We start from the raw sequence: 144,179 nt of genomic DNA, 5'->3' as shown, positions 1-144,179 counted from the left end.
ACAATAGCTAAGGAGGAAACCTCTGTACCTTCTCAACTTTGCCGTGAACTCAAAACTTCTAAAAAACACCTGAAACTTAAAAAAAAAAACCCACAATAATCTACTCTTTTTTAAAAAGTAAATACCATTAAGACCCAGATCAAAGGGCTGTTTTGAGTCATATACATAGAGTGTTTAGGTCAGTGCCAGACAAGTAAGGGCTCAGTGTGTCTTAGGTATAACTATTATTATTTGCCTTAATTGCACACTCATTTTCAAATGCAAAGCATGAATAAATGTTTATCCTACAAAGCCTCAAAAACTCAGACAAAGAATTGTAAAACAATGAAAAGAAATATATTTAAGTAACATAAAATATTTCCAAAAATATATTATGATGGTACAAAAGTAATTGTGGTTTTTCATTGTTGAACTTTGCCATTTGATATTGGAACACATTTTAAAATAAATGTGATTATCTTATACATCATTTTAATGCCCATTTCTCATTTTATGTTTTTTTGCCAATGAATTGTTACTTGCTGTTTATTTTATATTTATTTTAGAGTATAGAATTGAAGTTAGACAAAAAGCAAATTTGAGTGAACTTTTTATTCAAGTCCAAAAAAAAAAAGTGACAGTATTAGTTGCTCAGTCCTGTCTGACTCTTTGTGACCCTATGGCCTATAGTCCACCAGGCTCCTCTGTCCATGGAATTCTCCAGGCAAGAATACTGGAGTGGATTGCCATGCCCTCCTCCAGGGAAACTTCCCAACCCACCTGTGTTACAGGTGGGTGCTTTACTGTCTGAGCCATCAGGGAAGCCCAAAGTCAAACGCACCCAAAAAAAAAGTCATAGACACTGTATGGTGATCTGCTGCTAGTCTGATCCACTACAACTTTCTGAATCCTGGCAGAGTCATTAAATCTGAGAAGTATGTTTAGCAAATCGATGAGATGGACTAAAACTGGCAATCGCCTGCAGCCAGCATTGGTAAACAGAATGGGCCCAATTCTTTTCTGCAGCAATGCCCTACTGCATGTCACACAACCAATGCTTCAAAAGCTGAACAAATTGAGATGCAAAGTTTTGCCTCATCTTCCATAATCACTTAACCTCTTGCCAGCCAACTACCACTTCTTCAGTATCTTGACAGTTTTTTGCAGGGAAAACACTTCCACAGCCAGCAGGATGCTGAAAATGCTTTCCAAGATGCTTGTTGAATCCCAAAGCATGGATTTTTATGTTACAGGAATAAAGCTTATTTCTCACTGGCAAAAATCTGTTGATTGTAATAATTCCTATTTTAATTAATAAAGATGTGTTTGACCCTAGTTATAATGATTTAAAATTCACGGTCCAAACCACAATTACTTTTTCATCAACCTGATGCATCTATCAAGCCATAAAATGAAATAATCATTTTTTAAAAATAATTTTCTCTTGTCCAAGTTAGCAATACAGAGGCACTTTAGTAATGGTAAAGAGGTTTCCCCAATCACCATTACAGAATTTGGAACAAGCTGAGTTGCAATAAGGATAAACTTATGATCCTTAAGTGTACACTTTCAAATTGTTTTAAGATTCACTTAATTAAATGAGGGTCTACACTACAATGCAAATGTTATACTATAGCTTTATCTCCAAATACTCTATCTAGATCAAAGTGTTTCTCATATATTGTCATGAGTTGTTATAATAAGAGTAAATCTGTAATCCAGGCCTATGAGTGGAACATTTGTGCACAAATGTAAAATAATATAAAAGCAAAAAAAGAAAGCAGCATTCCTAGTTTGAGAGAGGACAGCAAGAGGTGAGCACTGGAACCATAAATCTCCTTTTGGTTGAATTAATTGTTTCATTTATCCAGAGGTAAGTCAATAAACTAGCTTTTTCAAAGTGCAGGAAAAAAAAATTAGGTATAAGATTTCTGTCAAGTGCATCTTCAACCAATTTTTTTTAATGTTTCCATAAGATATATTGCAATCTCCTTTTTTGTTTTAATTTTTTCTCAGAATCCCAGATCAGATTTTACCAAGATTCTCTTTTGTGCTATTTATAGAAAAGACGTGTGAATCAAACTTTACGAACATTCCCAACCCAGGGATTGAACCCAGGCCTCCCACACTGCAAGTGAATTCTTTACCAGCTGAAACCTGAAGGAAAGCCTAAAATATTGGAGTGGGTAGCTTGTCCTTCTCCAGCAGATCTTCCTCACCCAGGAATGGAACTGGGTCTCCTGCCTTGCAGGTGGATTCTTTATCAACTGAGCTCTCAGGGAAGCCCTATTCAGTGAATAGCTAGCCTAAATTATCCTAAAGATTGAAGAATACGAGATTCTTTGTGTGCATGTGAAGAATTGCATGGTCCCAATCAGGGATGATGTCATCAGACTAACATTCAAATTGGCTAGAAGGAAGAGAGCTAGTATTGGTAGCAGGCCAAGTCTGTGCATTTTTTGGTCCACTTATTTTTGACTGAAGTAGAAGATGTCTTTAAGCTAGCCCTTGCATCAAATCAAGAGCAAAGTTCCCAATTTATTAGGGGGAAAACAAAAAGAAAGATTACCACTTAAAATTCAGAGTATTCCAGAAATGTACCCAGGACTTGTTTTGAGCAGATAGAGTAAGACACACAGACACAGAAATGATTGCAACGAAGGATAATTTTTTTTTTCTATACTTACAGTCCCCTAGAAAGAGGAGACATGGCCCATGAGGCACAGAAACACCTGACTGAAATGAGCAGGCAGACAGATATGAGAACTGAGGGTGGGGGGTTCTACTTTGGTTTTCAGTATTCTAGGGAAGGAATGGGCGAAACACGATAAGCAAGCAGAACAAATTATGATTGGATAGTTGGAATAATGTCAGTGGGCTCTGGCTATAGGAGAGGCCTCCAGTTGCCCATTACCTGGCCTTGTAGAAGATAGAGTCCCAGACTGTATAAGTTTGATAAAGGGAGACTTTTTTTTTTTTTTTTGATGGGGAGTCACAAAGGTCCGTCTAGTCAAAGCTATGGTTTTTCCAGTAGTCATGTATGGATGTGAGAGTTGGACTATAAAGGAAGCTGAGCACTGAAGAACTGATGCTTTTTAACTATGGTGTTGGAAAAGACTCTTGTTGAGAGTCCCTTGGACAGAAAGGAAATCCAACTAGTCCATCCTAAAGGAAATCAGTCCTGAGTGTTCATTGGAAGGACTGATGCTGAAGCTGAAGCTCCAATACTGTGGCCACCTGATGAGAAGAACCGACTCATTGGAAAAGACCCTGATGCTGGGAAAGATTGAAGGCTGGAGGAGAAGGGGATAACAAAGGATGAGATGGTTGGATGGCATCACCGACTTGATGGACATGAGTTTGAGTAAACTCCGGGAGTGGGTGATGGACAGGGAGGCCAGGCATACTGCAGTCCATGGGCCCGCAAAAAGTCGGACACAACTGAGCAACTGAACTGTTATCCACTGACTGGGAGTTGATCGGTGTGCACACCAAAGAGATGGTGGCAGGCGGTTTGTTAGCTCTTGGAATTGGTTAACTCTGGTGGGGGGGTTCCCCACTCCAAGGCCCAAAATGTCAGAGTACAAGTATAGATAAAATGAGAAGTTACAATTATTTCATAGCACAAAGCAAGAAAAAGAAGGTTCTGTAAGCTCCATACTCTATAAAATGTATTTTGGCATAAAATTCAAGAATTGGGATAAGGAATAAGAGCACATCAAAATGCTAATGCTTGAAAAAGCATGTTCTTTGGTTCCTTACTTTCCTGGATTTTGTCCCTCAACTTCCAGTCATACCACTGTCTCCAAACTCTAATTTCAGTCTCCTTATTCTAGTAGCATATTATCAGAAGTTTAAACATTTTCCCCCTAGTGCTCCCAGAACTAGAAAATGCTTGCAGGAGAAAATCCATGATAACTGTGAGATTCACCTCATATGCTCCAACCCTTTCTAGGATTACAACAGCCCTATAAACTCTTTCCTGTTTTATTTTCTTTTAGAGCCAGCAAATATTACCCTTAGGTATTACTTTTTGTCAAGTTTTTATAATTGCTATTATTATCAAGCTTCTACATTATGCTCTCCAAGCTTCCATTTTGAAGGATGCTTTTCATTGGATGAGTCACTTTCTTTCAGAACTCTAAATATATTTTCCCAAAGCCTTGTGTTTCCATTGTTCCCCTTGAGAACCAATTGTTGGGAAATTTGTTTCTTTGAGAATAATCTTATTAACTTCTCTGGTTTCTCTTAATATCTACTATTTCTCTTATTTCCTAGTTTTACTATGAAGTGCGCCAAGATACAGATTTGTTTTTATTCATATTGCTCTGATCCTATAAATAAGTCTTCTTAAATTTGTAACTTAGAATCTTTGTTCATTTTTGGAAAATTTTCAGCCAGTATGTTCTCAAATATTGATGCTCTCCTATTCTCTCTCTGTCTCCTCTTTCTAGGACTCTAATTACATAAATATTCCATCTCCTCTTTGAAAATCTTACTCTCTTTCTCTTCTTGATTTTCCACTCTTTTTTCTCTCTATGCTTCAGTTCTTTATTCTAGCACTTTTTAACCTACCATTAACCATATCAATTATTTCCCTTAGCTATTTGATTTTTTAGATTTCAGAATAGATACTCATTCTGTATCTTTTAGTTCTGTAATAAAATTCTCAATTTTAGTTTTCTACTCTTTTGACTAAGCTAGTTATTTTAAGGCCTGTAACTTATGCTGTGTCATCTGGATCCTCTGTGGGAGTCTTTACAGTTTCCTTTGTTTTTCTTGATTTTCTACTATGATGGCTTATTTCCTCATGGGCCTCATCTCTCAAGTGAGTTCACTGGGTTCACAGACCCATCCAGTGATGGTTTTCCTAGTTCCCAAATATATATTAGGAATGAACATACACAGATGTGGACAGAGTTCTCACAAGGCAAAACCTTCACTTTCAAGGTAAGCGCCAAGTAAAGCCCCTGAAATACCTTCCCTCTGCTAAGATAGCAAGTTAATAATGCATCCTGGGGAAATGGCAGGGATTAATGCTACCCTGAAAGACTTAAATGATGCTACCATAGTAGCTTCACTTAATTCATCAGGCTGGTCCATGTAAAAATTGAATAAATCACAGTGGATAATGATAGCCTGCTGCAAACTTAATCAAGTAATAGCCCCAACTATAACTGCTTCTCTTGATGTAGCATCTCACCTACAGCAAAGTAAAATATTTCTATTTACATGGTATATAAACATTGATCTGGTGAGAATTTTCTTTTTGATCATTATTAAAAGGAAAAAATCAAAAATGTTTTGCACTCACCCGAAGTACACAAAAGTCTATACTTCTGGCTTTATCTGAAGGCTGTTAATTACCTTGCTTTCTATTAGAATATTCTGTGAAGGCATAAGAACTACTTGAGCATATGAATTAATGTGATCCATCTGGTGGATAATACATTAATCCACTATATTGATGATAATAATAATTGATCCTGATAAAGAATAAATGGTAAGGGTTCTGAATTCCTTAATAAGAAGCATGCACTCACTCTAAAGAGTGAGAAGTAAGTATGAAAAAGTCCTGGTACATTGTGCGTACTCAGTTGCTCACTCACGTCTGACTCTTTGTGACCCCATGACTGAGCTCCTCTGTCCATGGAATTCTCTAGGCAAGAATACAGGAGTGCATTGCCATTTCCTCCTCCATGGGGTCTTCCAAACCCAGGGATCAAATTTGCGCCTCCTGCACTGGCAGGCAGATTCCTCACCACTGCACCACCTGAGAAGCCCTACATGAAGTAAATGTTATCAAGCCCACTGCTGCAGACTACATGCCTGTGTCCCCTTAAATTTCATATGTTGGAAATGGAGTCCCCAGTGTGAGAGTACTGACATTTTGAGATAGGCCTCTGGAAAATGATTAGGTCGTAAGAGTATGAAGAATATTTTAGAGAGCTCGCTTGCCCCTTCCGCCATACCAGGACACAGTGGGAAGATAGTTTTCTATGAATTAGGAAGTGGTCCCCTCTCCAATGATCCCCTCCCCTCTGCTGGCACCTTGATTGTGGACTTTTAGGCTTTAGAACTGTGAGAAATAAATCTTTGTTGTTTACAAAACGCTATAATATTCTGCTATAGCAGCCTGAATGGACTAAGATACTCACCAAGTCACAAGATTAGGGACTGAAGAAGCTGTGCAACAATCTATCGTGTTACATGTAGTACATTTGGAATTATGAGTCAGCATGTCCAGAGACCACAAGTAAGTTGCAAAAATATTTCTAATTGAAAGCCAGAACTGTCTTTATTCCTTATCACTCTTTCACTGATGCCACTCCATCACCTTACATGCATGACCCTAAGGGTGTTCCCTGTGATGAAATGACAGAGCAGGACAGATATCAAATTGTGTTCAAAGATGGATCAGCTTGCTATATGGGTGTAAGTCAAAACTAGACTACTACTGGACTACTCCATTCAGGAGGGCCCCAAAGGATCACAGTAAAGGTCCTTAAGGGCTAACTTTTAGATAACAAATCATGTCATCTCTTTTTGTTTAGAAAAAGAAGTGGCCAGAAGTATACTTCGGAGAAGGCAATGGCAACCCACTCCAGTACTCTTGCCTGGCGAATCCATGGACAGAGGAGCCTGGTAGGCTGCAATCCATGGGGTTGCTAGGAGTCGGACACGACTGAGTGACTTCATTTTCACTTTACACTTTCATGTATTGGAGAAGGAAATGGCAACCCACTCCAGTGTTCTTGCCTGGAGAAGCCCAGGGATGGGGGAGCCTGGTGGGCTGCCATCTATGGGGTCGCACAGAGTCAGACACGACTGAAGCAACTTAGCAGCAGTAGCAGTTGAGCAGTGGCAAAAGTTTTAAATCATTGATCGGGAGCTTGAAAAGAACAGTATTGAAAGATAACTGAAGGAGCATACATATGGAACTTTGAGAATAGGTACAAAGTATGAGCAATTTTCCATGAGACACTATCCCATGGAGAAGAGCCAATAAAGAAGCAAATTTCAGGATAAGTCTTCTTTTCCTGAGATGCGAGGACCAGCCCGGCTGATCCAGGGTATTCGAAGGAGAGACGGCATAGGCGAGGATCAGGATACGATAGTTTCAATTAGATATTAATTAGAGATATAAAGAGTAATAGAATAAGGATAGCTCAGTAGGAAAATTCAGTGGAGAAAAGAGGCTGAGTAGCTTGGTTTACGCGGGAGACCAATAAAACTTCAAGACAAGAAGTTTGCACCACTTACGTAGGCCGCAGGCGTCCTTCCGTTCTCCCGAAGGAGAGGAGACACTGAGGCCTCCCCGTCGGATCTTAGAAGCCCAGGCATAATTAGTAAGCATGGTGGGTTCCAACGCTCCAGATGGAGACTCAGCCAGAGTGAGAGAGAGAGAGCGACATGGGGAGACCAGTATTTCGAGAAACTGATCCCAATTCTTTATTTTCCAGAGTCTGTTTTATACACTAAGATGTTATACAAAGTCACGTGGGGACAGCAGTCCTGACTTTTATTAAAGTCAGGTGCTTCACACAAATGTATACAGAGGTCTTAGGGTGTTACATCATCTTCTGGCCAGGGGGCCTGCTGACAATTTACTGACCCTCTCCTTGTGACAGCGGTCAGTCAATCAGGACACTTATTTCTCCAGGGCTGATTAGTCTCAAAACAGATGCCACCCAAATAAAGTTACATTCCTACAGGGTGAGGTGTAGTGGGTTTTAGTTAAGGAAAGAATTTACTTAGCCTAAGGTCTAACGTGATTAATATCAAAGGTTAATTCTATATATTCATTAATGTGTGTAAGGGCAGGGGATATGGAGACTTAGCAACAAACATTGGCTCAACAAATGAAAAACCCTTCACCAACACAATTTCTAATTAGCCCACTATACTTATAGTTTTCTAACTTCTCTAAAGAACCTGTTTTTAGAGGGTTTAAAGCATCTCGTGCCTCTCACGGTTGGGAGGCTGTGAGCAATCACATGTGGCGGACGAGCCTCAGGCAGGCTAGAGAACCTTCAGAGGAGTTTGTAGGTTAAAACACTCTTGTCACACCCAAGAGTTTTTATTGACTGGAGCTCTAGGTTAACTCCTTCTCCGAAAAGAGGTGGTGGGGACAGCCCCTGTAAAGTCAGAGGTGTAGGTAAGAGCACAAAGTAGTAAAGTAGGCAGGCTCTGGTTATGGGGTAGACGCTCGAGGATTTCAGGGGACTCCTGAGGCTCGATCCCGCCTTTGCGTATGTCGAGCCTCCTTCCTCATGACCTTTGTCACGGGCAGAGTACCTCACTCTGGCCCCCAACATCTCCCCCTTTTTTATTTCTTAAAACAACCAGATGCAGCTCAGTCGCGAGCTTCCGAATGCTCTGCCGGAGAATCCTGACAATACAAGGAAGAATGATTATGAGAAGTAGGATTACAGACTAGGGATATTAGACAGAATATTTTTTCCAGAAATAAAGTTAGAGAAGGTGTTAAAAAAATCATTAGCTGCTCCAGTGGCGGTAAAATCCAGCCAAGAGTGTTCCAAGGTCTGTATTTGATTATGAAGTTTCCCTAAGTCCAGGCCAATATCAGAGCTATTCCAAACACCTGAGATATTATTTTTAATTTTTTCCCATTCATAATCTGTCTCGTTTACCTTCAAAGATGTCACGCATATCCACCTGTAATCAGCGTGGCACGTCAAAGCCATCTTCACCTTTAAAGCCTGTAACTCAATCCCAATATGCATAATTGCTTCTTCTAAGGCGTCTACTCTCATCTCTAATTTCCTATCTATAGCTTCCTGTGTTGCTAGACTTAAAGAGACATTTTTAGACATAGCATCAACATATTGGGCAGTATGCACTTGTTGAGTCAATGATATTGCTGCCACAGTAACAGAAGTAATTGTTGCTATCAAAGCTGATATTCCTAGGATAAGCAAGACCACAAACCGTCGCGATCGCATTAAATCCCGCAGTTGTTGTAACACAGTAAGACCATAGCTATCATATAGGCACCATAAGATAGGATGGGCATTGTAACACCACAAAGGAGCAAACATTACATTGAGGGTTTAAACAAGATGAAAGCATACATTGTTCACAAGTCACTACGTTAGGTCCACCTGAATAATTCATGCCTACATTAAGTTTGTTGGAGTCATTAGTAAAAAGGAAAACATAAGGCGAGGGTGGACAAGCTAAAACAGAATAAGTAGAATTATTTTCTGGTTGGAGTTCATGCTGCAGCAGCCCTGTCAGTCTCGCCGGGATCTCGATGTTTATCTTGTCTCCCCTGCCGGCGGGCTCCTCTTTCGTGATCGAAGCAATGGGGGAACTGGATGTCTGGGGGTCTGCAACATGGCGAATCAACCTGTCCCGGATCTAAATTGGAGAATCTGCATCCTGTGGAAAAATACAAGCACATCCTCGACCGCTAATTAATAATGGGTCAGGACCCTTCCATTGAGGAGGTCCTTCCATTTGACTAATGGTTTTGCATTTAATTGCTCTGGGCACCAATGGCGAAGCATTGCAGTAGTTCCAGCTGAATCGTCATTTAACATATTTATTACAAAAAGAGCAAGTTGCAAGATTTGATGGGGAGAGCTATACTTAAACTCCCCTTCTTTTAATTTTTGAATTTGAAGCTTTAATGTTTGATGTGCTCTTTCCACAATGGCTTGTCCCCGGGGATTATAAGGGATGCCTGTATTGTGTTTAATTTGAAACTGTAAACAAAATTCCTGAAAAGACTTAGAAATGTAAGCAGGAGCATTGTCAGTTTTCAGAGCTTTTGGTAGGCCCAAATATGAAAAACAAGTAAAGAGATGTTGTATAACATCTTTAACTGCCTCTCGATGCAGACGTTGCAATAAGGACATGAGAAAAGGTATCTATAGTTACATGAACAAAGAAAAGTTTTCCAAATGAAGAGATATGAGTTACATCCATTTACCAGAGTATGTTAGGTTTGAGACCGCGAGGGTTAACTCCCATAGGTAGACTATATTATAAACAGTGGGGCAATATAAGCAAGAACGCACAATCTCTAGCAGTTTCTCTGGGAATTTGGAATTGATATCTTAAGGCAGTAGCATATTGATGATAAAGTAAGTGAGTGAGAGGCTCTGGCCTCCTCAATCACAGTAGCCACTGTATTTCTGGTTAACAAGTTAGCCAAATCATTAAAGGCATTTAAAGGGCCAGGCAATCCGGAATGAGCCCGAATGTGTCCAGTGAAAAATATTTTATTTCTTTTCCAAATTTGTTGCTGTAAATTACTTAACAAATGAAATATGGTAGTTTTATTTTCAGGCAAAACTGCAGTTTCAATGTGTGGAAACAACCTGACAATATACTGAGAATCAGAATGAAGGTTAAATTCTTCATCTGCAAACATAGCAAAAGCCTTTATGACTGTTGTTATTTCAGCGCTTTAAGCTGAAGTTTTCTGTGTTTCTAAACTTTTTGGTGATTTTTAGTAACTATGGAGGCTTTACCGTTTGCTGACCCATCAGTAAAAACTATTTGAGTATTTGGAACAGGAGATTGTTTACATCTGACAGGGAAAATAACTGGATGTCTGGATATAAAATTTAGCAAAACATGTGAAGGTAAATGATGCAGAATTTGACCACAATAATTTCCTATGGCAATCTGCCAGTCCTCATCAAACATTAGAAGAGCATCAAGTTGTTCCTTATTATATGGAATTACAACTTCTGATGGCTCTTTACCAAATAATTTAATGCTCCGCTTTTTTCCTTTAATATCAGCGTAGCTATCAATCCTGGATAAGAAGCCACTACTTTTTTAGCTTGGGCGGGGAGATGGACCCATTCTAGGGGGCCGTTTTGCCATAAAACCAATTTTTTGTCTGGCTACCCCAATTACACCTATGGGGGTTTTATGATAAAAGAATTGTCAAGCAGTTGTCAATTTAATTTTTTAAATTTTAAAAATTTACATTTTAACAGCATAAATTTTGGGATATGTTAATTTAGGTGTAATGTTTAGTTTAGGTCTTTGTATAAATTTAAATAATAAATGCATAACCTCCTTATCTCATTTTGGTATACAGATATATCTAAATGCAAAATGTATTTATATATGTATTTATACATGGCAACAAGTATAAACTTATTGACATAATCAATATACTTGAATTAATATCTTTATAATTAATATGTTAATTAATATATATTACAGCAATACAACACGTACACAGCTAATACCAGCCAACACAAACCAATGTACTGCAATAATACATGTCACACATGTATAATTATACAGTATATAGAGCATATATCATCACAGCACATCAAACCATACCAATTAATATCAGCCACACACATTATACTACTGCAATATATATTTGATTATACGGTATATATATAATATGCATATACAGTATACATACTAATTTATATACAGATTAATTAAGTATAGATCCATAAATAGAATTAGGTATACCTCTATTATATTTTATTTATACCCATACCTAATTAGGCTTAACTGCAATTAGGCAAATATATTTATATTATGTATTTATAATAATATATATAGTATTATTAATTGTACTGCCTGTTGATCACTAAGAAATTGAGAAAACCCTTCTCTGAGTATCTCCTATTTGAGATAGCACGTCCCTCCCCCATAGGGTAAAGGGGAGCGTAGGAACTACATAGGGTTGGAAAGTTCCACAGGTATCCTCAAACTGCCAATCTAACATTTTTTGAACTTTTAACTACTGTGGGGCTTGAGGGCAAATGAAACAAAATTTGACCCTGAAATCTATCAGGGCAACTTGCCAATCATCACTACTTTGTAAAAGACTTGCAGTTGATCCTTATTGAATGGAATTACTATATTTGCTACTTTTTTTTTCTAAAAAGTTCCATGCTTCTTTTTTCCTCCTTTTATAATTAATTGTGCCACCAAGCTGGGATAAGATAAAACTATTTTTCTTGGGGTCACTGGTAGATGGAACCAATGGGCCTTTTTGTCACAAGCATCCTGTAGGTGTATGTTTTATGGCAAGAATAATTTAATCTCATCTTTTGGTAATATTAATCCTAATTAACTGACCATTTAAAGTCTCATACACTTCAACAAGAGCTAACTCTGTCTCATTAGTCAACTTTCTCTTAGAACTGGAATTAGGATCAATTTTTAAGCAATCAAATAAAGGCTTTAAATCTGCAGTAGTCAGTTTTAAATGAGGGCGTATCCAATTAATGTCCCCTAATAATTTTTGGAAATCATTTAAAGTTAGTAAACAATCTCTCCACAGCTTCAAAGGGGCATTATCAGTTTTTAAAACTTTTGGCACACCTAAATATGAGAAGCAAGTAAAGAGGTGTTGCACAACATGTTTATAAGCTTCTCCAGTTGTTTTGTAACCTAAATTTGGTCTATAGCTTTTTAGATGACAAGCAACCATCTAATCTTTGCTTGAATACTTCCAACAACAGGAAACTCACTACTCTTCAAGGTTTTAAACTCTCCCTCACCTTTTTTTTTTTTTTTTTTTACAGCATTCTCACCCCGCATATCACTTTCTCTAATCCCACCAACTCATTTTCAGTATTATACGTGGGCCAGGAACTAGGCCAGTCTTTTCCAGCAATGTTAAGAGACGTCTGTTCTTGTGTCTAATAGCCCTGACATTTTATTTTCTTGAATTAAAAGATCTTTTAAAGGCCTTGGAGCTGTAATTCCCTGCACCCAGAAAGCTAGATCACTAAATCTAAATGCTCTGTGGCTCTTAGCTTGAGAAGTCAAGGTTTTTTCCTGTCTGATAGCTGTGTTACTCTTTGACCTTTATTAATTTGCACAGTTTTAGTAGGCGGTGAGAACAAAACTTTAATTTCTCAATATAATCAGAATCTACTACACCATGCACCACCGAAATTTTCTTTTTCTTTTTATTTATTTATTTATTCTTTTTCTTTCTTTCTTTTCTTTTCTTTTTTTTTTTTTTTTTTTTTAAAGCGAGCTCGCCTAGCACAAGTCCTACAATGCCCTCAGGTAGGGGGCCAGCCACTCCCGTTGGAATTGGAGTAACCGGCTTGTCAGGGGTTAATATTGTTGCTAAATCCCCTTACCGGTCCGCTTTTTTCTTAGCCTGGGTGAGACCCCCCTGAGGGGGTTTTCTCCAAGGAGCACGCTCTGCATATTGTGCATGCAGTCTGTTTTAAAAGCTCCACTGTTTAAAAAACTTTTTATCTTTTTCAGGCTTAGGCAACACTTTGAGAGGCTTTGGGGGCAAAGTGGGGAACTCTTGGGCCCTGGAAGGCGCAAACGGAGGCGGCGGCTATCGCCCCAAATCAGAAAGTGGTGGATAAGTTTTTTTTAAAAGTTTGCGCAGAGGGGGAGGTAGCTCGCCAGGGCGTCTGGCCACAGTGTCCTGTAAGTCCTCTCCTCTCTCCTCTGCTGATTTTTTCTTCCTTCTTCTCTTTAAATCTTTCTCAAGTTTTCTTTCCCTCACTCTATCTTTTTTCCTTCCTCTTCTCTTTTCTTTTACTTTCTATCATTTCCTTCTTGTTTCCCTCTTTCATTCTCCCTTCTTCCTTCTTACTACCTTCTCTTTCTTTCGTTTCTTTTCCTTTACCTTCTTTCTCTCTAACTTTTTCTTTCCTCCTCCCTCTCTTTCTCTCTGTATCTCTTTTTTTTCTTCCTTTTTTTCTTTTTCTATCTTGCTGCATTCCCTGATTCCTTCCTCCTCCGTTCCTCTCTCCTTTTCACTCTTTAGTTCTTTTTCTATCTTTAGATCTTTCTCTATTTTCTTTCCTTTTTTCTTTTTCACTTTTTTTCTTTTTTCTTTTTATTTTTCTCTCTTTTTTTGCTTGGGTGAGGCCCCCCCAGAGGGGGTTTTTCTGCAAGGAGCAGGCTCTGTATATTGTGTATTCTTTAAAAGCTCCTTTGTTTAAGAGAAATCTTTTTTATCTTTTTCAGCTTTAGGCAATGCTCTGGGAGACTTTGGATGTACACTGGGGAATTCCTAGGCCCTGGGAGGTGCAAGCGGAGGTGGAGTAGTCGCCTTAAATCAGAAATTGTTGGATAAATTTTTAAAGGTTTGTGTAGAGGGAGAGGGGGCTCGCCAGGCGCCCGGCCATGGCGCCCTGTAAGCCCTCTCACTCCTCGGGAGGTAGAGCACAGTGTCCCTCCTCTTCCTTGTCAATGGCAGAAAATATGATCTGCGCAGAAGGTGGAGACCCACTACCATCCACCGCTATAGCCTCTCCCATAGGTCACCCCACAGCCTCATGACGAGGGTCCAGAACATTTTTAATCATATTTATAGGATAAGTGTTCAGTTGTTTTTTTCACCTTCACCCAAGTATCTAAATTAACAGTAGCTTCTTTAACAGTTTCAAGATTACTGTATAAAGAGTTGCCATTCTTAGTTTCAGTGTTATCCATGTCAGAAAGTTAAATATAATAGAAGATAAAGCTTTTAGCTTTCAAAAGATCAGGCTTTTCTTTGGCCTTTTAACTTCAGAAACCATTTTTTCTCTCTAACTCTAACTCTTTAACACTTTCAACACTTCCCGCTCCTCTCGCCCTGTCTATCCTACAGGGGGGTCCGCGGCACCCTCGAGTGGGGTCCTAGCCGTCCCGAGCATTGGAAGAACAATAGGGCTGGTGACCCAGATTGTTCCGGGGGAGGAACAGTAGGCTGATGGCCCAAACTGTTCCGAGGGAGGAGCAGTAGGGCTGGTGACCCAAACTGCTCCGTGGGGGAACAAGAGGGCTGGTAACCCAGTTGTTCCGAGAACGGGGAGCAATAGGGCTGATGGCTCTGATTGCTTTGGGGAGCTTACCTTCGAAAATCCCTGTCTCGGGCGCCACCTGCCGGGGACCAGCCCCGGCTGATCCAGGGTATTCGAAGGAGAGACGGCATAGGCGAGGATCAGGATACGATAGTTTCAATTAGATATTAATTAGAGATATAAAGAGTAATAGAATAAGGATAGCTCAGTAGGAAAATTCAGTGGAGAAAAGAGGCTGAGTAGCTTGGTTTACGCGGGAGACCAATAAAACTTCAAGACAAGAAGTTTGCACCACTTACGTAGGCCGCAGGCGTCCTTCCGTTCTCCCGAAGGAGAGGAGACACTGAGGCCTCCCCGGTCGGATCTTAGAAGCCCAGGCATAATTAGTAAGCATGGTGGGTTCCGCGCTCCAGATGGAGACTCAGCCAGAGTGAGAGAGAGAGCGACATGGGGAGACCAGTATTTTGAGAAACTGATCCCAATTCTTTATTTTCCAGAGTCTGTTTTTATACACTAAGATGTTATACAAAAGTCACGTGGGGACAGCAGTCCTGACTTTTATTAAAGTCAGGTGCTTCACACAAATGTATACAGAGGTCTTAGGGGTGTTACATCATCTTCTGGCCAGGGGGGCCTGCTGACAATTTACGACCCTCTCCTTGTGACAGCGGTCAGTCAATCAGGACACTTATTTCTCCAGGGCTGATTAGTCTCAAAACAGACGCCACCCAAATAAAGTTACATTCCTACAGGGTGAGGGTGTAGTGGGTTTTAGTTAAGGAAAGAATTTACTTAGCCTAAGGTCTAACGTGATTAATATCAAAGGTTAATTCTATATATTCATTAATGTGTGTAAGGGCAGGGGATATGGAGACTTAGCAACAAACATTGGCTCAACAAATGAAAAACCCTTCACCAACACAATTTCTAATTAGCCCACTATACTTATAGTTTTCTAACTTCTCTAAAGAACCTGTTTTTAGAGGGTTTAAAGCATCTCGTGCCTCTCACGGTTGGGAGGCTGTGAGCAATCACATGTGGCGGACGAGCCTGTCAGGCAGGCTACAGAACCTTCAGAGGAGTTTGTAGGTTAAAACACTCTTGTCACACCCAAGAGTTTTTATTGACTGGAGCTCTAGGTTAACTCCTTCTCCGAAAGAGGTGGTGGGGGACAGCCCCCCGTAAAGTCAGAGGTGTAGGTAAGAGCACAAAGTAGTAAAGTAGGCAGGCTCTGGTTATGGGGTAGACGCTCGAGGATTTCCAGGGGACTCCTGAGGCTCGATCCCGCCTTTGCGTATGTCGAGCCTCCTTCCTCATGACCTTTGTCACGGGCGGAGTACCTCACTCTGGCCCCCAACACTGAGAGATGGTCACAAATAAATTTTGTTAATAAGCTTCCCCACTTCAAATTCTACATCTAGGGAACCTGACCTGTGTCAACTGGAAATGAAACTATCCTGCTATCAAATAAAGACAAGAAACTAATCCTCTCAGACTGACATTTGAATGATGAAAAAAAATCTCTAAGAATGTTGAGCCACAATTCCAGGAAAATAAAAGACCCAATCAAAAAATGGGCCAAAGAACTAAACAGACATTTCTCCAAAGAATATGTACAGATGTCTAACAAACACATAAAAAGATGCTCAACATCACTCATTATCAGAGAAATGCAAATCAAAATCACAATGAGGTACCATCTCACACAGGTCAGAATGGCTGCTATCAAAAAATATACAAACAATAAATCTTGGAGAGGATACAGAGAAAAGGGAACCCTCTTACACTGTTGGTGGGAACACAAACTAGTATAGCCACCCTGGATAACAGTGTGGAGATTCCTTAAAAAAATGGAAATAGAATTGCCATACCACCCAGCAATCCCACTGCTGGGCATACAAACTGAGGAAACCAGAATTGAGGGAGACACATGTACCCCAATGTTCATCATCACAGCACTGTTTATAATAGCCAGGACATGGAAGCAACCTAGATGTCCATCAGCAGATGAATGGATAAGAAAGCTGTGGTATATATACACAGTGGGATATTACTCAGCTATAGAACACATTTGAATCAGTTCTACTGAGGTGGATGAAACTGGAGCCTATTATACAGAGTTAGGTAACTCAGAAAGAAAAATAGCAATACAGTATATTAACACATATATATGGAATTTAGAAGAAGAGAAGGCAATGGCACCCCACTCCAGTACTCTTGCCTGGAAAAGCCCATGGTTGGAGGAGCCTGGTGGGCTACAGTCCATGGGGTCACTAAGAGTCAGACACGACTGAGCGACTTCACTTTCACTTTTCACTTTCATGCATTGGAGAAGGAAATGGCAACCCACTCCAGTGTTCTTGCCTGGAGAATCCCAGGGACGGGGGAGCCTGGTGGGCTTCCGTCTATGGGGTCACACAGAGTCGGACATGACTGAAGCGACGCAGCAGCAGCAGCAATCCAGTTGCTCTGTAAATAAGTAAAGAAGATTTAAAAAGAAACACACACTCACACACCATGCAAATATTAGGACTTCCATCTCTGTCTACGTGTAAAATCATTAGAATTCAAATCTAAATAGATGTTTATATCAAGAAACTTATTCTGAAGTTTATACAGAAAGGCAAGGGCCCAGAATAGTGAACACAACATTGAAGAAGAACAAAGTCAGAGGACAGACACTACCTAAATGACTTCCTACAAAGCTGCAGTAATCATAATATCATGATACTGGTGAAAGCAGACAAATAGATCAATGTAACAATGTACAGAGACCAAATAAAGACCACATAAATGTTGTCAACGGATCTTTGACAAAGAAGCTTGGACAATCCTATGGAGAAAGGATAGTTTTCTCCAACAAACAGTGCTGGAACAATAACATCCACATGAAGACAAACAATAAAATGACATCTAGAAAAACTGATTAGTATATACACTGACTTTACCACCTTCATACTCACGTCCATTGACTCAGTGATGCCATCCAGCCATCTCATCCTCTGTCGTCCCCTTCTCCTCCTGCCCCAGTCCCTCCCAGCATCAGAGTCTTTTCCAATGGGTCAACTCTTTCCATGAGGTGGTCAAAGTACTGGAGTTTCAGCTTTAGCATCATTCTTTCCAAAGAAATCCCAGGGCTGATCTCCTTCAGAATGGACTGGTTGGATCTCCCTGCAGTCCAAGGGACTCTCAAGAGTCTTCTCCAACACCACAGTTCAAAAGCATCAATTCTTCGGCGCTCAGCCTTCTTCACAGTCCAACTCTCACATCCATACATGACCACTGGAAAAACCATAGCCTTGACTAGACAGACCTTTGTTGGCAAAGTGATGTCTCTGCTTTTGAATATGCTATCTAGATTGGTCATAACTTTCCTTCCAAGGAGTAAGCGTCTTTTAATTTCATGGCTGCAATCACCATCTGCAGTGATTTTGGAGCCCAAAAAAATAAAGTCTGATACTGTTTCCACTGTTTCCCCATCTATTTCTCATGAAGTGATGGGACCAGATGCCATGATCTTCGTTTTCTGAATGTTGAGCTTTAAACCAACTTTTTCACTCTTCACTTTCACTTTCATCAAGAGGCTTTTGAGTTCCTCTTCACTTTCTGCCATAAGGGTGGTGTCATCTGCATATCTGAGCTTATTGATATTTCTCCCGGCAATCTTGATTCCAGCCTGTGTTCCTTCCAGCCCAGCGTTTCTCATGATGTACTCTGCATATAAGTTAAATAAGCAGGGTGACAATATACAGCCATGACATACTCCTTTTCCTATTTGGAACAAGTCTGTTGTTCCATGTCCAGTTCTAACTGTTGCTTTCTGACCTGCATATAGGTTTCTCAAGAGGCAGGTCAGGTGGTCTGGTATTCCCAACTCTTTCAGCATTTTCCACAGTTTGTTGTGATCCACCCAGTCAAAGGCTTTGGCATAGTCAATAAAGCAGAAATAGATGTTTTTCTGGAACCATCTTGCTTTTTCGATGATCCAGCGGATGTTGGCAATTTGATCTCTGGTTTCTCTGCCTTTTCTAAAACCAGCTTGAACATCAGGAAGTTCATGGTTCACATATTGCTGAAGCCTGGCTTGGACAATCCTAATTTTGAGCATTACTTTACTAGCATGTGAGATGAGTGCAATTGTGTGGTAGTTTGAGCATTCTTTGGCATTGCCTTTCTTTTGGATTGGAATGAAAACTGACTTTTTCCAGTCCTATGGCCACTGCTGAGTTTTCCAAATTTGCTGGCATATCGAGTGCAGCACTTTCCCAGCATCATCTTTCAGGATTTGAAATAGCTCAGCTGGAATTCCATCACCTCCACTAGCTTTGTTCGTAGTGATGCTTTCTAAGGCCCACTTGACTTCACATTCCAGGATGTCTGGCTCTAGGTGAGTGATCACACCATCGTGATTTTCTTGGTCATGAAGATCTTTTTTGTACAGTTTTTCTGTGTATTCCTGCCACCTCTTCTTAATATCTTCTGCTTCTGTTAGGTCCATACCATTTTTGTCCTTTATTGAGCCCATCTTTGCATGAAATGTTTCCTTGGTATCTCTGATTTTCTTGAAGAGATCTCTAGTCTTTCCCATTCTGTTGTTTTCCTCTATTTCTTTGCATTGGTCACTGAGAAAGACTTTCTTATCTCTTCTTGCTATTCTTTGGAACTCTGCATTCAGATGCTTATATCTTTCCTTTTCTCCTTTGCTTTTCACTTCTCTTCTTTTCACAGCTATTTGTAAGGCCTCCTCAGACAGCCATTTTGCTTTTTGCATTTCTTTTTCCATGGGGATGGTCTTGATCCCTGTCTCCTGTACAATGTCACGAACCTCCAACCATAATTCATCAGGCACTCTATCAGATCCAGTCACTTAAATCTATTTCTCACTTCCACTGTATACATAAGGGATTTGATTTAGGTCATATCTGAATGGTCTAGTGGTTTTCCCTACTTTCTTCAATTTAAGTCTGAAGTTAGCAATAAGGAGTTCATGATCTGAGCCACAATCAGCTCCTGGTCTTGTTTTTGTTGACTATAGTATAGAGCTTCTCCATTTGGCTGCAAAGAATATAATCCATCTGATTTTGATGTTGATCTTCTGGTGATGTCCATGTATAGAGTCTTCTCTTGTGTTGTTGGAAGAGTGTGTTTGCTATGACCAGTGTATTTTCTTGACAAAACTCTATTAGTCTTTGCCCTGCTTCATTCTGTATTCCAAGGCCAAATTTGCCTGTTACTCCAGGTGTTTCTTGACTTCCCACTTTTGCATTCCAGTCCCCTATAATGAAAAGGACATCTTTTTTGGGTGTTAGTTCTAAAAGGTCTTGTAGGTCTTCATAGAACCGTTCAACTTCAGCTTCTTCAGCATTACTGGTTGGGGCATAGACTTGGATTACTGTGATATTGAATGGTTTGCCTTGAAAACGAACAGAGATCATTCTGTCGTTTTTGAGTTTGCATCCAAGTACTACATTTCAGACTCTTTTGTTGACCATGATGGCTACTCCATTTCTTCTAAGGGATTCCTGCCCACAGTAGTAGATATAATGGTCATCTGAGTTAAATTCACCCATTCCAGTCCATTTGAGTTCTCTGATTCCTAGAATGTCGACATTCACTCTTGCCATCTCCTGTTTGACCACTTCCAATTTGCCTTGATTCATGGATCTGACATTCCAGGTTCCTATGCAATATTGCTCTTTTCAGCATTGGACCTTGTTTCTATCACCAGTCACATCCACAACTGGGTATTGTTTTTGCTTTGGCTCCATCCCTTCATTCTTTCTGGAGTTATTTCTCCACTGATCTCCAGTAGCATACTGGGCACCTACTGAACTGGGGAGTTCCTCTTTCAGTATCCTATCATTTTGCCTTTTCATACTGTTCATGGGGTTCTCGAGGCAAGAATACTGAAGTGGTTTGCCATTCCCTTCTCCAGTGGACCACATTCTGTCATATAAACAAATATTTATACATAATGCCAAAACATGGAAGCAATCAACACATTCTTTAATTGGCCAATAGATAAGCAAACTGTGATGCATCTCCACAATGGAATGTTAATCATTTAATAATAAAAATAAATGAGCTATCAAGATTTGAAAAGACAAAAAGGAAAGTTACATGTGCATTCTTAGGTAAACATAGCCAGTCTAAAAAGATTGCATCCTGTGTGATTCCAACTATATGGTGTTCTAAAAACAAATCTCTAGAGACATTATAAAGATCAGTGTTTGCCAAGAGTTTGATAGGGTTTAGTGTGGGGATAGGAGAGAAGAATAAAGAGGAACAAATAGGTAGAGAAAAGAGCATTTTGGGGGCATTGAAACTGATCTGTATGTACTGTAACAGTCGGTAATGGTATTATGCATTTGTCAAAATCCATATGACCATACAATATAAAGAGTAAACTCTAATGTGAACTTTGGACCATAGTTAATAATAATGTATTGTATAAATATTGGTTCATCAACTCTAAGAAATATACTACACACAAGCAAGATTTTATTAATAGGGGAAACTTGGAAGAGGAAGAGAGAATATATGAGGACTCTTTTTACTTTATATTCAATTTTTTAAATAAACTTTAAACTTCTCTAAAAATATAGTTATTAAAAATTAGTTGATTAGTTTCAGTGAACATGAAATATAATTAGATATTGCTGAAAAGAAAGTTAGTGGATTACAAAATAAATCTTTAAGATTGCAAAGAATGCAGCACACAGAAATAAAATTACAAAAATGATAAAAGAGAGGATTGAAGATATAAAAAAGAAACAACAAAAAAACTTAGCATACGCTTCCAATTTAGGTATATGAAAAAAGTATAGAGATAGCAGATTAGTTGCAGTATTTTAAAGTATATTGGCTAAGAAATTCCTAGATTAATTAACTATATAAATCTTAAAATTCAGGTAGCACAAAAACTTGAAACAAGTTTTTTTTTTTTTTAATCCACAAGTAAACACCTAGTCATAAAATTGTGGAAAACCACAATTAGAGGATGGAGCTTTAAATGGTCATTCAGAGAGAAAAGAAATGACAATTAGATTGACAGCAGATTTATAAACATCAACAATGCAAACCAAGAGACAGTGAAATGTTTCCCAAAAGTGAGGAAGTGTAGCTCTCAATATTAAAAAATAGAGAGACTGATCAAGACTTTACTGCACAAAAGAATTTTATGTAATATTGTATTTTAAAATATCACTGATGTAAATAATAGTCCAAGAAAAATGTATAGCTAGCTAGCAAAATATGAAAAAGCTTTATGATGACTGAAATTATGTTCTTTCTAGTATCGAGGGATAAGAAAGTTATGCAGTTCAGCCAGGCGGATATCAATTGAAAGGAAAAATAGCTTAATAAAAGGGGTATTATTTAGTGAGCCTATTATTAAGAAAAAATTACACATGTCAAGATCCAGTCTAAAAATCAGTTGAAAGGTAATATAATCTTTATATGAAAATACACATTCAAATATTATTTAGATTTAAACAACATAGAAAATGAAATGGATTATTACAATAGTCTTGTAGCACAATAAAATTTGAGAAGGATTTATGTGGAAAATTTAACTATCAAATAAAACCAAACTTGGAAAAGGACTAATGAAACTGATAAAACTTTTTGTTAAATGTATCTATATCTGAAACACACACCAAAAAATTGGCTTTTTAGTTTATCCTGTCTCATAAACTCTAATGAAAAACTGAATATATACATGTGACCAAAGGGAGCATAAATGTAGCACAGGGAGAGGGATGTGTTTTATGAAAAGAGATGCTAAAGTAGGTTATAAGATATGAAAAATCTATAGGAAATTTGATATGTGGATAAAAGGGTTTTCTTTAGGGCTTTGATACTAGCATATCCCTTGAGAAAAGCATCATTAAAGGAAACACATGAAAACAATATAAAATAAAGAATAAATCCATATTTTTTTCAAATGTATTATGTTAGAGTTATACATTTATTCATATTTTTTACATTAGTTTTTAAGGTAAAATATAATGAATGAAGGGAAATGCAGAGAAAATGCAGCTTGCTCTGTGATTCAGATATGTGAGTTCTAGGAGGCAAGAAACACAAATTCAATAACTTCAGGTAACTTAATAATTCATAGTTTGTGGAGATGTAATTAAAGAAGCAATAACTATTGGAAAAGAAAAAGTGACTGAACATTGTTAACATTCATGGTCTTCAGAAAACATTGTAGCAAAGTTAACAAATGTAAACAAAAAGAAAGCAAACCACATTTCAAACAGATGTTTCACTCCCAGACCCTCTAGGAATGAAATGAATTGCTGACCAAACACCAGAGGCTCTTTACTTTATCAAGTCATTTACACAACCAGAGGGGAGAAACGTTTACGTTTTAAAAAGAATTAGAGTTTCTTTTTTTAATTAATTTATTTTAAATTGAAGGATAATTGTTTTACAAAAAGAAGGTAAGAATTTCTTAATAAATGTATTATTTTATCAAGTACATTGACTGATTTAATACAAATACACAGACTTAAAATATTTATATGTAATGTATGTACAAGCATGCATATATATCTAGGCTTAACTAGAAAGGAGGATCTAGGAAAATTTTCAAAATTAAACAGTTGTTCTGTTTGAGTAAAGGCTGTCCATAAGTGATTATAAGTTTGCAATGATATTTGTAAAATAGCTATTGTTTTAAATGTTTTAAAAGAGATATTTTTCAGTTTAGTTCAGCCACTCAGTCGTGTCCAACTCTTTGCGACCCCATGAATAGCAGCATGCCAGGCCTCCCTGTCCATCACCAACTCCCAGAGTTCACTGAGACTCACGTCTATCGAGTCGGTGATGCCATCAAGCCATCTCATCTTCTCTTGTCCCCTTTTCCTCCTGCCCCCAATCCCTCCCAGCATCAGAGTTTTTTCCAATGAGTCAACTCTTTGCATGAGGTGGCCAAAGTACCGGAGTTTCAGCTTTAGCATCATTCCTTCCAAAGAACACCCAGGACTGATCTCCTTTAGAATGGACTGGTTGGATCTCTTTGCAGTCCAAGGGACTCTCAAGAGTCTTCTCCAACACCACAGCTCAAAAGCATCAATTCTTCAGGGCTCACCTTTCTTCACAGTCCAACTCTCACATCCATACATGACCACTGAAAAAACCATAGCCTTGACTAGACGGACCTTTGTTGGCAAAGTAATGTCTCTGCTTTTCAATATGCTATCTAGGTTGGTAATAACTTTTCTTCCAAGGAGTAAGCATCTTTTAATTTCATGGCTGCAGTCACCATCTGCAGTGATTTTGGAGCCCCCCAAAATAAAATCTGACACTGTTTCCACTGTTTCCCCATATATTTGCCATGAAGTGATGGGACCAGATGCCACGATCTTCGTTTTCTGAATGTTGAGCTTTAAGCCAACTTTTTCACTCTCCTCTCTCACTTGCATCAAGAGGCTTTTTAGTCCCATCACTTCATCGCAAATAGATGGGGAAACAATGGAAATGGTAACAGACTGTTTTGGGGGCTCCAAAATCACTGCCAATGGTGACTGCAGTCATGAAATTAAAAGACACTTGCTCTTTGGAAGAAAAGTTATGACCAACCTAGACAGCGTATTGTGGGCTTCCCTAGTGGCTCAGACAGTAAAGCATCTGTCTGCAATGTAGGAGACCAGGGTTTGATCCCTGGGTTGGGAAGATCCCCTGGAGAAGGAATGGCAGCCCACTCTAGTATTCTTGCCTGGAAAATCCCATGGACTGCAGAGCCTGGTAGGCTACTGTCCATGGGGTCACAAAGAGTTGGACACGATTGAGCAACTTCACTTTCACTTTTCAGACAGCATATTAAAAAGCAGAGACGTTACTTTGCTAACAAAGGTCCATCTAGTGAAAGCTTTAGTTTTTCCATTGGTCATGTATGGATGCGAGAGTTGGACTGTGAAGAAAGCTGAGCACCAAAGAATTGATGCTTTTGAACTGTGGTGTTGGAGAAGACTCTTGAGAGTCCCTTGGACTGCAAGGAGATCCAACCAGTCCATCCTAAAGGAGATCAGTCCTGAATATTCATTGGAAGGAATGATGCTGAAGCTGAAACTCCCATACTTTGGCCACCTGATGTGAAGAACTGACTCATTTGAAAAGGCCTAATGCTGGGAAAGTTTGAAGGCAGGAGGAGAAGGGGATGTCAGAGGATGAGACAGTTGGATGGCATCATCAACTCAATGGACATGAGTATGAGTAAACTCCAGGAGTTGGTGATGGACAGGGAGGCCTGGCGTGCTGCAGTCCATGGGGTCACAAAGAGTCAGACACGACTGAGTGACTGAACTGAACTGAACTGATCCTAATTATGTCATACCATTGGGTATTTCTGCTTAAAAATACAAAGCCAACTGAATATTTTTCCTCTTTACAGGGTTATAGATTTTTTGCTTAAATAATCCTTTATTTTTACTTGAATTACAATAATGTTTATAGAATATATCAGTATTTTTGAAGATTTTTTCCTTATTCAACATTTTTTGGAATTTAATTTTGCTTTTGATATGTGGAAGATTTAGTCTCATCATTTCAAAGAGTTTTTCATATTATTGCCTTGAATAAAAATATCTGAATATTCATATATATATTTATATATGTATAAAAATTTTTGAACCCCTACAAATTTCTGATGAGATAGGAAACTGCTTATATTAAATTTGTACATAAATATTAAGATTATAAAATTGATATGAGAGAAAAGACACTTATTTTATTATTCAGGAAAAAAATTAGAAAATAAAAGGATTGTGTAGAAATACTCACTGAAATGCTTCAGTGTTTATACTGGATTGCATGAAAGATTTGTCTTTACATCTCCCTCCTCCATGACACAGGTATTTTGTTTGTTCTCTTTTGTTTTCATGGATAAAGAGCTTTTGATATTTCAAATAAACAGAAAATAGAACAAAACATATAGTCAGACTGATTGGAGGTCAAAATACAGTTCAAGTTTTTATTAAATTATCTTGGGAAAGTTTCCTAGTTTCTCTGAGACTTAGCTTGCTCATCTGGTATGATTTAAGTGGGATAATATAACACACTCAATATCAGCAAATAATAACCAATAAATGTCTCGTAGGTATTGTCTTTCAACATCTCCATTGCGACCACCTTAGTCCAAGCCATCTTTACCTATTTCTTATACTACTCGTATGACTTCTTTAAGTCATTCTCCATACAGTGATAGTGAAGAAAAGTTCATACAAGGGTTACATACTAGACTGTCAGCAATTTTTGTAACGTTGTAGAATAGGGAATGTGAGTGAAGTTGTTTAGTCTTGATGTTTTCACTGTCAACTGAAATCATCAAGGCTGGTTCATCCACAATGAACCATTAAGAGAAGAAAGGCTGATAAACAGTGAAGATGAAAAGAGGTGCGGGAGGATGTGGAGAGAGACTGCCAAATGATGCAGATCTGTGTATCCTCTGCAGATTGACTTAGTGAGTAACGAATGGTCAACCACAAGATACAAAATCATCAGTGTTCCATTTGGAGCCATAAGAGTAGATTGGGCTAGAACTGTACAATCTGTTAAGCAAGCATTGTGCATGTCTGGAAAGGTTGTGTTCCATATGGAAGGACACAGTTAAGTCATGCTCACAGCAAGCACTCTGTCAGTGTGATAGGGTATAATGAGTCTGACTCCATGCTTTGTTGTATTTGCTTCTGACAGCTTTTAAGACGCTCAAGAGCATTAGGCTAAACAAAAGAAGCCAGATACAAAAGACTTCACATTGTATGATTCCAGTTACATGAAATGTCTAGGGAAGACAAAACTATAAACTAGAGCAGTGTTTGCCTGAAGCTGGCAAGGGGAATTCGGAGTGATTGCAAATGCAAGGGAACTTTGTTGGGTTATAAAGTATTCTAGAACTGAATTGTAATACTGCTTGCAAAACTGTATATATTTACTTAAAAATCATTGAGCAGGACATTTATGGTAAGTAAACTGTATTCTCTGTAAATTATACCTTAATTTAAAAAATGCACTGGGACGACTCAGACGGATGGTATGGGGAGGGAGGAGGGAGGAGGGTTCAGGATGGGGAACACGTGTATACCTGTGGCAGATTCATGTTGATATATGGCAAAACCAATACAATATTGTAAAGTTAAAAAATAAAATAAAAAATTAAAAAAAATAAAAATGAGTTACTAGAAAAAAGACCCACAAAGTATAATCACCTTTGATATAGTTAGATTCAAAAGACATGAAATTATATTTTAATAAATGCAGTCTAAAATATAAAAAGTAAAATAGGAAAATGACATAACTGTATATGTTGTTTATTGGTTATATGGATATAATTGATACAGAGTTGTTATTGCACTAATTTTTAGAGTGATTCTCCATATTGAATGACTACTTAAATGGACACTTCAAATAAACACTGTATTTTTCAATATTTAAAGTTTTTAACATGAAAAATTCATGTGCTTCTTTTTGTTGCTGTTTTTGTTAACTCATCTAGATTGTGTTGACAATAATGCTACTAAAAATGGATTGTATAACCTAAACTGTTTTTATGTTTTACTTTATTAGCACTTATAGTGGTGAAAGCCAGTTTTAGTAGCAGAAGCCTGACTTGAAAGTTATATTGACTAAAGGAAAGAAATTTTAAAGCCACAGTAAGAAATTCAGAATACAGTATCTGGAAATCTCTGGAAATAGGTTACATGGTTATTGCAATTCTGTAAGACTGAGCGGCTTTTCCTCATGCGAAGAGTTGACTCATTGGAAAAGACTCTGATGCTGGGAGGGGTTGGGGGAAGGAGGAGAAGGGGACGACAGAGGACGAGATGGCTGGATGGCATCACTGACTCAAAGGACATGAGTCTGAGTGAACTCCGGGAGTTGGTGATGGACAGGGAGGCCTGGCGTGCTGCAGTTCATGGGGTCACAAAGAGTCGGACACGACTGAGCAACTGAACTAAACTGAACTGCGTGGCTAGAGGACAGGCAGCTAATTTTCAGCTTTAAAGTTTTATTGAGTTTTGAGTTTTGTGACAATGCCTCTATTACTTGCTCAAATAAAATTAAACAAAGCAAAACAAAAAAGAATGAAGTATTTTTCTAAGTAGAATTGGAACTATCTCCAAGATGTATGAATAAGTAATACCAAGTACAAAATATTTCTAATGCAAGTGTGCATCTCTCTACTTTTAAATGTATGTATATGTACATTTATTTGCTTGCATTTGTGTAAAACATTTCTAGAATGATACAATCAAATGAAGTATTTCAAGGATTGCCTCTAGTAGAGAGTCTGGAAGACTTAGGTCAACTATGGGAAGATGACTTGCTTTTAATTTTTTTAATTTTGTTACTGTTTTAAGTATTTACCATGGATGTTTTACTTTTCAAAAGAAATAAAAATAAATATTCCCAGAAAATGCCTCAAATTTATCTCTTTCTTACATCCTTTTTTCCCTAACAAAGTTTTACCTATACTCCAATACAGAGATCTTTCTATATCATTATCCCCCCCTTTTATTTTCATTCTAACGTGCTAATTATTCTTTTTGATGGAGATTTTGATGCTAAAGGAGAACTATGATTCCTTTGTAACTCTATACCAAAGGCAAGGTTTACTTTTTCATGACACACAATTTTGTATGACTATTGATTGTCTAATTGGCAACATTCATTTTGATGTAGTCAATATATTAAAATATGCATATCTTCATTTAGATTAAGACAAGTTTAATTAAAAAGAAAATGTCTCCAAAACAAACTACAAAAAGAATAAACTCTGTAGTTAACATTTGTTCAAAAGTACCTTTTGATAATCATTATGAAAAGAACATCAAAATAAATCCAAAATAATTTTAAACTTTAATATGTATTACTTCATGTACTAAATTCACAATCAAAAACAAATTAATATAGATGAAAGATCACGGACCTTAACTATTTTGAAATGAGCCTATTTGTCACTTGCTTCTCAAGGTCAAACAAAATAATAAATTATATTATCAAAATAATTCAAATTTTAATGGGAAATACCTTTGTTCCAGGTGGAATCATATTTCTCATAAAATAAGGATAAACTCTGCGCCTTGGTGGTGCATGTATAGATACAAATAAGTTGACTCAAACTGGCAGGAGAACATTTCTATGGCCTGTTTTAATCAGATAAGATCAGATCAGTCGCTCAGTCGTGTCCGACTCTTTGCGACCCCATGAATCGCAGCACGCCCGCCCTCCCTGTCCATCACCAACTCCCGGAGTTCACTCAGACTCACATCCATCGAGTCAGTGATGCCATCCAGCCATCTCATTCTCTGTCGTCCCCTTCTCCTCCTTCCCCTAGTCCCTCCCAGCATCAGAGTCTTTTCCAGTGAGTCAACTCTTCACATGAGGTGGCCAAAGTACTGGAGTTTAAGCTTTAGCATCATTCCTTCCAAAGAAATCCCAGGGCTGATCTCCTTCAGAATGGACTGGTTGGACCTCCTTACAGTCCAAGGGACTCTTAAGAGTCTTCTCCAACACCACAGTACAAAAGCATCAATTCTTCGGCATTCAGCTTTCTTCACTGTCCAACTCTCACATCCATACAAGACCACAGAAAAATCCATAGCCTTGACTAGACGAACCTTTGTTGGCAAAGTAATCTCTCTGCTTTTCAATATGCTATCTAGGTTGGTCATAACTTTCCTTCCAAGGAGTAAGCGTCTTTTAATTTCATGGCTGCAGTCACCATCTGCAGTGATTTTGGAGCCCATAAAAACAAAGTCTGACACTGTTTCCCCTGTTTCCCCATCTATTTCCCATGAAGTGGTGGGACCAGATGCCATGGTCTTAGTTTTCTGAATGTTGAGCTTTAAGCCAACCTTTTCACTCTCCACTTTCACCTTCATCAAGAGGCTTTTGAGTTCCTCTTCACTTTCTGCCATAAGGGTGGTATCATCTGCATATCTGAGGTTATTGATATTTCTCCCGGCAATCTTGATTCCAGCTTGTGTTTCTTCCAGTCCAGCGTTTCTCATGATGTACTCTGCATATAAGTTAAATAAACAGGGTGACAATATACAGCCTAGACGTACTCCTTTTCCTATTTGGAACCAGTCTGTTGTTCCATGTCCAGTTCTAACTGTTGCTTCCTGACCTGCATACAAATTTCTCAAGAGGCAGATCAGGTGGTCTGGTATTCCCATCTCTTCAAGAATTTTCCACAGTTTATTGTGATCCACACAGTCAAAGGCTTTGGCATAGTCAATAAAGCAGAAATAGATGTTTTTCTGGAACTCTCTTGCTTTTTCTATGATCCAGCGGATGTTGGCAATTTGATCTCTGGTTCCTCTGCCTTTTCTAAAACCCTGTTTTAATAAATTTGGCAAATTTATGTCCTCTATGTTTTGATTTACTATCATAAATGGGGTTAATCTGATAACAAACTTCAGTTTATTCCACACTATAAATTAAAGACCAGCGCTATGAGGCTGTGCCATCAACCCAAGTAAAAGCAAAATGGTTGCACTGACCTTCTGACTTCATCTATTATAATGAAGTAATTGTCATTACTTTACAAGAGTCCTAAATTATTTAGTAAAAGTTTAAAATGCCAATCGTATCATTATTACATAGTTATATTTCTTTGCCAATGTACTTTTCTCACTTTTAACTTCTTAAAATGATATTCTATAGAGCTTCAGTGCTTAGAGAAAATGCCCCTGACATCTCAAATGAGTTTTTATGCTTATCTTTTTTTTTTTTTTTAGGAGGAATAACTATTTACTGGCTGTAGCATTCACAAATCAGTTGTAACTGCTAGTTGAAATATTTACTTTACTTTACTTTCTGATCCAGAACCAGTTTATTAGTGGAAAATCTTGCTACGGTTGACAAAATAAACTTTTTAAAAAAGTGTCATTTATTCAGAAAAGTCAAAATGTAGTGGTTTATTAAATCATTTTAAAATTTCTGCAGTTAAACAGAGTCCCTGGTAGCTCAGCTGGTAAAGAATCCGCCTGCAATGCAGGAGATTCTGGTCCAATTCCTGGGTTGGGAAGATCCCATAGATAAGGGATAGGCTACCCACTCCACAATTCTTGGGCTTCCCTGGTAGCTCAGATGGTAAAGCATCTGCCCACAATGCTGGAGACCTGGGTTGGATCCCTAGGTTGGGAAGATCCCCTGGAGGAGGGCATGGCAACCGACTCCAGTATTCTTCCCTGGAAAATCCCTGTGGGCAGAGGAGCCTCTGGACTATACAGTCCATGGTGTCACCAAGAGTTAGACGCGACTGAGTGACTAAGCACAAACAACTATAAGTTCTAATACCTTTGAGCAAGCTAGAAGTTTGGAAATATGCTATTCATGTAAAAGATAGAACAATTATAAAATATGCAACCATCAGATCAGATCAGTCGCTCAGTCATGTCTGACTCTTTGTGACCCCATGAATCGCAGCACTCCAGGCCTCCCTGTCCATCACTAACTCCCGGAGTTCACTGAGACTCACGATATGCAACCATAGAAAGCAATATATAATAAAAGAACAAAGAAATGCAGAGAGTGTTTGCAGCTAATATATGTCATTGTGGAGGAGTCACATTCACAAAAGAAAAATTCAGTGAATGCTGTACTTCTTACATATCAACTTTCAAAATTGAAGGGCCAATAAGTCCCTAAACAGGATGAACAATTACTTTACTGTTATCATAAGAGATATAATTTAAAATATATTCAAAGGGATCTGAAAATCACTGCTGTGTGTTTTTACAAACAGGTGAAAACTTTCAATAGTCAAATTGGCTCACAGACAATTTATATACTATTGCATTCTCTTTCATCAGTTTCAGCATTCCCATATTTAGCAGAGTTGTCCCAAAAGTTCCTTTATGTGAAAGCTCTTCTCAGATGTCCTCACAGCTAATATTCACTTCAAGTATGTGCTCAAATGTCATCTCATTTGGGAAACCTTCCCTAATCCACCTATTAACTGCACCCTCCTTGACTTTTTTCTCCCTCTGCTTTAGTTTTATTCTTAATATTTAACATAACCACCTAGATAGATAGAGATATTAGACAGATAGATAGAGTTTTGTCTCCATTCCCATCCCACCAAGAATACAGTTCCATGAGACAATGTGTACTTTTTCTTTTTCCCCACTCTGGTATTTCCAGTATCTAAATAGTACCTGACAAATAAAAGATGATCCAAACATCATCTCAATTTAATAAACAGAATACTGAGTAGAATTTGTCCAACAAATTACTGGAAATAGTTGAAGACGAGGGGTTTAAACAACCACAAACAACTAAATTTATTTTTTTAATTGAAGTATGTTGACTTACAGTATATTATGCACCAAAGTTATTAAAATATTACTGACTATATTCCTTGTGCTATATATTATATTCCTATAACTTACTTTATAACTGGTAGTTGTACCTCTAAATCTCCTTCATCTATTTCAACAACCCCTATCTGCCTCCCCTCTGGCAATCACTTGTTTCTTCCCTTTATATGTGAGTTTGTTTCTCTTTTGTTCAATTTGTTTGTCTATTTCATTTTTTAGATTCCACTTATAAGTGAAAATACAGTTTTTGTCTTTCTCGGTTTGAAAGCTAACTCTCCGGGTCAATCCATGTTGTTGCAAATTGCGAAATTTCATTTTATTTTAACTCTGAGTAATATCTCATCCTGCATACATACCACATCTTCTTTACCCACTCATCTGTCAATGGGCATTTAGCTTGCTTCTCAGTTCAGCTGCTCAGTTGTGTCCAAGTCTTTGCAACCCCATAGACTGCAGCACACCAGGCTTACCTGTCCATCACCAACTCCCAGAGCTTGCTCAAACTCATGTCCATTGAGTCGGTGATGTCATCTAATCAGCTTATCCCCAGTTGTCCCCTTAACCTCCTGCCTTATATCTTGTCCAGCATCAGGATCTTTTCTAGTGAGTCAGTTCTTTAGATTAGGCAGCCAAAGTACTGGAGCTTCAGCTTCAGCATCAGTCACTCCAATGAGTATTCAGGACTGATTTCTTTTAGGTTTGATCTCCTTGTAGTCCAAGGAAACCCAAGAATCTTCTCCAACATCAAAGTTCAAAAGCATCAGTTCTTCGGTGTGCAGTTTTCTTTATGGTCCAACTCTCACATCCATACATGACTACTGGAAAAATCATAGCTTTGACTAGATGGACCTTTGAAGGCAAAATAATGTCTGTGCTTTTTAATATGATTCCTAGATTGATCATAGCTTTTCTTCCAAGCAGCGTATTTTAATTTCATGATTGCAGTCACCATCTACAGTGATTTTGGAGCCCAAAAAATAGTCTATCACTGTTTCCATTGTTTCCCCATCTATTTGCCATGAAGTGATGGGACCGGATGCCATGATCTTTGTTTTCTGAATGTTGAGTTTTAAGCCAACTTATTCACTATCTTCTTTCACTTTCATCAAGAGGCTCTTTAGTTCTTCACTTTCTGCCATAATGGTGGTATCATCTGCGAATCTCAGGTTATTGATATTTCCCCTGGCAATCTTGATTCCAACTTGGGGTGCACATATTTTTTGAAGCTAGTGTTATAGTTTTCTTTGGATAAATATTCAGGAGTGAAATTGCTAGGTCATATAGTAGTTCTATTTTTATTTTTGGGGGAAACTCTATACCGCTTTCCATAATGGCTTCATTAATTTCCATTCCCATCAACAGTGCACAAAAGTTCCCATTGCTCCACATCCTTGCCAGCACTTGCTATTTGTTGGCTTTTTGATGACAACCATTCAGACAGATGTGGAGTAATATTTCACTGTGACTTTGCATGCATTTCCCTGATTATGAGTGATGGTGAGCATCTCTTCCCATGTCTGTTGGCCATCTGTATTTCTTTGGAAAAATGTCTAGAAAGATCTTATGGTTATTTTTCAATTAAATTTCTTATATTTTTGGTATTGAACATATTATCATTTGCAAATATATTCCCCATTCAGTAGGTTGCCTCTTTGTTTTCTTAATGGTTTCCCACATTGTGCAATGTAGTCCCATTTGTTTAACTTTGCTTTTGTTTCCCTTGTCTTAGCAGATAGATCCAAAAATACTGCTAATACTGATGGGAAAGAACATATGGCCTCTGTTTTATTCTAGGCTTTTCAGAGTTTAAGTTCTTACCTTTAAGTCTTTAATACATTTGAGTTTATTTTTGTATATGTTGTGAGAAAAGAGCCTAGTCTTTTACATGTAGCTGTCTGGTTTTCCTAATGCTACTTATTGAAGAGACTGTCTTTCTTGCCTTATATATTCTTGCCTCCTTTGTTACAGATCAACTAACCATTATTGTGCATGGGTATTTGCTGAACTCTATTCTTTTCCATTAATTTATGAGTTCTTTTTTTGCACCAGTACCATACTATTTTGTTAATTATTTTTTCATTGAGAGTTGGAGGTCTTATCCTAGAAATATAACTCATAGTGGGAACTCTGACAGACAGCAAGTGGTAGGTTTATGTTTTTTGATGGAGACAACATGCCAATTAAATAAGTAGATCATTCTCTATTCCTTTAGATGACTGATGACCTGTTTGGCATAAGTCATTATAAGAAAATTTTCATAGAAATAATGCAAGGATTAAATTATTTTCTGTATTCTGTATTAGAACAATATCAACAATAGAGAGTAAAAAAATATAAGACTTTCAGATCCTGGGAACCTGCCAACCATATGGAAGGCAATATAATCCAGTGTGGTATAGTAATTAAGAGAAGAACCTGGAATATCTGCTACTTTCAAAATTTAGGTCTGGCATTGGTAGCAATAGAATCTTAGGACCAATTTACTTAACCTCTATAAATTACTTTCCTCATCTATAACAGCAGTATTTACTTTATAGAGATATAGCAAGAATTCAATTTTTTTAAATCAACAGAAGGCACTTACCACTGCTTAGCAATTAGCAAGGCCTATATAAATGTGAGTTATGGCTGTTTCTGTCACTGTTTCCATTGTTTTCTCCATCTATTTGCCATGAAGTGATAAGACCAGATACCATGATCTTAGTTTTTTGAATGTTGAGTTATAAGCCAGCTTTTTCACTCTCCTCTTTCACCTTTATCAAGAGCCTCTTTAGTTCCTCTTCATTTTCTGCCATAAGGGTGGTGTCATCTGCATATCTATTGATAATCTCCTGGCAATCTTGATTCCAGCTTGAGGTTCATCCAGCCCAGCATTTTGCATGATGTACTCTACATATATATTAAATAAACAGGGTGAGAATATACAGTCTTGATGTACTCCCTTCCCAATATGGAACCAGTCTGCTGATCCATATCTGATTTTAACTGTTGCTTCTTAACCTCCATATAGATTTCTCAGGAGGCAGGTGAGGAGGTCTGGCTTTCCCTTCTCTTTAAGAGTTTTCCACGGTGTGTTGTGATCCACATAAAAGACTTTGGCATAGTCAATAAAGCAAAAGTAGATGCTTTTCTGGAACTCTCTTGCTTTTTCTATGATCCAACATTTGTTGGCAATTTGATCTCTGGTTCCTCTGCCTTTTATAAATCCAGCTTGAACATCTGGAAATTCTCAGTTCACATACTGTTGAAGCCTCACTTGCAGGACTTTGAGCATTAATTTTCAGGCCTGTGAGATAAGTGCAATTGTGCAGTAGTTTGAACATTCTTTAGCATTGCCTTTCTTGGGTATTGGAATGAAAACTGACCTTTTCCAGTCCTGTGGCCTCTGCTGAGTTTTCCAAATTGGCTGACTTATTGAGTGCAGCACTTTCACAGCATCCTCTTTTAGGATTTGAAATAGCTCAACTGGAATTCCATCACATCCAGTAGTTCTCTTCATAGAGATGTTTCCTAAGACCCACTTGGCTTTGCATTCCAGGATGTCTGGCTCTAGGTGAGTGATTACACCATCATGGTTATCTGGGTTGTGAAGATCTTTTTTGTACAGTTCTTCTATGTCCTCTTGCCACCTCTTCTTAATATCTTCTGCTTTGTTAGGTCCATACTGTTCCTGTTCTTTATTGTGCCCATCTTTGTATGAATTGTTCCCTTGGTATCTCTAATTTTCTTGAAGAAATCTCTGGTCTTTCCCATCCTATTGTTGTCCTCTATTTCTTTGCATTGATCACTGAGGAAGGCTTTCTTATCTCTCCTTGCTATTCTTTGGAACTCTGCATTCAGATGGGTATATCTTTCCTTTTCTCCTGTTGGAAACAGTGACAGACTTTATTTCCTTTTGATCCAAAATCACTGCAGATGATGACTGCAGCCATGAAATTAAAAGATGCCTGATCCTTGGGGAAAAAGCTATGAACAAGCTGAACATTAAAAAGCAGAGACATTACTTTGCTAACAAAGGTCTGTCTAGTCAAAGCCATGGTTTTCCCAGCAGTCATGTATGATTGTGAGAGTCAGACCATAAAGGAAGCTGAGCACTGAAGAACTGATGCTTTTGAACTGTGGTGTTGGAGAAAACTCTTGAAAAGTCCCTTGGATTGCAAGGAGATCAAACTAGTCAATTCTAATCAGTCCTGATTATTCATTGGAAGGACTGATATTGAAGCTGAAGCTCCAACACTTTGATCACCTGATGTGAAGAACTGACTCATTGGAAAAGACCCTGATGCTGGTAGGCAAGATGAAGGCAGGAAGAGAAGGGGATGACAGAGGATGAGATGGTTGGATGACATCACCAACTCAGTGGACATGAGTTTGAGTGGGTTCAGGGAGTTGGTGATGGACAGGGAAGCCTGGTGTGCTGCTTTCCATGGTATCGCAAGGAGTTGGACACGACTGAGTGACTGAACTGAACTGAATATCTTTTTTATGGTCAGGGAATTTATCTTTTTTTTTTTTAAGCAAATAATTAATGAATGACATTAAGGTCTTACTCACTGAGTATTTCACAAGTACCTGCTTATTACAGAACTTTAGTAGACACTACTCACTTAAAAAAATACAAATGCACATTTTTTTAAAATTCCTAGACTGAGTTCCCACAGATGGGAGATGGGGGTGGGGGGGGTCTATATTTGTATTGCTTTATTTTTAGCATCTGACATGGAACATGTAGATAATAAATACTGCTAAATCAATGAATGAATGGTGAACCCTTAAACCTAATTACTGATATTTTCATAATTAAATCTTCCATTTAACTATATTCTTATTTCTTAACTCATCTTTTCTCTTAGATAAGTCCCAATTCATGTATAATTGTGCTTCAGCCTAGAAAAGTATACATTTCTCCTTCAAGAAAACAGTAGTTTGGTCCCTCTGTCCTGCTGCTGCTGCTGCTGCTAAGTCACTTCAGTCGTGTCCGACTCTGCACGACCCCATAGACAGCAGCCCACCAGGCTCTTCCATCCCTGGGATTCTCCAAGCAAGAGTACTGAAGTGGGTTGCCATTTCCTTCTCCAACGCATGCATGCATGCTAAGTCGCTTCAGTCGTGTCTGACTCTATGCAACCTTATGGACAGCGGCCCACCAGGCTCCTCTGTCCATGGGATTCTCTAGGCAAGAATACTGGAGTGGGTTACCATTTCCCTCTCTGTCCCACTAATTTGGATTATTATTGCCCTTTACAACACCCTTCTCAAGCCCTAAGTTTCTCTCTGATAACTATACCCTTTCCCAACATCTTAATTGTCCATGACAATAAGACAAAATAAGAGTTGCCCCTTTTTCTTGAGGGGGATTTTTTTTTTAACCCTCTGATTTCGTGTTTCCCATAAGAAACACCCAGAATATGGCACAAGTCAATATAATTGGGTATGCATCATTATGATCACATAGGAATTGTAATTCTCATAAAGTATACCCTTTTATGCAGTGACTAGGACAAAACGCATCTCACGTTTAAAGAATAGGGCTTCTATCTAGGGCTTCTGTCCTTGTATCCCTAGGAAATGATTTAGTCCCTAACATATATCTGGAGTGATTGTTCAGTAAGTGATTGTTGGCTGTTGAATCGTTACTTCAAAATGCCAGACTAATATAAAATAAGAATAAAATTTTCCATGACTTTTATGATTAGAATAAATGTGGAAAGGATATACTTATGAAAGACAGTGTTAGAAAAAATAGTAAAAATGCAATGTCTGTAAAAGAGTATCTCTGATTTCTCAATGAACTGACAAATCTTGAAAAGTTCTTTTTTTTTTAAATTTCTAGGAAATAGGAGTCATTAGTAGTTTTGTACTCGAAGTCATAAGAAGAATCAATTTTTAAGTTTAGCACAAAGTTGATAACTCAAGATGAAACTTTGTTGTCTAAAACAATTTAAAAGTATTGTACATGTTTCAATGCCATTCTCCTAAATCATCCCACCCTCTCCCTCTCCCACAGAGTCCAAAAGACTGTTCTATACATCTGTGTCTCTTTCGCTGTCTTGCATAAAGAAATGAATCACCAGTCCAGGTTCGATGCAGGATGCAGGATGCTTGGGGCTGGTGCACTGGGATGACCCAAAAGGATGGTACAGGGAGGGAGGTGGGAGGGGGGTTCAGGATGAGGAACACGTGTACACCCGTGGCGGATTCATGTTGATGTATGGCAAAACCAATAAAATATTGTAAAGTAATTAGCCTCCAATTAAAATAAATAAATTTAAATTAAAAAAATAATAATAAATAAATAAAAGTATTGTAGTTCAGTCCCCTGAGTAAAGGACTGAAAAAGATGTATTGAAATGTTAATATTCTTATATTTCTCCTTTTGTTCTTTGCAGCCATCACTCACCTTCCTCCCTCAAGAAAATGTACCTTTATCAGTCCATTCTCTGAAAGTTCATACAGGGACTTAAAGAATGAGTGGAAAGAATCTTCCTCACTTCCAAGATGACCAAGGAAAGAAGGAACAATGGCCATGCCAAAAGGGGCATGGCCACATGCAGCCTATTCACTGTACCAACTATGCCTGATGCATGTCCAAGGACAAGGCCATTGAGAAGCCGTCACTTGGAACACAGGAGAGGCTGCAGCCATCAGGACATTTCTGAAGGAGTGTTTTTGATACCTATATGCTTCCCAAGCCATACATTAAACTACAGTACTGCAGGAGTTGTGCCAATCACATTATAGTCAGGAATCATTCTTGCTAAGTCAGGAAGGGCTGGACACCTCCATCCACCCTAATTTAGATCTGTGGGTGCTGTCCCAAGAGCTCCACCAAAACCTGTGTAAGGATATAAGTCCATAAAGACTTACTTAAAGAAATAAGTATTTCTTTAAGTAAGAAATACTGTTTGGTGAAAAGATAACAAAATGGAAATTATACTTTAAAAAATAAAGAATGAATAGAAATAAACAAGACTAAAGAGGCAGGAAAAAATTCAAGATATAGGAATCTTCATGACTTAAAATTCAGGCAACTTTTTGGAGAGGAAGGATGAAAGATTCAAAAAATAAGAGGTTTATACGAATCTGAAGGTCGTGAACAAAAACGGAGAGGAAAAAAGGATGACTTTTGGAAGTACTTTTATGAGATAAATTTGATTAAACCTTAGAGTTATTTGAGAGATACAAGTTTAACTAGTATCACATAGCAATTATCTTTTTTACATACTGGTATTTTTGTTCTCTTTTAATGATGCTAAAACTGGGCCATGTGGGTCTCTAAGGTGATATTAGGAAAATGCTTACTGGATTGGAAACAGGAGTTGCTAGACAAAAAGGATTCTAACGTTAGTTAATAATAAATTATTACATGTATTATTCTATTTATAAATAGGTTTTTTTTTAATTTAATGCTCACAGCCATACTGTGATTACAAGTAAGTGAACCAAGATTCAGAAAGACTAATTAACCCACATTGACAAGTAATGGATGTAAGATTCATACCCAGATATCCTATTCTGAATTTTATGAGCTACATCCTGCAACTTCTGTATAAGCCACAAAAATTGATATGTCAATGAAGCAAACTAATCATCAATCCTAATATAAATAGCAAACAAATTATTTAGATTAGATCTGTTATAAATATTCGGATTGAAAATGCCACTTTTTCAATATAATACTGAAAATATTGTTGTTCAGTAGAAGTTAACATATCAGTATTAAGCAAAGCATTTTGGAAAATGCTTGTTTTAAGAAAACTCCTTTCACACATTAAATGTCTGTTTGATACCACTCCCACTGTGCATAATGCAATTCATAGTTCATAATGCAATTCATCATGTTGTAATGATACAGAAATAGTCCAATTTTATTTCTTTCCATGTATCTGTAATTGATCCAGAAAGAAGTTGCTGTATTTGAAATTACAGCTGGCAAGTAGAAAATGAATGGGCAAGCAGCTCTTTTAGTCATCTGCTTGCCTCTTGGCTAGCCTAATTAAATTTTATCCAGTCAGAAAATCTCCAGTAGTAAATTCTTCTGTTACTCTGAAACACTATAAACATTTTCCCTGAAATGTTATTCAATTCATCATAATGGAATCTTTGGGAGGTATCCCCCAACATATAAATAAATTTTAAAATGTATTCTCAACTCTCAGATCACTGTATACATTATGGGATCATATAATTTGCTTGTCTCTGCTATTTTCCAACATAATCATATCAATTTATGCCATACAAACCATTAAAACACAATAAAAAAGGTCATGAGGTGAATTTTATCTTGTAAAGCTTTTACATGTAATAAGTCAATTTTGTTATCAAATGTGCAAATGATGAAGGAAAAATGACTCTATGATGAAGGAAATAAGAATATATGATGAAGAAAATTCAATGTAAGTGTAAAATGCTGATTTTGCATGCACTCTATCAGATCTTGGAAAGGTAAACATTTATAACTATAAATTAATATTAAAATAACCTTAGTATAATATAGCTGTTTATCTTGATTTGGGAACACATAAGGAGGAAATTGGTTAAAACTTAAGGGAGATTTCTTGACAGTAGAGGTAGTTAAACTGGTGCACTACTGGAAAGATTTTTAAATAAAAGTAATTTTCCTTTCTGAAATTTTTTCAACATGATCTAACCCCACAAATACATGCATGTTCTGCTCCCACTGTATAATACGATATGATATAATATATACATATATATGCATAAGAAAAGACAAAAGTTATAGACCCTGCCTACACAGAACTTCAATCTAATTGTAGACTGCATAAAACAATTAATAAAACCAAGGTGTAAAAACGAGGGGCTTCCCTGGTGGCTCTAAGAATCTGCCTGCAATGTGGGAGACCTGGGCTCAATCTCTGGATTGGGAAGATCCTTGGAGAAGGAAATGACAACACAAGACAAATAAGTAAATACACATAAGAACAGAAAGGCTAGGATGATTGCTGCTGGGAGAGGAGAGGACAGTATGACAGAATTTAAAATGGAACTTATATGATGAATGTAATAAAGGGGGAAAGATGGAATTAATTTAAACAGAATTAAATTAGGAAAACACAGGGCATAAGACAGTAATATGTCAGACATTCCTTAGGAGTAGAACATTTAAAAATATTTAGAGATAAATTTTAACAAGTAGTTTAGGACCAAGCCCTAAAGATCTTTGAATACCAGGTTAAGAATCATTATTTTTTCTTTTGATAAATGGGAAATGTTGTGGCCAAAGTCACGTTGGGCAAAGATTAATACGATAAGACTTGACATTGTATTGGGAAGTCTAGAAAGTTAAAAGGACAAAGAATCAGAAAAAAAAATACTACTTAGGAAATTGTGATAGATATTCTAGTTTTGCTGTCTTGGCACCCATTCCAATTTACTTCTTATTCAGTTCAGTTCAGTTCAGTCGCTCAGTCGTGTCCGACTCCTTGTGACCCCATGAATTGCAGCACACCAGGCCTCCCTGTCCATCACCAACTCCTGGAGTTCACTCAGACTCACGTCCATCGAGTCAGTGATGCCATCCAGCCATCTCATCTTCTGTCGTCCCCTTCTCCTCCTGCCCCCAATCCCTCCCAGCATCAGAGTCTTTTCCAGTGAGTCAACTCTTTGCATAAGGTGGCCAAAGTAGTGGGGTTTCAGCCTCAGCATCAGTCCTTCCAATGAACACTCAGGACTGGTCTCCTTTAGGATGGACTGGTTTGATCTCCTTGCAGTCCAAGGGACTCTCAAGAGTCTTCTCCAACACCACAGTTCAAAAGCATCAATTCTTCAGCGCTCAGCCTTCTTCACAGTCCAACTCTCACATCCATATACGCACTCCTTAATTATAAAGAACGGTGAGCTAAAAAATACACCTTCTTAGAATCCTTTTCAAATAGGACAAATCATGTGATAATACCGGCCAATGAGACAAAAGTTTTCAGGCTATGTAGAAAATCCTTTGTTCTCCTGATATAGTTGACACTCAGTTTTCTGTCTTACACCTCTTTCACTTTCATGCGAGGAAATGAGACATGATGGCAATTATGTTGTGACCTTATATGAAAAAGTTCAACAAAATAACAGAAACTTTACCATGGAAGTACTCTAAGACTTGATATGACTGAGGTATGAATACATCAGTTCAGTTCAGTTCAGTCTCTCAGTCGTGTCCGACTTTTGTTACCCCATGAATCACAGCACGCCAGGCCTCCCTGTCCATCACCAACTCCTGGAGTTCACTCAGACTCACGTCCATTGAGTCAGTGACGCCATCCAGCCATCTCATCCTTTGTCATCCCCTTCTCCTCCTGCTCTCAATCCCTCCAAGCATCAGAGTCTTTTCCAATGATTCAACTCTTTGCATGAGGTGCCCAAAGTACTGGAGTTTCAGCTTTAGCATCATTCCTTCCAAAGAAATCCCAGGGCTGATCTCCTTCAGGATGGACTGGTTGGACCTCCTTACAGTCCAAGGGACTCTTAAGAGTCTTCTCCAACACCACAGTTCAAAAGCATCCATTCTTCAGAGCTCAGCTTTCTTCACAGTCCAACTCTCACATCCATACACGACCACAGGAAAAACCATAGCCTTGACTAGACGGACCTTTTTTGGCAAAGTAATATCTGCTTTTGAATATGCTGTCTAGGTTGGTCATAACTTTCCTTCCAAGGACTAAGCACCTTTTAATTTCATGGCTGCAATCACATCTGCAGTGATTTTGGAGCCCAAAAAATAAAGTCTGACACTGTTTCCACTGTTTCCCCATCTATTTGCCATGAAGTGATGGGATCAGATGCTATGATCTTCGTTTTCTGAATGTTGAGCTTTAAGCCAACTTTTCCACTCTCCTCTTTGTCAAACTCAAAATTAAAATGTAAAAGCAATTTAAAAATTCAACAGGGCTTATATAACACTTTGCTTTAACAAATGGAGTAGTTAAGAGAGGGAATTAATGTGGCATTTTGCAATTCTTTGTAAGCAATGAACATATCAACTCCAAAGCAAAAAGAAAATAGTCTTGGTAAAATAACTCTCTAATCATTACCTGTTCCATCATCACTCTTTAGCAATGACAGCTATACTTTAAATATTGTTATAATAGTCATGTCTCTACTGGACCAAGAGAGAAATTAGCAGACATAGTGTGAGAGAAAGGGAGTCAAAAAGGGACCTAGAAGCCCTCAGTGCTTGTCCAAGCATCTACTACAGGTACTTTAAGCCCCAGAACACAGGGATATGCTTCGAGAACAAGGTTAGCAGAGGATGGATCCATAGGCTTGTCTTTTCTCTGCATATCTTCTTTGAAAATATATGATGACAATAAGGAGAGAGCTCAGGATTTGAGGCACGTGAGCAAGCCCCCACACCTCCCTCACACACACACACACACACACACACACACATGAAAGTAGGATGCACTTTGATAATATCTAGCTGGAGCTAAATATTTAAATTCTTGGAATCAGGAATAGGCCCTATTCCCTGTATATTCCTGGCAAATAGTACCTGCACCATGGTGGGCCTGTAAACATACTTTCTTATTTTTTTAATTTATTTTTGCTGTTAAGAAATGAAGACAGTTAGAAGTCAAGTCACGAGGGTCTTACACTGCCATATGAAGTTGACTGAACTTTACACTGTAAAAGCAGTGAAACAAAGACAACTCACTATGTTCTCTGAGCATCATTTCACGGTCCTGCTAACTCTATCCTCCTGTTAAGTCTTACCCAACTCCAGATACTGAGCAATTTCTGTAGTTAGTCACCAAAGAAAGTAAGTAGGTCAAGAAAACTACAGATAACTGCAACTGCTCACACGCCAGAGAAGACAAGGGGGATGACCCGTTTGCATCTTGCTGCAATGTGCGTTTCTTGGCCCAAAGCCTCTGGGTTCCTCAGTTTCTCAGCTGAGAGGTAAAACCACTAAATGGGTAGCATTTATCCAGGCTCATTTTGAAAGTAAGAAGAATTAAATGCAGGTATGCTGATACTTACTATATTTGATGGGCCATAGGGAATAAATTCCTTCAGTTCAGTTCAGTCACTCAATCATGTCCAACTCTTTGCAATCCCATAGACTGCAGCAGGCCAGGCTTCCCTGTTCATCACCAACTCCTGAAGCTCGCTCAGACTCATGTCCATTGAGTTGGTGATGACAGCCAACCATCTCATCCTCTGTCATCCCCTTTTCCTCCTGCCTTCAATCTTGCCCAGCATCAGGGTTTTTTCCAATGATTCAGTTCTTCACATCACTCGGTCAAAGTATTGGTGCTACAGCTTCAACATCAGTCCTTCCAATGAATATTCAGGAGTGATTTCCTTTAGGATTGACTGGTTTGACCTCCCTGAAGTTCAAGGGACTCTCAGGAGTCTTCTCCAACATCACAGTTCAAAAGCCTCAATTTTTTTGGTGTTCAGCTTTCCTTATGGTCCAACTCTCACATCCGTACATGACTACTGGAAAAACCATAGCTTTGACTAGATGGACCTTTGTTGACAAAGTAATGTCTCTGCTTTATAATATGCTGTCTAAGTTTGCCATAGCTTTTCTTCCAAGGAGCAAGTGTCTTTCTAATTTCATGGCTGCAGTCACCTTCTGCAGTGATTTTTTAGCCTAAGAAAATAAAGTCTGTCACTGTTTCCATTGTTTCCCCATCTATTTGCCATGAAGTGATGGGACCAGATGCCATGATCTTCATTTTTTTGACTATGGAATCTTGTACAAGTATCAAAATAATTGTGGTAGATTAACCAATTAGCTTGAAAGTTGGGGTAAAATCTCACACTCTTCACAGTGCTTGATACTTGATTATGGTAATCAGAGCAGACTGAGCAGGCCATCGCTCCCTAAATTTAGAACTATGGCCTTTTGGACTGGACTGTTCTTTGTTGTGAAGATCTGAACCGTGCACTTTGCAGCATGTTGATCAGCACCGTTCTCTACCAACTAGATGCCAGTAGCATCCCATCATCGTGACAATCAAAAATGTTTCCAAACAAAGCCCAATGTCCCCAAGGAGACACTATTGAGAACTACTGGAGTAGGGAAAGATGAGTTCGAGGGATCATCCAGGATTTCAATACAAAGGTGTGAACCAGGAGAGACATAGCACGGAAGACAAATTCAAGACCTATTTTGTGGTCTGATTAACACGTACGTGTGTGCATGCTAAGTCACTCAGTCATGTCTGACTCTTTGCGACCCCATGGACTATATAGCCTGCTAGGCTCCTCTGTCCATGGAATTTTCACAGCAAGCATATTGGGGCAGGGGATCCCACCTCCAGGGGATCTTCCTGACCCAGGGATCGAACCCACATCTCCTTCATCTCCTGAATCACCAGGCAAATACTATACCACTGCGCCACCTGGGAAGTCTTCTGATTAACACAATGTGGTCAAAATAGTGGACAAATATTTCTGTGGGAATCCCAGATTATTATCATCCTTTGGGCTGTACTATGACAGAGCAGGGCAAATAACATAGTCTCGGGGCAATATTAAAAATGCATGCAGCTGTCTACCCAGATGAATCCAAACTGCTTTTGATCTTTTTTCCTGATAGGAATTGCGGGGAGGTTGAGGGGGGGGCAGTATTTGCCAGTTCTGTAGGCACTTTCCATGTTCCAGAGGCCATATTGATCTACTTTAGTAGAGATGTCATAGCAACCACAACAACTGCAATTGGGGTTAACGTTACAGTATTCCACTATCATCCTCTGTGATACATTTGGTTTGTAATGGAACTGAGCTGGTGAATCAAATGGAAATATGGTAAGTGCCACAACCCCTGTATTCTTTATGTCTTTGAGGGTATCTCTGCTGCTGCTGCTGCTAAGTCACTTCAGTCATGTCCGACTCTGTGTGACCCCATAGACGGAAGCCCACCAGGCTCCGGCATCCCTGGGATTCTCCAGGCAAGAACACTGTAGTGGGTTGCCATTTCCTTCTCCAATGCGTGAAAGTGAAAAGTGAAAGGGAAGTCGCTCAGTCGTATCAGACTCTTAGCGACCCCATGGACTGCAGCCTACCAGGCTCCTCTTGTCCATGGGATTTTCCAGGCAAGAGTACTGGAGTGGGGTGCCATTGCCTTCTCCGGGAGGATATCACTAAATAGAGCCAAATCTTTTCCAACTGAAATTGAACATTGTTTTTGATTTACCATCTTGGTCACAGTCAAAGTAGGGTTAATTTCAGTGGCTTCCACTTTTACTTTCCTACCATGATAATTGCTTTTCACTGTTCATGGACCCAGTACAAATGTTATGCTGGCCGCTAACTATAATCAGTCCACTTATGCCCTCAAAGATGAAGGGAATGACCCAAGGTTTGGTCCATAAACCTTTTAGATCTTTGTGAAATGAGCTTTCACCAAGACTTCATTCCTGGGCCTCCATATGCCCTCATTTAAAAAAGAGAGGGGGAGGTGGCATTTTTGGCCCCCTGAATCAAACATTAGCTTAGATCCTGTCCCCCAACCATCATCAAATAATTTGAGTACTGCCTTTTTCCAAGGCCAAGTCATTATTCTAGAAAATGGCCATAGATCCCCTTGCAGAGGATTGGGATAATTGCTAAGACATGCTATGGGATATAGGGTCTTTTCCCAAAGGGACTAGTCTCCTTTTCATTCTATGGCCTCTGGGTTTGAGAACTAGGTCAAGTGTGGAATCTGGGAAAAGAATTGTAAATTTCCGTTGCAATGAAAGACTTTAACTTTCTTTCCCTTTTTCTTGACTTTTCCTGGTTCTATGAGGCAATCAGTATCCTTGATTGCCATTCAACTATCTCAAACTTAGCACAATCATAATCTCAAACCTAGCATATAGTAGCCAAATACATAAATCCCAGTCAATCAAGGCTTTCTAATTTCCATGCTGTCCATGCTCCTCCACACTGTATTTCATCTTGGTTTTGACTAGTAAGTGGTATCACCTTACCTCTGGTATTTGGTATTCCTATCAGCCCCACAATACCAGGGGCCCAGATCTACAGTACATATAGATACTACATGAACTATACATACTAAGTTGCTTCAGTCATGTCCAGCTCTTTGTGACTCTATGGATTGTAGTCCGCCAGGCTCCTCCATGGGATTCTCCAGGCAAGAAAACTGGAGTGGATTTCCATGCCTTCCTCCAGGAATCTTCACAACTGAGGGATTGAAACTGCATCTCTTACATCTCCTGCATTGGCAAGTGGGTTCTTTACCACTAGCACCACCTGGGAAGGCCCAGATCCATAGTAATCTACTGGTAAATTCCTAACTATGCATATGTTCCCTTCATTGATGTGTTCATGTTGCTTATGGGAAGAAATAATCATGCTGTATCTACAAAAGCACATAGGCAGCTATGTGTTTTCTGGACATTATTAATCAATTATAATACCCCTGTTCTCTGAGACTTTCGACCACTTGATCAACAATTCTCTAAAGCAGTTCCACAGCACTACCTCACTTACTAGAAGTCATCATTGTCTCCATACTTCAAAGAGCAGTGCCAGATACAGAATGAAATAGGCTCCAATTATCCTTCATTTGAATCCTCAGTCATGAGGGGATGCCCTCATCTCAATAGACTTTAAAATTATCTATTTATAAATCATCTATATATATTTATTTATATTCAATCTACTTAAACTGAAAAAAAACAACTGTTTACCCATTTCTCCATCACTGCCCCCCCCCCAATCTCTTGCAACCACGAATCTGTTCTCTGTATATATGAGCTTGGTTTTCTGCTTGTTTTTTTAAGATTCCATATATAAGAAAGATCACAAGGTATTTATCTCTGTCTGACTTATTTCACTTATTTATATATCCAAAATATATTCTGTATTACTGTTAAAATCTATTTTCAGGTATGTTCCCCTGGTTCTTATCAGCATATATTAACCAGATCTGCAGCTTTTAATAAGCAATCTTGTTTTGTATCAGGGACAGTACTTCTTTCAAGTAACTGCTTCTCTGGTGAATCAATACTTCCCTGATAAAATTTGATCCCAGTTATTGGTGGTTTAGAAGCAATGGAAGGATTCAAGGACATAATAAATGGAAAGAAGGCATCATCTTGTCAAAATTTAACCTCAGGTGAAGTCTTTGCATGATATTCCAGCATTAGAAGCTGTTCTTCTCTATTAAGGGGTATGGGGCTCATTGGCTTATAGGATTCAGAATAGTCTAGGGATTTAATATTATCAAGTGCCCCAAGACTCAGGGTTTTGCTATTATCTATCAGGATTTTGATTTTACGTTTAGAACTTAGGAAATTCTGATTTTAGCAAAAAGTTAGGAAATTTTCCATTAATTCCATTAAATTTTCCATTAATACAAATTCAACCTTCTTTATCACTCTGCTTGTCTCACTATTAGTACCTGTGTCTGATTTTTATAATATATTCTCTGGCTATGTGAAAAAAGTATTTTTTTAATGCTGCCATGGAACTTATGATTATTCCTTGAGTCGATAGGTGAACTGAGACTTCCAATTTGTTCTTTCAACATTTCAATGGCAACTAACAGCCAACAATATTTCAAATACCATCATGTCTATATCATTCAACTACTAGAGACAATGCATCAATGAGGGCATCTTCTATGTGTATTCAGTCTCAGTTCCCTGTAAATGAGCTTTAGTAATTTTGATATGACACCATGTCAGGAATGATCATCACTCCAGCGATTACTTGAAATAGCCATTAGTGATTCAATTCCACAGCCCTACCCTTAGGGTCTGTATACTAAGACCACTTTTGGTACCACTTATTATAGATTGGGTTTCCCAAGAATCATCCTTGGAAACATAATTTAATGAAAGTAGTCATTTGCAAGGTGACCGCAGGAAGCACTGACAGAAGGGTGGGGAAATGAGGAAGGATAAAAAAGCAAAAATGATGCCATATGGATCAGGTAACAGCAAAAGCCACTTGGAGCTGAATCCCAGTTACACTGATTAACAGGGTAACACATACCTTGAGGTTATCCCGTTTGATGTCAGTGAGCTAGGCTAGTTTTCCATCATTTACCATCAGTCAGTCATTGAATGAGGGCTGTTCATGGAGGGATAAATATTAACTATCTGGCAATACTAGTCTGCCCAGCTCATATGTAAAGAAAGTTAGTGACATAAAAAGGCTTTAGGTAAGAGGTGCAGGTGTTTCTGTTTGAAAGCTATCAGTTTACTATGCAGGATAATAATACAAACCAAGGAAATACAAGCAGATCATTTTCTGTGACTGCTACCTTTGGTCATTTCAAGTCAGAAACAGCCTTACTTCTGTATTTAAAATGGCTATACCATATAACACTCAACTCTTTCAATGTGAATCAAAATCAAGGCTACTCCACCTCCCTCTGGGAAGATGATAACCATTGTCTTTCTATCTAAACTCCTTTCCCCATGTTATTTTGCTGTCTCTAGCTTCTGAGCCTTCTAGAGCTGGAAATTAGAAAGGAGGGGAGTTGAGGGTGACTGGCAAGTTCCAACTTGGCTGGAAATGTCACAAGCTGGAAATGTGTCAAGTGCTCTCTGGACTCAGACAATGCATAAAATCTTTTCTTTAATGAACACTCTTGTGGACTCTCGCACTAGGGCCCTTGACATGCAATCTTTCCTGACTCATAGCTTTCTCCTCCTGCAGGCAAAAGAAATCCTTGGCTGTAGTTTCTCTGTCCTGAGGCTTGTCTACCTCTCTAGGAGGCCCTATGAGGCAGCATTTATGATACCTCCCATGCTGGTACTCTGTGGTACGTGTGGACCCCATCCATTCACAGAAAACATTCCTGATCCCTCTAACCCTGACAAACTCTACAAATGCAGGTGACCATGCAGCCACCTCTCCTTTCCCTTACCACTGAGGGGCAAACCAGCCCATTTTTGCTTTTAGATATTCCCACGTGGGACTTGGACATTAGTTCTTTGCATCCCTCAGATCACAGGAAGCATCTGTATATGCAACTCTCTTAATGGTTCTATTGAAGTTTCTTGCTAGGTTTAAAGTAGCAGGCAGAAATCCTCAACCTCTTTCCCAGGATTGGGGGGATGGGATTTTTCCAAAATATTCTCTCCACAAACTCTTTCCTAAACTCTTTTGTCCACTCTCTATACCCACAGTGTATGTAAGGGACTTCTAAGAACTATATAACCAATGCTTGGCCACCTACTTTTTGCAAAACCTTCATGGTAGTCTACCTTATAATTCACTGTGGCTTCTGATACCTACTGTAATAAGACCATAGACAAAATTGAGACATAAAGATCCAATTTTAGAATCTTAATATAGGTATAAAAAAATCAAACAATTCCTAGAAATTCAAACTGTAGTTGTAGAAATACATATTAAAAAAAATATAAAAAAAAAAGTACAGAGAAAAAGAAAAACAAGCTCCATCATTTCAGCAACCACAGATAATCAACAATATATCATTTTGATTTTATTTCTATCCAGTTGTCTTTTATTCTGTGTATATGGTTTATATGGTTCTTTACATATTATGATAATTCTATGTACAATTCCCCATAAGGATTTCCTATTACTCAAGTCTGTCATTTTCTATAGGATTCTAAGCACTTCACAAATGGAATTAATAGGGATAAAGTAGCCCACAGAAGTGATGTGGCACAATTTATTTCACTCTTCCTATATTCCCATTGTTAAGAATTATGACTGCCTCCACATTTTAGTAATTTTAAGTATAAATACCATAAATATTTTTTTCTGCCCTAACATTTTTTTCCCCTAGATTCTTGGTTTAGAATCTAATCACAGAGGCATAATTACTAGCTTAAAAGGAAACCTTCAAGATTTAAAGCCTTCTCACTGGTCTAAAACCAGGACCTTTCACTGTTGTTTTATTGACAAGGTGACCATTGAAAAAGCTGAATGAGGGTCAGAATAGATAGAGCCCAGGCCTCACTCTAGTGGCCACTGCTGAGACCTTTGTAAGGACAGATAGGAAAGGAGTCCGTGGTACAAGGACCCTCACACCTGACAGGTACTTTCCTGGGATAATTTTGGCTAAAATAATCACACTCAGTTTGTAGAATTAAGAACTGAAATACTATTTGAGACTCAGTTATGTAAGACAGCGGCAAAACCACAAAACCTTTCAAGTCATGAAGAAGCGAAGTGGGCTCAGTGGATCTGCTACAAACTGCCCTATCTAAGATGAGATAGGCATCCTATCTCATCCTCAGATAGGCTTGTCACATTTAGCAAACAAAAATACAGATGTCCAGTTCAATTAGAATTTCAGACATTACTTATTTAATGTAACTATACACCAATTACTGCATGGGATAGACTTATGTCCACACATTGTTTGTTGTTTACCTAAATTTTAATTTAACCAGGCATCCTGTATTTTATCTGACAGCTCTATCCTCACCCAGCTGCTACCATCCGAGAGGGTGGGCCTAGGATTGCTAGATATTCAAATCTCTCAAGAGCTACCAATAATCTGAAAGTTCTTACAATGTCTCCTTATTTAATGTTAGCCACATGTCTCTTAAATGTTAGCAACTAGGTCAAAATGTTTCACAAACATCTGGAAGCCAATTATGGCAGTAAACCATCAGTTAGGGACCTCTAACATTAGATGATGATCCAGAATACAGACTAAAACCTATCGACCATTGGAAGGAACAGTTCTAATGCTTATTAATCATGTTTTCTTTATGTCAGTGATTTTCTGAGAGCAGCTGGAGACAAGGGAAAGATGGGAAAAGCCATGTGGACACAATACCTCAGAGGAAGTTGGATAAGAGAGGGGAAGATTGGAATAATGTTGGAGAAAAGAGACTGTGGACACCATACATAAATTCTTCGTAGAACCAGTCTTGTGCCTTCCTTAGAAAAGGCAATGTGTGCCCTTGACATTTGAACACATTTAACTAACCGTAGTCATGTCAACCATTTTCAGGTAATAGCAAGGAAAATACAAATTCTCCCTTTATTTAAACCTCACAATGAAGAGCTTCCACAGAAGACAATGAAAAGTTAACTGAGCTAATGTTTACTAGAATGAAACAAAATGTAGTTTCATTTTCAACCTATATTTGTTAATTAAACGTTTCTTCTGTACTAAAATTGGAACCATTTTAACTGAAAAATCTCCTTATACTAGGTAAGAAAGATTTTCTCCAATGGTGTGCAAGCCACAACTTCCTAATTAAAATAAAATAATGACTTTCCAGTTAACTGTAGGAAAGACATTTAGAGAATTACCATGAAGCACTTCAGAGCAACAGCATTAAAAATGATGAATATAGGTAGCTGAACATTTGCTGTTGCTAAATTGAATTCAGCGGATAGGTGAACAAGTTTTTATTTACTTGATGCCAAGCCTTGACGCATTCATATAAATTGTCTGGTATGTGCAGTGTTATGAGTCAAATAGCTTTGCTTCTGTAAAATAATTCTCGATGCAGAGTTCTCTGGCTGTAATTTCTAGAGTTCTATATTAAGCACATAGAATTAAATTCTTACTTTTGCTGAAATAGTAGTAACAGTGTTTGCATGTGTGTAGGCTAAGTTGCCTCAGTCCTGTCTGACTCTTTGGGATGCTATGGACTGTAGTCCACCATGCTCCTCTGTCCATGGGATTCTCCAGGCAAAAATACTGGGGTGGGTTGCCATGCCCTCCTGCAGGGGATCTTCCCCACCCAGGGATTGGGCAGGGGTCTCTTATGTCTCCTTCATTGACAGGCGGGTTCTTTACCACTGCTGCTGCTGCTGCTAAGTCGCTTCAGTGGTGTCCGACTCTGTGCGACCCCATAGATGGCAGCCCACTAGGCTCCTCTGTCCCTGGGATTCCCCAGGCAAGAATACTGGAGTGGGTTGCCATTTCCTTCTCCAATGCATGAAAGTGAAAAGTGAAAGTGAAGTCGCTCAGTCGTGCCCTACTCTTAGCGACCCCATGGACTGCAGCCTTCCAGGCTCCTCTGTCCATGGGATTTTCCAGGCAAGAGTCCTGGAGTGGGGTGCCATTGCCTTCTCCAATGCATGAAAGTGAAAAGTGAAAGTGAAGTCGCTCAGTCGTGCCCTACTCTTAGCGACTCCATGGACTGCAGCACGCCAGGCCTCCCTGTCCCTCACCATCTCCCAAACCCTCCGCAAAAAGGAGTGAGGTTGTCACAGGTAACGTCCCTTAACAATTCCCAGGAAATTAGAATTTGAGTGGTAAAAGTCTAACCTTCCCCGCCCCGCCCCCACCCGCCGTTTCCTTCGCGTTCTGTCTAGTTTCACTTGTTCGTATGCTGTAGCACAAAGCCCTGCACCCACACACAGACCAGAGCTCCTAGTGCGAAGTGGCTGTGACCGGCGCCGCACCTTGGCTCTGGGACTCTTGCAACTGAACACGGCGGCGGCAGCGGCGTCACGTTGCGCAGCAACGATTCGCGAGGTACCACGATTCTGGAGCGTAAGCAGCAGCAGCAGCAGCGCCAGACTCGAGAGAACTCCAACCCCTCCACACTGACAAGAACCCTTTAAAAGCAGTCCCACCAAAGGCCCTCTGGGAGAGTGGAGACAGCACGGACTCCAGAGTGAAAGCCTGCTCCTCTCCAGTCTTTAACTTTTTTTTTTACATTTTTTTTAAATGGGAGGAAAATTGCTTTACAATGTTGTGTTGGTTTCTGCCATACAACAACATGAATCAGCCATAACTATATATATCTCCCCTCCCCCTTGAGCCTCCCTCTCCTCCCTTCATCCTATCCCTCTAGGTCATCCCGGAGCACCGGGCTGGGCTCCCCGTGTTATATAACAACTCGCCAGCCGCCTGTCTTACACATGATAGTAAATATATGCTGATGCTTCTTTCTTCATCGTCTCACTCTCTCCTTCCCCAATGTGAGTGCAAGTCCGTCCTTTACATCTGCATCTCCATTCCTTCCCTTTGAATCCCAACTGCTCTTGTGATTTGCTCTGACCAACAGTGGAAACGTGCCAATTCTAAGCCTTGGCCCCAAGGGGCGTACATGCTTCAAGTTCTTTCTTTGAAACTTGCTGCCGCCATACAAACAAGCCTGGGCTGGCCTGCTGGATAAAGACAGCACAGAGTTGAGTCACCCTGTTGCTGTAGTCAAACTGCCAGCTGACTGCAGATACATGGAGAAGTCCAGTTAAGACTGATCTTGGCCGGTTCAGCAGACCAGCTGACACAGACTTGTGAGAAAAAAGAAAAAAAAAATAGTTGTTTCATGCCACAAATATTTAGGGTGGTTTGTTAGTCAGCAATAGATAATGAATTCAATTAGCCTAGCTAATTGGAGAAAAGAGAGCAGAAACTAGGGCTTTTACTGGCAGACGAAACTAAGATACACTAATGTCTCCGATTTTACAGGACTGTCGCAAATGCAGCAGAAATGCAAGCCAGCCCTCATTTCTATAGTGCTGAGGTTGACAAAGGGGTAGCTGTTTGAATACAAAGAAATTGAGGGGATAAAGACTGTTTTGTGCCATAGTTCAGCAAGAAATGGAAAAATAAAATTGCTATGTAGTCTCTATATTATTTTTCTCATTGATGCTACAGATAAAATTATTTCCAGAAATATTTTCACTACAGGACCCAATGTACCATGTGAAAATCTTCTGAAATAGAAGTAAACCTAATAAAACAAAATTTCTTCAAAGATTCGTCTTAAAAAATATGTACCCACAATGCCTTGTTAAATGCAAATTTACTAAGGGTAATATGGGAAGGAAGCTGATCTTTCTCTTCATTTAAATGGAAATATTTGGGTCCATATCATACTTTTGACTTACATATCATTGATCTTCAACAAATGATAACAATAATGCTGGCACTGAACATTTCCAGGTGTATATATTTTTTGTAGTTGCCTAGACAGTACAGAATTAGAGCTGAAAAGTTGTCACTGAGGAGTAAATACTGCATAAGGTTAAGGATAACAAGAAGTTTGAACTTCAGAAAAGATCATAGTGACCGTTACTTCAGAAGAATTACGAATGAGATGGACATTACTGATTTTTAATGCCCTGAAATCCTGACAAGATGGCCAACCAGCATGAGCTGTTGGCTCACTCTAAAATCAGCCCACGAGAGAAACCACGCAGGACAGAAACATGGATCTGATTAAGAACTAACGTTAAAGAGAATGCAAAGTCCCAAGGAAACCAATACTAAAAAAAAAAAAAAAAAAAGAAAAGAAAAAAAAGACCATCCTGAAATACTGTGTGTGTGTGTGTGTGTGTGTGTGTGTGTGTGTAGGGTCATAGGAGCAGTAAGAATAGTGGAAAAGCCCGTAGCAAAATGTTCCTACACTGCTGTAGAAGGAGGGGCTGAGATGGAGCATCTAAATTCTGTACTCACTTATTCCCCAGAATCAGTTAAGACAGTGGTAACTTGTATCACTCACAGATACTAACAGAAATAGTGAGGTCAGTGGAGAAGCATTCACTCAGCCTGAACTTCCAAGAGGTGGGAGCTAATGAAAACAGGTGCAGGCTGCGCACCTGCCCTCAGGCAGTCATTCCACCACTGCTCCTCCCAGTGGACAGCCAGCAGATCAAAAGCCAAGGAGTTTATTTCTTCCTGACAATCCCCAACCAACTGAATCGCCTGAAGCCGTGGCAGCAAATACTAGTAGTTCTGTGGTGTGCTGGGGCATTTGAACTCGTAACCAATTACCAAAGAGCTGTACACAGCTTAGCGACTGAACGACAACCACCACCATTTACCTACTAGGCATTTTCCTTTGAGTGCTTCATTAGACATTTTAGTCTTCGTGTGTCCAAAATAGAGTTTGCCTTCTCCTTAAAATCTCCTTTTTGAAAAAATCAGTAAATGGAACTACCATCCATATAACCATCCAACCCAGAAACCTGAGAATCATCTCAGAATTTAACAATACAATTTGTTACTAAATCATGTCACATTTTCTTACCCATTTTCTCCATTCTCATTGTTAGTGCCTTAGATATACAATCTTAATTTATATAGTGCTGTATATAATTTTATTACTAGGATATTGTTGTTCCTGACTCTGTTATTATCAGTGAGCTTCCTAAAACAAACTCTGATCACATAGCAGGGTAAAACCTTAAAATTCCTCCTCTCCATCTAATTTGCAGATTTTATATTGTCATAAACCACTCCATACAAGTAAAATATATAATATTTTTAAAGGCATTCAGGGAGGAAAAAACTTGTTTATGCCAGGACTTAATCATTCATGTTCTAAAGATTATTTTTTGTATTGAAATTATGTTATTTGTAATATTTCAGTTTATAAGTTAATGACAGCAATTTTTAGTTAATGTTTCTGAATTATCTTGTATGATTTAGTTATGCTATTTCAAAGACCTGCCACATGCTAATAAAAACACTAAGAAAATGACAGGAAAAAGATCACTCTTCAGCTTCATCAGTTCTTTCCTTCTCATTGTCAGTAATGACTGCTCAGCCACCCGAATAATCCCAAAGGCTCTAAACAAGAGATGTTAATTTCCCTGGTAACTCAGATGGTAAAGCGTCTGCCTGTAATGTGGGAGACCTGGGTTCGATCCCTGGATTGGGAAGATCCCCTGGAGAAGGAAATGGCAACCCTTGTGTGTTGCCACCTATCTCTTCCTTTCCTAAGAAAATTAACATATTGGCACACGTGTTTATGTGTGTTAAGTATATAGGATGGCTACAATAAGTAAATTGAAAGGTAAATGTAAAGCTCTTATTAATTTTGACTCTTCCCAAAGTCCCAAAGTGAAAGATTTTAAGGAATTAATTAGAAGTGTCCTTATAGGTATTTTCTGGATGTTAATCTCTCTCCTTTACCCTGAGATCTGAGGATTTTTTTTTATCCATGAGTCTTTTTTCTGGGAGTTCCTTTACTCAGATCTTCTTGTATTAAAAAAAAAAAAAAAAAAAACTCCACCTCAGACCATGAGTAGGATCCTGCTCCCTATGTTCATTCTACTCTTATTCTGTATGTAAGCCCAAGTTTGTGACATTCTGTCTGGAGATGCAACCTGGGAGTCTGAAGTCCATCCAGTGATGCAAGTCTCTTATTAGAGTAGCAGGTAGGAGCCTCAGGCATGCCAAGTTCTGCAGTCCAGTCGGAAATTGGCTCCTCCCGTTTGGATTTTACTTTTGATGTCTCTAAAATAAGACGAAAGCTCATCTAGTTCTTTAGTTATTGAACTTAAACAAAAGAGCTTTCCCTAGGGCAGGTATTAATTTGGGGGCCTGCACTATTGCTATTAAGGCACATCTCCCTTCTGTTGGCATCAGTGAGCCTCTACTGCACACTAGCACTTTGACTTTCCTTCTAGTCCTCCTTGAGTTCAAACGACACACCAAAAAAGAAAATACGTTTCTTATAATGGCTCTTCTTGGAATTTTTCAAGATTGATTATTCTAGGAAGAATTCAATTAAATACTTCTATTGTTCTCAATCTTTATCTTATGGAATTTGGGGATGGGAAAAAAGGAGAAAATTATAGCCATTTCTTCTTAATACATTTATCTATGCCCCTCTTTCTCCATGTCTAGGCGGTTATGCTTGCTGCATAAATTCTGATTTTCCTTTAATCAGTAAGTCCAATATGTCACTGTCTAACTTTGTGTTTGAAATATAGCTCCCTAAACATATGATGACTGCATGAATAAATTACTAAATAAAGAAATACAGCATACAGTGAACGTGCATAACTGTTGCAGAAAAAGACTATCTCTTTTATCATGGTGCATTTTACCTGCTACACTTTTTGCTTTCTACCTAGAGAAACGGGTTGCTTGCTATTTTATGAAATGCATGAGAACAGGAACTGACATTTTGAATATTACCAAAAAACAAAATCTCGGAACTAGTGCCCCCAAACAGTGCCATAGCTACCAAAACTCAAAAGGACTTGTATTAAAACAATAGTTAAAAGACAGTTATATCTGTGGGTTTATCCAGAGGCTCCTTTAGCGCTAAATGTAAGGGCCAGAGTATTGCGGCTACACCCTGCAGGAGAAGCCAGCCAACTTTTCATCCCTCATCACTGGCTTTCTTATTGCAAGTCTCAGATCCTAAAGCTACAATGACTGAAATCGCCAGAGTTTGTCAATTAAATCTTAACAAAATTCTGATATATCTCTGTTTTGCAAATAACACTCTTTTACTTGCATCTTCACTCTCCCATAGGCACTCATAAGCACCTATGCTTTTCTAGCATTGTCCTGGCCATTTTAAGACATCCAAATAGATTATGAGCTAGGTGGCAAGTAGGAGGAACACACACATATGGTTTTGGGAAAACACATGAAAAATCATTAATCACTTAAAAATAAAGAAGTATGTACTCTTTAGTTTAAAGAAACAGGAAGAGAACCAAACAGGGATAGGAGAACTAACATCTTCAAACATAGGTTAAAAAAAAAAAAGCAAAAAGACCAGGCAGGTTAGTCAATGGAAATTCAGTCACTGATGTCCTGACTTCCATCTCCCAAACCACAAATTGTACCTTCAATTTTATTCTTGATAATACATATAAAATATATTGACACAAAGAACATGAAAATATCTTTGAGTAAATCAAGAAATATACCCAAAAGGACAAATTAAAATCATACCGGGATATTGTTTCTTCAAGATTATTGAGAGTTTTTCTTTCGTTTTGGCACAATGAAAAGCAGAACAAACTTGGGGTGAACAAAAGACAGGCACTTCACCATTATGCATGGTGATCATGCATTGGCCTTAGGTTGAATCTAATATTGTTCGTGCATCTGTCGTAATGGTATCTGGAAGTTGGTATTCATCATCAAATAAACTTACCAAGAAAACCAAGAAGCTCTGGGTGTCACCATCCAATATTGCTGAGGTCAGAGGAATGATGAGAACCAGGAAATTTTAAAGTTTATAAAACAAAAGGGAAAACAGCTGTAAAAGATGAGATCCAAACAGACAAATTTGTCTAAGGAGGAAAACAGATGTTGCTTAAATTTATTTCCTGTTTCATTCCTGTCAATGATGTAGCTTTCTGAACTCAGACATTAAGCCCAGATGGTTAAGGCAAAAGGAGACCTGTGGCCAAAAACCTCGTATCAACCAGTTTGTAAAAATCTATTAATTTTTATGATTTTATTGCAATCTTTATTTGCATGACTTTCAATTTCTGAATTAAAAAAATAATTTTAAACTTTTACTAAGAAAAAAAATTCCTTTCTGGCCAGATTCATGCAAGGAATTATTTTAATAGATTATCAAAATGAAATTCAAGGAGGTAGAACTGTCTTTGGCAACATTCACAGGGAAAGAAAGTGTATGATTAAGATTCTAGATGCAAGCACATGACACAATCTACGTTATAGGGGAATAAAACTAGAGTGAAATACACTAATCAGACAAAAAAATGGTTGAAACAAAATAATGATTGACATTCAACTCAAAAAATTTGAAATAAAAAAACAAACAAACAAAATAAGGACGTATTTAGATCAAAGTAGACAAAAATGGATTGGAGGAGGAAATGGCAACCCACTCCAGTGTTCTTGCCTGGAGAATCCCAGGGACGGGGGAGCCTGGTGGGCTGCCATCTATGCGGTTGCACAGAGTCGGACATGACTGAAGCAACTTAGCAGCAGCAGCAGCAGACAAAAATTATAGAAAATTAGCGAAAAAAAAATCTTTGAAAATAGTAAGTCAGATGTATGATAAAACCAAACAAGTGAAAAAAAAAAAAAGAAAAGAAAGATCAGACACAGGAATGGATAAACAACTACAGATATAACAGAGATGTACGTGAACATGAAAGTTGCTCAGTCGTGTCCGACTCTTCTTGACCCCATGGACTCTACAGTCCATTGAATTTTCCAAGCCAGAATACTGGAGTGGGTAGCCTTTCCCTTCTCCAGGGGATCTTCCCCACCCAGGGATCAAACCCAGGTCTCCTGCATTGCAGGTGGATTCTTTACCAGCTGAGCCACAAGGGAAGTAAGATGTAGTCAAATAAAATTGTGAATAGCTATTTACTTATAAATTAGAAAATTTAATTTCTTCGATTCATTTCAGCAAAATACAACAATGCAAAACTAGCTCAGTGAGAGACAAAATTTTAAATATACCAATAATTTCAAACATATTGATATATTAATCCAAGACTCATAAAAACTTGTTCTTGGCCATTTACTAGTAAGTTCTATACCGACACTACTACTTACTATCTAGTAGTTAATGTGATCTAATGAAGATATTTTTAACCTCTTTTGTGGTAAACTGGATGAATTCTGCCCCAGAATAATGTCTTTATATGCAAAAAATAAATACAAGTAGTCCTTGGTTTGCACAGTACATGCAATATGGTAACACAGAGTCTATGTTAGTTGCCACAAAACTATGCAAAACAAGGACTGTCTGTATACAAAATTACAAAAAAAAATACTGAATATAATTATTAAATATTAGTAATAAATGCATATCTTGCTTCTTGATTAATGCAGTAAAGCAATAAATAAGTATTAAAAGTGATTATTTTATCCACCATAGTTTGAAAAAGGTGATGAACATTAACATTATTTTGAGATATCTGCAACAATTGAAAAGTGATATAAAACTATATCTAAATACTGTCATTGGTGAAGGAACAGATACTCTTAATATTGTGTTATTGAATAATTTTGCCTATATTCATATTTGGAGAAAGTATTAAAATTCAGCTTTAGGTTAGTGAAAAGAAACACGTACATTTTTCCCCATCCAAATTTTTGGATGCCTTAAGTTCCATCCATGTTACCCTTGATTCATAAACCTCAGATTAGGAATCTTTAAACCTCAGGCTAAAAGGCAAATTGCTCAACTCTTTGCACTACATTTCCTTATCTATAAAAAGGGAATAATAGTACTATTGTGATATATTGTTGAAAAACAGGTTAATAAATTTAAATCAATTAGAAGAATAGGTTCAAATATATGAATATTTTCTGCTATTATTATTCATGTTATGAATCTTTTATTGAACAGTTAATTTCCATCTAATAAAAGCTGTTCCAGAATATGGAAAAAAAATAAACAATGTTCATATGATTTAATGAAAGTAGTGATATTATCCAAAATTAGATAAGGACAAAATACAAAAGCAATCAGAAATTCATTTCACTTATGAACATAGGAGGAAGAACCCTAAAATAAATATATTCATAAATAATAAATCCTGCTTAGTTTATTAACATCAGGAAATTTACCAATGACACCACATTAACCAACTAAGGATAAAAATTATGCAATTACCTCAATAGACACAAAAAAACAATTGTCAAAATTCAGCACTTAGGAAAATATTCTTTTTAAGCTAGGAATGCAAGGGAATTTCCTTAATTCAGAAAGGCCATAATTTAGAAAAGTACAACAAAAAATCAAATTTAATGGTAAAAAAAAATGTATATAAAAGCCCTTTAAGATCAGGAATTAAAAAGGTGTCTACTATCACCAGTATTCTAACAGAGAATGGCCAATATAATAATCACAATGTAATTAATAAAAGGTATGAGGAGCATTAAGGGAGAGTTCATCTATACAGAAAAGTCCGTAAAATGAGTAGAAAGATCATTAATATCAAAATGAAATTTTAGCATAATTGTTAAAATCAAGATAAACATTAAAATGGATTAAATTTCTCTATATGACATAATCAAAGATAAAATACAATAAGAAATACAAATAGTGGTGTTTCATTAGTAGTAACAAAAAGAATTATAATATTAACAAAAATTAAAAGTATCTAGCAATCATCTTATCAAAAATACTAGGGCTGTTCAAAAGGATATGAAGGAAGAACACTGGAGAGATTCTATGGTGTTGAACTGGAGTACTTACTACCATGAAAACAGAATTATCTCCTAATTACTAATTTTACTCCAATCATAATTCTAATTGGCTTTTTAAAGGAGTTCAACATATATTCTGAAATTTCTGTGAAAAAAAAAAATCCATGAGCATTTAAGTATATATTCTGAAACAAAAATGTATAAAATGGACCGGACACTAAACAAACTCTGAAGCAAATATATAAAAGCAACATGGTCAAAGAACAGATCACAGAATCAATGGAACCAAATGTAGAATTCTGACCAGGCCTATATGTGTACAGACACTTAATACTGATTAAAGGTAAGACTTTGGCTAAGTCTGTAACACTCCATCTTGAGCAGATAAAAAAAAAAGACTTGTGGTAAAGATGACAAAATGAAAATTTTGTCTGGAAAAATGGTAGCAGCAGTGACAGAAGGCTTTTCATCCTTCCTAAATCCCTACATAAAAGCAGACAGAGCAACTGGATTAAAAAAAAAAAAACAAAAACCAATAGAAACCATTTCCAACAAATTAGGTGATTGAATATCTCCATGACACCCTCTCCTGCAACAAACGCAAGAGAGTAGGGATAAACCACCAACATCCAAATTATCTCCATGATATTATAATCGTGGGACAGACCGTATGATAGTCTCCAGTGGCATATTTGAATGATAAAACTATAAAAGGAAAATCGCAAAGATGTGATCACTTTAAACGTCAGGATAGTGATCAGCAGTGGCAGAAGAGAGGGTAACATGACTGGATTGCGGACTCTTAGGGGGTTTATTTCTGAGGTGACTAAGTTCTATTGCTTGGCCTTGGTGGTGCCTGACTTACAACAATTGCAAAACTGCTGCTGTGTATAGCCAGCTGGGACATGCGTTCATATCATACTATGGTTAGTACTTTTTTATTGCATTAAATTTTCTCCAAAAATACAATAAAATGTGGTAGTAAATCAAGAAGATGGCATATATGTTTTCCTCAAAGCCCAAAGCTATACGCTAGAAAGCCCACAGGCCACCTATTTCCCTAAGCCAAGCTTCAAGAACAGGGCTTAAACTTCTCTAATAGTCACATGTGATCACAAATAATAAAATGATATATAGAGAGAGCAGTATATTTACAAATATGTCTCACTCAAAATTCTAGAACTTCTCAATAAATTTTAAACTAAAGTATTAGGAATGTGCTCTCATTCACAGATAATTGATAGGTAGATGATACCATACAGAGATTTTATGATTAACTGCTTTTTTAATAAAAGTGACAGACTTTATGATAATCTATCCAACTTGTCCATCCATGTCCCAATAATGATAATAAATGTGGCCATTATATTTTATATTTAAAAATTAATTTCACACATATTATTACATTAGATCTTTCCAATATCTCTAAAAATTAATTCAGATGCATTTAACACTATTTCTTTTTCACTCTTGAACCCAAGAGGGTTAATTAACTTGCCCAAGAATACACAGTAAGTTAGTGGAAGAAATAAAATTCAAACTTAAGTGTTATCTTTCTCTTACTAGTGATTTTTCTACTCATCTTAAGGCACTGATTGTTTTCTGTATTTGGAGCTTAGCACAGAATATTTGGCAATTAAACCCATGGGCTTAGCCTCATTAACTTAATATTCTGTGTTAATTAAACTAAGAGACAGGTATGGTCAAAATTGAGTTCTATCTGCAAAATATAAGTGATCTTCAGAAATCTTTTCTTCTGATTAAATTCATCAGAGATTACTAGACAACCAAAGTAAAGTAATAAAAGGGATAGAAAACATGTTTTTGTTATCTACTAACAACCTTCACAACATCTGAAGTTATTTCAGAGAAGCAGATTTCCTTAGAAATTTTAGGGTTGCGTATTAGTTGCAGTTAGGATATTAACAAGAACATGGATATACATAATGAAAATTCTATCTGTCTACAAAGAGAATGTTTAAGAGTTTCAGATCCCAGTTCTTTGTCATGCAACCTATGGGTGTTTAACACTGACACACTAACTCCAAGCATATGTAAGGGAGCTTGCTACTATATTAATCACAGCTATCCATGTTAACTTTTTATTCCATGTCAGCAATAAAAATTGTCACAAATGAGAACATTGGCATTAATGAAGACACTTTACTTACTCCTAATTGTAACTGCCTTGTTTAAAAGGAAAAAAAAATTATCACCTATACACTATTTCTTCAGTAGCTCTGAAGACTATTATTGCATTATTTTTATAAAGATTTACAAAACAAACATGTCTGATATCTATTGATTCCTCACAAGGAATTCTGGGGGGAAAATCAATTCAACAAATCAATCCAACAAATATTTATTTATCTACTAATTAGATTTAAATATATTAATAAGAGAATCATCATAAGAACTGCCATTTTTCTTACAGTCTGAGCACAAAGTTAAAATGCACTGGTCACTTGAGTGCTGTTAAACATTCTTAATTTAACAGAGCTTGTAAGTACCAATATTAGAAGAGAAAATTTAGAAATAGAAGAAACAACCAAAAAAACAACTTGAAATTTGTTTTCCTTTTTAAAGTATTCTATGGGAAGTAGTCTATGTTAAGCAAGGATTAGTATCACGAACCAGAATTTGCCAAACTTTATGATAGGGATATATGCTGAGTTTGACAGAAGAAAGTACTTCTTTGTAAGAGTAAGTAATATTAAAACACAGTAAACATTGAGAAAATTTAATTTTAATATTTTATCAGCTGTTATAATATTGCTATGTGATTACATAGCCCAATGTAGCTATGAAATTAACAACAACAACAAAAAAGACGATGGATCACTGTTATTCTAATGGAGTCCAGTGAATCACTGGGGCTTGATTTCATGTGAAATCACTGCTTCTCATGAAATATTGCTGTCACCAGATGAGGAAGCCCATTCTAGACTTCTGGAGTATCAAATACCACATGGAGAGGTAAGCAACCATTACAAATGTCCCAACCAAGCTGAGTTCCCTACAGACTCTAGAAGAATGAATCAGCATGAGTGAGACCAAGAAAGAACTACAGAGGACCATTGAGCAAGCCATGAATATTTAAGAAATAATATTTTTCATTGCTTTAAGTCAGCAATACACAGTTGATTTGAAAATTTGTACCAGAATTGAATGACTGCTATAACACAGATCTAAAAATTGTGGAACTGATTTTGAGACTAGACCAATATTAATTTTTTCTGTAGTCCTTATCATTACTAATACTGAGAAATGGTAGACGTTTAATTAGCACTGGATAATTGATTAACCTTTCCATATCAATCATTTTCTTCCAGGGATGCTTAGCTTTTAATAATTTATACATCTATAAATACATAGCATATTTAAAGGTATTTAAAAGATAGGAGTTTTGTTGATTATCCTTGACTCTTTGCTACCACTGAAATAGACATTTAACTTTGGCTATTTCACTTTCCATTTCAAAAAACATGCTGTGATGTAGAAATAAAGGAAATTTGTTGACTTTTACCATTTAAATCAAATCTAAGATCACTGATCCATGTATATTTATATTGAAGTTTAACTTAGAAGTCTGGATTTGACCTAAATAATGCTTTGCTTGAGCTGGAAGGACAAAAATGGATGAAAGAAGCCGTATGTTAAAATGCCATAGAATCCTACTACTATAACCAAGTTTCTGTAGTTTTTCTTGAATAAATTCTTTTAAATTTATTATATTCCTTATTCAGTTCGAGTCCTGAAATTATTTTTGACAATTTTCTCCAATTTTATCATTGCTTTTTGTGAAGAGGATTGGCTCAGTTTCTTATTCAGTCATTCTGAAAATCTTTCTCCCTCATTTCTTCTATTTTGAGTCCTTATTTACTATTTCTTTTTACTAGTTTTTAGCTGGTCTATCATTATTAGTTTATAAAATCTATCTATATTACAATGTATATTATTATTCACCACCACTTCCTTTACTTTTCATCTTCCTCTAATTTTAGGACACTGTTCTACTTCATTTGCTTTGCTTATATAATTTTTCCCAAATATTTTCCTCAAATAGTATGCATGAATGATACGTTCTATATCCAGAGTCTTAGCAACAAAAGGTATGCTATGTCCTGTCACATTATTCACCAGGGAACTTTTAACTTCTGCGAGGGATCTGGGATAGATGTTGAGTTCCATGCAAGTGAGCTCACTTACAGGATCTTGACTAAGGAAAATGTTGCACCAAAAGTAAGACAGACAAGGAACAATCTGCTTATGACTCAGGGATATCTTAGGAACTAGATTCAAAGATATGTAAGAAAAATTCCCTTCAATAATCAAAATCTCATCTTTTGGGAGCAAGTCTAAATTCATGCTATGTGCATTATGAAAAAGCTGGATTAAGAAGCTGACATAAAAATTGGGCTACAATAGGCAACAATGCTGAGGCTCAATTAGAATTACATCCAGTACTAACTCAATTGGTAAGTGCTATTATCCACAGCACTCAGAGGTTCTTAAAGGAAGAAAACTTCCAGGGAAGATGGGTCCAATGATAATTATGAAATGCATGATAAAGCCCAATGCCAAACATAAAATGAAAAACCTGCATCAAAAGCACTAGAGCAAATCCAGCAATCTAAGAGGATGTTGAAATATGTGCATTTAATGTTTGAAAAGATATACAAAGTCATTAAGTCAGTAAAACAATGATGGAAAATTATGAAACAAGAGGAGCCAGATTTGAAGAGCATCCAAAAAATCCATAAAGTTGAGTAATAAAAATTTTTAAATGTTACATGGTTTATAGATGGGATTTTACTGAAAGGATATTAATTAACTGAAATAGATATTTTAGGATATCATCCATACATAGACATATAAAATTAAAGAAATGTGGTAAAGCACCATGAAAAATATACATCACCATCCCATACTTCTCTCCCAAACTCCAAACCAGTAAATTAAATTGCCTATTCAACTTTGGGTATCTAATGACCTTTCCAAACCCCAAGAGTCTAGAGCTGAGCTCCTGATTCTTCTACCAACAACTGTTCTATTCACTATGCCTTTCCCATTTACATGATGTCAATTCCATCTTTCCAGTTACTTAGGCTAATTACCTTGCTGTAAGCTTGATTTCTAATTATTTTCATATCTTAAATCTAATGTATCATAAACTTACTGACTCTAGTTTCCAAAATCTTAGATATCTGATCACTTCTCAACATCTTACTAATACTAATACTTATACTTACTAATACTAATACTTAATAATCCCTGGTGTGAGCTACCATCATCTCATCAATAATGGCTTATTGACAATATCTCCAGTCTGGTCTTCCTGCAGTACTGTTGCTTCACTATGACAAAAAGCATGATTAACTAATCCTGGGTACAGAAACTTGAGCCAAACTAATTTAGTTTTTAAATGCATAAGGGGCAGAGTAGAGAGGGGATTGTAGAGGACTATAAGCCTGATAACCCAAAGGAGCTACAAACTCAGATGTTGGTAGAAGTCAGGCTGGTGATCTACTGGGCAGGGTTTAACACACAGGAATTGGTGAGGCCCATGGCAAGCAAAAAAGTGTATGACCAGTGAAAAGCGAAAGTCACTCACTCGTACCCGACTCTTCGCGACCCCATGGACTATATGGAATTCTCCAGGCCAGAATACTCGAGTGGGTAGCCTTTCCCTTCTCCAGGGTATCTTCCCAAGCCAGGAATTGAACCCAGGTCTTCCACATTGCGGACAGATCCTTTACCAGCTGAGCCACAAGGGACACCTAAAAATACAGGAGTGGGTGGCCTATCCCTTCTCCAGGGGATCTTCTCACCCCAGGAATTGTACCAGGATCATGGAAAAAGCAAGAGAGTTCCAGAAAAACATCTATTTCTGCTTTATTGACTATGCCAAAGCCTTGGACTGTGTGGATCACAATAAACTGTGGAAAACTCTGAAAGAGATGGGAATACCAGACCACCTGATCTGCCTCTTGAGAAATTTGTATGCAGATTAGGAAGCAACAGTTAGAACTGGACATGGAACAACAGACTGGTTCCAAATAGAAAAAGGAGTACGTCAAGGCTGTATGTTGTCACCCTGCTTATTTCACTTATATGCAGAGTACATCATGAGAAACGCTGGACTGGAAGAAACACAAGCTGGAATCAAAATTGCCGGGAGAAATATCAATAAGCTCAGATATGCAGATGACACCACCCTTATGGCAGAAAGTGAAGAGGAACTCAAAAGCCTCTTGATGAAAGTGAAAGTGGAGACTGAAAAAGTTGGCTTAAAGCTCAATGTTCAGAAAATGAAGATCATGGCATCCGGTCCCATCACTTCATGGGAAATAGATGGGGAAACAGTGGAAACAGTGCCAGACTTTATTTATTTTGGGGGGCTTCAAAATCACTGCAGATGGTGACTACAGCCATGAAATTAAAAGACGCTTACTCCTTGGAAGGAAAGTTATGACCAACCTAGAGAGCATATTCAAAAGCAGAGACGTTACTTTGCCATCAAAGTTTCGTCTAGTCAAGGCTATGGTTTTTCCAGTGGTCATGTATGGATGTGAGAGTTGGACTGTGAAGAAGGTTGAGCACCAAAGAATTGATGCTTTTGAACTGTGGTGTTGGAGAAGACTCTTGAGAGTCCCTTGGACTGCAAGGAGATCCAACCAGTCCATTCTGAAGGATATCAGCCCTGGGATTTCTTTGGAAGGAATGATGCTAAAGCTGAAACTCCAGTACTTTGGCCACCTCATGCGAAGAGTTGACTCATTGGAAAAGACTCTGATGCTGGGAGGGATTGGGGGCAGGAGGAGAAGGGGACGACAGAGAATGAGATGGCTGGATGGCATCACTGACTCGATGGATATGAGTCTGGGTGAACTCCGGGAGTTGGTGATGGACAGGGAGGCCTGGCGGGCTGCGATTCATGGGGTGGCAAAGAGTCGGACACGACTGAGCGACTGAACTGAACTGAACTCCTGCATTGCAGGTGGATTCTTTACCAGCTGAGCCACTAGGGAAGCCATGACCACTAGAGAAAATCAAATATATTACCCCTAAGCTATATTTCTCCATGGGACATGATTTTTCACTTAGTTCCATTAAAAAAATTTTAACCAACCTACTATTTTTATATTTGTTGCAGTTTTATTATTTCCTAAGATGACATGGGGTTTTTTGGGGGGAGGCATTTAGACATAATTTAATAGTAGTTCCTCAGAGTTAACATTTCAGCTTCTGTGCTTAATGTCTAATTAAAAGAGTCACTTAGGTATTCTTAGAGTCCACTCCTTTATTCTAAAATAAATTCCATGCTTGGTCTTGATCAAACATTTGAGAAACCAATTCCTTGTAGGTTTCAACTGTGATTTTGCTTGTTTGCCACCCTGATTCTTGCAGCAAGAGATTTTTGGAAGTGACACATAGATCTCTTGCCATATGGTTTGCACATGCATTTTCTGCATGCATGTCTAATTCAAGGGCATGAGAAAACATATGCAAACACTATTGGGCACAGAAATTTAGACATTTCTTTGAAATGTTGACCTTTAAATGTTTAACACCTGTAGTATCCAGGATATAATAACACCTCAGAAAACTAAAAAATCTTCATTGTAAATATAGGTAGGATGGTCATCCTGTGGAAAAAGGAAAGAAATCTCATTCTTTATACACAAGAGGTAATCTCAGCTAGCTGAATTTGGAATAGAAGTATTTGTCCGTTCCAATATTACTTTTCAAAGTAGACAAAATAGTTGAGTAAAATCATCAGAAATAAAATGTCCATCATCCTGCAACTTTCACAAAATGAACTATAAAAAGCAACATATAATATTTCAAGATAGCAACAAAAATAAAATAAATTCTATCAGTTCTATGTTTGGCACTGATTGTGATAATCTAAACATATACATAAAAGTATGCTTAAGTGAAGAAAATATTGTATGATATCACTTTTATGTAAAAGCTGAAAATTACAACAAACTGGTGAATATAACCAAAAATAAGCAGACTCACAGATACAGGGAACAAACTAGTGGTTATTAGTGGAGGGGAAAGAAAGGGCAATATAGGAGTTGGGAAGGAGAAGGTACAAACTATTGGGTATAATATAGGCTCAAGGACATATTTTACAACACAAGGAACATAGGCAATGTCTTGCAGTAATTATAACTAGAAAGCAACTTTTAAAATTTGCATAATAATTTAAAATGTTTTTAAATAAAGTAAAAATATACATTATCTGAATACCACCTAAGAAAAATATTTAGCTGTGGAAATTTAAAAAAATAAATCTGTGACACTACAGCTACAATTGTAGCAATTATAAGTTTAATTTAAAAACTAGCTGAGCCACCTAAAACAGATTATTCTAATTTTCTGAGCCTCTGTTTATTCATCTTTTAAATCAGCTCAACAAAACCTACCCCACAGACTGGCACATGAGATAATGTAAATCAGTAGGCTTTGTAAATTGTGAAATATGATCTATCAGCTAGCTTAAAGTGTATCTAGGTCAATCTGGGACTGAATCTTGATTTTTTTTTTCCACTTGCTGTATGACCTTGAATAAATTATTCAGTAATTTTAGTTGCAGTGGTGGCTGGGAGTTTCGACAGCATATTGATCTCCCCTCAGTGTTTTATACCCTGTGCATCAGATGATTGCTTAGAGGTAGCTTGGGACCATAGCACCTAGTTTAACTGAAATGACAAATTTTTATGGATAATCAGACGATCCATATGCCAATAATAACTAAAATGGCTGATGTTTCCTGGGGATTTATTCTGTATAAAGAATTTTCAATTATACAAGTCATGATTCTCACAAGATGTTTACTATAAAGTACATAATAATGTCCACTCTGTTTAATATATAAATAAGACTGATGCTTAGGCAGTTTAAATAGCAAGCACAAGTCACAGAGCAAGTTAATACAACTAGGAATATAAAGATCTTTTCCCCTTCTGTGAGTTCATAATATTTAATTATTAATATATACTGGCAATAGTCATGGCAAAAAAGGGTCATTGTATTTTTCACTATGGCCATAATAAATGCTCAGTCTGGCAATATATGAAGTGTGTGTGTGTGTGTGTGTGTACAGTACTTATTCTTAGAATCCATTCTTTTGGATAGCGAAACTACTGAAAAAAATTTATGTAATATAAAGATTCTCAGTATCAATAATATGGGATATGTGTCTTGGATTTCATAATATGAGTACAGAGCAGAGAAACAGGGAATAAACTCAATACTCATGAAGGAAGAAATGTCAAGTCAGAAGGCCATAGTGAGGGATGACAAGGACTTGTCATGTGACTACTACTCTCCTCTCTAGAGTCCCTGGCAGACATCATGAGTGTATCATCTTAACATGAACTCAGACCTGACCTTGGAATCATTCTTAACGTAGCTCTGTAGACAGCTGTTAACAACTGCTTGGTGAAAACTTATTTGTCATCCATATCCTAGACCATTGATCCTCAACTATAGGTATGCATTAGAGTCACTTGGAGAATTTCTAAAGAATATCAACATCCTGTTTCTTTGAGGGATTCTGAGTAATTTTGTCTTATTAACATAATTTAGGACCCAGGTATCTATACAATTTTTTTGTTTCTATGTGTTCTAATATGCAACCAAATTAAGAAATTCTGGCTAAGATTGTGGATAAATACAGTTATTAGCATGTTAAAAGGACAAAAAAGATAGATGAAGAATAAATTGACATGGATCTTTTGAAAACAATAGTATTAAAAAATAATTCACTATGAAATTCAGATTTCATAGTTATTTTAATAGATGTAAAACATGACAAAATTTTGAACTAATTTCTTGGTTAGCATTTTCCCCTTGAAGAATATCAATAGCAATAGACAAGAGGAGTAGTATATATTTACCAACTGTGAGACCAGACTAGCAACATTTAGCATTCCATTCTTTCTCCTAATCTACTAAAAAAAAAAAAAAAAACCATTAGACTTGACATCTGTGCCAGTGACAAATGACAAGAGTGTCTTCAGGACACTCAGTGGTCTTTTGCTGACTCTGTGGTCAAGTTGCCAGTTTCCACTGACATTCTCCAGCAATTTGGCAGTTAAAGCCTTTGAGTTACAAATCAGCAGGTTTCATCTCAAACATCTGTGGCCATTTAAGTTCACCGGAAAATTGGCAAAATTATCCTAAGGGATAAAAGACACTTGAGAGTGATATCAGTCATCCATCATCTCTCACAATCGTTCCAGCAGAGCCGCAGATTTAGAAAATTGGTCTTGGGCTCACTTTCCTGTCTCCTTATTCTTGCCAAAGCCCTCCCCTTTCATTCTCAAGTGCTGTGCAAGGTGTTTCCATGGTGGAAATTGCTCACATGGGCGTTCATCATGGCTGATGGATGATCAATGCAAAGCATGAAAAATGCCTCCAAGTGACCCCTCATCAGACATGTCACACAGCTGCCCAAACCAAACTGAGAATGTGACAGTGAGACAAGTTATTTTGTGCAAATAGGAAGAAAGCAAATGAGAAGGCATATGAGAGCAAATTACACCAAGTGAAGATAAATTGTCCAACCATGAGTTATTTAATTTTACTTGCTTTGCCTATCTTTACATTGACAATGAGCCCAACATTTGACCATTTACTGTGCAGGGTTTATTCCAGCCCCTTCTCTATCAATAAAGTAAATTTAAAAATCATCCTGTGAAATCGATCACTGTTTTAATAAATGGACACTGAATAAGTACTAGTACACAACTTAGACTGCAGACTTTTCTTTTCCTACTTGAAACAGTATATTTAAGACCAATAGTTCTCAAAGTGTGGTATGAAGCCCTTGTGAGCTCCTGAGACCTTTCAGGGAGTATACAAGGTCAAAAGGATACTCATAATGATACTAAGGTACTATTTATCTATCTCATCATTAAGAGATGGTAGGTTTTTTTCAGAACCTATGTGAGATATCCAAAATTATCTTAAAAGGTTATTAACATATTGCCATTCTATTTCCAATTACATATCTATGTGAGACTGAATTTTCTTCATACTTTTCTTCAGACTTTAACCAAAACAACAAATTGCAACAGGCTGAATGCTGAATAAAGAAGCACATCTGATAATCAAGTATTTTTCCTATTAAGCTGGACACTAGAAAGACATATAAAATGTAAAGCTACTATATGTTCTTGATTTTTTGTTTTTAAAACATAATTTTCATAAAAATACTAGTTAAATATTGGGCTTTCAGTTTCATTTAAAAGGACTGTTAAAAGGATATTTTTAAATGTTGCCATTTGTCTTTTTAATTCAGTACATATAAATAGATATAATCTACATAAATACCAGGGCTTCCCTGGTGGCTCAGATAGTAAAGAATATGCCTGCAATGTGGGAGATGTGGGTTCAATCCCTGGATTTGGAAGATCGTCTTAGAGATGGGAATGGCAACCTATTCCAATATTCTTGCCTAGAGAATAAGAGCTTTTTGAGGTCCTCAATAATTTTAATGCATCCTGCGATAAAAGGTTTGAGATTGGCTGTTTAAGGCTATTTGTAAATGTCATCAATTAATCTCGTTACCATTTTGTATCATGTATTAGTATTCTGTCTTAAAAAAATACTTGTGCACTGAGCACCCATACCTTAGTTGTTAATACTACCTTCCAATGAAAGGAGTCAGGATTTGTTGAAGAGATGGTAAATTCTATAATTTGAGTAGGAGATAAATTAGATAATCCAGAACCATCTTTCAGTACTGAAAAGTAAAGAAGTGCTAAATCAAATAAACTAAGACAAACAAACAAAAGAATGAGCATACATAAAAACAGTACTGCAGCATACCGAAAGGATTTTTGATGGCAAAAGCTGGAAAACTTTGAGCAACAAAATAAAGCAGTACTAGATTTATACGTTTGAACTGTAGTGCTAGAGAAGATTCCAAAGAGTCCTTTGGACAGCGAGAAAACCAAACCAGTCAATCCTGAAGGAAATCAACCCTGAATATTCATTGGAAGGACTTGTGCTAAAACTGAAACTCCAATACTTTGGCCAGCTGATGCAGAGAGCTGACTCATTTGAAAAGACCCTGATGCTGGGAAAGATTGAGGGCAGGAGGAGAAGGGGACAACAGAGGATGAGATGGTTGGATGGCATCACTGACTCAATGGACATGGGTTTGAGCAAACTCTGGGAGATAATAAAGGACAGGGAAGCCCTACATGCTGCAGTCTATGGGGTCACAAAGAATCAGGCATGACTGAGTGATTGAACAACAACAAAGTTAAAGTGAAGTCACTCAGTCGTGTCTGACTCTTGGGACCCCATGGACTGCAGCCCACCAGGCTCCTCCATCCATGGGATTTTCCAGGCAAGAGTACTGGAGTGGGGTGCCATTGCCTTCTCCGACTGAATTATAATCCAAAGTGTAAAATAAATACTCTGTGAATCCACACTGATGAATAAATACTAGACTAAATAGACAAATGAAGGAAAAAGGATAAATATTCTGCAGAAGAATTCAAATAATTTAGGTGATACTCGTCTCTCTTAAGGAGTTGGAACATAACCCCTCACACCTTAAATGTAAACTTGCTTTCAAAGAATATGAAAAGAGGGGGAAAAGAGTAACTTTACAACTAAGAAAACTGACCAATACTGCATCAACAAGGAAACTAAGGAAACAAAGAAAGTCTGAAAAAAGTGTCACAGCCAAGAGGAGCCTGGGGAGACGGGACAACTAAACACAGCGTGGCATCCTGAGTGCAATCCCGGAGCAGAAATGCGGTCGTAGGAAAAGGATTTTAAAAATAGAAAAAAATACGACTTCATTTAATAACAATATATTCTCATTGGCCCGTTAGTTATAACAAAGGTACCATGTTAATGTAAAAGGTTAACAGTAAGGGAAGCCAAGTACTAGGTTTATAGGAAATATTTGCTCAATTTTTCTGGAAATCTAAAATTGCTCTAAAATACAAAGCTTTAAAAAATAAGTTAGTTAACCATAAATATATTACACTTTTGGTTGAGCTCTTAAATGACAAGCAGAAGAAGCAATAACTATTCTCTATGTAAATTAGACTCTACATGAATATAATGTTGTCCTAGGAATACCTACAGGAGAATCTATCCAAGGAGCCCAATAAACCAAGTTCCCAGGGCACTCTTTGCCTGGTCCTACTGAAATAGGAACTCTAGAGAGCAGAGCCCAGAAATCATCATTTGAACAGTCTGAACTCCATTGGCTAATGAAACACGCTATATTAGCCACAAAAATTTATTTTGCACCTTTTATTTACTTCAATTAAAGTAACAAAAATAATCTGATCAAATAATTAAGAAGCAGGTCAAACAAGTCTCCTCTAAGAATTTGAATAAATAAATATATTTTAATTATTTGCAATCATATTAACCATCATTATTTTCAATAACATCACTTAGATGTTGCCAAAATATATTTCTTTCTGTACTAATAGGTAACCGATACAGTTTATAATTTAGAGTGGCAGAAAGTTATTCATTACTCACTTGTCAAATTAGATTATCACTCTAAAATTAGTTATACTTCATTTTATTAAGCCTAAGAATATCCAGGGAAACAGAATTCATTTCACCTAATTTTGATTCAATTTGAAATTTATAATGTGAGTAAAGGGCAGCTTTATCAAACTTCTAAGAATCAACTTAATTTGCCTTCAACACAGTAGTTGTTTCTTTCTGAAAAAAAATTATTAATAAAATTGTAAGAGGAAACTAGGTTTCATGATGATGGAATGATCAAGGGAAAGAGGGCACTACCAAAGTGCATGAGGGAGATAATTAACAGGGAGTAGGCTTTCTCCCTTCTATATCCTTCACCATCATTCTTAGAATTTCTAAGATCATCAGTCCACCATAGAGTGGTCCCTAAAGAAAGGTGACATGTTTTTGCAAGACTGATAAGATGAGAGGATATTAATATTGTTTTTCTGGTGTAATTTTGCAATTCATATAAATGGGATATAATAAACTGTGCTTTGTTTCCCACATTCTAGAGGCTTTTGAAATCATATCAAGAGAAAGAATAAATAAGATATCCATTGTACTTTTCTGGCTTCATGGAAATACTTGTTTATTTGTCTCTTAATAGGAATAAAAATAAATTTAAACACTTGACAAACTTTGATTAGAGTGCAAGATAATTGTGAGTATTAAAATGGTTGAAAATATCACTCAGAGTTTCAGTTACAATCCTACAACACTTGAAGTTTTGACATCTGCGATTTTTTGAAATTTTTATTGGAATATAGTTGCTTTGGAATAATGTGTTAGTTTCAGCTGTACAGTTAAGTGAATCCACTGTACATATACATATATCCGTTCTTTTTTTAGGTTCTTTTCCCATATAGGTCACTACAGAGTATTGAGAAAAGTTCATTGTGCTGTACCTTATTAATTATGTATAGTAGTTTGTGATATCTGCAGTTCTGCTAGGTATTAAATACAGGGAAATGTTCAAATTACAATGGCTGCCAGAAATTTGGAGAGACATCTTTCATTAAATGACTATCATCACCACTTTTCATAATGAAAAGGGGCAATATGAGTTGTCTGCATATTTGATAATATAAAGCTTAGAACTATTTAGGTATTTTAAATATTTAGAACTATTTATTACAAGGGCTAATAACATCAATGACATATTCAAAAGTTATATTAAAAATACACATGGTGACTATCTATGTCCTTCTACCAAATAACTTATTCAAGAAATATAACTCCCTTTGCTATGTGAAAGAAAGCGTAAGTGTTAGTTGCTCAGTGGTGTCCTACTATTTGCCATCCCCTGGACTGTAGCCAACCAGACCCCTCTGTCCATGGAATTCCCCAGGAAAGAATACTGGAGTGAGATGCCATTTCCTTCTCTGGGGGATCTTCCTGATCCAGGGATCAAACCCAGGTATCCTGCACTGCAGAAAGAGTCCTTTGCTATAACTAAATTTAATCTGTACTCCAAGCATCTAAATCATTGAGTGGTGCTTAGTCATTTCAGTGTTTCTTCTATTTTTTCTCTGAATTAGCTGCTGAATTCCTTAGGAATTGTATAGTGACAGGTTATGTGGGTAGAAATCTGGGCATTTCCTATCATCATCTACACATATAATAACTTGCAATCAGCTAGACATTTGTGTTACAAGCAGTCAGTTGTCTTTAGCTTATGCATATCACTGTCACAGTCTCCTTGTCTTGAAAACAAGGTATTTGCAGTTTCACTGGCACTCTGCATCATGGTCTTACTGCTTATTGCTTTCAGAAAAATATATCTGTTGCTCCATGAACTCTACAGGAGCACAAAGATATTCTAGTGGGCTGCTTCAAGCCCACTTGCCTAGATGCCTACACAGATATTTTTGTACCATGCTGGGGGTACAAAGAAACTGTGGAACCTTTTATTTCCTAGGATCTACCTGAAAAAAAAAAAACAGGGTCAATCCACTCTCAAAGTTCGCCAAGACCACTTAGGGGTAGGAGATGTTTCCCCTCCCTGGATTTGGCAACTAAGGGTAGAAAATGGAAAAGAAATATATCTGGCTCCTTTTCAAGAATCTACCAAAAGCTAAAAGCTCTTTTCCCTCTCTTTTTTCTCCCTACCATTCCCCAGGATAGATATTCTTTATATAGCTAGTAGAACACAGAAAAAATCTGGCTCTTAATTATCTTGTATCTTTCCAAATTTTATCTATTATATCAGAGCAGATCAGATCAGTCGCTCAGTTGTGTCCAACTCTTTGCGACCCCATGAATCGCAGCATGCCAGGCCTCCCTGAGTCCATCACCAACTCCCGGAGTTCACCCAGACTCACATCCATCGAGTCAGTGATGCCATCCAGCCATCCCATCCTCTGTCATCCCCTTTTCCTCTTGCCCCCAATCCCTCCCAGCATCAGAGTCTTTTCCAATGAGTCAACTCTTCGCATGAGGTGGCCAAAGTACTGAAGTTTCAGCTTTAGCATCATTCCTTCCAAAGAAATCCCAGGGCTGATCTCCTTCAGAATGGACTGGTTGGATCTCCTTGCAGTCCAGGGGACTCTCAAGAGTCTTTTCCAACACCACAGTTCAAAAGCATCAATTCTTCGGCGCTCAGCCTTCTTCACAGTCCAACTCTCACATCCATACATGACCACAGGAAAAACCATAGCCTTGACTAGACAGACCTTTGTTGGCAAAGTAATGTCTCTGCTTTTGAATATGCTATCTAGGTTGGTCATAACTTTCCTTCCAAGGAGTAAGCATCTTTTAATTTCATGGCTGCAGTCACCATCTGCAGTGATTTTGGAGCCCAAAAAAATAAACTCTGACACTGTTTCCACTGTTTCCCCATCTATTTCCCATGAAGTGGTGGGACCGGATGCCATGATCTTCGTTTTCTGAATGTTGAGCTTTAAGCCCACTTTTTCACTCTCCACTTTCACTTTCATCAAGAGGCTTTTGAGTTCCTCTTCACTTTCTGCCATAAGGGTGGTGTCATCTGCATATCTGAGGTTATTGATATTTTTCCCGGCAATCTTGATTCCAGCTTGTGTTTCTTCCAGTCCAGTGTTTCTCATGATGTACTCTGCGTATAAGTTAAATAAACAGGGTGACAATATACAGCCTTGATGTACTCCTTTTCCTATTTGGAACCAGTCTGTTGTTCCATGTTCAGTTCTAACTGTTGCTTCCTGACCTGCATACAGGTTTCTCAAGAGGCAGGTCTGGTGGTCTGGTATTTCCATCTCTTTCAGAATTTTCCACAGTTTGTTGTGATCCACCCAGTCAAAGGCTTTGGCATAGTCAATAAAGCAGAAATAGATGTTTTTCTGGAACTCTCTTGCTTTTTCCATGATCCAGCAGATGTTGGCAATTTGATCTCTGGCTCCTCTGCCTTTTCTAAAACCAGCTTGAACATCAGGAAGTTCACGGTTCACATATTGCTGAAGCCTGGCTTGGAGAATTTTGAGCATTACTTTACTAGTGTGTGAGATGAGTGCAATTGTGCGGTAGTTTGAGCATTCTTTGGCATTGCCTTTCTTTGGTATTGGAATGAAAACTGACCTTTTCCAATCCTATGGCCACTGCTGAGTTTTCCAAATTTGCTGGCATATTGAGTGCAGCACTTTCACAGCATCATCTTTCAGGATTTGGAATAGCTCAGCTGGAATTCCATCACCTCCACTAGCTTTGTTCCTAGTGATGCTTTCTAAGGCCCACTTGACTTCACATTCCAGGATGTCTGGCTCTAGGTCAGTGATCACACCATCATGATTATCTGGGTCGTGAAGATCTTTTTTGTACAGTTGTTCTGTGTAGTCTTGCCATCTCTTCTTAGTATCTTCTGCTTCTGTTAATATATGATGTTTTAATTCAAAAATTAAAAACTTGACTCAAACTCTCTGCTTTCTGCTGTAACAAGAGTATCTTGACACATTGGATTCCTCATTGACTGCTGAAAAAAAGGGGAGGTCAAGGACAATTTAAAAAACATCAGTAGAGGGGGAGGAATACATAAATTAATATTGCAAATATCATTCTACCAAATACCTGTGTGTATACCATGGGAAATGTCTTCTGTGCTTTTATACTTTTGGTTCTTACTGAAAACATAACTGATATTCCTGGAAAGGTTATAAAACTGAGAGGAAATATCAGGGTAGGAAATTTTCACAGATTGCATCTATTTCTGGTACAGATTATTTTTCCATTCTGGCCAGCTTATTTAACACAGATAATGCTGGGTAAAACAGAACTGACCACCTTCTCAACACTAAAAGATATAAACTGAAATTAAGATGTTAGCTTATGTGTAATCAATCTATTTGTCTGACAATATTATCTTGATAAATATGAAAGAACAATTTCTAGATGTTCTGTGTATTATAAAAATTCTTAAATGGACGAAGAATCAAGTATTGGGAAATATTTATGAGTACATTTCTATTAATAAATACTTTAAATTTAAGCATTACTCTTAGAAAGCAACCTTTCTTCACTAAAAGTCACAGGAGTTACCTATCTCCAATTTTATTTCTAGTTCTTGACTGACATACACATTCCTTCCAAGAAGAAATAGCTCAAAGTATGTAACTGATAAGAGAAATACCTAGTAATCACTTAACAAATGAGTGATTTTAAATTATTCATGGTCAGACACTATAATTTATATTTTTACCTATTCCTTCAAAAGGTATCCACTGTGAGTGCTCAACCCATATATATATATATATATATATATATATATATATATATATATATATATATAATGGGACAATAAAAAGTTCAGAAAAGAAAACGAAGAATGAGGATCAGTGTGTTGCTTGAAGTTAATTAGCAACTTCCAAGAGAAGTAATTAAAAACACTTTTTAGATGGATATAAGATCCTATACTACTCTAGTTCTAAGATGAGTTTTTTTTTGTTGTTCAGTTGCGCACCTGTGTCCGGCTCTTTGTAACCCCAAGGACTGCAGCACACCAGGCCTCCCTGTCCCTCACCATCTCCTGAAGTTTGCCCAAGTTCATATCCATTGCATTGGTGATGCCACCCAGCCATCTCATCCTCTGATGCCCTCTTCTCCTTCTGCCCTCAGTCTTTCCCAGCATCAGGGACTTTTCCAGTGGGTCATCTGTTCGCATCAGATGACCAAAATACTGGAGCTTCAGCATCAGCATCAATCCTTTCAATGAGTACTCGGGGTTGATTTCCCTTAAGATTGACTGGTTTAATCTCCTTGCAGTGGACTGCAAGGAGTCTTCTCCAGCACCACAGTTCAAAGGCATCAATTCTTTGGTGTTCTGCCTTCTTAATGGTCCAACTCTCACAACCATACTTGACCACTGGGAAGACCATATAGACCTGTGTTGCCAGAGTAACATCTCTGCTTTTCAACACAGTGTCTAAGTTTGTAATAGCATTTCTGCCAAGAAGCAATCATCTTCTGATCAGGGAACCCCTGGTTTCCTTCTTATGAAGTTAATATTCAAAAAATACAAGGCAATAATTTTTTCATCAAAGTGTTTATATTCTTACACATGAGCTTTGCATCATGGAAATCTATTGTTTTATAACATCAAAGCTTTCAATGGCTGTTACTGGCATGAGCATGTCTATCTGTGTGTGTTATACAAGCACATATCAAGTTGTTATAGCTCGAGGAATTCTCCAAACCTCTCTCCTACTCAACTCTGGTCCACCAGGTCATTTAGTGGTTTGTTTGTGTGTTCTCTTGTCTGTCTCTCACTTTTATTCAATGCAAAAATGTTAATCATCTAAGAAATGCAACATTATGATTCATATATATTACTTTAGAAACCATGGACAAAAATAGTTTAAGTATTCCAAGTCTCATTTTTCTTTAAGAAAAATTCAGTCCTCATTTTGCACATAAAACAAATATTAATCACAATCTTTTTTCTCTTCCCCATCAAAGATGATGATATGTTAGGCTCAGTATGCACATTTGAAACATTTTTACTCCATCTCTGTAATACTACATTATCCTTTCTAACCATTAAATCAATTTCCCTTGATTATTCAGTTCAGTTCAGTTCAATCGCTCAGTCGTGTCCGACTCTTTGCGACCTCATGAATCACAGCACGTCAGGCCTCCCTGTCCATCACCAACTCCCGGAGTTCACCCAGACTCACGTCCCTTGATTATTACTCGTGAATTAATGATAATACTATGTGCTATAGGTGTTAAATTGCATTTTAGGTAGTCCATACCTGAGAGATTCAACTTGTTCACTTTTGACATCCAACCCCTTCATCTAACCGGTACACTGAGAAAACAGTTCTCTTAGGCCTTATCTTTTTTTTGCCACTCCCTGCATAAGGCTCAAGGTTGTAAATCCATGTGACAGCAGCTCCTAAAAGTACATAACGTGGCCCTAAAGAATGAAGCCTTTTATTGGTTGTCTCCCTTTGTGCAGAGCTGACATAAACTGCCTTCTGACAAAACCAGGATCAATTAAGCTGATAACATTAAAATTGTGTGAGAACAGTGAGACCTACCTCAGCCATAATACCAGAGCTTTCATTATACAGATTCTGTGACTCCACAAATGAATAAAGACACATATTCCCCGTGAAAGTCAGTAGATGCTAGTAGTTGGCTATGTTAGCAAAAGGGCGCTTGGGGAAAACACCATATATTCCCTTTCAAAGAGAAAGTGCTGACACCTCACTAAGCTGAGGACAATGGAAGCAACAGGAGCCAAGACAGAAGACAGAATAAAAAGATTTGGAGAGACAGGCAGAACACACGTCCCACACACAAGCAGCTCTGGGACCTGAATGAAAAGATCAATCTACTTTAATTTCACAAAAAAAGTACGTAAGAATTCTAATTCTAATATATTAACATACAAAATCTTGAACTTGATCAAAGATCCATTTACCTATCAATGGTGAAAAAAAGCAAAAGTAAGATTCTAGCCTTTAGCTATAATTAAGCAAAATGAGAAATCAACTTTTCTTTGGAAGCCTGCAAATGAAACTTGATTTGCCACTATATCTACATCTTGATTATTGAGAATGCTTTCATTTTATATTTCTTTTTTCATATTATGCAGTTTCAGACAAGACTGTGTATAGTTCTGAATGACAGGTCTGCCTCATAGAGAACTATGCTATCTGGGAAAAAAATGTCCAAAGTATTATACAATTTTCCATGCAGAAAGGAGATTTGACTTTCCCACTTAACTTTCTCTGCAGAACTTCTCCAGCCTACCATAAATGCCCATTTCCTGGGGTCCTTTGTTCATTTACTTACCAAGCCATTCTGAGTTCTCCTCTTTACTGTAGATTGTAGGAGCTATTCCTCATGCAAATGTGCAGGGTTGTAAATTCAATTGTCATGGTTTTGCCTTCAGGTTATGTGATTAATAAAAAAAAAAAAAGCTTGCTAATGAACATCCATATTTTATTGATTTTATTATTTTGAGAAAAAATTATCATAACTCACTTGAAATGCTTTATTAAATTCTGGAACTGAAGGTTTTTCTAAAGAAAATAGATCAAATTGCAAAGCTAGTCAACAGTGGAATCCAGAAAAGAAATCCAAGTATTCTTCATGTATTTCATGCATAGAACCAATCCATTTTAACAAAAATCATAAATTAACCAACTAATCTTAGTGTTAGATCACTAATTTAAAAAGGCTAAATAACATTTTAACACAAGATAATTCTCTTGGCTGATTCAAGAGGTCTGATCTGGGTGTTAAGCCAAGACGGTCACCTCTAGAAGTGCTTTCAAGTCTTCAGTTTTCTGTCTAAGAAGTTTCTGTTAAGAATGGCATTGCTTTAAGGTGATAGGACTAATGTCGATTTCAATGTCCATGTTCTATATTAATCTCCGAATTACTACCTCAAAGAGGTATAGCAAATTTCAAAAGAAGAGTACTATTAACAAAAACATTGCTTGCCGTATCAGTAAACAAAAGATGTTGTGGCCATCAGGCCATCAGCTATCACAGCCACCTCTGAATGCATCAGTTCAGTTCAGTTCAGTTGCTCAGTTGTGTCCGACTCTGCGACCCCATGGACTGCAGCACCCCAGGCTTCCCTATACATCACCAACTCCCGAAGCCTACTCAAAATCATGTCCATTGCACTGGTGATGCCATCCAACCATCTCATCCTCTGTCGTCCCCTCTCCTCCTGCCTTCAACCTTTCCCAGCATCAGGGTCTTTTCCAATGAATCAGTTCTTCGTATCAGGTAGCCAAAGTATTGGAGTTTCAGCTTTAGCATCAGTCTTTACAATGAACATTCAGGGTTGATTTCCTTCAGGATTGACTGGTTGGATCTCCTTGCACTCGAAGGGACTCTCAAGAGTCTTCTCCAACACCACAGCTCAAAAGCATAAACTCTTCTGCACTCACCTTTCTTTATGGTCCAATTCTCAACATCCATACATGACTCCTGGAAAGACCATAGCTTTAACTAGACGGACCTTTGTTGGTAAAGTAATGTCTTGCTTTTTAATATGCTGTCTAGGTGGGTCATAGCTTTTCTTCCAAGGAGCAAGCATCTTTTAATTTCATGGCTGCAGTCACCATCTTCATTGATTTTGGAGCCCCCAAAAATAAAGTCTTTCACTGTTTCTATTGTTTCCCCATCCATTTGCCATGAAGTGATGGGACCAGATGCCATTATATTAGTTTTCTGAATGTTGAGTTTAAAGCCAACTTTTTCACTCTCCTCTTTCACTTTCATCAGTAGGCTCTTTAGTTCTTCTTCACTTTCTGCCATAAGGGTGTTGTCATATGCATATCTGAGATACATATATTTCTCCCGGAAATCTTGATTCCAGCTTGTGCTTCAGCTAGCCTGGCATTTCGTATGATGTACTCTGCATATAAGTTAAATAAGCAGGGTAACAGTATACAGTAAGTTCCTCAGAGATATCTTAAAGGTTGCCTCCCAGGCTTAAATTCTCAGAAAGTCCACCAAATAAAACATAATTCTCACCCTTTAAGTTGCACTTTTTTTACAGTCAACAGTACAGTGGTTTAAACTCCTCACAAAGTAGACACTAAGATTGGTAGTATATTTGGAGGACTGATCTCAGCAAGCAATATTAGAGAGTGAGAAAGTAAACAAGGAAGAAGGACACAATAAAAATGCCTCAATGAGTTTGATCCTGTTCTAGCTGCATCTCAAGCATCCTTTGTGAGACCAAGGAAATTGCTCTTCAGATTTCTGCATAAAGATATGTCTCCTGTAGTCTACTAACACAGAAGCCTGGCATGCTGCAGTTCATGGGGTCACAAAGAGTCGGACACAACGGAGCAACTGAGCTGAACTGATTGAGTTATGCTGTCTAAACAGAAACTCAAAGAGTTGATCACATTTTCACAGTAGACATTGACTGCTCTCTGCTCATGCCCTAGCTTGGTGACTTAGCTAGTACCCATCTCTCCATCTTTTACTCCTATTCTTCCTGTCACATTGCCTGTTTAAAGTTCCTGAGTTAGAGAGTCTGATTTGACTAGCTGACCTGTAGTACAGGACACTGATGTTCATCCTTAGGTCATGCTGAGCAACAGTACGTCATTAATCAGCCAACAGATGGTTGGATTTAAGTCTGGTCTACCCTGGGTCCAAGGTGGTGGAGATGTGATATGCAGATTATATCAACCCTTTCATTAGGAATCATAGAGCACCTATGTATGAAATAGGCATTTTGAGGCTTTCCAGGAGAGGACTTTGGAATGGGCAAGTCCCTCCCTGTCTTGACTATTCTAACCATTGAGATTAACAACTTTTGTTTCATTTATAATTTGTAATACATGATGTATGCACAGTCCATTGTTCTCTGAACATTCTTCATAGCTCCAGCTACTGTGTCTCATATTCTGTACCCAGAAGCTACTCAATAAATATTGCAGAGTGAACTCAAGGGCTCTGGAAATTTCAAGAAAAGATGATAGTATACGCAGCAAGCAAATATAGGCTGTAAGTGCCTACCCAAGTGCATCCAATTATGATTCATTAGGTCAAAACTAGTGCTGCTGGTTTACATGGCCATTCCAGTATAAAATATTATCAATCTAAATTGAAAATGCTACACTTGTCAGCAACAACCAATCTTTGCTAGATCTTGCATGTGTATTTATAAGTACTAACGGAAAACAACAAAAATCCTTTAGAGAAAAAAGACCAAAGAAAAATAAATACCCTAAACCCAAATGTAGTTTGAGTTCTTCAACACACTTCAACATATCACTGTACATAGAATAAAATATTTAGGACTGTAGGCAGGAGTGATTCAGAATCCAATTTGAAAGAAGAAATTGTTACAAGTGAAATCCTCCAGGGCTACCTGCATTCTTATTGCTTTTCATTGTAAATCTTGTCAGAGAGCTTTGAGAAGAAAATAGAACTTTTAGTAACTCTCACACGATTACCTGCACTCTTTTAGTATTCTGTACAGTCAAGGGGGTATTCCATTGCAAATTCCTCTGAAGGTTTTCTTTCTTTCTTGTTTTAAAGTTAAATTTTAAAAAGTTTAGCCTTTTTGTAAAACAAACTTGATTAGCATATAAGCCCACAGTTGCAGGATGTGCTTCTGATAAGGTGATAATTTGTCACCTTTGTGACATTTGTTTTGGCTAATCAAGTGAGCAAATATTCCTTGACGTACCATGAAAATTTTCTAGGCTAGGAGTCACAGAACAGCTAGAGAATAGAGTCCACACCTTCAAGGAACTCACAAGATAGTGAGGGAGTAAGAAGGCAATGGCACCCCACTCCAGTACTCTGGCCTGGAAAATCCCATGGATGGAGGAGCCTGGTGGGCTGTAGTCCATAGGGTCACTAAGAGTCAGACACGACTGAGCGACTTCCCTTTCACTTTTCACTTTCATGCATTGGAGAAGGAAATGGCAACCCACTCCAGTGTTCTTGCCTGGAGAATCCCAGAGACGGGGGAGCCTGGTGGGCTTCCGTCTATGGGGTCGCACAGAGTCAGACATAACTGAAGTGACTTAGCAGCAGCAGCAAGACAAGTATGCAAATAAGATGGAATATAATGTGCCGTAAGACAGATATGGAACGATGCTCACAGGAACAGAGTGGGTGAATAGATAACTTAAAATTCATGGAAAATATAATATTTAAGATGGTTTCTAAAAACCAGGCTGTATTTAACAGATAAAACTGGAAGGAAAGACATTTCAGGGGTTAAAAAAAAAAAAGAAATCGAAACCAAGGCATGATGTCCTAACTGTAATGATTTCTGTTTAGTAAAAGTGTGGATAGGTATAAGAAAGTAGATCAGAAATGAGTGATCATCAAGTACCAGTTGGAGATGTTGTAATAAATTGAAAGGAAGATTCTAAAAGTTCAGAGGTGGGGAGCTAAATAATTAAGTCTATACTGGTTAGGAATATGGGAGATATTTAGGAAACCATTAAAGGTCTTCAGTTATACCCTAGACCTTCTCCACAATTCATTTCTCAGATGACACTAAATTATGTAAAAGAGAAACTCCTAGGCTCTCAAGATAAATCTAGGAACCCAGCCCTATGGACATTTCCAAGGACATCTTTAGGCAAATCCCATCCCCTGCTCTCAGTCTTAATGATCTCTTGGTTACTGTGAATACTGGAGAGACAGATAGGCGACAGAAGAAAGGAAGCAAGGAAGGGAGGGAGGGAGAGAGAAAGAAAGGAAAGAAGAAAGGGAAACGAAAGGGGAGAGGAAGGGAAAAACCTATCTTACACATAAGACTTTCAAAGATATTTCACTTCTACCAACATTTTAATCTTACAACATTTTTAAGGAAAATAGGACTGTTACTCTGAGAGTAATTTAAAAGAAGCTGGGCTAGGTGACATATCTAAACGATATAATTACTAACTGATGTGATCAGTTTGCACTATAATTTTTTGCCCATTGCTTTTTTCATTACACCAAATGGCACATTTAGGATTCTGCAGTGGTACACCTACTTATTTGCCAATGGTTTTCACATCTCTTATGTAAGCCTGGACATTTTCTTCAGTCATCAGGACTGTAAGTTTAGCTCTCAGCTGCAGGTCTCTCTCTAGATATCCTGTAGACAGATTAAGTCCATCAAGTTCACCACATAACTCAGTCTTCCCAATAAACTTGAACTTCTCTTGCCTGTTTTACAATGGATCATGTCAAACAGAGCCATAAATATTATTGTTAATTTTTTCCTCTGCTTAATTTACCATATCTAATCAGTCACTGAGCCTTAATATTTTCTTAATATTAAGAAATTATTTAATATTTTCCTTAATATTTTCTTTAATATTCCTTCCTTAATATTTTCCCCATTCCTAGTGTAAACACCTTGGTTCTGATCTGCAATATCTCTTAAGAGATAACATTCAGTTATAATAAGCACAGGTGACCTTCAAACCCATACTATTGTCCTTAAAGCACCTAAGCTTTTTTATAACTCCTCTGTGCTAGAAAACATAAATGTAGCATATCATTGGTGTCAAAATATCAAATCTAACTACTTTGTCTCATAGCTTATATCACATATGCTATATTAGAAAAGATTTAATTGAGATTATTTATTTTTAACATTTTCTTAAGAAAGTGAATAAATAGAAAATGATTTCTTTTCTTTTAAATTTCAGTAAACTAAAGTCAATTTCTAGGAAAGAATGTAGTGTGAAGTCATTTCCTAAATTATTCTGCTTAAAAAATGCAGATAAAATGTCTCGATAGGTTGTGCAAAAGCATTTAACTAAAGTGTTGTACCTGGAAAGAACGCATATTTATTTTTGAGGTTGCATACCTGTTTGCTGCTGTTACCCACAGAGAATTCTATTATAATTCATGACATATGATATTTTTATTTCTCAGAACTACTTTATTGTGTTTGGTACTCGATCGCTCATCTATAATGAGCCAGTCAGAATGGTACCACTAAAACATAATCCAGTTGTCTCATCTATAAATAAATATATAAACATATATATGTGCATATATGTATTAAATTTTCTCCTAGTTCTTGAAAAGATGAAAACATTTTCAAAGATAGAGCATGACAAAGACATTTAGTTCAAAAATTCCTTAGAGTAATGAAATAAGAAAACCTGAGATATATATTGAAACATGGTAAAAGATTTGATTATGAATTATGCATAACTACTGCCTTGCAGCATAAACGTGCCCTGGCAGATACATAAACAGACTACACAAGCATGCAAAATCCTGTTCCAAACTTTAATCCTTATAACTGTGTATCAGGGGCGCACTGTGTACCTTAGCAACCGGCCTGATTCATGTACCTCAGAAAGACATGGGATCCACTTTGGGTTGCTCAATGCCCATTTGAACTCAATTCCTTTATCAAAAGCTTCTTGTTTTACTTTAAAAAAAAAATTCAAAATATTCTGTTTGGTACTCATTTTGCCCGGGGGGGGGAAATCAATGGATATGAGACAAATACTTTGTTCACGTCCAACCTAAATGGTTATAAAGAATGGAGAAGGAACAAGCAGAAAGACCCCTGCAATCCCCCATCTCCCTTGTCCACGTTCTGCTCCCATACTGTGATCCAGCCACTGTGTCCTTTAGACGGTTTCTCATGTATCAAGCTCTAGTCATCCCTCGGGTTTTTCTTTCCACTACTCTCTCTCTCTTTCTCTCTCTCTCTCTCTCTCTCTCGGATTCCCACTTGCCATTACCTGGATAGATCCTTCCCTTCCTTCCAGTCTCAGCATAACATCTCTGTCAGGGAGGATTTCTCTACCACTTGGGATAACACAGCCACCCCGCCTTTCCCCATCATTCTCCTTTATGAATTCTTCCTCTTTTTTCAAAGCACACAGGACAATGCCCAGCTCAGTACATGGTAGATGTGCAATAAATACTGAAGGAAATAAAGTAGGAAGAGAGGAAGAACAATGATGAAAACTAAGGAAAATTACAGTCAGAAAGAAAGTAGATAACTTTTAAAAGGAAGGCAAAGATAAGAACAGAACAAGCAGAAAATAGAGAAAAGATAGGGACTAAGAACAAAGTATTATAACCTGAACTGGAAAAAAAATAAAAAGAAAGCATAGAATAAAAAGAAAATGATCTCTGATGACAGTCCAGCCAATCCAACATTTTTCCATGAATATCAACTAAAGAACCAGACTGAAACAAGATTATGACTGTCACCAATGAAAAACTGTCATACTGATGTCTCCTTGTAATGCATGCATTGGTTTATGGACCCAAACTCCTTGAGTCAGCACCACAAATCTGGCTAATGTTCTTTAGAACAGCATTTGCTGTTTAGGGTTCTGATTTAGCTGACAGATGTGTAAAATCCCTTGTAGCCAGTTACCTTACTATTGATTACACATCTGTGAGACTCATAGATCCATACTTTTTCTAGCTAAGGTCAGCGTTACTCTAAGACCTATGCCCTGATACCGAGCTGTCTGTTTTAAAGGGCATGGCACAAACTCAAGCTATGCCTTGGCTATTTCTACCTTTTACCCACGGTGGTTCTGTAGATGAATATGGAAGATATTGATCTAAAGCCCTCTGCTGGGAAATGAATGTGTGTTGGTGAATTTTGGGTTAAGGACAAAGTCTGATGCCCTTTATTTCTTATACATAAGTAAAGCTGAGGCTTGAAGTTGTCAAAGGACACTCCCAAGTGAATTCAGGTAACAAATACACAGCTGTCAATGAAACCTACCCTAATGTTCAGTCGCTAAGTCATCTCCAACTCTTTGCAACCCCATGGACCGCAGCATACTAGGCTCCTCTGTCCTTCACCATCTCCCAGAGTTTTCTCAGATTCATTCATTAGCCTACACTAATAGCCTTATCTAAAACTGCAAATTTACTCTTTCTGCCACATTCCCAATTCCTCTTAATATGTTCTACTTCTTTTATTGCCCTTCTCCCCCCACCAACATACATCCATGACTTGAGTCATTTGTTTATTTCCTTCTCCTCCTACTAGAATATAAGTAAATATGTTGGGGATATCATCTATTTTGTGCAGAAATGTATTCCATTTTGTTAAATGATGACTAAATGAATGAAAAAATGAATGAAGGTAAGTATTCTACACTGTGGGAAGTGAGGAAACAAGTAACATTTGGATCTTTGCCTCTGCAGAGCTTATGATTTCATTGGAAAAACAATCATATACACAGGAAATTAGATAATAACTCCTATGAGATAGCAAACATTAATAAATATAATTATAGATGTTAATAAATAACATTGAGCCATAAGGAGAATAGCTTCCTGTAGTGGTAATAACACTGCATTTGGAAAGCAGGGGTTGAATCCTGCCTCAACCATTTACCAACTATAACTTTTAACACTTATTAACTACGACTCAGACAAGTCACTTAAACACTCTGAGTATCAGATTCCTTATTAATATGAATGAATAAGAATAGCTTCCTCATGGGATTCTTGTGAGGGTAAAGTGAGATTACAACTGTGAAAACAATTGGCTAATAATATTTACTCAAGATATGTCAGTTGAATAGATGGACGTTCTCATTTACAAATGAGACAAGCAGAGTGCTTAGCTGCTTCTCTAAGGTCATCCAGTTTAAATGTCAGATTAGGAGTTCCAAGTCTCCTGGTTCCCATCCCAGTATTAATGAAAATAGAATATACTGCCTTCCCTGTCGCTTGACTTTATTACTATGAGCAATTCTGTTTCTCACACATAACAAAAATTTATCATTTGTTCTAGAAAAGGAGCATCATTTCCCTGAAACACCCTCATTAGGCTCCAAGATGTCTAAGCTCTGTCTCCCTTTAATCAGTTTACTTGTGAAGGAGCAATTTGCTTTACGACCTCTTTGCAGAGTCTGAAGGGTTTATGACCATGTGGTGTCAACAAGGAGCTCTAAGATGCTTTCAGTTCCATTTACTAGCTTCAGGGTCTTGTAAGAATTGTAGGAACCTATTTGTTCTGAAAAGACTGGAGTTTGAACATTAAATGTGAGTGGTACTCATGCTTTTTCCTCTTACTGTCAAATGGAACAGTCACTTCTCATTGTCCATTCAACAACCAGAGCAGCACTCCATAGGAAAATATGATCGGTACCAACATGATGTGTTTTGAATAACACATCAACTTAAAACAATACTTCCTCTTGTCCTTTCACAAGCCTTCTAAAAGCTGGGTGAATCTGTTTTAGTCAGTCTTATAACTTCTTTGTAAATGGAAATAAAGATTTCCAAGAAGCCAAGAAACTGATTACCTCAACCTGGAGTTCTGAAATCTATGATAATGGAAAGGTCATGCTATTTCCTTACTTTTTAAATGCATAAGTTGAGACATGAAAGCAAGGGGATAAAATAGTTAAAGGCTCAGAGGCCTTAAACCTATTCATCATGCAATCCTGTTAGCACCACGAGAATCTTAAATTAAGCAGTTGATGGGTAGGGAAGGAGATACACTAAAAAGCTAAAGGAAATCTCACCCTAACTTGCTCAAGTACAAAAAATATGGTTGTCATGCAGGTGTTACTGTGTTTGGTAATTTAAGAGGAGGCTGTGAAACAGAATCGAGCCACATTTTGTCTCTCAAATGCTACACTGACTCTAGTCTCTGCCATAATCTGTAAATTTGCTTCAATTACCTCTCTCTGATAAACAGTTGTTTAATTTTGTCTTGCTTTTTCTTCTTACTTATCAATAGTTATACAATTTTTCAGACCAAATTCCCAATTGTCACTGATCCATTTTTGGTGTCTCAATTCCTATATTTCTTCTTTCCTCTGATGGTATCAATTGTTAGTTTGGTTCCCTAGCACCAGAGTAATTGAAGGGACTTGGAATTGGCCTGCTGAATGGCTATTTAGATATACAGATTGTCAGAGATACACTTCTGAGTCCTTAAGTCCCCACTGTCCTGCTAATAAAACCAGAAAATTAGTCTTCAACTGAAAGTGTAATCCTACCTTCTAAATAAATGGCCCAGCAATACATCCCCATACAACTCCTTCAAGGTCACATGCTGAAAAAAGCTGACCTTGCTCAGGCTAGGAAAGAAACCTGATACCTCACAGTATTTAAAAAAAAAAAAAAAACAAGATTTTCTTCTTTATGTCTGCCAAATGGAGCTGCTAATAGCTTTTTACTATGCTTAGCTGCTTCTTGTAGTTTGGGGATCATCTGGTAGACCCCATATAGACCTACAGGTACGGTTCCCTATAGTCTTCATGTCCACAAGTAACCCCCACCCCCATGCCAAACACACGTGACACATTGACACCTAGCCACAGGATCGGTGGATTTCATTAAAGTCTGGCAAGAAGACAAAAAGCTGTTTAACTTTTTAGCTACCCAGAAAGACAACCTGAATTAGATGAGTGGAGGTTTAGTAGTTTATGAAACAAGGGTCCAACCAGCTCTTAAATCTCGGTTTTCTCTCCTTGTTGTGCCTAAGCTTCCCAGAAAAGCATCCATTTAGCCTTTAGCTCATATCACCTCATTGCAATTCCTCAGCTAGATTTCATGTATAGACACAGCTCCCACCAGCAGAAGCAACTTGTCTTAGTTGAGTATTTGAATGCTATCCATGCTAAAACTCAGATTAAGGATTCTATCTTATTTTTAAGCTGAAGTTTCTGATTTATCTTTTATCTTTTTCCTTTTCTAAAAACATTTTTTAATTAAATGTCTTAAAAATAAACCTACACTGTCTTCATCAGGTAACACTTCACTAAATCCTGACAAGAATAATTTTTCCTGAAACAGCATCCGTCTGCCTCAGCATTTCTCTCATTTCAGGATCAGTTCTATGTACACATTTCATGTATACACATGGCACCACAGCAAGTGCCATAAATGATTATGTAGCAACAAACTGGCTTGCGCATGGCATCTAGTACTCTTGTCTGGGAGAAAAGTGCCAACGCTGGCTTGTGAGATCAGCCCTGGGATTTCTTTGGAAGGAATGATGCTAAAGCTGAAGCTCCAGTACTTTGGCCACCTCATGCGAAGAGTTGACTCATTGGAAAAGACTCTGATGCTGGGAGGGATTGGGGGCAGGAGGAGAAGGGGACGACAGAGGATGAGATGGCTGGATGGCATCACTGACTCAACGGACGTGAGTCTGGGTGAACTCCGGGAGTTGGTGATGGACAGGGACGCCTGGCGTGCTGCGATTCATGGGGTCTCAAAGAGTCGAACACGACTGAGCGACTGAACTGAACCGAACTGATATTCTCTAAGAAGAGGGCTTTGTCCTGGATGAGTGATCTCATCCCAGTCCTGTCTATTTATTAGCTTCAAGATTCCTAAACTAACACCAGACTTTTGCATTGAACAAAATATTAACTGATATAAAATCTATGTGGAAAGACACTAACAAAAGAAGAACATGCATTCATTTTGTTTCAGTGCAGAAGAGTATGTTTCCCTTTCTCAGACCTTCTGGCCAAGCAGTAGTTTTAGAATTAAATAGTTCTGTAGTTTGTGTTTGGATAACCTGACCACAGTCTCCAAGCAATTTTGTATGGTTCTGATCCACCATTTACAATGACAGCCTTGTCCCTAGACTATCACTTAGACTAAATTGATAAAAATTCATGAATTTTGGCCTGAGTAAACAAATGCAGCCTCACTACATACATTACAGTTCCATCCAGAAACAAGTACTCAGTCAACCAAAGATATAATTTGTGTTGAATCTTTTGGAAAAATCTTCACATTCCCCACCTCTAAGAGGCTGTGTTCTACTTTTCATCACTCTATAGATTCATGCTCTTAAAAAAGTATTGCTCTACAACTGACCATTTTCTATACCCCTTCTTCTAAGCTCTGCTGAAAATTCAGTGAATGTTACCATAATTTTCTTTCTGAAACACTCCACCTTCTAAGCATCTGAACTCTGAAATAAATGCATCTTGTTTTATCTGACTACTCTCTTATCTTCTGTAACTTCCTTCCTTGGACATGGACTGGGTATTGTTCAAGGTTCCTTTCCTACCCTGGCCCTTTTTTTCTCTTCTCTCTCTCTCTCCTTTTTTTTTTTTTTTTTCCTCCACTTTGTTTCCTCTTCAGTGATCACTGTTACTCTGGTGGATATCAGTTTAAGAACTTTCTCAGACTCATGACTCCCATTCCTAACAGTCTGTATTCAGAATCATTTGAGTTGTTCCATGAAAACATCAAATTCAATGTGTTAAGGAATAAACTCATTTTGTGCTCTTCAAGTCTGTCATTAAACTAGTATTTCCCATATTACTTTTTACACCACTGATCTCTTGGTTACTCCAACTTAAGATCATTTCAGTTCAATTCAGTTGTGTCCAACTCTTTGCAATCCCATGGACTGTAGCATGCCAGGCCTCCCTGTCCATCACCAGCTCCCAGAGTTTACCCAAACTAATGTCCATTGAGTCAGTATGCCATCCAACCATCTCATCTTCTGTCGTCTCCTTCTCCTCCTGCCCTCAATCTTTTCCAGCATCAGGGTCTTTTCAAATGAGTTACTTCTTCACATCGGGTGGCCAAAGTATTGGAGTTTCAGCTTCAACATCAGTCCTTCCAATAAATATTCAGGACTGACTTCCTTCAGGATGGACTGGTTGGATCTCTGCAGTCAAAGGGACTCTCAAGGGTCTTCTCCAACACCACAGTTCAAAAGCATCAATTCTCCAGTGCTCAGCTTTCTTTAGAGTCCAACTCTCACATCCATACATGACTACTGGAAAAACTATAGCCTTGACTAGATGGACCTTTGTTGGCAAAGTATGTCTCTGCTTTTTACTATGCTATCTAGGTGGGTCATAACTTTCTTTCCAAGGAGTAAGCATCTTTTAATATCATGGCTGCAGTCACCATCTGTAGTGATTTTGGAGCCCCCAAAAATGAACCCAGCCACTGTTTCCACTGTTTCCCCATCTATTTCCAATGAAGTGATGGGACCAGGTGCTATAATCTTAGTTTTCTGAATGTTGAGCTTTAAGCCAACTTTTTCACTCTCCTCTATCAGTTTCATCAAGAGGCTCTTTAGTTCTTCACTTTCTGCCATAAAGGTGGTGCCATCTGCATATCTGAGGTTATTGATATTTCTCCCAGCAATCTTGATTCCAGCTTGTAATTCATCCAGCCCAACATTTCTCAATATGTACTCTGCATAGAAGTTAAATAAGCAGGGTGACAATATACAGCCTTGACATACTCTTTTCCTATTCAGAACCAGTCTGTTGTTCCATGTCCAATTCTAACTGTTGCTTCCTGACCTGCCTACAGATTTCTCAAGAGGCAGGTCAGGTGGTCTGGTATTCCCATCTCTTTCAGAATTTTTCAAGTTTATTATGATCCATACAGTCAAAGTCTTTGGCATAGTCAATAAAGCAGAAATAGATGTTTTTCTGGAACTTTCTTGCTCCTTCGATGATGCAGCAGATGTTAGCAATTTGATCTCTGGTTCCTCTGCCTTTTCTAAATCCAGCTTGAAAATCTGGAAGTTCACAGTTCATGTACTGATGAAGCCTGGCTCGGAGAATTTTGAGCATTACTTTGCTAGCCAGTGAGATGGGTGCAATTGTGTAGTAGTTTGAACCTTCTTTGGCATTCCCTTTCTTTGCAATTGGAATGAAAACTGACCTTTTCCAGTCCTGTGGCCACTGCTGTTTTCCAAATTGGCTGACATATTGAGTGCAGCGCTTTCACAGCATCCTCTTTTAGGATTTGAAACAGCTCAGCTGGAATTCCATCATCTCCACTAGCTTTGTTCATTGTGATGCTTCCTAAGGCCCACTTGACTTCACATTCCAGGATGTCTGGCTCTCAGTGTGTGATCACACCATGATTATCTGGGTCGTGAATATCCTTTTTGTACAGTTCTTCTGTGTCTTCTTGCCACCTTTTCTTAATATCCTCTGCTTCTGTTAGGTCCATACCATTTCTGTCCTTTATTGAGCCCATCTTTGCATGAAATGTTCCCTTGGTATCTCTAATTTCCTTGAAGAGATCTCTAGTCTTTCCCATTTTACTGTTTTCCTCTATTTCTTTGCATTGATCACTGAGAAAGGCTTTCTTATCTCTCCTTGCTATTCTTTGGAACACTGCATTCAGATGCTTATATCTTTCCTTTTCTCCTTTGCCTTTCACTTCTCTTTTCATAGCTATTTGTAAGGCCTCCTCAGACAACCATTTTGCCTTTTTGCATTTCTTTTTCTTGGAGATGGTCTCGATCCTTGCTTCCTGTACAATGTCATGAACCTCCATCCATAGTTCTTCAGGCACTCTATCAGATCTAATCCCTTGAATCTATTTCTCACTTCCACTGTATAGTCATAAGGGATTTGGTTTATGTCATGCCTGAATGGTCTAGTGGTTTTCCCTTTTTTCTTCAATTTAAGTCTGAATTTGGCAATAAGGAGTTCATGATCTGAGCCACAGTCAGCTACTGGTCTTGTTTTTGCTGACTATATAGAGCTTCTCCATCTTTGGCTGCAAAGAATATAATCAATATGATTTTGATATTGACCATATGGTGATGTCCATGTGTAAAGTCTTCTCTTGTATTCTTGGAAGAGAGTGTTTGCTATGACCATTGCCTTCTCTTGGCAAAACTCTGCTAGCCTTTGCCAGATTTCATTCTGTACTCCAAGGCCAAATTTGCCTCTTACTCCAGGTATTTACTGACTTTCTACTTTTGCATTCCAGTCCCCTATAATGAAAAGGACATCTTTTTTTGGGTGTTAGTTCTAGAAGATCTTGTAGGTCTTCATAAAACCATTCAACTTCAGCTTCTTCAGCATTGCTGGTCAGGGCATAGACTTGGATTATTGTGATATTGAATGATTTGCCTTTAAAATGAGTCAGTCTCTCCCAGCAGGAAGCTTCCATAAGCCTCTTATCCTTATCCATCAGAGGGCAGACAGACTGAAAACCAAAATCACAGAAAATAAACCAATCTGATCACGTGGACCACAGCCTTGTCTAACTCAATAAAACTATGAGCCATGCCGTGTAGGATCACCCAAAATGGACAGATCATGGTGGAGAGTTTTGACAAAATGTGGTCCACTGGAGAAGGGAATGGCAAACCACTTCAGTATTCTTGCCTTGAGAACCCCATGAACAGTATGAAAAGGCAAAAGGATAGGACACTGAAAGATGAACTCCCCAGGTCAGTAGGTGCCCAATATGCTACTAGAGATCAGTAGAGAACTAACTCCAGAAAGAATGAAGAGACGGAGCCAAATCAAAAACAACACCCAGTTGTGGATGTGACTGGTGATGGAAGCAAGGTCCAATGCTGTAAAGAGCAATATTGCATAGGAACCTGGAATGTTAGGTCCATGAATCAAGGCAAATTAGAAGTGGTCAAACAGGAGATGTCAAGAGTGAGCATTAACATTTTAGGAATCAGCAAACTAAAGTGGACTGGAATGGGTGAATTTAACTCAGATGACTATTATATCTACTACTGAGGGCAAGAATCCCTTAGAAGAAATGGAGTAGCCATCATGGTCAACAAAAGAGTCTGAAATGCAGTAGTGGGATGCAATCTCCAAAACGACAGAATGATCTCTGTTTTTTACCCTGAAATGAACACAGACCTTTCCTACAAAATAGGCTTAAATAATATTATCATGGCATATCAAACTCTACTACCCTGTGTTCCTTTTCCAAGCTTGCATTTTGCTATCTATGAACACCATGCCCCCACAAAAACATTATGTACTATTCTATTATTTTTCCCAGACACATCTTTGCCAATGTTATTTTTCCATGTGTAACAGCCTTTATCCTACCTATTGAACCATTCCTGACACAAAATTTCCACAGGCCAACATGAAAAGGGCCCAGTAATATATGCACACACAATAGGCTGCATACAGAAGAGAACCCTGAGTTTGGGGAAATTGGATCTTTTATATTGAACACCGTTTTGCGTTTTTGCTTGACAGAGAGACGTATTTCTATCTTCCAAAGCTGTTTGCTATACAAATCTTCTTGAAAAGACAGTCTTGAGAAATGGTAGCTAGTGCCCTAGCTGACAGTAGGCACACAAGAGACATAGAAATGGCCTCCCAACAGTACTAGTTCTGAACATCCTCCAGATAGAAAAAAATAAAATAAAACACATTTTACTTAGTGTCATGATCTCCCATCTTCCAAACATAAACCAGTTATGCTTGTAAGCAATACATTTCTCTTTTGAATGTTTATGATATTTTCCATGCATTGTTCTTTTTAAGCACAACTTTTATTGTACAATAATTACTTGTGCTCATAACTTTCTCCATTATAAGACTGTAGGTTCTTGAGTTCAGTGTCCTCCAAAACACAGGGAAGATATGTATTGTGCTTTTAAATAAGGAGCAAATTAGAATACCATGCAAAATGGAAAGATTCTCAGAAAAATAAAAATTACTGAAACTGCCTCTATAAGAAATAGAAAAATCTAAATAGATCTAAAGTAGAGAGACTGAATCAGTAATTTAGAAACTTCTCACAGAGAAAACTCCAGGTCAAGATGGCTTCATTGGTGAATTCCACCAAACATTTAAAGGAAAAATCAACACTAATTCTTGACAAACCATTTTAGAAGATGAAAGAGGAAATGAACACTTCTCAACTCCATCTATGAGACCGATATTCCCTGATACTAAAATGAGACAAAGATAACACATGAAAAGAAAACTAAAGGCCAATATCCCTTATAAACATAGATGCGAAAATCTTCAATGAAATACTAGCAAAGCAAATCCAACAACATATAAAACAGATCATACACTATGATCAACTGGGATTTATCCAACAAATGCAAGGTTGTGTTACCATATAAGAATCACACCATGGACATGTACACACTATTGTATTTAAAATGGATAACCAACAAGGACCTACTGTATAGAACATGGGACTCTGCTCAGTGTTATTTGGCAGCCTGCATGGAATGGTAGTTTTTGGGAAAATGAATACATACATATTTATGGCTGATACCCTTCACTCTTCAACTGAAATTATCATAACATTGTTAATTGGCTATACTCCAATACAAAATAAAACGTTTAAAAAATTTAAAAATAAAAATCAAGCTGTTTAATGCTGATGAAAGAAAGTGAAAGTGAAGTCGCTCAGTCGTGTCCGATTCTTTGCGACCCCATGGACTGTAGCCTACCAGGCTCCTCTGTCCATGGGATTTTCAAGGCAAGAGTACTGGAATGGGTTGCCATTTCCTTCTCCAGGGGATCTTCCCAACCCAGGGATCAAACCCAGGTCTCCTGAGTTGTAGGCAGACGCTTTACCATCTGAGCCACCAGGGAAGTATATTAATGATGAAAATGACACAAATTATATGGTCATTTCAATAGATGTAGAAAAAGCATTTCACAAAATCCAGCATTCTTTCCCTGTTGCCTCAGATGGTAAGAATCTGCCTGCAATGCAAGAGATCTGGGTTCAGTCCCTAGGTCAGGAAGATCCCTTGGAGAAGGGAATGGCAATCCACTCCAATATTCTTTCCTGGAAAATCCCAAGGACTGAGAAGCCTGGCGGACTACAGTCCGTGGGGCCACAAAGAGTCGGATATGACTGAGTGACTAACAAAACACAACACAACAACAGCATTCTTTTATGAAAGAAAAAAATAAAAACACTCAACAAACTAGGACTAGAATGGAACTTCCTCGAGCTGATAAAAGACATCCACAAAAAACAAACCTAGAGCTAGCATCATAATCAATGGCAAAACATTAAATGCTTTCCTTCTAAGTCTGGAGGATGACAAAGATATCTTCTCTTGACAGTTATAGTCAACATTGCACTAGAGAATCTATACAGCAAAATTAAGTAATAAAGAAATAATAAAAAGTATCTGGATTAGAAACAAAGAAGTAAAAATACCTCTATTGGAAGATAACATGACCTGGAATAAAGAAAATTCTGAAGACTGCAACAACAACAAAACCATTAGAACTAAAAGACGAATTCAAGCAAAGTTTCAAGATATAAGCTCAATATACAAAAATCAAGTTGTTTTTCTAAATAATAGTATAAACAACCAAAACTAAAATGTAATTTCACTTGCAATAGTGCCAAAAAGATTAAAACTTAGGAATAAGCTTAACAAAATAAGCATAAGATGTTTCCACTGAAAATTATAAATCATTGTTGAGAAAATGAAAGATCTAAACAATTGGAAAAACAGCCCATGGTCATGAATTGAAAGAATTACTGTTGTTAAAATGCAACATTCTCTGAACTGATTTACAGCTTCAAAATAATCTCTATCAAAAGTCAAGTAGCTTTCATGCAGAAATTGGCAAGCTGTCACTGAAGTTTATACAGAAATGTAAGAGACCCAGAATAGCCAAAACGATACTAAAATGAACAAAGTTGGAGCACATACACTTTCTGATTTCAAAAATGTCTACAATGGCACAGTAATCAAGACAGTGTGATACTAGCCTAAAGACAGACATAGATCAACATATTAGCCTTGAGAGTTCTGAATGAAATTCTCACATTTATAGTCAATTGATCTTTGATGAAGAAGTCAAGGCAATCCAGAGGGGGAAAGAATAATCAGTACTGAGGTAATTGAATAATCACATGCAAAACTATGAATAAAAGTCTACACAAGCATAGATCACTGAGACCTAGGCTAGTCAAAGAATACTTTGAGATGACCTAAAAAGCACGTGTGATAAAAGAGAAGATGGGAAAGTTGCATTTCATCAAAATCAAAGCTTAAGTACCCCATGGACTATACAGTTCATGAAATTCTCCAGTCAGAACACTGGAATAGGTTGCCTTTCCCTTCTCCAAGGGATCTTCCCAACCTGGGAATCAAACCCAGGTCTCCCACATTGCAGGCATATTCTTTACCAGCTGAGTCACCAGGGAAGCCCAAGAATACTGGAGTGGGTAGCCTATCGCTTCTCCAGCAGATCTTCTCAACCCAGGAATTGAACTGGGGTCTCCTGCATTACAGACGGATTCTTTACCAGCTGAGCTAACAGGGAAGTTCTTAGAAAGCTGTGGTACATATACACAGTGGAGTATTACTCAGCCATTAAAAAGAATACATTTGAATCAGTTCTAATGAGGTGGATGAAACTGGAGCCTATTATACAGAGTGAAGTAAGCCAGAAGGAAAAACACCAATACAGTATACTAACACATATATATGGAATTTAGAAAGATGGTAACAATAACCCTGTATACGAGACAGCAAAAGAGACACTGATGTATAGAACAGTCTTATGGACTCTGTGGGAGAGGGAGAGGGTGGGAAGATTTGGGAGAATGGCATTGAAACATGTGAAACGTCATGTATGAAACGAGATGCCAGTCCAGGTTCAATGCATGATGCTGGATGCTTGGGGCTGGTGCACTGGGACGACCCAGAAGGATGGTGTGGGGAGGGAGGAGGGAGGAGGGTTCAGGATGGGGAACACATGTATACTAATTAAATAATTTTCTATTAAAGAAAAAAAAAGAATTAGTACTGAGGTAATTGGATAATCACACGCAAAACTATGACTAAAGGTCACTATTCATATTATACACAAAAATTATTCAAACTGTATCATAGATTTAAATGTAAGAGCTAAAACTATAAAGGTTTTCAGAGAAAGCACAAGAGTAAATCACTGAGACTTAGGCTAGTCAAAAAGTACTTCAACATGAGATGAAAATTACGTGATAAAAGAGAAGATGGAAAAGTTGTGTCTCATCAAAATTAAAACTTAAGTACATCAAATGTATCATCAAGAAAGAAAAGAGACAAATTGGAGAAAATATTTTCAAATCATATATCTTATAGGTACTTTCCCATAATATATAAAACTCTTACAATTTAATAATAAAAGATGGCCCAATTTAAAAATGGGCAAAGTATTTGAATAGAGAGTAATATTATATGCATAATTATATGCATGGCTATTAAGTACAGAAAAGATGCTCAAAAACATTGGTTATTAGGAAACTGTCAATCAAAACATATTGCATCAGACTCTACCTACTGCATCAGTCCAGCTCTCTCGCACCCTAGTTTCTGCTTGGATTGAGCCAAATCGGAGTATAAACAAAAGAATCAAGAATGGGGGAAAGACAGAAATTGGAGTATTTACTCCCCTGGCTACCTTCCTCTGGTATTTTGTGTTAAGAGAAAATACATTCCTCTATGTGGCATAGCTCTTACACACCCCTTGGAAAGGGGTGAACCTCTTTAAGGTATATAGCTTCAGTGACAGATCCCAGTAATCATTTGCTCCACTTACAGCTTTAAGCTCCCTTAATCAGGAGCACGTCATCATTCCTTCTTGATTTTCCCAACTCTTTGGGATCCCATGAACAGTCCAACTCTTCGTAATCCCATGGACTGTAGCCGGCCAAGCTCCTCTATCCATGGACTTCTCCAGGCAAGAATACTGGAATGCATAGCCATGCCCTTCTCTAGGGGATCTTCCCAAACCAGAGACTGAACCCAGATCTCCCATATTGAAGGGAGATTCTTTACAGTCTGAGCTACCAGGGAAGCCCCTAACCTTGCTCACAACTATGTAAAATAATCCCTTCATAAGCCTCTCTTGAAATCACCCCTTTTGACTGGGCCTTTTGTTCAGGAGAAGTTGGGACTTATGTATCCATTCCCCATGGAAATTCCCCCATGTACCCCATCTCACCAAGTATTTGCTGATTAATTAGAACAAATGCTATTTTTATTTCTTATTTTTATTTTTTTGAGGGGGCTCCAAAATCACTACAGATGGTGACTGCAGCCATTAAATTAAAAGATACTTGCTCCTTGGAAGAAAACTTATGACCAACCTAGACAAGTTACTAAAAAGCAGAGACTTTACTTTGCCAACAAAGGTCCATCTAGTCAAAGCTATGGCTTTTCCAGAGTGCCAGAGAATTGATGCTTTTGAACTGTGGTGTTGGAGAAGACTCTGGAGAGTCCCTTGGACTTCAAGGAGATCCAACCAGTTCATTCTAAAGGAAATCAGTCCTGAATATTCATTGGAAGGACTGATGCTGAAGCTGAAACTCCAATACTTTGGCTATCTGATGCAAAGAACTGACTCATTGGAAAAGACCCTGATGCTGGGAAGATTGAAGGCAGGAGGCGAAGGGGACGACAGAGGATGAGATGGTTGGATGGCATCACTGTCTCAGTGAATATGAGCTTGAGTAAACTCCAGGAGTTGGTGATGGGACAGAGAGGCCTGGCATGCTGCAGTCCATGGGGTCACAAAGAGTCGGACACAACTGAGCAACTGAACTGAACTAAACTGAGAACAAATACTAGCCACAAACAGTTGGTACCTCTGAACGGATGAGTCCTAGTGAACATTAGCTCAGCCTATATATCACCTTATTTCTTCACTATTACCTCATGTGGAATTGGAAGTCAATAAATATTTGTAGAATAAATTAATAAATTATTGCAGATATCATTTAACCTTGGCAGAAAATCATATCTGTCCTCTTCACCTCTGTTTTCCCTGCAATTAAACCAATGTCACATATATAGAGGGTGTATGAAAATATTTATAGAATAAACTAAAAAAATACTTTTAGGGATTGCATATTTCCTACATGCCAGACATAATATTCAGATATATTTACTGTACTATTTCAATTCAGTTCAATGACGCCGAGAAGGCCTTATTACCACATTGCAGTTGCAACTAAGACGTGCAGAGGTTAAACCATCTCGGAGTTAATATAACGTTAGAAAAAGATTCAGACCAGAGACGTGTGACTACTTAGATCTGTTGCTCATAAGAAACTCTACCAAGTGGTCAGTGATAGTAAACATTTATCCACAAGTCAAGCAGAGGAATGGGTTGGGACATTTGTATACACAAAAAGTTATTCAAAGAAAGTATGAGAAAGTGATCCTAGCCCTTTAATGTTAGACTTTGTCTTTTTCTTTTCTGAATAGCTTGTGGATAAAAGTTTGTGGTAGTTGTGATCCCATGCTCTATTTCTAGTGGTAAGAAAAACAGATTCATACATGAACCTAAAGTGGGAGATGTAATTCACACATAGAACAGAAAACTCACAACTTTCAATGAGTGGAAAAAAATATGACCTTAAACACGTCTCACCCCCAAATCTTCTAGAACGTGTTGTGGTGCTTTTGTGCTGATTAAAAATCACTGTGGACAAACACTGGTCAGCTTCCACTGCCAGTGATTGCCTAGTACACCACGAGTACACCCTGGGACTGTGGGTATGAATGCCTCCACAACGTTATTTCCTTTCAACATCTTATTTCAGAATTTAAGAACATAAAACGTCCCAAAACAAAGTGAGCGCTCACAAAAGCAGAGCAATTGAGTGCACCTGTGCTGAGTTGTTATCGACTATTGTGTTTAAGACCACAAAAACTGTCTGGTGCTTTTGGGGTTTTTTTTGTTAAAACTTGATCTTTTAATGAGTTTCGTCTTGTAGGATGCCTATATATTACGTGAAATTTAATCAAGCAGCTACTTTTGTGTCATTAAATGAAAACCCAAGCATGTGCTTTATCAGTGACCTTTGACCAACCCTGGCTTACTGTAGTCAGGTGTACAAAAAGCTTAAAAATTTATCTCAGAAGCTAAGAGAAGTTATGGGTTTTCCAGTTACATTTTGTGTTACTTAGATACCAAACCTTGTTCCTTTCCCACCGTAAAATGGGCAAGTCCCCTATGAAATTATTTTTTTTATGTCTCTTTCCCATAAATTAAAGACCTAGGAGAGCCGGTGTTGCAGGTCCAGTTTTGAGTCTGAAAGCCTGAGAACAAGGAAGACTGACGATGTAAGTTCCAGTCCCAGTGCAGGAGAAAATAATGTCCCAGCTTGAAAACAGGGAAAACAAATTCCCTGTTACCCTTTTTTTTTTTTTTTTTTTTTTTTTGCTTTATTCAGGCCTTGGATAAGCCTCACTCACATGGGGCAGGATAATCGGTTTTATTCACTCTATTGATTGAAATGTTAATCTCATCCAGAAACACCTTCATGGACACATCCAGAATAATCTATAACCAAATTTGGGGCACCCCAGATCTGAATTGCGTTGACACATAAAAGTTGCCATCAAAATTTTATAGTCCTCAGCTCTGAAATTCAAGAAAATGTAAGCTAAATGATGATTAATCTAGTCATAATGTAGTCTTAGATCACCAACAAAAGACTGTGCTTTCCTTGAGAAAGTTGCCCATATCACTAATCTCCATATCCCCAGGATAGAGGACAATTTCTGACACGTTTAGCCACCTACTAATATGATGGGGAAACAATGGAAACAGTGACAGACTTTATTTTGGGGGGCTCCAAAATCACTGCAGATGGTGATTGCAGCCATGAAATTAACTTGGAAGGAAAGTTATGACCAACCTAGATAGCATATTAAAAAGCAGAGATATTACTTTGCCAACAAAGGTCCATCTAGTCAAGGATATGGTTTTTCCAGTGGTCATGTATGGATGTGAGAGTTGGACTGTGAAGAAAGCTGATCACTGAAGAATTTATGCTTTTGAACTGTGATATTGGAGAAGACTCTTGAGGGTCCCTTGGACTGCAAGGAGATCCAACCAGTCCATCCTAAAGGAAACCAGTCCTGGGTGTTCGTTGGAAGGACTGATGCTGAGGCTGAAACTGCAATACTCATGAGAAGAGTTGACTCATTGGAAAAGACTCTGATACTGAGAGGGATTAGGGGCAGGAGGAGAAGGGGATGACAGAGGATGAGATGGCTGGATGGCATCACTGACTCGATGAACGTGAGTCTCAGTGAACTCCGGGAGCTGGTGATAGACAGGGAGGCCTGGCGTGCTGCGATTCATGGGGTCGCAAAGAGTCGGACACGACTGAGCGACTGAACTGAACTGAAACCTGCTTGAATTCTCCAGGTTTTAATTCTGAACTGAATTAATGTCTCTGTGGTATGTAAAGTTCAAGAGAAGATTTGTTTTTATTATTCTGTATTAACAAGGTAAGACTACCCACGTTACCTTTTGTCATCTCTGTAGCTCTCCAAAAATCAACATCTATTGCAAATGGATTAATTTCTATATGTAATTCTACAGAAGGAGCCCAAGATACCAGGATTCTTTATAATATTTATTTTCCTTGTAGCACCTATTTAGATATGTTCAGAGCAAAATAGGTTCCACATATAGCCTTCAACAGATGTCTCCCTAAGCTATACGTGACCTCCTGCATTTCCTGCTTGCCAATTTGCTTCTAGTTTAATAGAAAGTCAATACTATGGAATCTTGTGGTTTTGTTTCCTTACTCTTCTCCCTTGGCAGGAAAACTGCTCTCTCGTTAAAGGTGAACTCAGAGATCCAAAAAAGACAGCATTTGTACCCAGCTGCTTTCTAAGCTCTTACAAAGAAATTAAAGAAAATACAAGTGAATGCAGACCTGTGTCGGAATGTAAGTTCACATCTATTATCTGAAACTGCTTTTCCCATAGTCTCTAAAGAATAATCATATTCATCATGTTTAAAAAAATGTATGCAAAAATGATCCCTGGGTTTATCTTGGTTCCAGACTGAATTTTTTGACCTGTCAGAGCCAAATGAGTTATCTGTACAAAGCCTTCTACCAAAGCTTTCTCAAGCACCAAGGTTAAGGAAGAGACCCCAAGGAACTTAAAAATGTATAAGTAATATAAGTGGCCCAAACTGGACAAGTTAAATCTTCCAAATGTAGCCCCCAGGAACTCTAAACTAGCTGCTGATTCTTTTATGGCACAGTTGGGAAGCCATGTGGTTTGTCTAGCCCATAAGGGTTATATTATCAACTGCAGAAGTCATATTAGTAAAATGGAGTGGTTTGATATGAAAGCCATAAAATTTACTGGCAGAAAATAATGCAGCCCCAACGTGTCTATATATGTATAGACAACATGAATACAGGACTTCCCACGTGGTACAGTGGTAAAGAATCCTCCTGCCAAGGCAGGAAACACAAGAGACACAGGTTCAATCCCTGGGTGGGGAATATGCCCTGGAGTAGGAAATGGCAACCCACTCTAGTATTATTGCCTGGGAAATTCCATGGACAGAGGAGCCTAGTGGGCTACAGTGCATGGGGTTGCAAAGAGTTAGAAATGACTGACAACACACAGCACACCACACACATGTACACAAACACTCAGCTCATAATTCTACACATCATCATCATTTGGGGGGTAAGAGGGCTTCCCTGACAGCTCACTTGGTAAAGAATCTGCCTGCAACACAAGAGACCCCAGTTCGATTCCTGGGTCCAGAAGATCCGCTGGAGAAGGTATAGGCTACCCACTCCAGTATTCTTGGGCTTTCCTTGTGGCTCAGCTGGTAAAAGATCCACCTGCAGTATGGGAGACCTGGGTTCAATCCCTGGGTTGGGAAGATCAGCTGGAGAAGGGAAAGGCTACCTACTCCATACGGGCTTCCCTGATAGCTCATTTGGTAAAGAATCTGCCTGCAATGTGGGATACCTGGGTTCAATCCCTGGGTTGGAAAGATTTCCTGGAGAAGGGAAAGGCTAACCACTCCAGCATTCTGGCCTGGAGAATTCTATGGACTGTATAGTCCATGGGGTCCCAAAGAGCTGGACACGACGACTGAGCAACTTTAAAAAATGGGGGAGGGGAGAAGCGTAAGATTTCTTTTAACCTCAAACCAATCCATGTTCATTACTCATCTCCGGTTTTCAAAAATAGTTTATTAAAGAAGTATGATTATTTTCCCAGTTTAGTTCCTCTGGTTGACTTAATATAGCTGTCAGACTTAAAGCATCTAACAAGACAATTAAGAAAAAGGCAGTCCAAAACAAAGAAAATAACACAGAATCCTAAAAACTTAAAAAGCAGCTTTTCTTACTAACTTGCCCCAAACGTTTTTTCAGAGGCTCAGTTGAAGTGTTGATTATCTGAACACATCTCACAGAAGCAGCCCTGAACTTTAAAAGAGATAAATTAAAAGAGAATGCTATAAAAAGGACACCTTGTATCCTTGTCCCCAAAGGCAATATGTCAAATTTACAGGGCAACCTACTTCACCAATTTTAGCAGTGGCTCACCCACGGATCTTTATTCAGCTTCTCTGGGGTGGGCCTGGGTATCAGGAGTTATTAAATATCCCTGATGTGTTGAATGCATAGTCATGATTGAGAATCACTATAGTCTGGGTAGGATATGATTTCTTAACTCTTCTACGTTTTCCTTTTTGGTTATTAGTGTGTCAAATTAGTTCTATTTGTATCACCTAAAATGCACACTAAATCTCAAGCTAAGGCAGTGGCTCTCAAAGAGGGGTGATTTCTCACCTTGTCAACCCTCCCCTCTGAAGACACTTGGCAATAATGTCGAGATATTTTTGATAATTGCAACTTGCAATGCTACTGGCATCTAGAGGGAGCAGGCCAAGAGTGCTTCTAACACTCTACGATATTCCACAACAAGGAATTGCCCAGTCCAAAATACCACACATGACAAAGTTGAGGAACCATGGGTGAAGCATGGACTGTGAGGCCTCCATGTTTTGCCTAGAAGGGTTTGTTTTGAACAATATATAAAACACCAGCAAACTTTTTTCTTTATGGTGTTGAAAGATGGAAGAGAAGAAACTCAGATTAAGCGAAGTGAAAGTTTGATAACTTCAAACAAACAATGAAAATGTATCACCTTTCTCATGATTCTCCCCAAAACCAAGACCTGAGGATGAAATACTAATAGAGTTTTAATATTTCACTTGTTTCCTGGTTTTCTGCAACTTTTATTGCAAAAAAAATTCATTTGAAATTCTGCTTGTTGAAACAACTGGGAAGACATAAATGGTTACAAAACTTTGTAGTATACTCTAGAGAAACTGGAAAAGCTTGACATAGTTTTAAAAGGTCAAAATAGTTTACAGTCTATTTTTGGGATTCAGAATATCATTTCTCAATCATTTGGTTAAGCTGATGTATAAAGAAAGGCCTGATATAAAAAACAGAAGCCTCATCTGGGCTTTACTTTATTGATGTTTGCCATTGATTCTTCCATCACTGTTTCTCATCAAGCTGTTCCTGCTAATTACTGCTGGCACAAAGTCACATTCTACATTTTCTCTCAAGATTGGATTTTTTCCCCAAGTATGAATAGGGATGGGTATATCCAATGTAATCATGCACTTTATTACTTTTCTGCTTGTTTTTTAATTACCACTGACACTGGAAGCATTTTGTTATTCCTATTGTTTTTATATCAATAAAATTAAATTAAATGTGGAAATAAGTCAAGATATATAATGTATTTGATCTGAAGACTAATTACAGATAGATCCAGTCAATCAGTTGACAGCATTTTTACTAAGTAAGGTTACAAAGAAAATGCTTCTGTGCAAACAAAACAGAATGCAATAAATATGAGGTTTATTATATGTGCTAAGCAGCACATATCCTGAATATATGTACCCTTTGCTGCCTCCTTGGAAAGAAAGAGCCCTGATGTATTGCATAACCAGACATTCCCAAATAGTACACATCTGGAGAACTGAGGAGAGAGATGAAAACAAGAACAAGTACTTGCTGAGTGCAACTGTGCGCTCAGAAAAAGGAAATATTTTGACATATGAAATCTCATTTGAGAAAAAAATAACATGAGCATGGTCAACAAGTCAGACATAGATAAATGAGATTGTGTGCGTGCGTGCGTGCTCAGCTGTGTTCCACTCTTAGCGACCCTACTGACGGTAGCCCTCCACTTCCGACTCTCTCTCACTACCGACAGGCAATGGATAAGGCAACATATCTGATCTTTTAAGATCATTACAGCCTGCAAATTCCAAATTACACCCCATATTATCTCATAATTACCACATATTCTGATCAAGAAAGACAGTATTATCACATTTATAGGGATTAGAAGGCTGAAACCAATAGTATTAAGCCACAGTCTCAGGATCAACCAGCCAATAAGTGGCAGAACCTGGAGACAGAAAATATCTTCTTTCTACCATTCTATGCTGCCTTTACAAACACTACTATGGCCTGAATTAGCATTGTGATATTATGCTATGTGGAAGGAATTCTAAAGTGTTTATAAAATTGAGCTTGCAATGACTCTTCTCAGGGCTGGAATCAGAGTAACTAGTTATCAAATGAGTACTGCTCATTTAAAGAAGTGGGCAGGGATGAACTATATTTACTTACACAGGAACTTGGCTTAGCATGGATTTAGCTGACAAACAAATTTAAAATTTTTTATTATTACCCTATACTGGACATGTTTATTAATGAGGGGAGCCTCTTATTTGCAATTTTAACTGACTGAGGGAGCTTTTTGCTATCTGAGAGTAAGTATAGTTTCTGTCCTTACATTTAACCATGTGAAGTGATGGATATGTTAATTATCTTATTTTGATAATCTTTCCACAAAGTGTATACATATATACATATACCTTAAATATATACAATTATATTTGCCAATTATTCCTCAATAAAGCTGGGGGAAATTATCTTCATAATAATAAATAAACAAATCCATAGTGCAATAAATACATACATATATAGAATTTCTAAGCATTAACTCCTCCAAAGTATTGCTAATTATATATAAACAAAAGTAAATACCAGCATCACATCAACTGTGTGAGGTTATTGTTACTACCCACATGCCATAGGTAAGAAAACTACATTTCCAAAAGCCACATGGGCCAACTACTATGGCCACTAAATAGCAGGGTCAAAATTCCAAATCCTTCCCACTGGCCTGGAGATTGATTTAAGGGGGATTTACATATGAGGTCGGAGAAGGCAATGGCACCCCACTCCAGTACTCTTGCCTGGAAAATCCCATGGACGGAGGAGCCTGGTAGGCTGCAGGGGTCGAGAAGAGTCAGACACGACTGAGCGACTTCACTTTCACTTTTCACTTTCATGCATTGGAGAAGGAAATGGCAACCCACTCCAGTGTTCTTGCCTAGAGAATCCCAGGGACGGGGGAGCCTGGCGGGCTGCTGACTATGGGGTCACACAGAGTCAGAGACGACTGAAGCGACGCAGCAGCACATATGAGGTGAATAGAACCAGCTGAATTTGGATATTCTTTCTAAATCTCTAAATCTAACATATTGTCAGTCTTTCATGACACTGGATTAAAAAGGAAAAAAAAAAAAAAAAGAAGCAAATTCACTTCTGTAAAGGAAAGAAAGAATATCTGAAAAGGAAATGTTTATCTTAACTGCATTTACATAGTTTGCCTAATGCTTGCAAATAGCACTTTAAGTATATTATGCCATTCCCTTCTGTCCTCAAAGTATTAACTGAAAAACAAGCTGATGGTCTTATGAGAGTTTCCTTGCATCCTACCATTTGTTTTTCTCCTGCTGCCCTTAAAGTTCTCCTTTTCCATCTTTACCTTTTGCTATTTTAATTACAACCTGACTCAGTGTGGAATTCTTTGAGCTCATCTTGTCTGGGACTCTCTGTACTTCCTTCCCCAGATTAGGAAAGTTTTCAACTATTATTTCTTCAAATAAGTTTTCTGACCCTTTATCCCTTGCTTCTCCTTCTGGGACTCTTATAATATAAATATTAGTATACCTGATGTTGTCCCAGAAGCTCCTTAAGCTATCTTCATGTTTTTAGGTTTCCAGTTGCTGAATTAACATTAGAACTTAAGGTCAAGAGAGTACAAATACAAAAATACAGAATAGGGGAGAGGGAGACAGAAGATCGAATTCGAAAGGATGGAAATAAAATTCAAAAGGTGGTTGAGTGAAGAAGGAGGAGCTGGAGAGTAAACTGGGGAAAGAAAAGCATTCTGGTGACAAAAATTCTCCTGCTTATATTACTAAAGTGGAAATTCATAAATCGAAAGAAATAGATTTTACTGATGACTTGCCACTTTCAGTGGAAGTTTCTCCTGTAGTTAGAGAATAATTTGGAGAAATTTTAAGTATCTGATTCAGTTCAGTTGCTCAATCATGTCCGAGTCTTTGCAACCCCATGGCTTGCAGCACGCCAGGCCTCCCTGTCCATCACCAACTCCCAGAGTTTACTCAAACTCATGTCCATCAAGTCGGTGATGCCATCCAACTTTCTCATCCTCTGTCATCCCCTTTTCCTCCTGTCTTCAATCTTTCCCAGCATCAGGGTCTTTTCAAATGAGTCAGTTCTTTGCATCAGGTAGCCAAGGTATGGAGAAGGCAATGGCACCCCACTCCAGTACTCTTGCCTGGAAAATCCCGTGGACGGAGGAGCCTGGTAGGCTGCAGTCCATGAGGTCGCAAAGAGTCGGACACGACTGAGCGACTTCACTTTCACTTTTTCACTTTTACGCATTGGAGAAGGAAATGGCAACCCACTCCAGTGTTCTTGCCTGGAGAATCCCAGGGACGGGGGAGCCTGGTGGGCTGCCGTCTATGGGGTCGCACAGAGTCGGACATGACTGAAGTGACTTAGCAGCAGCAGCAGCCAAAGTATTGAAGTTTCAGCTTCAGCATCGGTCCTTTCAATGAATATTCAGGCCTGATTTCCTTTAGATGGACTGGTTGGATCTCCTTGCAGTCCAAGGGACTCTCAAGAGTCTTCTCCAACACCACAGTTCAAAAGCATCAATTCTTTGGCGCTCAGCTTTCTTTATAGTCCAACTCTCACATCCATACATGACTACTGGAAAAACCATAGCTTTGACTAAATGGATCTTTGTTGGCAAAGTAATGTCTCGGATTTTTAACATGTTGTCTAGGTTAGTCATAGCTTTTCTTCCAAGGAGCAAGTATCTTTTAATTTCATGGCTGCAGTCACCATCCGCTGTGATTTTGGAGCCCAAGAAAATAAAGTCTGTCACTGTTTCCATTGTTTCCCCATTTATTTGCCGTGAAGTGATGGGACCAGATGCCATGATCTTAGTTTTTTGAATGTTGAGTTGTAAGCCAGTTTTTTCACTCTCCTCTTTCACCTTCATCAAGAGGTTCTTTAGTTCCTCTTCACTTTCTGCCATAAGGGTGGTGTCATCTGCATATCTGAGGTTATTGATGCTTCTGACAAAACATGGTTCACTGGAGAAGGCAATGACAAACTACTTCAGTATTCTTGCCTTGAGAACCCCATGAACAGTATGAAAAGGCACAAAGATAGGACACTGAAAGCATCTGATTCCATCTGGTCTATTGTCTGATCTCCTGGACCCTGATTCTAATGTAAGCTCCACGCTGATTCTTCATTACCACCCACTCGCTCCATGCACAATCTGTCACAGTTCCATATGACTAAAAAATAAAAGTTATAAAGTAATCCTTCCTGTAAGCTGCTTTTATCTTTCTTTTCATTTTTTTGTGATAAGTACTTTATATGAGTCTACTGTTATTTTATAACTATCCCATTTCATAGTAGTATTAGCTCACTGTAACTTGCATTATAGTGTTCTTTTAACAAAAATGTATGCAGTTTTTATTATTGAAGTATAGTTGATTTACAATGCTGGTTTTAGTTTCAGTGTTAGTTCAGTGTTAGTTTCAGGTGTACAGCTCTTTTTCTTTTATTTTGTATATTTCCACTGAGTGTTTTACTTTTGAGAATCCATCACCTCACATTAAAGCCCTTGGCTCTTTATACTGCATCCTCTGTTCTATTACAATGGAGAAGGCAATGGCAACCCACTCCAGTACTCTTGCCTGGAAAGTCCCATGAACGGAGGAGCCTGGTGGGCTGCAGTCCATGGGGTCGCAAAGAGTCGGATAGGACTGAGCGACTTGACTTTCACTCTTCACTTTCATGCCTTGGAGAAGGAAATGGCAACCCACTCCAGTGTTCTTGCCTGGAGAATCCCAAGGATGGGGGAGCCTGGTGGGCTGCCGTCTATGGGGTCGCACAGAGTTGGACACGACTGGAGCGACTTAGCAGCAGCTGTTCTATTACAAACAAAGAATCTCCCAGAAATGCAAATTAATCCATTAAAATCACTTTTGATTGTTATTCCATTTTGTAAATCCAAAGGGCAGAACATCTTATGTTAGAATATAACATCTTATATTAGAAATTACTGAGCTCTCTGAATTAAGGCACTGGCAGAAAATCATTAAAAGCATTATAGATAGAATGAGCTTTCCGTAAGAGAAAAAAAGACTCCAAACTCTACCCCCACAGTGATATTCTGAATCATTGGGATTTATTATAGTATCCTATCTATGTCCTTAACTCTAAATACTGATTCTCTGCCCCTGCAAAAAAATCTTCACATCTGACTTCAAAGATGTTTTATACATTCTTTCATGGAAATGGCAACCCATTCCAGTATTCTTGCCTGGAAAATCCCGTGAACAGAGGAGCCCAGTGGGATACAGTTCAGGGCGTGGCAAAGAGTTGGACATGACTGAGAACACACACACGTAGTGTTTGAGATGGTCTTTTCCTCAACTGTATCATTTGTCCCTTAATAAAAACTCATCCTCTGTTAACCAGTCTTCATGCCTGGCGCCTGTTCCCTGGGAAGGTCTCAGTTCACAGCGGGCACATTTGAATAGCATTGAAGTATTTTTGTCTCACCCTTCCTAATTTCAACATAAAGGCACTGATGTGACCATGTGTTGAAATCAGAGCCATGTTCCACATGTAGGAAAAACACATTTATGGAACATGATAAATATATTTTTAAGGTGGTATCTTCCACTCACAGTTCCACAAGTGATATAAATGAGACGGAAAAATCAATATAAAACAATCATTTATAATAGAAATCCTTTGGCGTTTCTTCAAACAAGACAGAGCAAAAATGTTAATATTCTTTGTGTTTCTAAATCTGCAGTTTTATTTCTAGCTTGATAATTTTTAATTAATTTTTTCCCTTTCCATTTAAAATATTTAAAGAAAAAATCCCACTGGAAATGGCTTGAAAATTAGATCTTGATAGAAAATTATGTTACTTCAGTGAAACAATTTTTTCTGCTAAAGCATAAGATTAATTATTTAACAGCATTAAAATACTGGAACATGTACATAAATTGCTTCTAAGATCATCATGGAGTATGTGGGGATATCAGAAAGGAAGGAAAAGACTAGGAGAATTTAGGAGAGTAATTCTGAAGCTGCTTTCATCACAGCATTCTTCCCTTCAGAAGCACAAGGGACTAAAATCACTTTTGGGTTCTATGCAATCTGTTCCCAGTTGTGCACTCAACATTTTGGAGATAAATGAGGAGGCTGACCTGGCTGCTCTCCACACTGACTCTAAAATATGTCATCATGAAGTACCCTCCACCTTTCATGCATGTTTTATCACGACCTAGGGTGTTCTCTCTTTGTCTTCAAGCACGGCCTACCAAGCTTACAGAAGGCAGCTTCAGCCTTTCCTCCTCCACAAGGACATTCCTGAGTCTCTCAGCCCATAATGAGGCCTCCTTCCTCTGATATGCTTACTGTTTAAAACTCAGAAATGTAGAACTTACAAAAAATTTATACCACCTATGATTCCACTACTTAGATAGACTACTACTTCCACTACTACAAGTACTCTACAGTAAACAGTCTAAGTGCTAAGGAGAAAAATAATGCAAGATAGGAGGAGAGGCAGCGTAGGGGTATGTTGCATTTTCAGTTGGGAAAGTTCTCACTAGGGAGGGACCTGGGAGATGACCCAGACTCCTCTTCTTCCCAAAGAAAAGTTCCAGGCAGAGTCAACATGCCAGGACCATTCACAAACTAGCAAAGAAACTAGTGTTACTGGTTTAATTGAGTATTAATAGAAGTTAAGAGGTAGGGGCTTTCCTGGTGGTTCAAACAGTAAAATCATCTGCTTGCAATGCTGGAGACCCAGGTTCAATTCCTGGGTTGGGAAAATCCCCTGGAAGAGGAAACAGCAACCCACTCTAGTACTCTTGCCTGCAAAATTCCATGGATGGAGGAGCCTGATAGGCTATAGTCCATGGGGTCACAAAGTGTCAGACAAGACTGAGCAACTTTGCTTTAAGAGGTAGGAGCAGGGAATCAATTGCATAGGGCCTTATAGAGGATTGTAAGGATGGCAACTTGTACTCTGATTAGGAAACTAACAGAGGAGTGTTAGTTTTCACTGGCTGCTGAATGGGGTAAGGACAAACAGGGATGCCAGTTAGGAAGCTATTGCAGTAATCCAGGTGAGAGACGACGGAGGCTCCCACCAGAGTGATGGCAGTGGCGGTGCTGGGAAGTAGCTGTATCCTGGACATATTTCAGAGAGCTGATAGTTGAATGAATACAAAATGTAAGGTAAAAAGTGCCATCAAGGCTGAGGCTCTAGGTTCGGACCCAGGAAAACAGAAGACTGCCATTGTCATCAACCTAGATAAGTGGGCTATGAGAAGAATATTTTATTGGCAGGGAGGAGACTAGGAGATGGTTTGGGACATATCAAGGTCCAAAGGACTTTTATACATCTAAAAGTCAGGAAGGACTGATGCTGAAGCTGAAACCAGTACTTTGGCCACCTCACACGAAGAGTTGACTCATTGGAAAAGACCTTGATGCTGGGAAAGATTGAAGGCGTGAGGAGAAGGGGATGACAGAGGATGAGATGGCTGGATGGCATCACCAACTCGATGCACATGAGTTTGGGTAAACTCTGGGAGTTGGTGATGGACAGGGAGGCCTGGCGTGCTGCATTTCCCGGGGTCGCAAAAAGTCGGACACAACTGAGCGACTGAACAGAACTGAACTGAACTGAACTGAAAAATCAGTCATTGTGGCACACTTCTTAGGCAAATGAAACTTAGTTGGTTCTAAAAAATAAGGGGCACTTGGAAAAAAGATGAAAGCCAACCTTTACATTTAGAAGGGGCTTATAAGACAAACCTTGCTCCCTCTTTCTCATTCATATTGAAGGAAAGAATTGTAAGTGATTATGTATAACTTGTGTAGAAAATGTATGAATCCAGATACTTTGGGAGGAAGAAATTGGAGGCAGTGGCAGGGGGGCGGTGTTGGTGGCTTAAGACGATAAAGAATCTGCCTACAATACAGAAGACCCAGGTTAGATCCCTGCGTCGGGAAGATCCCCTGGAGAAGGGAATGGCTACCCACTCCAGTATTCTTGCCTTGGAGAATTTCACAGACAGAGGAGCCTGGCAGGGCTACAGTCCATGGGGTCACAAAGAGTCAGACAGGAATGAGAAACACTTTTCACTTTCACTTAGATTGAATAGCAGGGCTACTGCTCACTAATCTTCCTTTCTCTTCCCTGTGGATTGAGCTTGCTCCTGGCGTGTTTCCTCAGGACCTATACATGAACCAGTCGGCCATGACTAATCTAGCAGGGTCATCTGACACAGAGTACAATGACCTGTGCCTTAGAGACCTCTCTGAGGTGGGCGTGAGCCTTACAGGCATTCCGAGACTTCCCAGAAGGGAGCTGTCAACCTGACAAGCCCTCGGTCTGACGCACCACCTCATCATCATAGAAACGAGATTTGATGTTGTGTGTCCAGGCTTCCAGGGACACTCTTCTAGCTATTGCTATATATAAAAAAAAATTATGTTAATAGCTTGCCAATATTCAGGTAGAGTGAACTGTTGTTATACATTTTAACTATTATTTCTATAATTTCATCCTTGGATTCCTTTAACTCTTGGGAGAATGCCAGCTTGTCAAAAAGATTTATGAACATCCAACTCATTGTTTCTATGCTATTAAAAAGGTAGAGCCTCTAATACCAGTTATTCTGACTTCTATCTTCAAAAAGATCACTTTATAATATGCCCATAATTATTCTTGTTTTTCCATAAATTATGAAATTTGCACTAAAACCCAAAAAGTATTTGTGAGATATTTATTTTAAGTGCTGAAACCTTAGCTATGGTATCAATATCCAGAGGCTATGAGAAGAAGTACAATGTTTATAGCCCTTGGCAAGTCTATCTATTCTCATGTTCCCTGTTGTTTGATGTATGATTATCTTACGATCAGACATAGGTCCTTGTGATGGGATGTTCTGAATGCTTGGCCCAAAGAGACGAAGTAATGCATGTAATACAAATGTACCGCCTTTAATGTAAAGAACCCAAGATTCATAGTCATTCCTGATGGGACCAAATTCCTGCTCTGTCACTTTCTATCCGTGTAACTAGGCAAGTTACTGAATCTTGGTTAATTTCAGTCAACATCTTCATCTATTAAGTTACCATCTATCAAAAAAGTTTTGCATAAAGATTACAAACCTCATAGAATACTTAGGATTGAAGAGATGAATGGCACATGGCATAGCAACAAATACCCAGCTTGTGTTTATAAACATTACCTGTTGTTATTATTATTAAAAGGTACTTCAATCTGAGATTAACTGTAGCATGCCAGGTTATTAGTTTTCTAGTTTCCAACCAAACTATATTGTGTTATCAACAACGGGAAAGCAAATGTGATTGATCTGTTGTTGTTCAGTCCCCTACTCGTGTCCAGCTCTTTGCAACACCCTGGACTGCAGCATGCCAGGTCTCCCTGCCCCTTACCATCTCCCAAAACTTGCCCAAGTTTATGTCCATTGCATTGGTGATGCCATCCAGCCATCTCATCCTCTGATGCCCTCTTTTCCTTCTGCCCTTAATCTTTCCCTGACAGATCTGATAAAGTTCTAAATAATCATATTGACCTGATTTAATTAGTTTTGATTAAAAAACATATTTCAACTATGAGTTATCTATAACATTATTTATGAGGGTTCTTTCTGAATGTGACATGAAGGCTAGAGCTTTGAATTTTGATCTGAGGTTTATTTTCCTTATTAAGTTTCAGCCTCCAAAAGCTCATTCTACAAATAAATACATTAGGAACCAACCTTTATTTTGAAAACTAACATGGCTATGACTGCCAGAAAATAATCCTGAAGAGGAAAGAACTATTAACTATGAAAAAATTATTCAAATAGAGAACTATGTAGACAACCTGTAGCAAACACCTAGAGCCTAGAGCCAAGTGGTACCTAGTTTGTGACATTCAGTCATACAAATGCAATATGTATTTTCTTTCATTAACAGCCTTGGTGCTTCCTCCTTAACCTCTCATTTATTTAGCCATTACACCTCAAGTTTTCAATGGCTTCTCTGGGCTCTTTAACACTCAAATGTTGTTTTCTAGAGTTTGGTCCTTGATTGTCTTTTAGTTTATTCCACCCAGTCACCTTATGAGATGTCATAAATGGCATAGTTTTACATATCTTCCCTATATTTATAATTCATCAATGAAGGTCCACATCATTTCTTACCTGTAACATTGCAACATGTTTCTAACTAGTCATGGCTACCATCCTACTCACTGCCAACTGTGCTTCATAAATGACCTTGCTGTTGCTACTGCTGCTAAGTCGCTTCAGTCGTGTCCGACTCTGAGCGACCCCATAGACAGCAGCCCACCAGGCTCCGCTGTCCCTAGGATTCTCCAGGCAAGAACACTGGAGTGCGTGCCATTTCCTTCTCCAATGCATGAAAGTGAAAGTGAAGTCGCTCAGTCGAGTCCGACTCTTAGCGACCCCATGGACTGCAGCCTACCAGGCTCCTCTGTCCATGGGATTCTCCAGGCAAGAGTACTGGAGTGGGGTGCCATTGCCTTCTCCATAAATGACCTTCCTTATATGTAAATCTAATTACACTACTTCATTGCTTAAATGTTGCCAATGCCAGACACTCTACTATTTGCGATTTTTTAAAATAACTTGTTTAAGAATTCTCAAGAATACACAGAAGTAAAGACAAATGTGACAAGTCCTCATATGCCCATGATAGCACTACAATTACCAACACTTTGCCACATTTCTTCTATATAGCCTTTATTCTTTAAAAAAAATAGTCTTCTTTTTGTTGAAATAGTCTTAATCTAGTGCCAAAGTACTCCAAAATGTACCTTTAAAAAATATAAGAATATTTCTTCATATGTTTGTTTTTGAAATGTGATTTTACAAAATGTACAAATGTGAATAATGAAGTTTATCTAGTTGAAACTACCTGATCACCAAAATTACTAAAATCCTGCCAGCTTTTATAAAAATAAAATCCAACGTAAATCATAAATGTTCTCAAAGTTTAGCCTTTATCTAAATATATGTCCTGACTGCCTATTACTCTTCCTTGTATGTTCTATACCACATTTCCAATGACTTACTCTGTATCATATTCTCTTTCACTTATGAAACTTTTTACAAAAGTTTTCTTTGCCTGGAATGCCTCTGGGCTTTTGTTCATCTGACAAATTCCTGCTAATCCTTAAAAGTATGCCTTTACTATAATACATCACCCCATAATATTTAATGAGATATCAATCAAAAAGTCCGAAAGAATTAAAACAACGAGATGCTACTACAAATCTGTTTGAATGGCTAAAATCCGAAACACTAAAACAGCAAATGTTGGCACAGATGTGAAGCAACAGATGTGGAACGTTCATTGTGGGCGGGAATGTAAAATGGTGCAGTCATTGGAAGATAGCTTCTGTTCTTACAAAACAAAGCATTCTTTTACCATACAGCTGAACAATCATGCTCCTTGTTATTTACCCAAGGAGTGGAAATCTTACATCCACATAAAACCTACACATGGGTATTTATCACATCTTCATGCATAATTGCCAAAACTTGGAAACAACTAAGCTATCTTGTAGTAGGTGAATGGCTAAATTGTAGTACTTCCAGATAACATTTTATTCAGCAATAAAAATAAATGAGCTCTCAAGACATGAAATCAACCCTGAATATTCATTGGAAAGACTGAAGCTGAGATCCAATACTTTGGCCACCTGGTGCTAAGAGCTGATTCATTGGAAAATACCCTGATGCTGGGGAGGATTGAAGGAAAAAGGAGAGGGGGGTGGCAGAGGATGAGATGGTTGGATAGCATCACTGACTCAGTGGCCATAAATTTGAGCAAACTCTGGGAGATAGAGGAGGACAGAGGGGCCTGGTGTGCTGCAGTCCATGGGAGTGCAAAAAATTGGACAGCACTTAGCAACTGAACAACAAGAGGACATTAAAACACACAGAGGAAACTTAAATGCATATTACTAAGAAAAAGAAGCCAAACTGAAAAGTCTACATGCTGTATGATTCCAACTACATGACATTCTAGAAAAAACAAAACTATGCACAGAGTAAAAAGATCAGTGGTAGCCCAGAGTTTGGAGAGAAAGAAGAATAAATAGTTGGACCACAGGAGATTTTTAAGATATTGATGGTGGAGGAAGTCATGCATGAGTGGATGCATTGTGTATAAGAACTATATGCTTTCCACTCAGTTTTGCTCTGAGCCTAAAATCACCCTATAAAATAAAGTCCATCTATTTTTTTAAAGTCCAAATAAAAGTCTATGCCTTGTTAGAACATATAAGATGTATTTCAAGAACATTTAATATTCTTATCAAAATACATGGACTCATTAACTGATACCATTAGAAAATGAATTTACAGAGATCAGAAGCCATATCATTCTATTATCTTTGATTCTTAAGGGCCTACAACACTCTCGGGTACATGGGTTATGCTCAGTAGATATTAGGGAAATATATAATTCTTGATGAGACAAAGTCTTTAACACAAGCAAATCCTCTGAAAGTGTGTGTGTAAATGGAAACAAATGCTATTTGTTTACAACTAATTTACCCTGCCTCTAGATTTTTGTTATGTTATACTTGCATAATCAAATACGTAAAATAAGAATACAATAGAATAGTAAAATTACAAGGGAGACTGAAGGATTTAATTTCCACATTGACACTTTTTATTTATTGTTAAATTCATCAACTTAGTCCTTGGAAATATGTGTAACCAACATGTAGACCACAGCTCAAATGCCTTATAGATATTGTTATGTATCTAAAGCTGCCATTTTCTCATAGAAGTGAAAGTAGATGCTATTTTAGGCAAGAAACTGGCTCTTTGTGACTGCAATTGACTTGCCCAAAGTCATTAATGTCAATGGTAGGCTAGCATTCAAACAATTCTCTTCATTCTCTTTTGGTCTTCTATTTGCTAAGCAATGCAACCTCATATTTGTAGCTGGCAAAATTGAAATAAATAATGATTAAGTGATTTCCTCCAGGTCAGAGCAGAAGACTAAAAGGGGCATGTAAACTTCAGGGTACTAACATGAGTGCTTCTCTGTAGGTATCAGATCAGAAATAAAATCACTTCCATATTAACCATGACATGGTTTACAAATGGAACAACAGCAAGCAACTTCTTCATAAGAGAGATATCTAATACCAGTTGGCAATCTCTGTCAAAATCTTTTAAAAATTCTATTTTTCAGCTGTGATTTGTCTTCTTCCATGTAAATGTACACCAGTAGGAAGAAGAATTTGAAAATTAATTCACATAGCCAACAAGTCCCTGCTCAAGGATAAACAGAATCAAGAAACAACAGGAAATAGAAGATAGGTGTTTCCTTTCTTCCAAAATTATACTCAAAGAAAATGAATAGGTTGACATCAGTTTTAAATGGTTTAAGTCCAGGACTCAAATATAGTTTCCTGAGAGTCAGGAATCCTAGCTCTGGATATAAAGAGCCAACCTGTATAATGCTGAAAAGCTATATAGGAATAAATGCTCATCACTTGATACCAAGAACAGAGCCCTAACTAATTCTTGGAGAACAGTATAGTATTCCCCTGGACCTTGGAAAGTCTCAGAATTAATTTGTGCTAGAGTTGGACACAGCTGAGCGACTGAATAACAACAACAATAGAATTACAATATTTAAGGTTAGCAGTAAACAAGAACTCATTCCTACTTCTGCTCTTCAGTGTAAAGTCCACCCTGACTTCGCTCGCTTCTTCTAGAACCATTGATCCTACTTTCAACTCTTTTCACTGTATCTGTGGGATTTCTCCTACTGCTACAGTCCTATTATCTAAATGCTTTTTCTACCTTCTATATTTATTTGAACTTCTTCCTATACTCATTCTTGCTCACAAATTCTTGACCTCCTAAAATTCACTTCAGCTACCCGCTCCCAGAACTACACCAAGGATTATGTCATAATACATTTCAACTCAATATTTTATCAAAACCTTCAAACTCTGGGATATTTTCTTTCCTATCCTTTTCTATCCAACATGGACACTGAGGTAAGTCATCTGAGCCACTCCACACTGTTTATAATCTCATTAAATCCATCCTTTTCCTTTTCCTTTCATTTCTCTACCTGGTGAAACCTTGCTTCTGGATCAATGTTATAAATAGTACTCTCTCCTTTTGTAACGTAAAGGCTGAACACTTAAGGAGAAAATCATCCACTAGTGCAGATCCGTGCCGCTACACATTCTCCAGCCTCAACCCTCCTCTAACATCGTCGGTCTTTATCTCACACTCCTTCCATTCACATTCAGCTCCAAGTGAACCCTTGCTCCACACACTGTCTAAATACAACATTGCATCATATTAAAGCCCTCTGATTAGATCTCTGTTAAGTTACTCTTACTGGTACCTATTATGTCCATAGTCACAGCCATTATATCAGCTTCTCTGTAACCTCAAAAAGATTTTCCTCCTTCTGTTTAAGGTCAACCCTTTACCTGTGCCTTGAACTACAGACCTCTTGCCTTTTATTTAATTTTTGCCAAATGATCTTTTATCTCTGAAGTTTTCTCTTCATTGCTCTTTCCCTTCAGCCTAAAAATATGTCCAAACCTCCTTGAAGCCAGAACGAGATTCTCTTGGTACTATCTACCTCTCTCCTTTTTAAGGACCCGAACTTCACAGATTCTGACTCTACTTACTCAGGGACCACTAAAACACAGGAATCCAGATTCTGCTACCATTATTCTACTGGAATTTCTCTTGCCTAAGTCACTGGTAACTTCATGTAGCCAAATAAATGCTTTCTTTCTGGCTCTTGTAGATGCGTTTAACACTATTGATCAATCACATCTTTCTTGAAATTCTCTTCAATGTTTTCTTTGATACACACTGTTCCCTGCTGTCTCTATGTCTTTTCTATAAAACACATGTGTGCTATAAAACACATTGGACGCCCACAAGTTGTTGGCTCTGTTTTTACCACATGACTCTGTTCCTATCTGGCACTTTAGACAAATGGCTGGCCCACAGCCTTCCTTTTATAAACTAGCCTAAAAAGAAAATTCTGAATGATGAAAACAAAATGTAATGGCAAGCGGAGAAACTTACAGAAGTGGGTGACAGGCATCTATTTCAACACAAATTCCAAGTACTTCAGAATCAATTAATTTAGCAAGTGACTTTTAAGATGCAGACACTCTCCAGAGTTGTAAAATAGAGCAATTATTTTTCATTGCACTTACAACTCCAAAATATTTATTTATTCACATACTTACTTATTTTTTCTTAACTTGTTTCTGACTCTCCTCACTAAAATTTAAGTTTCATGAGTTCAGAAACTTCATTTGTCTTTTTCACAGCTGTATTAGCAATACAAATATTCAATACATAATTTTGAATGACTGAATAAATTCTTAACTTTTGGAGAGTATTTTAAGGAATGTCTTTTACTTTCTTGTATAAAAGTCTTAGTATTAATAAAAAGGATGGCAGGTAAGCGTTGATTTTTAAAAACAGAGCATGTGAAAGAAGGGGCACCTTGGATCATGCAGTTGCTAATATTGTTCATAGTGATGGGGATCGGTGTAGGAAGGGGTGTTGATGAGTTCTCCATTAGACTCTAGTGTCAGACAGTTAGTAATACAAGAGCTTAACCAAAACTAAAGGTGTGTGGCACGAATACAATGGAAAGTTTTTTAGACAGGTTTTTACTGTCAAAGAACAGCATGCAAGGTATGTCTGTGTGTGCATACATGTGTGTACACAAGCATGTGTCCACATGCTTTGTCCACTTTGATAAATTTCCTAATATCTTATGGGTGACTATGCAACTGAAAATCATCCTGGTTCCATGGTACTAGACTGTTAGGAGTTTGAAAGCAAACAAACATATTATTAAAAGATAACATGGAATAATAATGAAAATGAAAACTCTGGACATATGCTAACATCTTGGTCCAGGAAACTCAATGCATTTCCAACCCCCACACTTGGAAGTCCAAAAAACAACAAGTGGAATTCACTAAGAAAGTCTGTGTCTGAAAGTTTTAAATTGCCTGAAAATAACCTTTGTTTGGGAAGAATCTCAATTCAAAAGTGAATAGAGGCTTAGTGTAAAATTTTGCACCTGGAATGAGAGGTAAAGCCAAACTTTGCAGGGTTTAAATCATGTGGGGTGCTGCAGCCAAGCAAATACGGGTCCAAGAAATTAAATGACAGTACTGTGTTGAATCCAGAAAGTGATAACTAATGTAACAGCTGTTTCTTCTTCAAGACTGTTAATTTGAAGATAGAATGTTTGCACTTTCTCATTTTAAATATTGATTCTTGTTCACCTTATTACTCAGGATACCAGAGTCATTTGCTGTTAGATGTACTTTGCACTGTTGGAAGTATGTCTGCTTCAATAAATTATATGACTTCTGATTAACTCTCCTAGGTACCACACAATGAGACTGTTTGAATGACTTGCCAGCTTCTCCCACTCTTTGCCCATTAAATATATGACGTTACAACAGGAAGCACACAGCACCAGCCCCCGTAATGTCCTTCTGTTTTGGAAATTCAGAATGACTATAACATATGTGTTAAGTTCTCTTTCCACTCTGGCCAAATCAGAAAAGACATTACTTGGGGCATTTCCAGTTACACAAATTAACAGATGCATTGTTCAACCAAGGTGAATAAAATGTTTTTGATCATTAGTTACAAAATAAGAGAATTATTTTCCTCTGTAATTTACTGATATTAAAATTACACTTAAGAATAAAAAAGAAAAATCTAGAAAATTCTTTAGATTTTAGAAAAAAAAATAAAAGTTTAGTTAAACCATCTGTAACTATGCACCGTATCAACATAGCATATTGAAGTATTTTTGTGGTTGTCACTATCTGATTATTCAGTGCTGCTTTTCCTCCCTCCTTCTAGAAGTAGAATCCATATTCCTGGCCACAGTAAGCAAATGGCCCACCCTTGGTGTGGCTCAGCTGGTAAAGAATCCGCCTACAATGCAATGCAGGAGACCTGGGTTCAATCCCTGGGTTGGGAAGATTCTCTGGAGAAGGGAACAGTTACCCACTCCAGGATTCTGGCCTGGAGAATTCCATGGACTGTATAGTCCATGGGATTGCAAAGAGCTGTACACACCTGAGTGACTTTCACTTTCACACTTTCACTTGGTAAAACCTTAGTAAACAACTCCTAGCGACCCCATGGAATGCAGCCTACCAGGCTCCTCAGTCCATGGGATTTTCCAGGCAAGAGAACTGGAGTGGGGTGCCATTGCCCTTTCCATGTTCAGTTGCCCAGTCGTGTCCAACTCTTTGGGACCCCCATGGGCTGCAGCACACAAGGCCTCCCTGGAGTTTGCCTAAGTCTGTGTTCATTGCACTGGTAATGCCATCCAACCATCTCATCCCCTGATGCCCTGGGGTCAAATCCTGTTCCTTGTTCATCTTAAGGAGCGGCAGATGGCTGCCTCCTGCATCCCCCACCCCAACCCCTGCCAGCTCCTCATGGAAGGTGGTGGCATCTACTGGGTCACAGGCATTGTGTTTCATTTTGGAAGCCCTTATTCACCCTCAAAGGCCAGAAATCACTGACAGCTGTGATAGTTCTTGCCCATTGCTATGGCAGGAAATATTTTCATTTCACACGTCCGACTCTTTGCGATCCCATGGGATGTTGCCTGCCAGGCTCCTCTGTCCATGGAATTTTCCAGGCAAGAATACTGGAGTAGGTTGTCATTTCCTTCTCTAGAGGATTTACCCAACCTAGAGATGAACCCACATCTCCTGTGTCTTCTGCATTGGCAGGTGGATTCTTAACCACTGCACCACCAGGGTAGCCTCTAACTAGAATATCTTCTCAAATAATTTCATCAAGGATGTATATATCAAAATTATTTTTCTTAAAAAGAGGTATTCATGCTGTAAAGCAGAGTTGAGACAAGGGCTTTGGAGAGAGACAGACATGAATTCAAACTAGTTCTTCCGTTTACAAGCTGCATAACAAGTTACTTAAAAATCATTAGCCTCTGCTTTCTCCTCTAAAGTGAAGATAATAATAACACTGACTTCAACAATTCTGTGAGGCTTAAATGATATGTGTGTTTATGGTCCATGAAAACTAAATTAATGTTTGCTATTCTAATGAGGATCCTGGGACTCAGAGAGGTCCAGTAACTTACTCAGGATGACAAAAATAAAATGAAAGAGTCAGAACTATAACCCCGCCCTACGTGTCTCCCAAATTCCTACTCTTTTGAGCACACAGCTGCCTAGGGACTAACAAAGAAAGAAGAGATAATAGATTTCTAACCAAGACAACATGCTTAATTCACTCGATTGGAATTAAGACACATCTGGTACGTTTTGCTTATGAATTAAGGAATTATACTGAAACAAGCCTTCCATTTGGGTAAATGCTATAAGATGACTATTATCCATAACAAAGTTTGAACCAGAACCTTAATAACATCAAGGACAAAACAAATATAGACAGCTTTCCTGGCGTTTCCATGCTTAGCTACTGGTATAAATAAAATGATTTCTATTCACATCGGGCCCTGCATTGTACACTATGCCTCTTCTCTACTTTCCCATATAAATGTGATAGCTTTCTATTATGGTACTGAAGCCTTCAAAGGAAGAACTTCCCAGCCTGGCTCTCTGAATGAAGTTTGACTACAGCAGGAGCTCAACCCCAAACTCATCCATATTTGTGTGTGTGTGAATTTCACACAGAAGACGTCAAATAGTTTGCAGAATTCATTCATCAAATTAAAATTCCATTTGAAGTGTTATATTCTACCATGCCTACTCTCAGCCCTCTGCTTGTCTTCTTTATGCTTTTCTGCTGTCCTTATCACAAGCCCATGGACCCTCGTTTACTTCACAGAATTCAGAAACTAGCTAAAGAGACAGTCTCATCAGGAGCTCAATAAAAACATCAGGAAGACAACAGAACAGAACTATCTGAATCAGAATTGTCGATTGACGCACACAACATTGCTGTTAATCACACCTTTGCCACAAGCAAATTTACAGATTGCTAAGGGGTCAACTGCCAATGTTTGCCTTAATTGGTACCAGAACGTGAAAAGTCGTATTAGGAGTTATTAACTTATGAAATAGTATAATAAAGATGGTTTTTCAATAGTTGCACTCCATAAGAACCCTAGAATTCCAGTTGACAGATCTGGCTTTTATTACAGTAAAAATGGTTTCAAAGCATATAGTATGGAAATCGCTTGATTGGCATTATAAAGGAGCGTTTTCCAGGTGAGGATATCTTTTGACAAAATACGGTCCAGTTCTTCAGTAGAAAAGCTCTGGGGAAGAACTCTAACTCTCTAAATTGGGAAAGGTGGTTACAAATGTAGCCCAGTCTAACATCCCAGAGCACCCCATTTCTTTTGAGGTTTCATGTTAATTAATATTGCCTTTATCACGGTTGGCTCCCCGCAAGATGATACTCCACTTTTTAAAAAAATCTAGCCTTTTATTAGCTCCCATAATCTCAGAAAGATAGGCTAGAACTGTTAAGGTGAATATCATATAACATTAAGACAAAAAATACACTAGAAAAATACAAAAAGCATTTGCAATGGAAATGCAAATTTGTTCTCACAAATTTAACCAAAACTTCAACATTGAGAGCAATAAATGATGCTTCTATTTGCTGAAAGAATATTCTAGAAAGCTGCCAGACACTTCCTATCTCTTCAATCAATTGCCATGAGGTAGTAGAATTAGTCCTTCTACCCTCACTTCCACTCAGGGGATTCTTTTAAAAGCAGTGCTATGCTGTTCTCCCTCAGCTTGCTATGGATCTGTTTCTTCCCACACCCATAACTCCACCAGATAAAAGGAGAGCCTCTAAGAAAAAAACACTACAGGCTTCGGACTTGCCGAAAGAAGAGTGGTGACTTGGTGGACATTGGCTCAACCATGACGCTCACTCGCCAGGTCCATCCTGGTGCCTCCTGGAGAGCAGGTAGGAGAAATTGTCGCATTTCCTCCAGAGTTTGGGAGTATATTTGAAACAAGAGGCCAGGTTGTATTTCTGACATGAATAATTCCGAATGCCAGAGAATACCTGGCTCCCCCATGATTGCAGAGCAGGGAAAAAGGGGAAGAGTAAGACGAGTCTCCTTGTACGGTAAAGGTGCACAAGTTTCCTGATGACAAAAAGGATGCCACAAAAAAGTAACAAATTTGAGCTATTCTGAGGGTATCCCACACAAGAAGGAAATCTGCTAAGTTAAGATAGCCAAGAGTGGGAGACTGGGTGGGAACAAAACGTTCCTAAAAGAGCACATCACCCACATTCACCCATGTTATGAGGCTGTAGAGGGGCAGTCTGTGCAGGGGCTCTGCTGAATGCACATCTGGGTCCACAGGATATCCAGAAATACATCATTAGCCTCACAGAAGACACTGAGCAAATAGAAAATTAAAAGAGCGGCTTAGTGAATGACTACCGTGAAAAGTGAAAGTGACTCAGTTGTGTCAGACTCTTTGTGACCCCATGGACTACACAGCCCATGGAATTCTCCAGGCCAGAGTACTGGAGTGGGTAGCCTTTCCCTTCTCCAGGGGATCTTCCCAACTCAGGGATCAAACCCAGGTCTCCTGCATTGCAGGTGGATTCTTTACCAGCTGAACCACAAGTTAAACCCAAGGATACTGGAGTGGGTAGGATATCCCTTCTCCAGCGGATCATCCCGACTGAGGAATCTAACCGGTGTCTCCTGCACTGAAGGCGGAATTCCTCCTCCCAACGCTAAAATCCTGAAGAATCCAAAACATAGAAAAACAGAGAGTGAAAGAACCAAACACACCTCTGTCCCCAAGCAAGTTTCCCAATTCATGGGTCAGGCTTAATGGCGGTCAGGGAAGATGTTTTAAAGTTGATATTGGAATTGAAGTTTTAGTTAAGATTGAAATGGACTTTTATTACTTTAAAAGTGGCCTTAATGATCAAAATGAGGCTGTCCTTATAGTTGAACATGGCTGAAAGTTTTGACATCAGCATGAATCCCAAGTTTGCAAGAAAAGGGAATGGGGTATTTTTTAAATATATATATTTTTAAAAGTTGAAAGACTGAAGAAAAATAAATTCACTCACTGCTTATATCCCATTAGTTAATTGATGCATATAAATAGGCAAACTTGCCTGTCCCTCTGGTATTTCATGACATATTTTGTATGAACAAAAAAACTGCAGCCTATTTAGAATGCTCCTAAGTTTTCCTCAATAGAGCCAGCTTTGAAAACAGACTCATCAAACAAATTAATACCATTGACCTAGACCCAGAAAACCTTCAATTCAAGCTCCTTGTGTTAATGATAAAAGCTAGAACTTACTAATGAACCATACAAGGATCTAGCTAACCCATTTGCTCTCCTTTCTGATCTCCTCTCACTCACCTTGGACACTGACCCTATAAGTTTGATCTTAGAAGAACTCTTTATTTCTTTTGCCCTTCGCAGCACAATGCTCTTCCTCATCTCCATATCACTGCACTCACTGCTTTCTCTTCAAAATCCTTCTCTGTTCTACCTCTCTAACCCCTGGTGACCCCAGACAAATGTCTCCTCCACTGCAAGCCTTAATTAAATCTTATGGGCAGACTCAATTGTACCCTGGCCTTTCTCTCTCTGCACTTTCCTCAGACTGCTAGTGAGTATAACACTTATCCCACTGGAATTCTTCTAGTTACTTTAACAGTGTCTCCTCAGCCAGACCACGAAGAGAGACTTATCTCATTCAGCTCTATATCCCTGACTTACTAAGCACAGTTTCTACACACATAGAAGATACGCATTTCACATTTATTAAATGTATGGATGAATAAACGACCACAGACAAAAAAAGTACTGGATTCACAAATCCCATGTATTCCTTTAAGGTAAGGACTAGTGCTAAGCACTCACTAAGCATCACGCTACCAGATGCATTATCAGGACACCGATGTTAAAAAAAAAAAAAAGATACTCTCAATCAGCCTACAGAAAACATCATTTTGTCTGCCTCTTTCATATTACAAACAAGAAATGAAGTCCATAGACGCCTGAGATTAGGTCAAAGCCGCACAACAACTCTGTAAGTATCAACACTGAAACTCAATTCTCCTGATCACTAACTGTAAACAAGCTTTTAGACTTCTCTACAGCTTCTCTACAAAATGTAAGTGCATGAGAGAAAAAACTTTTGTTAGTATTGTTTATGGCTGCACCTTCAGCACCTGGAAGGTATTTGGCAGACAGGCGTTTGATGTATACTTGTCTCATACCCAAACCAATGAACGACAAAGTCATGACTGGTAGAACTCTAAGAATCCAATTTTAAACAAGACAAAAGAATGAATCGCCTTTTCGTCTCTAAAAAAATCACTGGAGTTTCTAAATGGGAATAAAGCAGAAGTCACCTGGAATTCCAGTTGCAACGTGTTGGAAAGTCTCAGATGTATTCATAAAGAAACCTCTTCCTTCTTAGTTCTTATTTTAGGGTGTGTGTGCATCATGTATGTTTGTGTGTATGTGTGTGTGTTTAATTTTGCTGTCAAAAAACAAAGAACTTGAGATCAATTAATCCTAAGAAATGTGTACCTCAAGGAATCAGAGAAAGCAGAGTTTATATTTAAGTGGCAGTGCTAGTAATGCATCACTTTAGACATGTTTTTCATAAATATCACTTGTAAGAAGTATAAGAGTGACTGACGGAAAAAAAAAAAAAAAAAAAGCACAAGTTTACAAACTTCCAATTTTCAGTGCAGAGTGCATTAGCACCTGAATCCAAAATGCCCATAGGCGACTAGAGTGGTTCCTGCGACAGCATCAGACCTGGAGCAACTGTCAGCGTGGTTTGCTCTAGGGCCTGGGCCATCTGCCCTGCCGTTTAGAGGATCAGGAAATTATGAGAAATAGTCATGAGTCAAAGGAATGTGTGGGGGTGGCATCCTCGGAAGGATCCGAAGTGACAGCATTGGTTGCTATAGCACTATGATCTGGCATTTCTAGTTAGGACAAGGATGAAATCCATCTGCCTTGCCAGAAAGTGGAGGCGGCAAATAAAACAGGTATAGTTCATGAACTGAAAATTTTGGAATGCGTTAAACCAGACTTTAAAGAGTGAGGAAGGGTTATTTTTCAACACTGCAAATAAATTATCTTGTTGATACATGCTCTGACGTCCATCAACCTTGAAAAGGCAAGCTGAGTGTCGGTTAAGCAGTAGGCTTTCCCTCAGCATGTACCTGAACAAATTCATTGCTATTGTTTTTGCTTGATTTTTGTACTCCCATGATTGATTCATTTTGCAGGCCATTTTCAGTTTTTTTTCACTCAAGAATATACATTCTGTTCAATTTAAACCAGAAAGACAAAAGGCCACTGGGATGGCATCTGAGGACTTCTCACTTAGGAAACTGCATTAAATTCTTAATCTACTTCTGGAACAAAGCCCCAGGACTGTGTTTTCTCAAATGTATTTCAATAGAGAGAAAGTGGATGCTGGGTTGTCTCCCTGCTGAACATCTCACATCACAATAGATGCGTATTTTCTGGATGGTAATTTTTGGTCTCAGTCTCCAAAGAAACAAAGGCCAGAGCTAGCTTGGAGACTTAGTAACCTGTTATTATACACACCTCCAATATGGGATTTGGGATCTCTCAACTAAAGTAAAATGAAATCTGTGTTTTCTCATTGTGATTTGGGGATTTATTAATAGGAAGGGAAGAAAGGCAGTACTACAAGGGGCATGGAAGTACAAAGGGGACTGAGAGAGATATAACCAATAGCAACAGGGTGGTGGAATTAACTTAATAAGAAAAAGCAATTGCTTGGATTGTTCACTTTTTCTTTTTTCTTCTGACACTCATTGTTCCTATAAAACAAAGGCTAAGAGACAACTTCTGGAAAGAAAGAGAGTTGGAACATGGATAATGTGACAGCAGCCAGCTCACTGCTGTTCAGATACCTGCTAGACGAATGATCGTTGCAGACTCTTGCCTGACATGGTGTTCAGAGATTGCCTTAACAGGATTATAAAGAGCACTCCAAAATGCACATTTTTGTAATTGAATTGCTTTATGTCATTTCCCTCACTTTTGATCAAACATAAGTGAATATTTCCATAGAGAATTCCTGATGTTGAGTAAAATAAAGTGTAAAAATCTTCCAATCAAATAAGCATATGACTCTTAGAGACTGACAAACTCATCTTTTAGTTCAAAGATTTAGATTGAATGTAATGATTTCTCTCTGAAGCTGGAAGTCAAAGGCAACATCAAAAGTGAAGGAGTTTCTATTAAATACAATTAGTTTTTCCAGAGCCCACGAGTCAAAATGTGGATTCTAAGTGTGGACTTTCCAAGAATTATGTTTGTATTGATCTTCACCTGTTCTCCCAACATCTTTGTGAGTCAGGTTAAAAAAGAAGCTTAGCCTGTAAGAATCCTCAGTTGCTAGCCCCTATCTCCCTTTCCTGATTCAGCCTCTGGTAACCTCTGTTCCTCCTAACCTCCCTTCTCATCTCCTTGGACCATTTGTTCCAGCCTGGCAAACCCTTGGTCCTCTCTCATTGATCAGAGTCTTTTGCAAGTGTGAATTCCTCGGCTTTGATTTGCAGTTATCCCTGCTCCACTGCAAAATTCCTGCTTCTCCTGGAGTCTTCCCTGTTTGCCTCAGACAATTAGTGCCTATCTTCTGCTTGCAATTGCAAAATTTTGTTCTTATCTCAGATTTCTCATACATATGCATTTGTATTCCCGCCGTTATACCACAAGAGAATTCAAGGTGGGAGTGAGGTTTACGTGGGGAACATCCTGTGTGTAAGTCAAGTCTGTATCTCCACTGCATGGAGACTATTAACATGAAAGATCCCCACCAATGTCTCCATGATTCTGTGATGCTGGGCAAGTCACTTTAGCTCTCTGAGCCTAAATTTTCCCAATTGCAAATTCAACACAATAAAAATCACTAAATTGTGAGGTTGTTTCCAAGAATAATATAATGTGTATAAATGCACTTCATTCACTCAAAAGTGTCATATGAACAAGAGACAATGGAAGACTAGAAAACTATTCCCACATTGTTTCTTCTAAAATATGTTTTGGCCATTAACATTTTAGTTGTTTGAAAACTATGCTTACTTTCGCATTAACATTCTCCTGTTTAATAAAGTAGGGAATCTAAGTTTAAAAAGTTTTCTCCCCAGTACTACCCTCCTCTCTCTTGAGATTCTTAAGTTTATTTCCATTTTTGATGTTTATAAATGGCACTTATAAATATTTCTACTTACCCCTGAAACTTCCAAAATATTAGCCACCCTTATTTTAGAACTTTTTGACAATCTTTTAGAGTCTCAGAAGAATGAGCAGTATACAACCCAAAGATTTTAAGTGTTTTCTGTTTTCCAGTGTTGGCCTCTTTGCCTGTAAGTCATGAGGGGGGGTGTGTGTGTGTGTGTGTGTGTGTGTGTGTTTATGTAAACAAGATGAGTTTACTTTTATTTTATTTTTTGAGTTTACTTTTAAGTACACTGTACTTTATACCATGGCAAGACAGTAAGATGAGGACGTTTGAAGGCAATCAGGATCTTCATTGTGGAAAATAGAGCGATGCAGGAAAAATAAGCCTTAGCTCAGAAAACCCTCTCAAAGTACACCTCTCCATTTTGCACCTTACACAGTTACCAGGCAAGTACCACAGATTCACTCACATCAATAAGTTATTTGGCAAGGGGTAGAACGCCTACTGATTATAGAAGGATACATTTAACTCTGGATGCTGGTTTTAAACATGGCTTCAGTGTCTTCATATTCAAGACCCTTTAGGGGTTTTCGATAGAAATAAAGGTCATGCCGTAAGCAATTTATTTGCCTTTGGAAAGACTGGGTTGCTTTGAGAAGATTTATGCAACATTTTCTCTTCAGTGTAGATGTCCTAAGGTCTTTGCTGCTCTTACTATTGTTCTATTAGTTCTGTGAATTTTACTCTTACTGGAACACAGGAAAACACCATTTGGTACTAATTATAAGTCTCCTGTTTTAAAGAAAAAGTGTGCCATAAAGTTTGCTGCTGTTTGTTTCTTTCCTATTAGCTTTGCCTATGTGAACATTGTGAAAAGGACAATGAACAAAGAAGGTAATATCTTTCCATCTGGAGGAAGACTCATGAGTATTCTATAGACACTCTATTTAATAGTATGGAATAAATCTCTAAAGAATCTAAATCCCATGTTCTCCAGTACAGGTTTTATCTTAAAAAAAAGATAAAAAGACTACTTCATCTTTAAAACCACGTTTTCTGGAATTTTCAGAACAGATACATGTATATGATAACTGAATGACTTTGCTGTACACCTGAAATTAAGACAGTATTGTTAATCATCTCTGCTCCAATATAAAATTAAAATTTAAGAATTTCTGCCTCAGAAATAAAATACAAGATAAAACAATGGCAGTGTGGAGAAACGGGGTTCTCAGAAAGTACCAGTTCGGTTCAGTTCAGTCACTCAGCCATGTCTTGACTCTGCAACCTCATGAACTTCAGTATGCCAGGCCTCCCTGTCCATCACCTGAGTTGGAGCTTGCTCAAATTCACATCCATCAAGTCAGCGATGCTATCCAACCATCTCATCCTCTGTCTTTCCCTTATCCTCCCGCCTTCAATCTTTCCCAGCATCGGGGTCTTTTCAAAGGAGTCAGTTCTTCACATCAAGTGGCCAAGGTATTGGAGTTTCAGCTTCAGCATCAGTCCTTTCAATGAATATTCAGAACTGATTTCCTTTAGGATTCACTGCTTGGGTCTCCCTTCTGTTCAAAGGACTTTCAAGAATCTTCTCCAACACCATAGTTCAAAAGCATCAGTTCTTCAGCACTCAGCTTTCTTTATAGTCCAACTCTCACATCCATACATGCCTGCTGGAAAAACCATAGCTTTGACTAGACAGATCTTTGTTGGCAAACTAATGTCTCTGCTTTTTAATAAGCTGTCTACTTTGGTCCTAACTTTTCTTCCAAGGAACAACCATCTTTTAATTTCAAGGCTGAAGTCACCATCTCCAGTGATTTTGGAGCCCCCCAAAATCAAGTCTCTCACTGTTTCCCCATCTGTTTGCCATGAAGTGATGGGACCAGATGCCACGATCTTAGTTTTCTGAATGCTGAGCTTTAAGCCAACTTTTTCACTCTCCTCTTTCACTTTTATCAAGAGGCTCTTTAGTTCTTCACTTTCTGCCATGAGGGCAGTGTCATCTCCATATCTGAGGTTATTGATATTTCTCCCAGCAATCTTGATTCCAGCTTGAGCTTCATCCAGCCTGGCATTTCACATGATGTACACTGCATGTAAGTTAAATAAGGACGGTGACAATATGCAGCCTTGATGTACTCCTTTCCTGAATTGGAACCAGTCTGTTGTTCCATGCCTGGTTCTAATTGTTGCTTCTTGACCTGCATACAGATTTCTCAGGAGGCAGGTCAGGTGGCCTGGTATTCCCATCTCTTTCAGAACTTTCCACAGTTTTTTTGTGATCACACAGTCAAAGGCTTTGGCCTAGTCAATAAAGCAGAAGTAGATATATCTCTGGAACTCTCTTGCTTTTTCAATGATCCAACAAATGTTGGCAATTTGATCTCTGGTTCCTCTGCCCTTTCTAAATCCAGCTTGAACATCTGAAAGTTCATGGTTCACATTCTGTTGAAGTTTGGCTTGGAGAGTTTTGAACATTATTTTGCTACTGTGTGAGATGAGTGTAATTGTGTGGTAATTTGAATGTCCTTTGGCATTTCCTTTCTTTGGGATTGGAATGAAAACTGACTTTTTCCAGTCCTGTGGCCACTGTTGAGTTTTCCAAATTTGCTGGCATATTGAGTGCAGCACTTTCACAGCATCCTCTTTCAGGATTTGAAATAGCTCAACTGGAATTCCATCACCTCCACTAGCTTTGTTCATAGTGATGCTTCCTAAGGCCCACTTGAGTTCACATTCCAGGATGTCTGACTCTAGGTGAGTGATCACACCATCATGGTTATCTGGGTCATGAAGATCTTTTTTGTATAGTTCTTCTGTGTATTTTAGGGCTTCCTTGATATCTCAGTGGGTAAAGAATCCACCTGCAGCACAGGAACCCCGGTTTAATTCCTGAGTCAGGAAGATCCCCTGGAGAAGGAACAGACTACCCACTCCAGTATTCTTGGGCTTCCCTTGTGGCTCAACTGGTGAAGAATCAGCCTGCAGTGTGGGAGACCTGGGTTCAGTCTCCGGTTTGAGAAGATCCCCTGGAGAAGGGAAGGGCTACCCACTCCAGTATTCTAGCCTAGAGAATTCCATAGACTGTATAGTCCATGGGTTTGCAAAGACTGAGCCACTTTCATTTCATTCTGTGTATTTTTGTCACCTCTTCTTAATATCTTCTGCTTCTGTTAGCTACATACCATTTCTGTCCTTTATTGTGCCCGTCATTGCATGAAATGTTCCCTTGGTATCTCTGATTTTCTTGAAGAGATCTCTAGTCTTTTCCATTCTATTGTTTTCCTCTAGTTCTTTGCATTGATCACTAAGGAAGGCTTTTTTATCTTTCCTTGCTATTCTTTGGAACTCTGCATTCAAATGGGTATATCTTTCCTTTTTTCCTTTGCCTTTTGCTTCTCTTCTTTTCTCAGCTATTTGTAAGGCCTCCATAGACAAGCATTTTGCCTTTTTGCATTTCTTTTTCTGGGGATGGTCTTGGTCACTGCTTTCTGTACAATGTCATAAACCTCTGTCCATAGTTCTTTAGGCACTTTATCAGACCTAATCCCTTGAATCCATTTGTCACTTCCACTGTAAAATTGTAGGGATTTTATTTAGGTCATACCTCAGTGGTCTAGTGGTTTTCCCTCCTTTCTTCAATTTAAGTCTGAATTTGCAATAAAGAGTTCATGATCTGAGCCACAGTCAGCTCCCAGTCTTGTTTTTGCTGACTGTATAGGGCTTCTCCATCTTTGGCTGCAAAGAATATCATCAGTCTGATTTCAGTCTTGACCATTCAGTGATGTTCATGTGCAGTCTTCTCTTGGGTTGTTGGAGAAGGGTGTTTATGGTGCCTATCATGTGTTAATCCTGTGCTGAGTGTCATGAATACAAAGACAGATAAAGCAGGACTCTGAAGTCAAGGAACTTAACTAGTGAGGAAGACAGGAAACCACCACAATTTATAACACAGAGTATGATGAATGCTATCAGTTAGAATTTAGTTTAGACTGTGTACAATATAAAACAGAGATAACAGTGGCTTAACAAAATAAGCTTCATTTTCTTCTAACATAATAAGAAATGGGATGAAATCAATCCAAGGTTACTGGTGTAACTCAACAATGTCAAGATAGAGGTCTATGGTATTGTTTTCATGGCCGTTCGTTTTTGGCTACATTTCCAGTGACTGGATCCACGTTTCAGGCAGAAAGGAGGGAGAAATTAAAAGGAAAATGCAACATGTTCCATCTGAATCTATGTCCACGTTAAGCTTCCTTAGAAAGTCCACCTAACAGTACTCTTATCTCATTGACCAGATTTGTTAACTCTATCACGGTCACCTCTACTTCATGGAAGACAGGGAAATAAAATTTTATCAGAACATGTTGTTGCTGAAATTCTGTTGTAAAGAGGGGGGAAAAGATAATTATCACTGGGTGGGCAATTAGAAACTTATTTTATAATATAAACAAAAACTATGCCTACCATCATGTCATGAAGGAAGGGCGTTTAAATCAAACCTGGTAGTATGGTATAAAAGAAAGAAAGAAAGTGAAGTCTCTCAGTCCTGTCTTGACTCTTTGCAACCTCGTGGCCCCTCCATCCCCCTCCATCCATGGAATTTTCCAGGTAAGACTACTGCAGTGGGTTGCCATTTCCTTCTCCAGGGGATCTTCCCAATCCAGGAACCAAACCCTGGTCTCCTGCATAGTAGGCAGACACTTTACCGTCTGAGCCACCAGGTATGGTGTAGATGTGGATATTAATTATGCACCAAAAATACATATAAAACTTACTACCTTACCTAGACTTCCTCACACATGTAAACAGCACCACCATCCCACCTTCAATTCCATTATCAAACCCATAAATATAAGAATTATTTTTAATTTTCCCTGTTTCATAAAAGTCATTTTATTAATCTATTTTTACATATTATCAATGTGTCTGTTTTTTTGTCCCATGGCCACCATTTCCATTCTAAAACTCTGTATCTCTCATTTGCATGGGGCTTCCCTCATAGCTCAGTTGGTAAAGAATCAGTTTGCAATGTTGAGACCCTGGTTTGATTCCTGGATTGGAAGATCCCCTGGAGAAGGAATAGGCTACCCACTCCAGTATTCTTGGGCTTCCCAGGTGGCTCAGCTGGTAAAGAATCTACCTGCAATGCAGGAGACCTGGGTTTGATCTCTGGGTGGGGAAGATCTCCCAGAGAAGGGAAAGGCTACTCACTCCAGTATTCTGGCTTGGAGAATTCCATGGCCTGGATAGTCCATGGAGTCACAAAGAGTTAGACACAACTGAGAGACTTTCACTTTCACTCATTTGCATATTATAGGAGCATTCTAATTTGTTACCCTACTTCCACTCCCGCTTCTGTCCAGCCCATCTTCTGCTCATTCAGTAACAAGAATGGTTTCTTGTTGTTGTTGTTTAGTTGCTAAGTTGTGTCCACATCTTCTGCGACCCCATGAACTATAACACATCAGGCTCCTCTGTCCATAGGATTTCCCAGGCAAGCATACTAGAGTGGCTGGCCATTTCCTTCTCCAGGGAATCTTCCTGACCCAGGCATCAAACCCACGTCTCTTGCGTCTCCTGCATTGCAGGCAGATTCTTTACTGCTGAGTCACTGAGGAACTTCTAAAATTGTAAATTAAACCATATCACTCTTTTATTTAAAAATCCTCCAAAGATTTCCCATTGCACTTAGAATAAAATGCAAATTCATCTCAATTTAACAGTACTGGGCTAGAGGACTACAAATACCAAATCCCAATACTATTTCTAACTGCAGAGAAGATGTCAAACTGGTTCCAATTGCCAAAAAGATAAATTTTGCTATTTAGCAGCTGTGAGCCCAAGAATGAATTCCCTATCCTGCATTTAGTTTTCTTATGTATGATAAGAAAATTACTTTGATTAATACTAGTAACATCCTATGAAGAGCAAAAGTTGTGTATGTCTGCTATTAATTGACTTTTAGTACTTTTAGCTGGGTGCCTGTCTATTCCTTCACAAACTAAAAATTAATGATAAAAGATCAGAGTTTCATCTGTAGATGATTTTGATTCATCCAGCTTTTCACTGGAGTAAGCAGATGGTGGTTAGCTCTGGAAACATGCTGTAGTATTGTTATATAGCTTGATCCTGAAAGTGATACTGGATCTTGAGTTTAAATATTCTTAATGATGTTCATTCCAGGCATATGAGGTGCCAAACAAGTCAGTACATTTTATTATGTTCTGAAATGCAAACTGCACCCTCTTGAAGAAGTTTGTCTCTCTTCATTACTCGGAAAATAAGTTAATACAAACTGGCTAAATTATCAAAGAAACAGAAGTTGGTAAACTGCTCCTCCATGTCTTCTATGAAGAAATTAGAAGATATTTCAGAATCACTGATTAATTGTTACAAGATTTTGAAAAATTAGCAAGTAAAATGGTGTTATCTACTTTATCCATCCAACATATATTTATTTGGTGTTTGTATGCTTTGTATATAAAATATTCATAACATACAACTTTGTGCAATTTATTGTCAATATTATTATACATTTCAATCTGTGTAAAACACATTGTGTCCCCAAAATCCATATTATACAATTCTTCAGGCTCTATGAATCGCATGTTTTCTCAATAACTCTCATTGGTTCTTTCCTGACTTTTAGTCTTGTCATCCGATAAAACACGGCCTTATCTCCAAAATCCTTCCCATCCCTAAAGTTCCTATTTGCCATCTTTGGAGATGTAATCGGCAAAGCTGGCTGTACCTAACAAACCTTTATATCAAGTCCTGTCACTGCTCCAAAGAAGCCATTACAGTGAATAATTTTATGAGTGGCTTGGCTCCAAAGAAGCTAAAAGACACATTATAGTTTATTGTGTCAAAAAGACTGGCAAAAAAGAGGCCCCCCAATTTGACTTTCAAATGTAGAGTGAAATCACTCCCCCAGGATTGGTAGTGCTCAAGTTAAGAGTCTTCCAAAACTCTAAGATATGAGTCATTTTATTCTAGTTTGTCAGTGACTCATCTTATCCAAAAGTGCCTGAATCAGAGCCAGGAAGAATCCCTCATTGATTGATACAACCACTCTCCCTCCAGCCTTTGAAAATGCAAAACTTCTTTTTTAACGTTCAGTCATTTGTCACGAATTGTGTAATTTGTGGCAGCCCAAAGATGCTCCCTGATAATATTCCATGGAGTTGGCTTTATTTACTATGTCTGAATTGCTCTAATTTTCTAGTACAATAAAAGCAGCCTGTTAACCACAAAGGGCCATATATTTTCTTGTGAATGCCCTCAGTGAAGCACCTTAGTTTATCATGTTAACAAAATTGTTACTTTAGAAATCTTGAGGGGATTATACAAAAGAATATGATAATGAGAGAAACACAAACGATTTTCAGTGGCAAAGGCAACTGTTAGAAGATCATCTTTTTCATCCCTCCCCTTTTATACAGGAGCTAGGTGGGACTTCTGTGATGGTCCAGTGGCTAAGATTTCAGGGGACCCAGGTTTGATCCCTGGTCAGGGAACCAGACCCCACCTGCTGCAACTAAAACTTCCATGTGCCATGACTAAAATCTGGTGCAGCCAAATAAAAATAAATAAATATTCTTCTTAAAAAGAAGCTAGGTGATTGAGAAAAACTGACCCCACTTCAAGCCCAAGTGAACTCTGAGGGATCTAAGCCATTTAGGTCATTTTTTGATTCAAGTATGATAGTATAACTAAAACCTAAGCTAAAGAGAACATGGGATTCTACTCATATAGTTTACAGTTTAGGAGTGAGCATGGAACCAAATTACTCTTGCAAAAGTAAGGCTCAGGATATTTATTTCATGGCTAGGAGACAAAATTCCTGCCTTCCCCCAGACTTATGCAAAATCTGGGGGTCATATATACCATAGCTGGCAGCCTTGATGCAATCATGGGATAAACCAGCCTAAGGACAATCTGAATTTGCAAAGGCATGCAATGAGAGACCACAGGGACAGGACAGGCACCTCAGTGACATGATGTATTAATAACTGGGTTAAACTCACCCTAAAGCTCACATTTGCACAGAATTTTCTAGCTATATAAGTGAAGAAATCTCTTACTGCTTGATTCAAGTTTTAGAGCACTAAATTTTTGATAAGCACAAGTCACTGAGATATCTAGACAAAGGCTTTAAAAAAGGAACAAAAAGTAAACAAAATATGGGGAGAATGAATGAGAGCTAAAGAAGCTTTTCTGATGTCCTAATGTTACCTAGTACCCCTATGAGGTTACATCTTAAACTCTGAAGATTTCTTGAAAATGTAAAGGTATAAAATGGTTAAGTCATTATACTTAATTGTGTGAGCAACAAAAATTAACTTTGTAAAGTAATATAGTTTATTCTGAGCCCCCATTCTGCCTCATGGCAGAAAACTTAATTCTAAATAAAGTTAGCCATTGCAGGAAGCTACTGAGTGAGTCAACTCAAAGTTTTTCCTTCCCATTCCCTCCAGAGGGGCATTAAGATTCTGGAGAGCTTACATAGCTTCTCAGCATTGATGGAAGGCATTTGGTGCCTGATCATCATCATTTGTCCATGCTGACAGCCACTTGACAAACACCAACCAGCCTATCTGTCTTCACAACGGTCATACCTCCCAACTGGCACACAGGTCTCAGATCCCTGGCCATAGTACTCTGTTCTATATGCTCTAATCATGAGATCCACTTAGTGTATCCTTTCTCTGCCCTCTCTAACCATTCCTGTGTCACAGAGAATTCAGAGATGCTTTCCTCTGCTACCCTATGGATACTGGAGAATCAAGAGTGCTCATGTTGCCTATATAACTACACCTAAAATACAAAGTTCTCCCTATAAATCTTCTAGTGCTACATCAAGCTAGTGCAGGAAGTCTCGTTTGCTTCCATGGACTCCTCTCTAAAAATGTGAAAAAAAATGTCCTCTTTTCTCAGATTGCCAAGGTTTCCTAGGACATTCTCATAACTAATTTGAAGTGGGAAGAGAGTAGAGAGTTTTATTGGAGACTTACCCCAATGCCAAAAACTCTTAAGCTCCCGTAGACTCTCCTTTCTTTACCAGCCCAAAAATTTTATCTATGGTAGATGAGGTAAACAAAATAATGGCTCCCCAAATATGTCAATATATTAGACCAGAGTAAAGTAAAAGTAAGGTCGCTCAGTCGTGCCCGACTCTTTGCGACCCCGGGGACTGTAGCCCACCAGGCTCCTCTGTCCATGGGATTCTCCAGGCAAGAATACAGGAGTGGGTTGCCATTTCCTTCTCCAGGGGATCTTCCCAATCCAGGGACCGAACCCAGGTCTCCCGCATTGCAGGCAGATGCTTTAACCTCTGAGCCACGAGGGAAGACCATGGAACCTAGGAATATGTTACCTTACAAGGCAAAGGGGATTTTTCAAATGTGTTTAAGTTAAGAACCTTGAGATGAAAAGATTATCCAAGATTTCTGGATGGGCCAATGTGATCACAAGGGTCCTTATAAGAGGAAGATAAGAATCAGAGAGAGATTTAAAGATGCTATTCTGCTGCAGGTTTTGAAGATACAGGAAGAGACCATGAGTGAGATATACACTTGAAATGGCAAGGAAAGAT

Source organism: Bos mutus, chromosome 7 (genome assembly GCF_027580195.1).
Source record: "Bos mutus isolate GX-2022 chromosome 7, NWIPB_WYAK_1.1, whole genome shotgun sequence".
NCBI lineage: Eukaryota > Metazoa > Chordata > Mammalia > Artiodactyla > Bovidae > Bos > Bos mutus.
The sequence above is the reverse complement of the archived record's forward strand: the minus strand, read 5'-3'. Positions refer to the sequence as shown.